At 38.4% G+C, this 144,179-nt stretch overlaps 8 protein-coding genes, 2 long non-coding RNA genes and 3 pseudogenes across 12 annotated transcripts; 8 read left to right on the forward strand and 5 right to left on the reverse strand.

Annotated features, from left to right (window-relative positions):
- Window positions 1–1,858: 1,858 nt before the first annotated feature.
- Window positions 1,859–5,918, reverse strand: LOC128093079 (poly(A) polymerase type 3-like; annotated as a pseudogene).
- Window positions 5,919–7,668: 1,750 nt separating this feature from the next.
- On the forward strand, window positions 7,669–10,878 carry LOC120415343 (poly(A) polymerase alpha-like; annotated as a pseudogene).
- A 2,533-nt stretch (window positions 10,879–13,411) lies between these two features.
- LOC120415279 (nuclear pore complex protein Nup50-like) lies at window positions 13,412–15,509 on the forward strand (annotated as a pseudogene).
- A 6,089-nt stretch (window positions 15,510–21,598) lies between these two features.
- Window positions 21,599–23,243, forward strand: LOC120415307 (uncharacterized). The gene is made up of 2 exons (XM_039576785.2): window positions 21,599–21,810; window positions 21,874–23,243. Exons 1-2 carry the CDS (start codon window positions 21,712–21,714, stop codon window positions 23,146–23,148), a joined length of 1,374 nt encoding a protein of 457 aa, XP_039432719.1. The 5' UTR covers window positions 21,599–21,711; the 3' UTR covers window positions 23,149–23,243.
- Window positions 23,236–25,354, reverse strand: LOC120415308 (superoxide dismutase [Cu-Zn]). Of its 2 annotated transcripts, none has more exons than XM_039576750.2 (3): window positions 25,256–25,354; window positions 25,090–25,172; window positions 23,236–23,702 (listed from the first exon to the last, which is right to left on the reverse strand). In XM_039576750.2, the coding sequence occupies exons 2-3, from the start codon at window positions 25,153–25,155 to the stop codon at window positions 23,271–23,273; spliced, it is 498 nt and encodes a 165-aa protein (XP_039432684.2). In that variant the 5' UTR covers window positions 25,156–25,172; window positions 25,256–25,354; the 3' UTR covers window positions 23,236–23,270. The 2 variants fall into 2 exon arrangements, with proteins under 2 accessions (XP_039432684.2, XP_039432720.1); XM_039576786.2 differs by lacking the exon at window positions 23,236–23,702 and adding an exon at window positions 23,766–24,384 and having other exon boundaries at window positions 25,256–25,327.
- Window positions 25,355–30,254: 4,900 nt separating this feature from the next.
- LOC120415324 (uncharacterized) lies at window positions 30,255–77,758 on the reverse strand. Its single transcript, XM_039576809.2, has 8 exons — window positions 77,572–77,758; window positions 73,152–73,574; window positions 60,033–60,698; window positions 35,711–35,995; window positions 35,383–35,582; window positions 35,124–35,279; window positions 31,025–31,328; window positions 30,255–30,962 (listed from the first exon to the last, which is right to left on the reverse strand). The coding sequence occupies exons 2-8, from the start codon at window positions 73,270–73,272 to the stop codon at window positions 30,796–30,798; spliced, it is 1,899 nt and encodes a 632-aa protein (XP_039432743.1). The 5' UTR covers window positions 73,273–73,574; window positions 77,572–77,758; the 3' UTR covers window positions 30,255–30,795.
- LOC128092946 (uncharacterized) lies at window positions 34,856–35,545 on the forward strand. The gene is made up of 3 exons (XR_008212111.1): window positions 34,856–35,040; window positions 35,112–35,306; window positions 35,408–35,545. It is a non-coding gene; the product is annotated as an uncharacterized LOC128092946 (long non-coding RNA).
- LOC120415331 (uncharacterized) lies at window positions 42,421–43,353 on the forward strand. Its single transcript, XR_005605191.2, has 2 exons — window positions 42,421–42,857; window positions 42,933–43,353. It is a non-coding gene; the product is annotated as an uncharacterized LOC120415331 (long non-coding RNA).
- A 36,840-nt stretch (window positions 77,759–114,598) lies between the features above and the next one.
- LOC120415328 (DNA/RNA-binding protein KIN17) lies at window positions 114,599–139,717 on the reverse strand. 2 transcript variants are annotated; one of them, XM_039576815.2, is made up of 2 exons: window positions 116,611–117,712; window positions 114,599–114,885 (listed from the first exon to the last, which is right to left on the reverse strand). In XM_039576815.2, exons 1-2 carry the CDS (start codon window positions 117,571–117,573, stop codon window positions 114,688–114,690), a joined length of 1,161 nt encoding a protein of 386 aa, XP_039432749.1. In that variant the 5' UTR covers window positions 117,574–117,712; the 3' UTR covers window positions 114,599–114,687. The 2 variants fall into 2 exon arrangements, with proteins under 2 accessions (XP_039432749.1, XP_039432750.1); XM_039576816.2 differs by lacking the exon at window positions 116,611–117,712 and adding an exon at window positions 138,591–139,717 and having other exon boundaries at window positions 114,749–114,885.
- Window positions 121,803–123,220, forward strand: LOC128092945 (zinc finger protein 771-like). The gene is made up of 2 exons (XM_052708154.1): window positions 121,803–122,062; window positions 122,117–123,220. The coding sequence occupies exons 1-2, from the start codon at window positions 121,871–121,873 to the stop codon at window positions 123,218–123,220; spliced, it is 1,296 nt and encodes a 431-aa protein (XP_052564114.1). The 5' UTR covers window positions 121,803–121,870.
- LOC128093030 (small integral membrane protein 8) lies at window positions 123,280–123,585 on the reverse strand (the record flags this gene model as incomplete). Its single annotated transcript, XM_052708433.1, is given in 3 exon segments — window positions 123,280–123,457; window positions 123,516–123,533; window positions 123,535–123,585. Coding segments are annotated over 3 exon segments (225 nt in total), but the record flags the coding sequence as incomplete, so codon positions are not given.
- LOC120415329 (7-methylguanosine phosphate-specific 5'-nucleotidase) lies at window positions 126,486–131,991 on the forward strand. The gene is made up of 3 exons (XM_039576817.2): window positions 126,486–127,519; window positions 131,023–131,449; window positions 131,508–131,991. The coding sequence occupies exons 1-3, from the start codon at window positions 127,155–127,157 to the stop codon at window positions 131,622–131,624; spliced, it is 909 nt and encodes a 302-aa protein (XP_039432751.1). The 5' UTR covers window positions 126,486–127,154; the 3' UTR covers window positions 131,625–131,991.
- A 44-nt stretch (window positions 139,718–139,761) lies between the features above and the next one.
- LOC120415327 (zinc finger protein 260-like) lies at window positions 139,762–142,488 on the forward strand. The gene is made up of 2 exons (XM_039576813.2): window positions 139,762–140,039; window positions 140,683–142,488. Exons 1-2 carry the CDS (start codon window positions 139,887–139,889, stop codon window positions 141,718–141,720), a joined length of 1,191 nt encoding a protein of 396 aa, XP_039432747.1. The 5' UTR covers window positions 139,762–139,886; the 3' UTR covers window positions 141,721–142,488.
- The last annotated feature ends 1,691 nt before the right edge of the window (window positions 142,489–144,179 follow it).

The raw sequence follows: 144,179 nt of genomic DNA on the forward strand, positions 1-144,179 counted from the left end.
GAATTAACATGCTTTTCCTTTGACTTAGACATGACTTTCATTATAAATGCACGTGAAAACCGCGTCAGCTACACCCATCTTGATCCATTCTTTTTTCATGGGATTTTCATCCCAGATTCACGTGAATTGCACTTCGATTCACCCCAATTGACTTTTCCTTTAGGTTTCAAGTGAATTTCACGTTACTATCGAATGTTTTGATATTGAAGTTCGAAAAGAAAAAAATTGTCTAAGTCAAGATGGCCACTCACATTAAATCTGAGTCAGAGCTCTCGCGTTTAAATTGGACTATTCGCCAGAAAAGAGGGTTTTTTTTCGCGAAATTGTGGCAGGATTATCTCTAAAACTATGGTAAGTATTTTCTAAATATTTCTTTGCACAAAAATTTATGCCTAACCATTTTTTTAATCATATTTCCAGGGAATTATCGTCTGCTTCTCGCCGCCGCTGCCTCAATTTTTTTAAGTATCTGCATAACTTTTTTTTTGATGATGACTGACCCCCATCGAGACATGTTTATGATTGTCAACGAGGATCCGGAAATGTCCAAGGAGACCCGCGAGAGTCCCTGTGTGTGGCGCAGGAGCACGGCTTGCTGCTTATACGGAGAGCATTTTTTGTGTGAAGTGTAAATGAAAAAGTGATGTGTATGTGTATTCTCGTAGAAGGCTTAAAGTGTAATATATTTTAAAAAATAAATGGAAAACTAATGAATGCACGAAATGCATTTTTATTTCAAAACATGAATATAAAAAAGAAAAAGAAAAGGATACCAAAAATCTTCACTTGAAAAGCAATTGAAAAACATTTGATTTTAAAGTGAAATCCATTTAATTTTCGTAAGCATTTCTTATGAAAGTCACGTGAAACGACACGTGAAGCTAACGTGATTTTCACTTGGTTTGCACATGCAGCGCGATGAAAATTTTCTATGTGATTTACACATGACTTTCACATGCAAAGTGGTATGGGGCAGATTCATGTGTAAAACATGTAATATTACTATGGGCCTTTCTTTCAGTGCTGCTGTCATTGAAGGGGATCCCGCCCCGCATAAACGAGAACCTTAAAAAAACTTTGTGTTAAATGGTTTTCTCACCATTTCAGAGATCGTAACCACTATTTGAAAAATGGTAGCAAAACCTTAAAAATACCATATCGGAAATGGTACCCTACCATTTATCATAAAGTTCGACCATCTGAATTGAGGGTGGTTAGCAACGGTAACCTTAAAAATCCTCGAACAACGTTTCGTCAAATTACCATTTGTGTAATGGTAAAAATAAAGTAAATTTTCGCGAAAAAGCGACCTTTTTCTCTCGGTTTTTACTGTTTAAGAAATGGTTTTTAAATAGTATTTTAAGGTTTTTCTTACAATTTTTAACCTTGCGTCTACTATTTCAGAAATGGTGTGTAAATGGTATTTTAGGGTTTTTCTTGCTATTTTTACCTAGCGCTACTATTTTGGAAATAGTTTTCATATGGTTATTTAAGGTTTATCCTACATTTTTTCCCAGTTTCACTATTTCAGAAATAGTTTTCAAATGGTAAATTAAAGTTTATCATACAAATTTACACTTTTTGAGAAATAGTTTTGAAATAGTTTTTAAAAGTTTTTCTTACATTTTCTACCTACCTATTTTTTACAGAATTGTTCACTTTTTGACGGATGGTTCACAGCAATAGTATTTGAACTTTAGCGGCTTAAATTCTAGTTGAATGTTGATTCTGTTTAGTTGATCATACTGCCAAAATCGTCCAAACCTGAAAAAGTAAGAAGAAAAAAATCACAAAGTATCAAGTTGAATATAATATTCAAATATCATATGTACTTATCTGATTATTCAGATTGATTGATGCCAATCGTTTGTTCGCTTCGTCGCATCCTCGGCGGAACAATATTGTCGGCCGGCTGCCGGCAAAATCTCTTTTGATCACCGATCGAGTTCTCCAGCACCAGCTGTTCCGTTTTTATCAAGTTCTCCACGGCGCTGAAATGATCATCAACAAAAATGTGAATTAAATATCTGGTAAATAAAATGATTTGTTTGAAAATTATACCTGCGCACAAAACGTAAACAACGACCAGCCGCACAAACGTTTCACTTCAGACTGTTTTTGCCTGCGCTAAGCGCTTGCCTGCGCGAGAGCAGGTAACGAAGCGTAGTGAGAGAAGAGAAAAGAGAGAACGCGCAAGGCAAATATTATTTTGCGTTGAATATAAATTATTGATAAATTGATTTAGAAATTAAATGCAAAAAGAGATTCTGCATTCAAAAGAAGGCAAGTCCTAACTTTTTTGATGACTGTGTTTCCTTTGATGGTTGGTGTAGATTATGCGAAACAAGGAATAACTTTCGCAGAGGATCTGAAACTTAATTTCGCCGGGACAAAACGCCCTATTTGTTTAAACTATCACACTACACCTCCACATCACCGATTCCGTTGATGCTAGAGAACGGAACCGTGATTCAGCTGGTCAATCTAACTGACCTGACACTGTGAAGATCGACGTGCGATGGTAGAGAGCGGTCCAAACGAATTAATAACTTCCGCTCGTCACACTCGAGACATTCGTCGCTGACCTAGCGGAGAGTCGAAATCGACATCGGCACAGGTGCCACGACACCAGTGATTTCGTCTAACCAGTCTAGAAACACTGTTTTGTTCTAGCCATAATGTATTAACATTGTGGAGCAAAACTGCTAGCTCCACGGCGGCCAAAAAACCTAACGCTGCCATAGTGATACGATCACTCACCGAAACACCGCGAATCAAAACCCGTCGAATTTCGCTCTAGTTTCTTCTGAGCAGGTCGTTTGCGCATTTGCGACGGCGGAGGAGTCGCTGGTTTTTGCGCTCCCGCTTGAGCAGGTTCGGGTCGAGGTACTGGTTGAGCTGCTTCCGCCGGACGTGCCGCGCCTCGGTCTTCATGCCGTCGCGTGTTGTCTCGAGGACCTTGATGTGCACCTGAAAGAAAACAACTCGGTTAGAGACGCGTTTTTTTGGCTGTAGAATCGCTCAACGCACCGCATGTTTATGCACGGCATCGGTAAAGTTCTGGATGCTTTCGGTCAGGTCCACGTTCAGGTTCTCTGACCGCTCTGACCCCAAGAACCAGAGCGAGCAGTGTTGTCTGCGCCCTCGCCGCCGTCGTCCTTTTGGTTTTAGTCCAGCTGCTCGAAGCACTTCGGGTTGACGTGGGCCAGGTTGATGTGCAGGATTCGCTCCAGGTTCTGGATTAGGTAGCGGATCTTGGACTCGACCAGTCCGTTCCACTCGAGGAGGTCGTCGGTGTTGTTCGAGGTCACCAGCAGTACGATAAAGTAGCGATACTTGAAGAAGAAGCTCGGCGCCTCAAACAGCTTGTCCCAGCCGGCCTTGCCGAGCATGATTTCGTCCGTGATCTGCATGCCGCGGTTAAACTCGTTCAGCATGATCTTCCGTGTCGAGCTAGACACGTGGAAGGTCGAGTTTTGCTGCGGATATGCCGGCGTGATGATCGGCATCAGGTGGAACCGGCCCTGCACATTCACCCGCGGATCCCACACTTGAAAGCCCAGATTCACGATGTCCGGCCGCTTCAAGAACACCGGCTGGGACCAATTCCAGCGCGAAAACACCAGAAAGAACTTGTGCACTTGCGTGGCCGCGACGACATTTGGGAGCTGACACGTCCTGGCCACCAGCATAGCCCAAGACACACCTCCAAAGTAACCCAAAGAATTGGAGTAGATTCCATGCTCTGAAAACAGAAAAAAACAGTGAATAGAAGAAAACCCCAATATTAACAAAAACCCTAAAAGATACCAACCAAAGCTCAACTTACTCTTCGCCCACAGCTTGGTCGAACGCAGCGCCAGCCGAAAGTTGTCAATGTTCTGCACCAGCCGCAGGATTTCGTCGGTGGCGCGGCATCCGTTCAGACTGCGCATCAACTTGGGGTCCAGATTCTTCAGCAGCATACCTTCGCGCAGGTCAAAGTTGTCCGGAATCTCCTTCAGCGCCAACCGCGCAAACAGCAAATCAATCTTGATGCCGTCAAAGTTCATCTTGACGTCCGGCACAAGCATCTCCTCGACGGCGCGGCACTCTGTCACCTCGGGCTGTTTCTCCAGCAGCTCGAGGAACGACCCAAAGTAGTCCTGCCGTTCGATGTTGCGCGGCGCCACGCACAGCGCGTCAATATTCGTCAATATTGTGGTTAACGGCCAGCCGGTACGACCCAAACGTGTAGATCTTTCCGCCGAGCTTCTCTGCCAGCACTTTCGGCATGTTCTTCGAGATGGACACATTGCGCACCCACTGCTTGACCAGCGTGTTCAGCTTGGACAGAATCTCCATCCGGAGGTTCAGCACGGACTCGTCCTCAAACACGTTGTACGGCTCAAAAAAACTTTGACGGCACAGGGAAAATAAAAAATCAAAACAAACATTCCTCCTCCACACGGTCAGGTGGATGTACTCAAAATCAAGTTCGATTCACTCATTTTGGACCATGCGTGGAGGAATTCATTTATGAGTTGCAACACCAAGTCAAGCAAAACATTGTAAAGCGGCCATTGTCATTTTTCAAAACATTGAGAAAAACAAGAATGAAATTTGCAATTAGTTTTTCAATTCCTATTTCATACCAATTAAGCAAACTGCGAAAATGATTTACACAACATGTGTAAAAATGGTATAGTGGTAGTTTTTTCACATAAAAATCATTCTTTTTATGGTTTTCTCGATATGTAGTGGTAGTTTAAGATTAAAGGCATTGTTTGAAGTAAAAATCCCGTCTGTTTACATTTTTGACTTCACCTTTTACAATGTTTTTCTTGAAATTGACAGTGTCATTTTAGATTTGAACTTGATTTTGTGTACCTCCAGCTGACCGTGATCAGTTCAACTGCGATTACATTATTGTGGTAAACGTAGTTGAACTGAAAAATTCGTATGAAAAAGTGCGAAACGCATTAGCAATGTGCGATTTTCAGTTACAGTGTACACCTACCAAAATAAAATGTGGTAATCTCCGGCAATTCCTCAAAATGATCAACTCACATTTTGCGTGTATCGCCCAGTTTTGACGTTTCTCTCCTTCTTCGCAAACGCCCTCCCAGTCACGGCGTTCTAGCAGGATTCTGGAAGAGTTCTCACAGAGGTGGATATTCTAACAGCATTCTACCAGAAATTTTCTACTATTTTTGCAGGATTCTGGCAACCAGCTGTGCTAGAATATTTCGTGACTGGGTTCAAGCTGATTCATCTGTGAGAAACCGGCGCAACCAGAACAAACAACAACAAGAAATCTGTCTTCGCAAGTTCTGTTTAAAAAAAAGTTATGTTAAACAAAAATTTTAGTGAATTTCTGCTCGGAAACTAGGCTTCGTATTGGGTTTGTATTTTGTATATGAAACAACAATTTAAAGGATTACGCTCCGAGGCACAATTTTTATTCAAAATAATAAGAAAACCTGGTTGAATTTGGTTAAACATATTAGAAAATCATTACAATATTTTGAACAGATATATAATATCGCGTATTGAAGTTAACCATTTGAACTTTAAAATAACCTTTTGATTTAGGATAACTATTTCAGTAAATATCCTCAAAAAGTTTTTCAAAGTCATTCAGAAAAAAATCACCATTACAAACTTTTTAAAAACCCTAATTATAACGGTAACTATTTGACAAATAATCATCCAAGTCCGCCAGTTGAACCATTTGAATTTTAAAATTACCTTATGATTTAGGGTAACCATTTGAGAAAACATCTGCAAATAGTTTTTTAAAGTTATCAAGAAAATTGTTTACCATTACAAACATTAAAATAACTCTATTACTTATGGTGATCATTTGTCAAATAGTCATCAAGGTCCACCAAATAACATTATTACAAATGGTGACCATATCTCATAAGGTTTTTTTAAGTTCCATAATCCAATCGATATAGTTTTCGTTTATCCGGGGCATAATCAAAAACCATCGGGGGAATAGTCCAAACTATATTACTACCCGGATAAACGAAAACTATATCGATTCTGGTGAGGAACTTAAAAAAACCTTATGAGATAAGGTCACCATTTGTAATAATGTTATTTGGCGGACCTTGATGACTATTTGTCAAATGGTCACCATATGTAATAAAGTTATTTTAATGTTTGTAATGGTCAACAATTTACTTGATAACTTTAAAAAACTTTTTGCAGATGTTTTCTCAAATAGTTACCCTAAATCATAAGGTAATTTTAAAATTCAAATGGTTCAACTGGCGGACTTGGATGATTATTTGTCAAATAGTTACCGTTATAATTAGGGTTTTTAAAAAGTTTGTAATGGTGATTTTTTTCTGAATGACTTTGAAAAACTTTTTGAGGATATTTACTGAAATAGTTATCCTAAATCAAAAGGTTATTTTAAAGTTCAAATGGTTAACTTCAATACGCGATATTATATATCTGTTCAAAATATTGTAATGATTTTCTAATATGTTTAACCAAATTCAACCAGGTTTTCTTATTATTTTGAATAAAAATTGTGCCTCGGAGCGTAATCCTTTAAATTGTTGTTTCATATACAAAATACAAACCCAATACGAAGCCTAGTTTCCGAGCAGAAATTCACTAAAATTTTTGTTTAACATAACTTTTTTTTAAACAGAACTTGCGAAGACAGATTTCTTGTTGTTGTTTGTTCTGGTTGCGCCGGTTTCTCACAGATGAATCAGCTTGAACCCAGTCACGAAATATTCTAGCACAGCTGGTTGCCAGAATCCTGCAAAAATAGTAGAAAATTTCTGGTAGAATGCTGTTAGAATATCCACCTCTGTGAGAACTCTTCCAGAATCCTGCTAGAACGCCGTGACTGGGAGGGCGTTTGCGAAGAAGGAGAGAAACGTCAAAACTGGGCGATACACGCAAAATGTGAGTTGATCATTTTGAGGAATTGCCGGAGATTACCACATTTTATTTTGGTAGGTGTACACTGTAACTGAAAATCGCACATTGCTAATGCGTTTCGCACTTTTTCATACGAATTTTTCAGTTCAACTACGTTTACCACAATAATGTAATCGCAGTTGAACTGATCACGGTCAGCTGGAGGTACACAAAATCAAGTTCAAATCTAAAATGACACTGTCAATTTCAAGAAAAACATTGTAAAAGGTGAAGTCAAAAATGTAAACAGACGGGATTTTTACTTCAAACAATGCCTTTAATCTTAAACTACCACTACATATCGAGAAAACCATAAAAAGAATGATTTTTATGTGAAAAAACTACCACTATACCATTTTTACACATGTTGTGTAAATCATTTTCGCAGTTTGCTTAATTGGTATGAAATAGGAATTGAAAAACTAATTGCAAATTTCATTCTTGTTTTTCTCAATGTTTTGAAAAATGACAATGGCCGTTTTACAATGTTTTGCTTGACTTGGTGTTGCAACTCATAAATGAATTCCTCCACGCATGGTCCAAAATGAGTGAATCGAACTTGATTTTGAGTACATCCAGCTGACCGTGTGGAGGAGGAATGTTTGTTTTGATTTTTTATTTTCCCTGTGCCGTCAAAGTTTTTTTTTGAGCCGTACGACGTGTTTGAGGACGAGTCCGTGTTGAACCACCGGATGGAGATTCTGTCCAAGCTGAACACGCTGGTCAAGCAGTGGGTGCGCAATGTGTCCATCTCGAAGAACATGCCGAAAGTGCTGGCAGAGAAGCTCGGCGGAAAGATCTACACTTTTGGGTCGTACCGGCTGGGCGTTAACCACAAGGGGGCGAATATTGACGCGCTGTGCGTGGCGCCGCACATCATCGAACGGCAGGACTACTTTGGGCCGAGGTGACAGAGTGCCGCGCCGTCGAGGAGGTGCTTGTGCCGGACGTCAAGATGAACTTTGACGGCATCAAGATTGATTTGCAGTTTGCGCGGTTGGCGCTGAAGGAGATTCCGGGCAACTTTGACCTGGGCGATGATATGCTGCTGAAGAATCTGGACCCCAAGTTGGTGCGCAGTCTGAACGGGTGCCGCGCCACCGACGAGATCCTGCGGCTGGTGCCCAACATTGACAACTTTCGGCTGGCGCTGCGTTCGATCAAGCTGTGGGCGAAGAGTAAGTTGAGCTTTGGTTGGTATCTTTTAGGGTTTTTGTTAATATTGGGGTTTTCTTCTATTCACTGTTTTTTTTCTGTTTTCAGAGCATGGAATCTACTCCAACTCTTTGGGTTACTTTGGAGGTGTGTCTTGGGCTATGCTGGTGGCCAGGACGTGTCAGCTCCCAAATGTCGTCGCGGCCACGCAAGTGCACAAGTTCTTTCTGGTGTTTTCGCGCTGGAATTGGCCCCAGCCGGTGTTCCTGAAGCGGCCGGACACCGTGAATCTGGGCTTTCAAGTGTGGGATCCGCGGGTGAACGTGCAGGGCCGGTTCCACCTGATGCCTATCATCACGCTGGCATATCCGCAGCAAAACTCGACCTTCCACGTGTCTAGCTCGACACGGAAGATCATGCTGAACGAGTTTAACCGCGGCATGCAGATCACGGACGAAATCATGCTCGGCAAGGCCGGCTGGGACAAGCTGTTTGAGGCGCCGAGCTTCTTCTTCAAGTATCGCTACTTTATCGTACTGCTGGTGACCTCGAACAACACCGACGACCTCCTCGAGTGGAACGGACTGGTCGAGTCCAAGATCCGCTACCTAATCCAGAACCTGGAGCGAATCCTGCACATCAACCTGGCCCACGTCAACCCGAAGTGCTTCGAGCAGCTGGACTAAAACCAAAAGGACGACGGCGGCGAGGGCGCAGACAACACTGCTCGCTCTGGTTCTTGGGGTCAGAGCGGTCAGAGAACCTGAACGTGGACCTGACCGAAAGCATCCAGAACTTTACCGATGCCGTGCATAAACATGCGGTGCGTTGAGCGATTCTACAGCCAAAAAAACGCGTCTCTAACCGAGTTGTTTTCTTTCAGGTGCACATCAAGGTCCTCGAGACAACACGCGACGGCATGAAGACCGAGGCGCGGCACGTCCGGCGGAAGCAGCTCAACCAGTACCTCGACCCGAACCTGCTCAAGCGGGAGCGCAAAAACCAGCGACTCCTCCGCCGTCGCAAATGCGCAAACGACCTGCTCAGAAGAAACTAGAGCGAAATTCGACGGGTTTTGATTCGCGGTGTTTCGGTGAGTGATCGTATCACTATGGCAGCGTTAGGTTTTTTGGCCGCCGTGGAGCTAGCAGTTTTGCTCCACAATGTTAACACATTATGGCCAGAACAAAACAGTGTTTCTAGACTGGTTGGACAAAATCACTGGTGTCGTGGCACCTGTGCCGATGTCGATTTCGACTCTCCGCTAGGTCAGCGACGAATGTCTCGAGTGTGACGAGCGGAAGTTATTAATTCGTTTGGACCGCTCTCTACCATCGCACGTCGATCTTCACAGTGTCAGGTCAGTTAGATTGACCAGCTGAATCACGGTTCCGTTCTCTAGCATCAACGGAATCGGTGATGTGGAGGTGTAGTGTGATATTTTAAACAAATAGGGCGTTTTGTCCCGGCGAAATTAAGTTTCAGATCCTCTGCGAAAGTTATTCCTTGTTTCGCATAATCTACACCATCCATCAAAGGAAACACAGTCTTCAAAAAAGTTAGGGCTTTCCTTTTTTTGAATGCAGAATCTCTTTTTGCATTAAATTTCTAAATCAATTTATCAATAATTTATATTCAACGCAAAATAATATTTGCCTTGCGCTTTCTCTCTTTTCTCTTCTCTCACTACGCTTCGTTACCTGCTCTCGCGCAGGCAAGCGCTTAGCGCAGGCAAAAACAGTCTGAAGTGAAACGTTTGTGCGGCTGGTCGTTGTTTACGTTTTGTGCGCAGGTATAATTTTCAAACAAATCATTTGATTTACCAGATATTTAATTTACATTTTTGTTGATGATCATTTCAGCGCCGTGGAGAACTTGATAAAAACGGAACAGCTGGTGCTGGAGAACTCGATCGGTGATCAAAAGAGATTTTGCCGGCAGCCGGCCGACAATATTGTTCCGCCGAGGATGCGACGAAGCGAACAAACGATTGGCATCAATCAATCTGAATAATCAGATAAGTACATATGATATTTGAATATTATATTCAACTTGATACTTTGTGATTTTTTTCTTCTTACTTTTTCAGATTTGGACGATTTTGGCAGTATGATCAACTAAACAGAATCAACATTCAACTAGAATTTAAGCCGCTAAAGTTCAAATACCATTGCTGTGAACCATCCGTCAAAAAGTGAACAATTCTGTAAAAAATAGGTAGGTAAAAAATGTAAGAAAAACTTTTAAAAACTATTTCAAAACTATTTCTCAAAAAGTGTAAATTTGTATGATTAACTTTAATTTATCGTTTGAAAACTATTTCTGAAATAGTGAAACTGGGAAAAAATGTAGGATAAACCTTAAATAACCATATGAAAACTATTTCCAAAATAGTAGCGCTAGGTAAAAATAGCAAGAAAAACCCTTAAAAACCATTTACGAACCATTTCTAAAATAGTAGCAGCAAGGTTAAAAATTGTGCGAACAACCTTAAAATACCATTTAAAAACCTTTTCTGAAATAGTAAAAACCGGAAGAAAAACGTCGCTTTTACGCGAAAATTAACTTTATTTTAACCATTACACAAATGGTAATTTGACGAAACGTTGTTCGGGGATTTTTAAGGTTACCGTTGCTAACCACCCTCAATTCAGATGGTCGAACTTTATGATAAATGGTAGGGTACCATTTCCGATATGGTATTTTTAAGGTTTTCCTATCATTTTTTAAATAGTGGTTACGATCTCTGAAATGGTGAGTAAACCATTTAACAAAAAGTTTTTTTAAGGTTCTCGTTTATGCGGGAGAGATGTAGTTACCACATACTTAACCATTATCATATAGTTACGGCACTATACAAAACCATAACGAAACTGATCGTCAAATGATGACGTTTTTATTGAAGTAAATCTAATGATTCTAACTATTTTTGAACTATTTGGGGTACAATAACCTTACACTAAACAGTTCGGATTGTTTAGACAACGTGACTCAACGAAAAAATGTACCGAGAAATTAAAAGTGAGAGTGTGTGCGTGCAACATGGAGTTAAACTTTTCGAAGTGCCATGGAAACCTTCACAGCAACTGCACAGAAAGTTTAACTCCATGTTGCACACACTCTCACTTTTAATTTCTCGACAAGTCCAAATAGTTCAAACAATTTATCAACTTTATTGAGAACAATATAGCAAAATTCCACAGATTTTAGATTTTTATAGTCAGAACCTGTAAGAACTAAAAACCTACTATAAATGCTATAGTAGAACACAATTGATGGCGGCCACATTTTTTTCGATAAGTTTGTATAATCCAAATAATTTGTCAACTTACATGAAGTAAAATTACTATACACCATACTATTTTGAATTAAAAATTTCTATAAGTCCAAATAGTTCAAACAATATTTCAACAGTATGGAGTACAATTACAGTTTGTTATATAATCCAACTATATGTTAAACAATTGGTACAAAAATTTCAACTTTTATCAAGTAAATTGATCACAGTCGATTCCTCTGGATGATAGAGAACCTTCAACACCCCCACTTCTCCTCAGATTATCAGAAAACTCCCCAAAAGAAGAAAAATGTTACGAGGGCTCATGAAATTGACTTTCACTATTCCAGAAAAAGTAGGCATGCTGTTCTTACCATGCACCAAAAATATGTGTACTACATGGTGGACTATTACTGTTCACTATAAAATGAGTCAATTGTTTGGACTACTTGGACTTATCGAAAAATACTTGCCCCCGAGCTTGCTCCCTTCTAACACAACATGTCACCAAAACCACTGAAAAACCACCAACAGATATAGATCAATCGGATAAGGCGGCAGCAGTTCGGCAGCAACGTAAATAACATCACATATAATGGCGGTAAACATTCACCAACTATCGATAGAACTTAAAAATCAAATTTGATTATATCCGAAGTAGTTATCACAACAATTGTAGGGTTCATTTTTGCGGTCTTTTTTAAAGTGTCGGCAAAGTAGTGTCGGTAAAGTAGTTTTTCAGAAACTATATAGGGAATAGTCAATTTTTTGGGCAATGACTATTTGACGTAAAATCCAAGTTTATAAAAATATTTACATATATGTATGAAAACCTCATATAGTTTTCTGCCTAACAACTAATTTCTCATATAGTAAAATCGACCAAAACTATTTTGGGAATGGAATTAATGGTTTGATATATCGTACATATATAGTTGGGTTACAATTTAATGAATAGTAGAGACCATTTGATAAATAGTTGAGTAACTATTTGTCATAAAGTAGTTATATAGTTCATGACAAAGCGTCGACGCTTTGATATGATTCGTTTTTCTTCGCCGAATGTACATGGCGCTTTGTTCATGTTCCTTTTTTTCGTCACGAGGTTCATGTACACTCAACCCCCGGTGGTTGGTCACTTTTTCGTTTGACACTTTTTTAGTTTGTACCCCGTTGGTTGGTCAAAGTCAAACTAAAAAGTGACGAACTGTCACTTTTTACACGGCGCTCACGCACACTATCAAAACAAACGTTTGGTAGTGTGTGTGAACTCCGTGTAAAAGGGGTGTCAAACTAAAACGTGACCCCGTTCGTTTGACAACAGTTGGTGTCAAACCATCGGGGTTTGAGTGTAATCTTTTGTTTGACAGGTTGACAGGGCTATATAAACAGGGACTGCTGATGGCAGAGATTTTGTTTATGTTACTTTATTTGAAATCATTATTAAACAGACTTTATTGAAGTAACTTTTGCTCATCTTTGGTGGAGAGGTAGCTTATTAGGAGTACTTTCAGAATATGCAATAACCCAGAAAGTGTCAAAATGTACATGATGCCTTTTGAAATGTTACCGTCGATTTGATTTAATTTAAATCAAATTTTGACAGGTTTGAAAAAGATACACGCACGTTCAAAATCACTCAGTTTTCGTCACACCCAAGCTTACTCATAAATGAGTAAATGGGGCATCGTTCTAAAAGGATTCTAGCAGAGTTCTCACAGAGCTGAATATTCTTACAGCATTCTAGAAGAAATGGTCCACCGTTCTAGCAGGATTCTGTTAGAATATTTCGTGACTGGGTTGGGGCCAATGTGCTGTACACTGAGATTCAGCATTACACCCCAGTCACGACGTTCTAGCAGGATTCTAGCAGGGTTCTTACAGAGCTGGATATTCTTACAGAATACTAGCAGAAATGTTCCACCGTTCTAGTAGGATTCTGACAGAACCGGCTCTGCTAGAATATTTCGTGACTGGGACATTGTTCAATTAACTTTTACACACTTGTATGGGATTTTTCAGTTTTGAGTTCAGATTCAATTGGGTACTAAAATGCCGCTCGCAGCTAGTCCGTCCCATATGTAATTTCGTCAATTTAGAGGTGAAGATGCAGTTTGGTTCAAAATCATGTAAACTATCAGAAAACCCAATAAAATTTAGTACTTTGTTCTAGTAAACTGGAGAAAATCTATTTTTTAGTTAAATTCTAATACGTGACAAATTTAACATGCGTTTTTCTCGGCTTGCTGTTTTTACATAAGGCTTTCTAGTCAGAAATTTACCAACACATTCAAAGTATGTTCACATAACAGCTGGAGGTTTGTTTGCATCAGGTTTCCTATCTCTTTCTAGGAAAAGTTTTTTGTCAGGCGACTTTTAGTTAGTTTTTTTGACTGACCGCCCGATATGTCAGCCAACATACTTCGCAGGGCTGTGACAGCTCGAGCTCGCTCATTGTTTGCATCAGCACACTATGACGAGAAGTTCGTCATTTTTGGGTTAAATTATATTGTTTCCACTGAGCCTAGAAAGCCTTATATGGGACGGACTCGATTAGAGCGGCAGTAAAGGGAGCGTTCTTTTATTACGTAACGCAGTAGGGGGGAGGGGGGGTCGGAGGCCGTGTAACGCTCCATACAAAATTTTTAAAATTTGTATGGAAATTTTGTTACGAGGGGGGGGGGGAGAGGGGGTCTAAAAGTCCGATTTTTCGCGTTACGTAATAAAAGAACGCTCCCAAAGCCCTATGTAAATTTTTATTTACAACGGTAAAAAACACGATTAAAACGAGGGGTGAGACACAAGCCATAATTGATTAAAAATAATTGTTTAGTTAATTAGAATTTACGATTAGTTGATTAAGATTATCGCCAATCAATTAGTGTATTCCTACCCTTAAAATTTTATCTTGGGCTGACGGACAAACGTCAAAACATCAAAACAAAACAAACGTAAAGTAAACGTTTGCAAATTTAAGTGGCCAACCTGATTCGAAACGAAGTCTACGTGTGGTCTTCTTCCGGCCGACCGCAGTCACGGCTTCGAGAAATCAGGGGATACTTGCCCCGTCAGGAACTAGAAGGAGGAGGAGGAGGAGGGCCCGAGCTGAAAAAAAGCATCATAAAAACGGAGTCGCCGTTACAGATTCCGCGAGCAGCGGTGTATCGTCGTCGGTGTTTGGTGCGTTCAAGGGATTTGCCGGAGTGACGTAGACACCGGCGTTGAAAGCGGCCGAGGAAGGAGCCAGTCCATTTTCGCTTTCGCGGTGGCCACGATGTCCGCGCTTGGAGCCAGCATCTTTGTCACGACCAACCCGAGCAAGCAGGTCTTTTTCGGGGTTGGAAGCCCTCCGGAGGAGGACACACAGGCTCCACCCGCAAGGGCACCGGGGATGAGGAGTATGCTGCCAACGTGAAGGCGTTCAACCTGGCCGTGGCCACTAGGATTTCGGAGAAGGTCAAGGAGAATCCGGTGTGCAAGTTGACGCCGATCTTCAAAATCACGAAAAGTATCTGGATGAGATCGAGGCCAAGGAGAGTAGCAGGAAGGTGGACACAAAGGAGTCAACGGCCACAAAGGCGACGCACCAGCGACGACGACAAACACGACCGTGACACCGACTCCCGTGGCAGTCAAACCATTCAGCTTCGGGATTGGATCGACAAGTTCCACGACCGGAACCGTCCTCAGCTTCCCCAACGTGGGCAAACCCACCGAAGACAGTAAGCCGGACGAAAAGGCCACCGCCAATGACGACGTGGACGAACCATCCAAGGTAGAGTTCACGCCAGTCATGGACAAGGACAGCATCTTCCCTAAGCCGTGCAAACTGTTCGTCAAAGCCGACGGCAACAACTCGGACCGTGGCATCGGAACGCTGCACATCCAAAAGGTGGACCCTGGTACGGGCTGACACCAGCATCGGCCAGATTTTGCTTATCATTCTTAACAAGGCGGTGCCGGTGCAGGGGATTGGCAAGAACAACGTCACGATGGTGTGCATTCCGGAGATGAAACCACCGCCGACGTCGGTGTTGCTGCGGGTCAAGACCAGCGAGGAGGCCGACGAGCTGTATGAAATGCTGATCAAGCAAAACCCCAACTAAGGGTTGGAAATTTGTTTAATGGTTTTACTAAATAGGAATTAATCTTAATTTGAAAAAAGCAAGAAAAATGTTCTCATGCAAAAGGCATTATTGGGACGTAGAGCCCGATGTCATGCTACTGTGTCATGTGATCCCACATTCACTTCAAGCAAAACAATGCCAAAGGGCCGTTGTGGGTTTGTAAACAAAGAGTGTGTCCTGCTCATGCTAGAGGATGTTTAAATCTGGCATGAAAGAGATGCACTCTTTGTTTACAAACCCACAACGGCCCTTTGGCATTGTTTTGCTAGACTTCTACGACAACCATCACAACCGCAGAATCTTCTCCACCAAACCTTCACAGAAAAGACCATCTTGTACCTCAGCTCGGCCGTAACCCATGATCTACGTGCAGATCCGCTTTCATCCGGCGCGTCAACGCTTGGACGATTTCTAGAAAAAAAAACCATCGAAACGCAAACGATGACCTTGCAGACGATGTCACCTCCACCACACCAGCACCACGCTGCGGTACATCCGCCGGCCTTTTGATCAAGGGCGAGGGCAAAAAGTATGTTGTCACCGGAACAAAATCGCAGCAGTAGAACTTGAAACTCGTCATTCAGGATGATGAGGACGATGAGACGCGAAAGACAAACCGACATCGGTGGCTGGGAGAATGCCAAACATGTCGGTATTCCGACGTCGAAAAAGGCGTCCATTTCGGCGCCGGAGTTCTCATTACTCCGTCAATCAAGCCCTTCTTGAACAAGGGATCGCTTGTGGAAGAGAGACAGGCGGGAGTTTGGCCGCGGTAGTAGATGTTGCACACTTGATCTGTTTGTCCTAGGTCAGCTTTGTTGGTCCCTACAACATCATGGGCGTGTTCTGCCTCCAGCTTCCGCATCTGGCAGGCCTGCTGCATCTATCCGCGCTCCTCCTGCTCTCGTTTGGTCAAAATCTTCCGATCTTTCGCCGACAGCTTCTTGTCATTGGTCTCCTTCTTCTGCAGCACCAAGTTGGCCGGATTCAGCAGGCCTCCAATGAGAGTTTGCTACTGGTTGAGGTCACGCCGAAATCCATGCTCCGGCTGTGCCTGGAACCTGCCTGCACCGAATAAAACCGCACAACAGATTAGTTTTAAAGTTTAGTGTTTTCCTGCAGTTCAGATCAAAGATAGAGACATTTTCAAGCTGTCAAAATGACTTTTCTCAACGCCAAGATAACTCAACATGAGATGGGAATGGAATGTCAAATCAGCGCTAATCAATTAGCTAGTTGACGAAAATCAGCGCTAATTAATTAGTGTAAACATGATTGATTAACTGTGTCCTGCCCCTCGGATTAAAAACTGACTGTCTGATCACTTTTTTTTATTTTAAAGCAAACAAACATATTGCAGATTACAACGATTTCTAGACGATCGAGCAAGTTGTGGAAAACTCTTCACAAATGTGCATACCTCAAACTACAGCAGGAAAAACTGTCTAAGACACACCCGAAAGTTTTGCTTCGAATCAATAATAGCATTTCTTTTAGACACTCACCACAGCAGGCAAGTGGGGTGAAGAGGGGGTGTGCATTCTGATATGTGCATATTTGAGGTGTGAATATTTTCTGGTTGTGCGTCGAATTAGGTGCAAAATTGAATGAGTGAAGTTTTCCCAGAGGAACATCACAGACAACATTCTGGGTATCTAAGTGGAAATCACCCAGCTCTCGTCAAAACCACTATAACCGAGACTTTAAAGGTAAGAACTAGATTGTCCGTCAGACCTGGACGCAAACGCAAAATTTGGCGCCTGTCATCATAGCCTGCCAGTCATCGACCATTGAACAAAGCAACCCCTGTAGATTGTTCGACTGACAGTTGTTGGAAAAATCGAACTGGCACAGCGTTCTGCGTTCACCACTGCGTCGAACGGACAATCTTGTTCTTAGCTTAACTCACAAATGAGTTTTGTGCATTTGCTACGGGGGGATGGCGTTTTGGACGCGTTGGAAAGCTCTTTTGAATACCTATTCAACGATAGGTTGCACGAGAGATCCGGACAACGTTTTCATCAATATATCTGAGATTCGGCCTCCAAAAAGCGTATAAATAACACTTAAGTGCTTATAACTTTTGATAGGGTTGTCAGATCTTCAATGTCTTGGACGCGTTGGAAAGGTCTTTTTAATACCTTTCTGAAAATGTATAGCATGACGGGTTTTTTTTTTTTACAAAAACCACCCTTTTTACAATCTTCCAGACTTTTGTTAAAATCGTTTTTTTAGAATAACTTTTGAAGTACTTAACTTAACTGCATAATTTTTAATAGCGACTTATGGGACCCCAAGACGGATCGAATGACGCCAAAACGGACAAAATCGGTTCAGCCAATGTCGAGATAATCGAGTGACAAGTTTTTGATCAACATCCCACCACACACACATACATTTGCTCAGAATTTGATTCTGAGTCGATTGGTATACATAAAGGTGGGTCTAGGAGGTCTAATTGAGAAGTTCATTTTTCGAGTGATTTTATAGCCTTTCCTCAGTGTTGTAATACAAACAAGTACGGGACACGACGTAATTATACATTTATTACAACAAACTACAAATAACAATTTAAAACGAAACTAAGACGACCCGAGCCGCAGACAGGCTGTGTCGCGGTGGACGGTCTACAATAGAATAAAGACAACACAAGTGACGACGACAATTTCTCCTCTTCCTTGCGCGCGGCTGGCATCGATCTTGTGTTGACGATCATCACAATGAGCCACCGCGCGTGATGATGTTGTGTCGTCAGGGTGGTCCTCCCAACACCTCCCCCCTTTAGTTTGAAGATGTTGTGGTGATCCTTCACGGGTGCTCTTCCAGAACGTGAAGAGTGGCGAAGAACTCCTGGCACTTGCTGAGGAGTAGCCTTGGATGGTGCGGATGTGGACTTCGAAGAACCACCCTAGTTGATCTTCAGCTGCTTCTTGCGATCACACACAAGAACGCCGTGTGGAGTTTGCGGGCTGCTGTTGTTGTTGAGCAGGATCATCGATTGCGAGTCCTGGCGATGCGATTAGCAGCCAAGAGATGCACACCAGTTGACCCGACCTTCCTTTGGGTTGACCGGGGTCCCAGGGCCAAACAGTGCATCGACGAACGGTGAGGAAACTGTCACCGGCGATGATACGTTGCCGTCCGATCAGCTGCAGTTCTGCTGGCGATGTCATAAACGCTGCGCGTCGACCCAAGGAGGTAAAGTTGAACAGCAGAAAAGCGTTGATTGATTGCCGGAGGGCCTCTCCCCCCGTTGATGATGAAGATGAGTGCTTGATGATGCTACACTCGGCAACCCCGTTGTTGTGTGGGTTGCGGTGGCCTGACCAGCTGGTTGGTCGGCCGGACTGCACGTCCTGTTTGATCTGGAGAACTGAGCCGGGTGGCGTTTCTCGCTTGGCGAGCGAAACGTACCGGAACGGGACGATGTCCGCAGTAGCGTGCTCTCCTGGACGCTGCAGTGCTTGACGTGGGTAGCTACCGTGCTGAACCTGTGCGTGTCCTCCAACCAAGCTGTCATCGATTTGACATGAACCGCAAAGTTTGCCTTCGTTGTTGTCCACCAGCTGAGTAGACGCCGGCGCGGATGTGATGCCCGGTGTGCTTGTGATGGTGGTGGACGACGGCTGAAGCGGATCGATGACTGTTAGGTTGGCGTGCTTGAGATCCGCCATCTTGTCGATGATGATCGGCGGAAGCACTGAGTGGTGCAGGTTCGTGGTGGATGTTTGGCCGGAATTACGGTGTGTGTGCTTCCGTTCCGGGCCAACTGGATGCACGGGTGCTTGAACTCGTGGTTGCTGGAACTCCGGCGCTTGATCCGACTCCACCGCTTCTTCGCCGGGTTGATCGCCAAACGGTGGGGCATCCTCGGAGAACGCACGATCATGAACGAGCTCGTGGTCGGCCAGCTGGGTAGCTGCCTGAACGAGCACCGTCAGAAGCTGTTGTTGCTGGGACAGGATCTGGAGCAACAGCGGAATGCTGTCCTCCGACAACAGATCTTCTTCCAGCAGCTCCCACATGGTCCACCTAACCTCACTCCGTTCGCGAACCGGAGGAAACTGCGGATTGCGGTCTTTCGCGCGGAACCAGCTAACCGACAATATTCGTCGCCACTTTGTTGTAATACGACGTAATTATACATTTATTACAACAAACTACAAATAACAATTTAAAACGAAACTAAGACGACCCGAGCCGCAGACAGGCTGTGTCGCGGTGGACGGTCTACAATAGAATAAAGACAACACAAGTGACGACGACAATTTCTCCTCTTCCTTGCGCGCGGCTGGCATCGATCTTGTGTTGACGATCATCACAATGAGCCACCGCGCGTGATGATGTTGTGTCGTCAGGGTGGTCCTCCCAACACTCAGTAACGTGAGGAAGGCAATAACTTTTTTTGCTTTTTTTCTTTGGGTCGATCAAACAGTGCACACTAAGAATCGGCATTACACATTTTTCAGTTTGGTTTTACACATTTGCATGATACTTTTGAGTTTAACCAGGATAACACACTTCGTGTTACCAAAGTAATATGTATAATACTGATTCTTAGTGTTTGTTATCTGAACTTCTAAGATGGCGACTTCTTCGCTACCCCCTGATTTACTCAGACCTGAGTAGTTTCCGAGACCGAAACAGAATGATTGTTACTCAGAAATGGATTATGCTAAATGTGCGTGCGTGTATATACACTCAAAATAGTATTCACCACAATGTTACATGAAAATACAGGTGATTTTTTTTTCCATATGGATGTTCATGCGTAATCTACGTGAATCTCAGGAGTCTTGGCGTTATCCATTTTCAAACGAACCAATACATTCATATGTAACATCACAAGAATTCACGTAAAAGTTGCAGCCATTTCACGCAGCACCTACCTTCTCAGAATGTGGCCATCACATGATTTTGGAGGTGATTATGGTTGTTTGGGGGTGGGGGATTTTTATTCATTTTTTTCAGTTTTTGGTGATTTCTGAACAAAGAAAACATGGAGTTGTGTTTTAACCGAGGTTTTAATTTTTTATTTTTTAAATATGACAATTTTCATGAACACACATCACAACAGAGAATCACTTCACATCACAACACAATCACTTTTCACAATATTTTTTTATATTAATTTCTCCGACATCAACCCGTTCTGAAGCACAGGCGAATAGTCCACGAATCCGGCACGCTTGCGGCCTGCAGAGAAGTCTAGTGAACAGTTTCATTCACTTCACCATTCGCGGCCAGCGCCTTCGTCACCATCTCCACGGCCTGCTTTGATTGCCTTGACTACCGTGCATTCCGGTCCCGCTGAAACATTCGCACATCCGGCCTCAAACTACAATTGGTCACGGAGGGACACCGACGATCGCGCTAAATTTTCTGGTTTCGATGCCTGGAAAATAACAACACAGAAAATTAATGCAAAAATTAGCAAAAATGGTGCAGAATATACTTACAAATGAATCTTGAATTGCTCCGGTTCTTGAATCAACCGAGACAGAAAAAAAACTAAAACCTTGATTTCGTGCCCGGCCGAAATCATGTTCAGCTGTTGAGAATCACCAGCAGACTGATTGCCTCAGACTTGCAGGCTGGCTCAAAATTTTCAGGCAGGAAAATCATGCAACCTTCCATCTCTGGTTATCGTCGTCACTTTTCACCACAATGTTGCATGAAATAGTAAGTGGATATTTTACATACCACTTTCCTTGCGAATGTGGCATGAATTTCATGCAAACCAAAATCAGCTGACATGCAAGCCACGCCTCAAATTTTTCAGGCAAGAATTTCACGTAAAATTTTGTTGTGTTAGTGTATGCTGCGTTGGAAGCAAGTAGGATTAACGTGAATGTATTGTGATAGTTGCATGACTCATGTGAAATGATGTTTGGGACCAAAAATTGGCTGCTACCGGAAATTTCATGCAACTATGTGGTGATAGTTTTTTTGAGTGTACACGTTACCCGATTTAGATTATTTTGTTTCAGCGTGCACAAATAATTTAATCATCCCAGTGGTAAATTTCCCAACCGTCATTTGACGATATCTCGACAGCCCGTTCTTGTCGTCGTTTCTCAAGGGGCGGCGCACGCAAACTTTTTGACAATTCGTTTTTGTTTTGATGTTCAAGTCGCGTTTTCAACACGATTTCCATCATGCTCTAATTCCGGTCTCGCAGGGGAAATCTTCCTCCTATGTTTCGCATAATTCCGAAATCGGTGAATGAAAATGGACGCGTTTGCCCAGCTAGTCCGGCACCGCGAACAGGCGGCGCGGAAAATCAAGGTCCACAAGACGTACATCAACGAGGATCCGAACGTGGTGAGTTTTTGGTGTGGGATTGGTTATCGATTTTGATTTGATTGGGGTCCGTTTGTTTTTTAGGAGGATGTCACGCACTGCCCTAAGTGCTGGTCGCGGAACCAGCAGAGTTCCGTCCGGTACATGTACATCAACTTGAACGAAGCGATCTACAAGTGCGAGTCGGCGAGCTGTATGTACCCGTTCCGGAATTTCAAGTTCAAAAATTACACCGACAAAACGGTTTATTATTACACGGCGTTGGACGCGGAGGAATCGGCGGTGGCAGCGCCGGTGTTGGACGACTTCTTGGAAATGAGTTCGCCGAGCAAGGGTCAGCCATCGCCGGTTAAAGGGCAGGTGGGTGCCAACAGTTCGTTGTTCGATTTCAATCTGGACTGTTTCTCGCCGGAGAAGGTCGCTTCGGGATCGTCGCCGTTGAGCAATATTAAAACGCCGGATCGGAACATTTTTGGGAGTCCGTCGTTGCTGAACTTGGTGAAGGACTTCGACACGGGATTTATTGACGATATTTTGTCGGAGCTGGGTGGCGGGGCGGGTTCACCGGAGAAGAAATCTAGTCCGGTCGTCCGGGTGACCCCGCCGAAGCCGGTTGCAACTAGCAAGCAGCTCAAGCGATGTCTGCAAATGTTCCAGCAGAAGACAGAGGTGGGGGAAGTTCAGGGCGTTTTCAAAGTACCTCCGGTTCCGGGCACGGAACCACCAGTTTCACCAAAGAGCAAGACTCGGAAGAGTCCCGGCGAGCATCGCCGGCGGCACAAGCACCCGCGACGGCCAAAGCACAGCTCGTCCAGCAGTGCCGTGTTGGACGGTCCGCTGTCGTCGGAGCAGATTCTTCAAAAGAGCCGCCTTTCGCCGCTGCAATTTATCGAATCGCTCAACAGTAGGAAACCGCCGGACGGCGGCACCAAGGAACCGACCCCGACTCCCGTGCCGGGCATCAAGCGGTTGGGCAACCAGAAGGTCGAACGCATGCTGAACTTTATCGAGCGCAGCATGAAGAAGCGCACGCCGGGGACGGAATCGCCGTCGACGTCCTCCGATGAACGGTCGCCGTTGAAGCGAGCGAACCAGTTTACCTCGGCGCGACGAAAGGACACGCGAAAGTTGTCCCTGTCGGCAGCGGTGCTGCAGGATTCGCAGTTTCGGTACGAGGGGGGTGCGGAAGAAGAGTGCCCGGAACCGGTCGTCGCTGCGAGTCCGGAGAAGGAGGTGCCACCGTCGCCGCCGAAACAACAAGCGGAGGCGCCGCCGCCCGTGCTGCCCTCGTTCGACGAGCTGATTGACTTTATTCACCCGCCCAATCCGAGTGACCCTCGGTGGAATCACGCGGCGTGATCGCCACACCAAATTGTGTTCAAATACCGTCAAGTATTGGGGCTAGCTTAATTTTTTCGCTTTAGATGAATTGAAATAAACTTGAACTGATAGAAGAATTTGCTTTATTTTTTCGGTCGCGTCTAGTCATGCGTGGTCAAGTGGCGCCGCTCCTGGAAGTACTCCTCCGGCGCCACCCCGATCATCGCACAGGCAATCTTGTTTCCAGAATTTCCCGTGGTTTTGCTGTAGTCGTGTCCCCCCTTTCCCAGATCGTCCTCAAACTCCGTAATCGAAAGTGTCCGCCCCAGAATGCTGTGCTCCCCGACCAGCGTAATCTGGTGGTCCACCATCTGGATCTTGGCCATTCCGCACGGCCGCACCACCAGGTTGCCCAGATCGCCCGCGTGCCGGTTCGTGTCCTCCGGTCCGCCGTGATCCCGCCCGTACGGGTTGTAGTGCGGTCCCGTCGAGTGCCAACCGCGGCTGAAATCGCCAAACTCGTGAATGTGCAATCCGTGCTTGCCCGGGGGCAGCCCCTCAACGCAGCCGGTCACGGTCACGGCGGTGCCACCCTGTGAAGGAGATATGGATGTTAAGGTGGCTTCTTCAGATGAAGTGATGGAACACGAGGTAGCTAGGTTTAGCTTACAAGAAATAACAAAAAATCAATTTTTATTTTGAAATGACCAAACAACGATGAGTTTTTTTTTTGTGTGTTTCACTTAGAATGGAATAGAAGAAGTCTCGTTAAGGACACAGGTTCCACTTTCCCGGGAGGGTGTTTTTTTTTGTTACGGACGCGTCTCGAATTTGATTCGTCGCGTCAACACTGCCTACAGCTTGCTACATCCGGCCGCCTTAAGCTTTGCAAATCCCAATCACGCCGCAGGCCAGCCGGGCGCCCGCATTTCCGGTGGTCTTGCTCAGCTCGTGTCCGCCCACGCCCAGATCGTCCGGATCGGCGTGCACGACCACGGTGCGGCCCAGGATGCTCAGCGGTCCGCTCAGCGAGATCTGCTTGTCGGTGATGTCGACCTTGGCCACGCCCCCCGCATCGGCCACCACATTGCCCAAATCTCCGGCGTGACGGACGGACGCGTCCGGGGCGCCGTGTTCCTTGCCGTGCGGGTTAAAGTGCGGCCCGGCCGAGGTGCACCCGTTGGTGTTGTCGCCAAACTCGTGGATGTGGAAGCCGTGGTTTCCGGCCTTCAGCCCGGTGACCTCGCCCGTTACCTTCACGGCGTCGGAATCGGCCTGCACAATGTGTGGTGCATGGAATGAGAGAAATGAGCATGATGAACATGCGTTAGTTGACTTGAAAATGAAAATTTAGTTGAACTTTCCCTACGCCTACAACCAACATCAACAAATACCAGAATCAGTCAAGTTCAACGATGCCAAATTACGCAAACGGCAAAACAAGTCTGATTCCGCTTAGCCACGAATGAAACGCAAAAATAAACGCTAAAGTTTATTTACTAGACACGATGACGAAATAGAGTTGCGATTGTGTGGGTGTGTGTCGGTGCGCAATTCATTGATAAAATCGATAGCTTGAAATTATGCAAAATGTTTGACCAAACTTTAAACAAATTCAATGATAAGCCTCATAACAATTGAAAGGTCAGACATGCAAATCCAAAATGGCAATCGAAGACACCTTTTAAAAAAGACTAATTAGTTAGCAAGTGCATTCATTATCGGAAAGTAAATAACTTCAAATAATTTAGCCAAATCATCGCCGACTGATACTAAAGATAGCCTAGAACTTTCTTAGCCTGCTTCGTCGAGTACACTCTTGAGTGTGTTTGTTATGTAAAGTACACAATCGGTACAATCGCAGCAAGCACTGATAAATACACATATTCATACGTACGAAATGTAATGGCGGAAGATAGCTAGCAAAAAAAAAAGATTGACCTCTAACCGGCGACACTAATCAAATTCTTCGAAACTCACATTCTGCTCAAAGTAAATCGTCCCCTTAACGTCTCCACTCAACACGCAGACGGCTTTGACGGGCATTCTGTGGGACGAATAGTCTGGAAAGTGTAAAAAATAAAATAAAAATTAAACGCGTTGAATAACATGGAGGAAGCGCGCTAGTTGAAGCTGCTAAACCTACCTCTTTCAAGCACGAGGAGCAAAAACTTTGCGAAATGCGACTTCACTTGCGAACGGCTGTGAGGCGAATGAAGAAGAGAAAAGGAGCCGGCGGCGACCGCTGCGATCGGGATTTCTGGCACACGTCAATTGACGGATACTAAGAATGTGTGCCATTCAGAAACGGCTTTTGCTTAACTTGCATGCAAGTTGACTTATTTTATTTTTTCCGGTTTACACGAAAAATCTAGATGTCACAGATTTGTGTAAAATTCTGCACAGATCGCCAAAACGTGGGAATACGCCGAATCGGTGTAAAAACCTTGAACCCAGAAATGCTTATTTTTTTTTTACCAGCAATTTATGTAAAATTCTACACAGATCTGGAAATCTGGGATCCTTGAAAGCGACAGTGTCTTTCTTAAAAAAATAATCAAATCGATGACGGGCGTGAATAAAATATTCTAGCAGAGCTGCTCTGCCAGAATCCTGCTAGAATGCTGTAAGAATATCTCTGTAAGAACTCTGTTAGAGTCCTGCTAGAACATCGTGATTGGGCAGTAGCGGCAACTCCCCAACAACCCAGTTACGACATTCTAGCAGGATTCTAGCAGAGTTCTTATAGAGCTGGATATTCTTACAGCAGAAATGTTCTACCGTTCTAGCAGGATTCTGGCAGAACCAGCTCTGCTAGAATATTTCGTGACCGGGAATCTGTAGTGTGACCAGGCTCTGACAGAAGGAGGGGGGGGGGGAGGGGGCACACACATAGGAAATATTTTGATTATGGTGTTTGTGAATGACGCCTCGGACAAATTTAAAACAAATTTCTGTCGAAAGGGGGGCACGGGCCCCCCCTGGTATCGCCAGTGCTGGGAATAGTTTGAACCACTGATCCCATAATTCAACATCGGGGCCCAGTGGGCCCACGGCCCTTCCACTAGTGGGGCCCAGTACCCACTTTGGGAAACACTGCAGTTTAAACTCACGCATGTACCATTAGGGTGTAATAACAATATCGATTTTCCAGCACAGCAATTTTTCAGTTTATTCTGGGATCCTGAAAAATTTCTTAAAGTTTGGAAACGATTGGTTCAGTCTCGTTCAGTCCCCACTTTGTGCAAAGCGATTTAATTTATCATTTAAGTTTGTATGGGAAATTTTTTTTTTAATTTTGAAATTTCAAAAAAAATCAAGCAACAAAAAAATAGTTTTAGACCAGTCTTGAAAACGCTGTATCTTATTTCAGGAGCAAGTTAGCATCATACCACTGACGAACTGACGTGCCACCCCGAATCCAAACATAACCGCACTTTCCTATCTTCCTTCTCACTCACCCTCAGCGATCAGCGATTGTCAAACAGACGATTTGACAGATGCGCAGCTGCACTTGCTGAGAAACTTTCAGGAACAACAAAAGAATATAAGGCTTTCTGGGCCCAGTGAAAAAAATATAATTTAACCCAAAAATGACGAACTTCTCGTCACAGTGTCCTGATGCAAACAATGATCGAGCTCGAGCTGTCACAGCCCTGTGAAGTATGTTGGCTGATATATCGGGCGGTCAGTCAAAAAAACCAGCTAGAAGTCGCCTGACAAGAAAGTTTTTCTAGAAAGAGATAGGAAACCTGATGCAAAAAATCGTCCAGCTGTAATGTAAACATACTTTGAACACAGACAAACAGACGGGACACTCGAGTGCCGAACCATCGTCCTTCAAAAACGGTTATTTCAAATTCAATTTAGTTTCGGCATCCACTCACCCGGCGCTGATGGCACTGCTGTCGTGACAGCTCGCCCGTCTTTTCTCAGTGTGTGTGATGCGTGTTTTTTTGTTATTAAGCTGAGCGTGAGCACGTGTGAGGCAGCAAATGAAAAAACAGCCTTCCACCTCGAGTGCCTCCAGTTCAACCCGCCGGAAGGTCGCTTCATCTGTGGAGAGTTCGAATCCGGCCGAATGCACCTGAACGACGAGAGCCAGCGGTCCCGGACGTAGTGTTCCGGCAGAAACACGAGCAAACGGACATTTACGGGCACTCCTTCGACACGCACGACTTTGGGTGTATCAATCGGAGGCGAATCTACCTCACGAGGGCGACTCGGACCGGATGCGGTCGGACATGATGGAGTAGTACAACGAGGCAGAACGAGTGCGAACCGTGCCGAAAACCTGAAGTAGCACACTCTTAGGCCTATTCCACTGCCTGCCGAAGTCGAGGCTGCTGCTGAGGCGCCCGCTACTGCGGAGAAAGCCGGATCCTGTGGTGGAGTCATCTCCTTCGGAGCAACCTGCTTATCCTTCGTGGACTGCTGCTCAGATTGCTGCTGCTGGTCGTCCTTTTGGCATTTTGACGATGTGTCGATCGTGAGCGCCACTCTTCGCGACTTTTTTCGTCTCATTCGGCCCTTTTGGTTCTGTTCGCTGGCAACTTAATTGTGCCGTGGACACGTTCCCCGCAAATGTTTCCAAACGCCCATCGTGGGGATCAATTCCGTTAGTTTTGAATTGGATTTTCCTATTCCGGCGGCCACTACTGGTGTTTTCGTGACCGGGATATCTGGTGTCAAGTGTAATGGTTCATGTTTTCGGTGGAGGAGGAATCTTAGACGGAACATGCAAGCAACGGGGAGGACCAGTGGCGTGGTCTCTGTCATTGTGTTTGTTTTGCATCGCTGCAGGTGCTGCCGCATGATTTGCCTCATGAGGTTCTGCCATTGGAAACGGAGCCGACCGTGGAACCGACCCACTGTCATTTTCGCCCGTCTGTCTTGATTTATTTATTTTGATTTTGTTACTGATGATCAGCAACAACAAAATTATTTCGAAACAGCTGTTAATGTTTACAATCGTTAAGGCTTGATTGTCTCACGCATACACTGACATGACACATGACAGTAATGTGTTTGTATTGGTGTGTTTGGGCTGCGCTTCGGCATAAGCTCACCAGGCAGCGCTGGCGTCGCCGTGATTTGGTGGTTTGATGAAGGACGATGGATTTCAAAAATAATTTGTATGGAGAGTCACGTCTGTTTGTCTGTGCTTTGAATGTATTGGTAAATTTCTGGCCAGAAAGCCTTATGGGGGAAAACATATTGAAGCCTGAAAACTTTTGCAAATTCTGAACTAAACGATGAATATTTTGCAAATCTTGCATTATTTAATGTGTAACGAGGCAAGAAATTTCGTTAAACTTAAAAATTAGGCTATCTTTTAGACTATTCGTAACATTTCCATTCCAACTCTTATCCGCCATTTACACATGTTGTTCCAGAATTCTTCAAAGCAAGGAATCAGCTGATGTGACAAAAACGTCAAACTCGAATCACAGACAAACAGACGTGACTCTCCATACAAATTATTATTGAAATTCATCGTCCTTCATCAAACCACCAAATCACGGCGACGCCAGCGCTGCCTAGTGAGCTGATGCCGAAGCGCAGCCCAAACATACCAATACAAACCCTTCACTGTCATGTGTCATGTCAATGTATGCGTGAGACAATCAAGCCATAACGATTGTAAACATAATCAGCTGATCGAAATAATTTTGTTGTTGCTGATCGTCCAGTCAGTACCCGATGAAAAACATAAAAATCAACACCGATGGCCGAAGATGACGGTGGGTCGGTTCCACGGTTGGTTCTGTTTCCAATGGCAGAACTTCATGTGCCAAATCATGCGGCAGCATCAGCAACGACGCACCACAACCGCAACGACAGAGACTAAAAAACTGGTCCTCCCGTTGCTTCCAAGTTCTGTCGAAGATTCCTCCTCCACCGAAATCTCGATACCCCTGGTCACGAAAACACCAGTAGTGGAAAAATCCAATTCAAATCTACCAGAATTGGTCCCCATGATGAGCGTTTGGAAACATCCGCGGGGAACGTGTCCACGGAGCAGTTAAGTTGCCCCAAACAACAAAAGCAAAAAGTCGCAAAGATTCCAAAAAACGCTACCACAAAATCATACATCGAAACAGAATCAAAGAAACTCAACTGTAGAAGAAGATTGAGTGGCGCCCACGATCGACGCAACATCGCCAAAAGGACGACCAGCAGCAGCAATCTGAGCAGCAGTCCACGAGGGATAAGCATCAGGTTGCTCCGAAGGAGATGACTCCACCATAGGATCCGGCTTCCTCCGCAGTATCGGGCGCCTCAGCAGCAGCCTCAACATCGGCGGGCTGTTGAGGAGGCCTCCCGGGTTAATAGTGGGGCAAAAGGTATGTCCTCGTTAGTCAGCCGCTCAAATGACCCTGACCAAGACTGCCCCAATCTTGTCCAGCAAAGCCTGGATTGTGGATCATCGTTAGAATTCCTGAATTCCATCATAATTGTTTTGTTTTCATTTGCTGCCTCACACGTGCTCACGCTAAATAAAAAAAAAACACATCACACACACTGAGAGAAGACGGGCGAGCTGTCACGACAGCAGCGCCATCAGCGCCGGGTGAGTGGATGCCGAAACAAAATTGCATTTGAAATAACCGTTTTAGAAGGACGATGGTTCGGCATTCGAGTGTCCCGTCTGTTTGTCTGTGACTCAAGTATCGGACTAACATTCCCATCCACTTCCCCGTAACCCTACCACTGACTCGTCTTAAACGTGTTTTTGCTCGAAAATTACGTTTTAGACCAGTTTTGAGGACGCCGTATCTGCTTTCAGGAGCAAGTTAGCACCATACTCTCTTCGGCAAAGTTGTAGAGCATTCGAATATGAGTCCGGTTTTGACATAGCGTGTAACGTGATTTTTTTTAAATATCAAAATTCAAAAAAATGATTTTCCCCATACATATTTATATGGAAAATTGAATCACTTTGCGCAAAGTGGGGACTAAAAAAATCTTTTCCAAACTTTAGGAAGTTGTTTAGGTTGGTGTGCTCACTAAATTTGGACAACTTTATTTTTTTCCATACAACTATGTTACACCCTAATGCCCCATAAAGTTTGAGCCAAAATAACTAAAAAAAAAAAAAAAGACACAAGAAAATTCTTTCTAGGGCAAACAAAACAAAATGCTTTAATTTTCCAACTATTTATTCCTCGCTTTTCAATAACAATAAAAATAACAATCCGTTTCACTTTTCGCTGTGTATTTACAACCATTACATTTGAATACTTAACGGGAACATACTTTTCTTCTTCGCTTATCAATCTCGAATCACATTTTAAAGTTTAGCGTTTTTTTTTGTTTAGTTGTGAGATAGTTCAACAACTTTTTTTTATTAAATTTTCAGCACGTGTGATGGATGGTTTTGAAGCGTCACGATCACGCTTCTGAGAGTCGTCACACGTGCGCGGTGTTTACAAAAGAGTTTGTGTGTGTGATGAGCTTTTAAAAAATAAATAAATAACTGATGCATATCGATAGCATGCTCACGTGGAGCACCACATGCGAGCTGATGGCGATTTGAAGTATAGGGGAAGAGGGTGAGGGAGGGGGAAAAGAGAGTTTTAAATAAATTATTAAAAATAACAAATAAATAGATTTGCCCTAGCATTCTAGAAAGTGTTTTGTGGGTGGAGAGTGTGCGATTTGTAGGATTTGTGGCGGGCGGTTTTATCGCTTTTTGCACTTGAAGTGGGGCTTCTTTCGCGGGATTCCCGTTGGGCCATCCGTCATTTCGCAGATGTGCAGACCGAATCGCTTCAGCGGATGGCACCGATTCTTGGGGTTGCCCCAGCGACCGTTGAACTTGAGCCACTTGGGGTTGAGGGAGGTTCGTCCTAAAATGTTAAACAAATGCAATTAATTTGAAATGAAATTACCAACATCTCTTCCAACTCACCCCTGGAGTCACCCTCGTGGATGACCTCGACGCTTCGCCACGTGGTCCACGGCGTTCCGAACCCGTTGACGTCGTACAGCCTTGGCACGCGGACATACTTGTGTTTGCCCGGAGCGGTCCACAGGCCGTGTGAACCCTCGGCCGCGAACAGCACCGGATGGTTGCCGGAGGTGATGACCGTTTTGGGAAACGTCGGTCGCTGCAGGATTCCTTTGCGCGTTTCCTGACTCCGGTACTCAAAAGTTCCCGTGAGACGTTCGTACGAGTAGAAGGCGCCGGCGTCGTGCGCGGACACGTACATTTCCTGTGGGAGTTGGATAAATTTAAATTAATTGGCTTGAAAAAGATTTTTTCAGCGCGAGGTGTACATTTATCCAAGAAGGATTTTCATCAAACGACGAGTGCTGAGAAAATCAAGTTTTGCAACGACTTCCATACAACATTTTTTGCAATTTCGAAAACACCCTTTGAATGGAATTTTAAGTCAATTGTCTATGTGTTTAGGTAATTCGCCGATAAAATCAAAACTATATTAAAAAGGCATAACTTCTCAGCACCTGCCGGGTTGTATAAACATCAAACTACAATTGGGTCCTAAAATGAAGCTTAGATTGCTGATATTATTGTTTACAGCGATAAAGCTTATTTTTCTGAGTACAATAACCCTTTGTACAACCACAAAGAGTTTAAAATGGATTTTTAAATCAATTTTGAAAAATTAACCTCTCGGTCCTTCTTGACAGAAAAGCTCCTACTTGACATCTCGTTCCAAGGGGACCATAGTTGATCCATCGAAAAAATGTTGTCTTGTCAATTTTTTTTTTGCGTTAATATGAAAAAAAGTGATCAGAAATGGTTTTTAATCGTGTTTTTTACCGTTGTACACACAAATTTACATAGGGCTTTAGTACCCAATTATCAATTGTAAATCCTGACTACTTATGCTTCAGATACAACTGATCTTCTTTCCGTATTGATACTCTCAGCCAAATGCTTGAAAAGGGATATATCACTGAATGGGATTGCTCGATATTTGATAGATCTTTCTGTCAGCGATCATTTCCCAAAACGAAATTTGATTGCTGACATCAGGTCAAAATTTGAAAAATCAAAGTATCTATTAAAAATCTGGCAGACGAAAATCTAACAATTTAGAATGGTGAAAGGGAGGGAGGATATAAATTAATTCAAAAGTTTGTAGAGTTCAGATGGTTTAACTAATTTTATGACCTCAAAAATGTTGAATTAGCATTTTATTTATGAAATACACATTTTATTTTCAATATATTCATCGCTAGGGCATCCAATTTTCCCGGGTTTTGAATTTCCCGGGTATCGGGAAATATATTTTTCGAATCCCGGGAAATCCCGGGATCCCGGAAAATTTTTGAAGCATTAATAAAATTTATGTTTTCATTTTATTTGTTATGTTTTTTAAGCTTAAAATCATAGAATTAGCACATGACATGACATGACCACGAAAGCTTGATTTTTTTTAAACTGTGTTTAAAAACAACACACGAAAAAAATAAAAAGATACCAGCCAGTGTATTTTTTTAATGTTTAGGATTTCATATTTTATATTAAACATATTTTACAAATTATCATTAAGTCGTTAATTCCCGCTAAGTCGTGAATTCCCGGGACAAAAAATAAAAAAAAAATCCCGGGATTCGGGAATTCCTGGTTTTGAAAATTTTTCAGTAATTTTGTCCCGGGAATTACTGGGATGGACGCACTAATTCGTCAATTTTTTTTTCAAAAAATTGTTCAAAATGAGAATAAACTGAAAAATCTGACAAAATCGGTGAATCTTTATTCTGGCAGACACTTGAAAAATCTGGCATTCCCAGATTTATCTGGCAACCTGGCAACCCTGGCTGACACACAGCGCCTATCACCAGGGATCTGACACGTATGCAGTTTCCTGAAGTCCCCGCCAGAGGCGCTGTCAATATTGTTTGCGTGTGGTTTTTGAAAAGGTCGTAGAAATAAATACATAAATTTGGTTCCCAAATTATTTTTTTGCCAGTTTTTTTTTTATCTTTTGCATATATTTGCGAGATAATTACAATTATTACGTAAATTATTCAACATTTTACATTTATTAGATCAATAAAACAAAGTTCTACTTGACGATACAATACAACCAAACTCACTAAACTAGGGGAAAGTGGGGCAAGTGTAACAAGCTAAGGAAATGCTCGTTATAACCCATTAAAAAGTTAAAAAATCTGTCTTATTCTAGGACTAAGACTTTGTTTAAACAAGTTTTTAAAAAATCCTGTTTTTTAATGTGAAAAATTGATTTTAAAATTTTTGATTTTCCGTACGTTCTACTCAACTATTGGGGCAAGACGAGCAACCCGTTGGGGCAAGAGGAACAATGCATGAAAAAATATGGTAATTTGCTAACAATTGAACTGTTATCACTTAGATACATCAGATTAGAATGTATTTGAATGGTTTCTTCCATTTTTAGATTAAATAATAATATTTTACTAAAAATTTTATCGTTTTTACGAAAAAAAAAACTACTTCGATGATAAATAGTAAATTTTCATAATATCACTATACTTTGTATGTACAATTTTTTTAACGATTGTTTATCAGTTTTTAAGTACTTTCATGTATTTATTTCCCAATAAAATATGTTGTTGCAGCAATTCGTAATTTTTTCCATACTAAAAATCCATATGGTACACTTGCCCCACCTGAACAAGATTTTTTAAAAACTCTCAACAAAAATAACCAAAAGTTAAACCATACTTTGTAATAGGTGCATGTCATTTGTAGGGACACTACTGATCTAGGAAAAATAGCATTTTGATAAAATGAGCCTTAAAACGAACCCTAAGCCTTATTTTGTACTTTCCAAATATTATAAGAAAACAAAGGTTTCGAAAAAAACTTCATTAAATCTTATGCCCCGTGGCGTTTACGTCATTTTGGCAATTATGTGGTAGTAGAATCAGCTAATTGCATTGCTAGCAACAATTCCTCATACTGGAAATAATCAAAATTGTACAAATTACGGCCGTAGGAGCGATTGTTCCTCTTGCCCCATATGGTCGTCTTGCCCCACCTTAACCTACACTAAAAATCTTAATAGCTTCAGTTACCTTGAAATAAAATTAAATTAGTATGATTCTTCCTGACCGTTGGTTTCATATGACGCGTACACAAAAACGTGGGTTTTATAGAAAACCTAGATGTATGGGTATCAAAAGATCGGAAATTTTATACCCTTTCCGATGCCACATAGGTTGACTTGTGAATCGTGAACCGGTTCGGATGCCGGCAGATTTTCCGACGACGTAATTCCGGATTGGTACGAAATTCCAACGAAAAATCTATTCTATCGATACAAAGACCCCCAAAACGGTGTTACACCCACTCCAGAATGTTTATTTAGCAATACTATGGTGATATAATGACGTTTAGTAAAATTAAAAGTTTGCAAAATTTAGTTTAGATAAGTTTTATACAGAATTTCCAGAGTTATATAGACTTTTATACTAAGTAGTTAGTAAACTTTATATTCAATCCAAATTATTTTTTTAATCAGTCAAGGATGCCTATTAGGAGTTGGGAGACTGGATTTATGGTGATTTGTCAACAAATAACATTATTTATGTTAATTTTTCGAAAGGTATACAAACTTTTTTTGCACCTTTTTTAATTTCTGTAATAGTATTTGTTATATAACTTTAAATGAAGTCATCTTTTCATGAGCTTTTTATAGCAAAATGTTTGGCATGAGTTTCTGAACAAAACGTAGTACTAGGTTTCTGTCAAACTGCAAATGGCACCCATTCCAGTGCTGAAAAGTAGAACTTTTCAGCATTTATTTTGAAAAGTGTTGCTATTCGAATCTGTTATTTTTGGTACAGAAAAGTAGGCTATTTCGTCGTTCAAGAATGACAGGAAAAGTAAGTTGTTTCACGACGGAAACGCAAAAAATAATTTTTCGCCATTTCAAATAAATATTTGAGATTATAAAACAAAATTCAAACGTAAATACATGATGACCCTAATGAGTTATTTAGTGGTTCTTTTAGCTCTTACAAGTAGCGCTCTCCTCTAGACATGTACTCACGTCCGGTTCCTTCCGTCCGCGGAAGAACAAACTCATGTGCTCCCAGTCGCCAATGTGGCTGCCAAACTCCTTCTTGGTCCCGAGGCACATCCCGAAGATGAGCGGAATCGGCCACGGTCCGAGCGGCCCCAGATTGACCGTGCAGATAACCTTACCCTGGAACGAGAAACGAAACCAACCGAGGTTTTCGGGGTTCAATAAAGGGGCACCTTACCTTAACTGATCCTTCTTCTTGATCTTCTTCATGTTTCTAATGTACCTGACTGTACGGATAAAACATCCAGTAAGTCACGTGAAAGTGCGGGTACTCGTTCGAATCGTCACCCTTCTGGATGATGATGTCGTCCCGCCGCTCGGTGATGGTCTCCCAGTCGTCGGAATCGTTGTCGATTCCGCTGGTGTTTTCGTCCTCGTCCTCGTCGTCATCGTCTTCGTCACGATGGTCGGCTATTATGGAGGCTGAAATTATCAAAATCATCAAATTATGAATCAATCAAAAATTGTCTGAAACAAGTTAGCTTAATTAGTATAAACAATTCAAGTATAAATATTAAATATAGCATATCTCAAATCCAATTGAATATTACATAAGTGCTGCTCCACGGTGGGTTCCTCAGTGCTGTCCTCCTGCAATTGTGGCTGTAGTTGTGGTCCCTGAGGCGGCTGAATCTGTCCACCGGGTGCCAAATCTGGCGCAACCTCGATGGAAATTCCCCGCCGGCGGCGCCGCTTTCTGATCAGCCGGATGCTCTTTTCGACCTTGGTGATGTCCTGTCTCAGCTCGGGCTGCAACTCGAACAGGTTCTTGTGGACGGGAACGTACGAGGGGCGCTTGTAGCCGCCCATCCGGTCGATGGTGTTGTACACGACCTCTGAAAATAAATGTTGAAAATGAAGGTTTTTATATGACTAGTTTTTTTTTTAAATTTGCAGTCTAGTCCAGTCTAGTCTGTATACTATTTTTAGTTTAAATGTGTACGATGTCAATCAAAAACACCAACCAACATCAATTTCCTCAAAAAATTCAAAATGGGTAAAATTCTCCGCCAACTCATATAGCAGTTGACCCGACGACCTCTCTTCGATTTGCGTGAGTCCTAAAGGGTATTTTTTTCCTGATCGCGAAATCGAGTTCCTTTTTAGATATCTCGTTACGGAGGGGCGGTACGACCCATTCCATTTTTGAACATTCGAAAAAAGGCGACTTTTATGTAAAATTGGACGCCCGATTTGATTACTCAGAATTCCGAATGTTTGGAATGTTCAAAAATGGAAGGACATTTTTCCGATTTCGTGTGAGTTGGTAGCAAAATTCCTCAAATATCAATGAATTTATGAAAAAAATCCTGAAGTTTTATGGCTTTTTTAGATCTGAGCTCCCATAATTCAAAATTGGCAAAAAGTCTATTTTTTTTTAATTAATATTTATTCAAATTTCTTTTCCATGTACATTCATTCAGTTAAAATATTATTGAGTGTCCAATCACAAACGATGACTTTTCACCTCAATTTTAAATACTAGCAACTTTCATTTATTCATGAAATATTGTAGCTTTCGCTATTCAGTGATTTCAAATGTAGGAGGTCCTACATGTACAAAAGGGAAAAGGGATACCTTAAAACTAACTTATAAACTATATAAAGAGCGGATCAATGTAGCTGAAGACTGCAATGATTGTTGTCGAAATGCATCAATTATCTTATTGGACATAACATCCAAAGTGTCAACTTCGGCTAATTGATGAAGTTCACTGGTGCTGAACCAGGGAGGAAGTTTCAGAATCATTTTCAGAATTTTGTTCTGAATCCTCTGAAGTTTTTTCTTCCTGGTTAAGCAACAGCTTGTCCAGATCGGCACAGCATAAAGCATGGCAGGTCTGAAAATTTGTTTATAAATTAACAGTTTATTCTTGAGACAAAGTCTAGAATTCCTGTTTATAAGTGGATACAAACATTTAATATATTTGTTACATTTAACCTGGATACTTTCAATGTGATCCTTGTAAGTAAGGTTTTTGTCAAAACCAAGTCCAAGATATTTCACTCGATCCTCCCACTTTAAATTTACCTCATTCATCTTTATAATGTGATGACTTTTTGGTTTAAGAAAATCAGCCCTTGGTTTGTGAGGGAAAATAATAAGTTGAGTTTTTGCAGCATTTGGAGTAATTTTCCATTCTTTCAAATAAGAATTGAAAATATCCAAGCTTTTTTGTAATCTTCTTGTGATGACACGAAGGCTTCTGCCTTTGGCGGAGATGCTTGTGTCATCAGCAAAAAGTGATTTCTGACATCCTGGGGGCAAATCAGGCAAGTCAGAAGTAAAAATATTGTATAAAATTGGACCCAAAATGCTTCCTTGAGGGACGCCAGCACGTACAGGTAGTTGATCAGATTTGCTATTCTGATAACATACCTGCAGAGTACGATCCGTCAAATAATTTTGAATAATTTTCACGATATAAATCGGAAAATTAAACCTTTTCAATTTCGCAATCAAACCTTTATGCCAAACACTGTCAAATGCTTTTTCTATGTCTAGAAGAGCAGCGCCAGTAGAATAGCCCTCAGATTTGTTGCTTCGAATTAAATTTGAAACTCTCAACAACTGATGAGTAGTTGAATGCCCAAGGCGAAATCCAAACTGCTCATCAGCGAAAATTGAATTTTCATTAATGTGCGTCATCATTCTATTAAGAATTATTCTTTCGAATAATTTACTAATAGATGAAAGCAAACTAATGGGCCGATAGCTTGAGGCTTCAGCAGGATTTTTATCCGGTTTCAAAATCGGAATTACTTTGGCATTTTTCCAACTACTGGGAAAATATGCCAAATCAAAACATTTGTGGAAAATTTTGACCAAGCAACTTAAAGTTGCTTCTGGTAATTTTTTAATTAAAATGTAAAAAATGCCATCCTCACCAGGGGCTTTCATATTTTTAAATTTTTTGATAATAGATTTTATTTCATTCAGATCCGTATTAAAAACTTCATCTGATGAAAATTCTTGTTCAACAATATTCTGAAATTCTATTGAAATTTGATTTTCAATAGGACTCAAAACATTCAAGTTGAAATTATGAGCACTCTCAAACTGCTGAGCAAGTTTTTGAGCTTTTTCCCCATTAGTTAATAGAATATTATCACCATCTTTTAAAGAAGGGATGGGTTTTTGAGGTTTCTTAAGAACCTTTGAAAGTTTCCAAAAAGGTTTGGAATAAGGTTTAATTTGTTCGACATCTCTTGCGAACTTTTCATTTCGCAGGAGAGTGAATCTGTGGTCAATAACCTTTTGCAAATCTTTTTGAATTCGCTTCAGTGCAGGATCACGAGAACGTTGATACTGTCTTCGGCGAACATTTTTCAGACGAATCAGAAGCTGAAGATCGTCATCAATAATGGGAGAATCAAATTTGACTTGGACTTTAGGAATAGCAATATTCCTAGCATCCAAAATTGCATTAGTTAAAGATTCCAAGGCTGAATCAATATCAGCTTTGGTTTCTAAAACAAAATCATGATTTAAATTATTCTCAATATGATGCTGATACCTGTCCCAATTAGCTTTGTGGTAATTAAACACAAAACTATTGGGTCTGGTAACTGCTTCATGAGAAAGTGAAAAAGTTACTGGAAGATGATCAGAATCAAAATCAGCATGAGTCACTAAAGGACCACAATACTGACTTTGATTTGTCAAAACCAAATCAATTGTTGATGGATTTCTAACAGAAGAAAAGCAAGTTGGTCCATTCGGGTATAAAACCGAATAAAGACCAGAAGTGCAATCTCTGAACAGAATTTTACCATTGGAATTTACTTTTGAATTATTCCAAGATTGGTGTTTGGCATTAAAATCACCGATGATCAAAAATCGAGATCTATGCCGAGTAAGTTTATTCAAATCCCCTTTGAAATAATTTTTATTTTCCCCAGTGCATTGGAAAGGCAAATATGCAGCTGCAATCATAATTTTCCCAAAAGAAGTTTCAAGTTCAATGCCCAAACTTTCAATAACTTTTAACTTAAAGTCACGTAAAGTGCTATAAGTCATACTACGGTGGATAACTATTGCAACTCCACCGCCATTTCGATTCATTCGGTTATTAGTTATAACTTTATAATCTGGATCACTTTTCAAATAAGTGCCAGTTTTTAAAAATGTTTCGGTTATAACAGCAACGTGCACGTTATGAACTCGTAAAAAGTTGAAAAATTCATTTTCTTTCGCTTTTAAAGAGCGAGCATTAAAATTCATAATATTGATGGAATTACTTAGATCCATGATTAAACTTCAGGGTAAGAACAACATCATTCGCAAATTTTAATCCAATCTGGATTGCTTCCATCATGGATGTAGCATTACTCATTGTTTGAATCAAACCAAACAGTGAGTTTTGCAAAAAAGTCATTTTTTCAAACGTAACATCGCCGAGATCAGAAGATCCCAAAGCGTTGCCAGCAGAAAAAATTTCAAATGAGATTTGAGGTACCTGCCCAATTTCAGAAAGATTGGTAGAGGATTTAAAATTCGTGGATGAACCCGAACCCGAAACGACGTTAGCATAAGAAATGCCATTGTTGTTACCTAACTTTTCCACGGTAGGGGTATTTCTAGAATTGTTCGAGTGAGACAGCACGAACGTTTGATTTAAAGTTTCAGGTACAACCTGACTTTGAGAAAATTTCAGTTTGGATTTCGGCTGATGCTTAGCACGAGAATCCAAAACCTTTTTTCTGATGGGGCAATCCCAGAAATTTGATTTGTGATTTCCACCACAATTTGCACATTTAAATTGGGTGACTTCTTTCACGGGACAATTGTCCTTGTCGTGAGAAGAATCCCCGCAAACCATGCATTTTGGAACCATGGCGCAATGATCAGTACCGTGACCGAATGCCTGGCAACGCCGGCACTGGGTCAGATTCTGGCCATTGCCGCCATGTTTCTTAAAATGCTCCCACTTTACCCGTGCATGGAACAAAAACTGAACTTTGTCCAAAAGTTTCAAATTGTTGATTTCATTTCTGTTGAAATGAATCAGATAAAATTGTGAAGTCAAACAAAAGCGAGAAATATTCCCGTTTGATTTTTTCTTCATTGGTATTACTTGGGATGGGGCAAAGCCAAGCAACACCTTAAGTTCGTTTTTGATCTCATCCACCGACAAGTCGTTGGAGAGACCTTTCAAGACCGCCTTGAATGGCCGAGCATTCTTGGTCTCATACGTGTAGAAATTGTGTTTGTGGTTTTTAAAATAACCAACAAAAGTTTGGTGATCTTGTAAAGATTCCGTCAACAAGCGACATTCTCCTCTTCGACCAAGCTGGAACGAAACCTTCAAATTGCAAGTTTCCTTGCAATTCTTCAGTTGCGTTCGAAAGCTGGCCAAATCGGAGACGGAAGTCACAACAATTGGCGGAGCCTTTACTCGTTTCTCGACGGCAGAAGGCTCAGTACGAGGAGAAGGTTCCTTGTCATCAGTTTCGGATAAAACACCGAAACTGTTTGTCAATGGAATTGGAGGATTGACCTCACATTCAGAATCAGAATCAGACCTCAGAAGAGGCTGTTTTCTTTTTCTGTTTCCGTTAGCCGGTTTAAGGTGTATGCACATTATACCGCATCGCGTGCGGACGCGATTTCTCCAATGCATTTCAAATGTTTCCATTCACACTGTTCCGCATCCGTATACGAATCCGTACTGCGGATACGGATGCGGAACAGTGTGAATGGCTGAATATGAAATGCATTGGAGAAATCGCGTCCGCACTGTGCGTCCGTACTGTCAAATTTTGTGCGGATGCGAATGCGGTATAATGTGAATACACCTTTAGCGTTCAAACGCTTCACCGACGTAACGACCAAATCTTCAGCAGATTTGCGTTTACCTTTGTTTTGACGCATTTTGCAAGCAAAGTTCTCTTAAAAAGATGGCTTCGTTTGTAAAATACAACAAAATTTCAGGCGGGGTTAGTCTTGAAAAGACTGTTTAGAATTTTGGAAAATAGGTAGTCTTTAAAAAGACTGTGAATTTTGTTTTGAAATAACTCTGAGCTTAGGTAGTAAAAAATACCGCAGCTCTAGTGTCCGTTCACCACGAAGGTTCGCAAGACACTGCAAAAAGTCTAAAAGTGTTATAGCGGTATACGCACTTCGGAAGGAACCGGTCAAGAAAAAAATCAAATGGGTAGCAGCGGCAGCGCAAGCAAGTCAGAGAGGGTGAAGAAAAGCCCCAAGAAATCGCTCCCTCTCCTTTGTTCTGCTGTTTGTAAAGCTGTTTCTTGACCCCTTTCCTTCCGATCTGCATACTAGCCTTATAGAGCAATTCCAGCTCAAAACAGGATTTTTAAGGTTCTTTTTTCTCGACCCTCTCTGATTTCAATGAAACTTTGTAGACACTCAAAGTCAGAAGTATCCCTCAAAAGGGTACTTTCAATCCTCAAAAAGGATACTTTCTATCCTTTTTTAAAGTTCACCCGGCGTCACCCTTTCAAAAGGGTATGTCAAATTCAGTACATTTTCGATACCCTTTTAAAGGGTGACGACGGGTGAACTTGAAAAAAGGATACTTTTTACTTTGAGTGTACGCTTATGTAAGCCATTTTTGTGTATCGAGGTTTTTAAGCGAAGATGGCGTTCGAATGGTGAACGCCCGAAATGTCAAAATCACTCAGTGGTACCAACATTACGGAACAAGTGTACCATGGCATGACAGCCACATTTTTTTTCTAATGTTGGTGCTACTGCGCGATTTTGACATTTCGGGCGTTCACCATTCGAACGCCATCTTCGCTTAAAAACCTGGATATGGAGCCAGTTTCACTCGATAATGACATTTGAGAAGGGCGTGTGAAGGAAGTGTTTTTTGTAATTTTCGGAAAAAAATACACTGAAAGAAAAAAACACGCCACTTTTATGAGAATTTTTGATTTTGAAGTTTAAAAGTCAATTTTGAAGATAAGCCCACGACTTTTTTTCGTTCAAAATTTTTGTGAAAATTGTCTAAGATGTTACAAAAAGACTCACAAAAAATGCAGGATGGAGCAAATCATCTAAAAAAAATACAAAAATCATTTACGGAAACGTCATAATTTTCAAAAACCGAAAACGGGAATTGATTCTCCAGACTATTATACATAAAAGTCTCCATATTGACCGCTGTCCTAAGTCCAATCCTTATGAAGTTATTGCGGTTTTATAAATAAAACGTTACTTAATCCACCGATGGTGGTTGGAGCCTTCCTCACAATTATGCACATATTTTATTCCTGTAGTAAGAATGTCCAACCTACTATTTATTTAAGTAAACTTCTTACAACATATCTACATGGAATATGGGGTCTAGAATCCCAAAAATCATTGGACGTAATATTTGAACAACACCTACGGGGCTATTTCATGAAAATTGTTCACTTTCAATAGTTGTATTACTTTAAAGTTATGTAAGCCTTAAGGCAGTTAAAAAATATATCTGTTCATTTTTCCCGGGAGTTTCAAATCAACAAAATCCCGGGAGCCACTCGCAAAACCCAAGGCACAAAAGAAAATGTCAAAAACCTTCTCAGCTCATCCACACAAACGTCAAACGGGTGTTTTCCTGCAACAGTTCTTATTGCGTCGCGTTTTTTGAAAAAAAAAAAAATGCATCCGTATCTCCGCGCCCTAAAACCTTCGCAATTTCGGTTCCCCGCAATGGCCACCCCGGAACGCCGGCACTGTATGTAACGGTAAGTTGGTGATATCCGTTCTTCAGGAAGCAATTGTTTCATAGAGATAATGTTTTTGTTTACGTTTTTGTTTAGCAGGATCTCAAGTTTAAGCTGAAAAACACGGTTCCGGAGTTTGCCGGCGATGGGACCGTCCGGTACGGGTGCTACTTGCTGGCGGCGGCCAGCGTGGTCGGATATGTGTTTATGGAGACGACCGCCGGGCAAGGTGATCGATGAGGTTGTTCCGCTGTGGATAGTTCCGGTGCCGAGGGAGCCGTTCAAGCTAGCGATGTACTGTGACCATGGGCTGCTAACGGTGGATGTTGATGTGGGTGTATCAATTTGTGATATTTACTCGGTCCTGTCGTTGATGACGCCGACGGCTGGGAAATTGTACGAGATTCGGACGTCACCGGAATGTGGCGTGAGGAGACGCAGATTTTGTGGAATCAACATGTTTTCGATGATATAATTATAGGCAGTGAAAATAATGTTTGAAAAATAAGATGTAGAATAGATGAGAAAAAAAAATTATTTATATACTTTATTATAATAAAAGAAACCATGGGTAAAATTGGGAAAATTGTTTTACTATATGACTTATCGGCTCATTACTTTTGATAGGGTTATAAGATTTTCAATCTTATTGTTGCCGCCGCAACTCGGTCGGCGGTGGAATTATGACGGCGGAATTTAGTGGACTGTAACACTGTTGGTTGGGACGGTTCCGGAGAAGAAAAACACGTTTAACCTTTACTAAAACTAAACTAAATCTATATTAAAGCAAAAGTAAACAAAGAGACGTCCGCACTGTACGCGGTCCGCGAGGCGAGTGTGAAAAGTTTTGACAGCGCGCGCTTTTCCTGCTTGCCGTTGCGCGCTTCTTCTCTTTCTCTCTCTTTCGGCGCTGTCAGGTTGGCAGCGATGCGTCGGCTACACGCTGCGCGTCGATTGCGCGAAGTCGGGTAGAAAATAATCACGTTCGGGACCGAACATCCTCCCCCGGCTGAAGGCTGAAGGGCTTCAGGAAACTCCGGAAGTGGTCGGATATCAGGAGGTTCTTTCGCTTGCTGGAGATGCCGAATGATGATTCTCGGAATGTTGGAGTCTGGAACTGGTGGTTGGTATCTGTTGGCAGCAGCTGATGTCGTCCTGGAGCCCGGGGCTCGAGGTGGTTGGTAACGCCACTTCCTATCTCGTGGGCGTTGCTGCTTCATGGAGCCGATGCAGCTTGGCTCTTTCGATGGCCCGCGATTGTAGAGTCGCAGATCATCTCGGTGAAGAGTCTCGTGAGATTCTTCTCTCGCTGGTTTCCGGAAATCTGCCATGGTTGACGCAACGGCACGCTGGACGGTGCTTGGATTTGTTGCGACCTTGGCCTGGTTCTTGTGTGCGGTGGATGCACGGGAGTTTCGTGACGAGCCTTTCTCGTCCGTCGGAGTAGCTTGAGCAGCAGTCGTGGCACTCGTCGCTACGGTCACTTGGCTGTCCAACATGGTCGGACTTGGCGCCGATTCAGCAGCCACGGCGGGTTCGCACGAGCTGGTAGCAGTTTTCGGCGGGTCTTCCTTCGGCGAATGTTTCTCCGAGACCGCCGGAGGATTCTCTTGATCGAGGACGTCATGCGCGGGGATGACGTCGAGCAGTTGTGGTATAGAAGGGGCACCTACCTTGCTGACCTTGGTTGGTTCGTTTACGGTCGACTCCACGACCTGGCTGCACGTGGCAACCGAACATTTGATCTGCCCGCCGCCTGGTGCTACGGCGGATTCGGTATGGATGCGGGTTTCCTGCGGTTGCAGAAACTGGACAGGCACGTAGAGCACGGGCTGGTACTGCACCGGTGGGTACAGCAGGGCGATTTCCATGGACTCGATCGCCAGGAAGGTTTCTCGGAAGAGTTTCAGGAAATCCTTTCGCTTCTTCTCGTACGCGGTAGTATCGGCAGGTTCACACACGTCGATCAGCTCCATGTACAGCTCCTCGTACTCATCGACGGTACCCTGAATCTTTTTCCTGAGGAGTCGAACCAGAGGCATGTTCGCCTCCTGAGGATTCTCTTCCGCATGTTTCGCCTGGGCTCGGATTCGCTCGACTCGCGCATGTACACGCTCGCACTTGTACACCAAGAACTCTTCTTCTGCCATTGTGTTAAGTACACTTTTCACTGGGTGGTTCTTCACGGCTTACAGTTTGCGCGACATCGCCCGACGATGTAGGGCACAGCGACGGGTACGCTGACCTGGAGTGGGTTGATCTGAAGGGCAGATTCAACCTGGCCACGATAGAATCGGTCGACTTCTACCGTGCCACTCCGGATACGGCGATGCGCACAACACTTTCTCACTTCTGGCTGATTCTGTTCAGCGGCACTGTTCTTGCTCACCACGAGAGCACACACACATACAACGTGAAACAGCAGCAGGGTTGCTGGTGTCACGGGTTACGGCCGGAGTCACTTCCGGAGGCCGCGTGTTCACTTCTTGCGGTAGATCCGGGGCCGGTTTGCTCCGGAATCTTTCGAATCGCCCGGATTAAGAGGCCGGTTTGCCTCTTCCTCCGGCGCGGTTGCGTCTGGCAGGGGTTTTTGGCCGGTTTGCCTCACCCTTTCACACGCGCCACGGTTCCGAAGCCGGTTTGCTTCGGAAGATCGAGTTCGCAGGCCGGTTTGCCTCGAACTTTGACACTCGCGGAACAGGTTCTGGAGCCGGTTTGCTTCGAACCTCACACGCGATCCGGAACGTTCCAGGTTCTGAGACCGGTTTGCCTCAGCGGAACTGTCCGGGTTCGCAGGCCGGTTTGCCTCGAACGATGTCACTCGCGGATCGGGAACGTTCCGTGGCAGAGGCCGGTTTGCCTTGCCAGTTCTTCTTCTTCTTCTTTTTCCTGGAACCGTCCAATCAGGTGGCCATCCGGTTCGATTGGACCAATGTTGCCGCCGCAACTCGGTCGGCGGTGGAATTATGACGGCGGAATTTAGTGGACTGTAACACTGTTGGTTGGGACGGTTCCGGAGAAGAAAAACACGTTTAACCTTTACTAAAACTAAACTAAATCTATATTAAAGCAAAAGTAAACAAAGAGACGTCCGCACTGTACGCGGTCCGCGAGGCGAGTGTGAAAAGTTTTGACAGCGCGCGCTTTTCCTGCTTGCCGTTGCGCGCTTCTTCTCTTTCTCTCTCTTTCGGCGCTGTCAGGTTGGCAGCGATGCGTCGGCTACACGCTGCGCGTCGATTGCGCGAAGTCGGGTAGAAAATAATCACGTTCGGGACCGAACACTTATAGTATCATTTTAAAGGGTTTTCAATTATCCAACAACTGTTTGATCGCACGATGGTTCTGGACATTATTTTCATCAAAATATCTCAAATACGGCCCCCAAAAGGCGACAACTAACACTTAAGTTCTCATAACATTTGATAGGGTTATCAGATATTCAATATTTTTCACTCATTAGAAAGATCTTTTAATTATCCAGCTAACGACGGGTCGCATTATGGACTCGGCCAACATTTTCATCGAAATATTTGAGATTCGGCCTCTAAAATGTGTACAAATGACACTTAAGTGCTCATAACTTTTGATAGGGTTATCAGATCTTCAATCTTTTGGGCTTGTTGGAAAGGTCTTTTGAATACCTATCAAACGATGGGTAGCATGATAGATCCGGACAACTTTTTCATCAAAATATTTGAGATCTCTGAAATGTGTACAAATGACACTTAAGTGCTCATAACTTTTGATAGGGTTATCAGATCTTCAATGTTTTGGGCTCATTAGAAAGGTCTTTCAAATACCTTTCTAAAAATGTATGATCAGACGGGTTTTCTTACAAAAACCACCCTTTTTACAATCTTTCAAACTTGAGCCAGAATCGTTTTTTTAGCATAACTTTTGAAATACTTAACAAAACTTCATAATAGTTAATATAGGTCTTGTGGGACCCTAAGATGGATCGAATAGACCAGAACGGCCCAAATCGGTTCAGCCAGTCCGGAGATATTCGAGTGCATTTTTTTCGGTGCACGGACTTACAGACATACACACGCACAGACATTTGCTCAGAATTTGATTCTGAGTCGATAGGTATACGTGAAGGTAGGTCTACGAGGTCGAATTAAGAAGTTCATTTTTCGAGTGATTTTATAGCCTTTCCTCAGTAAGGTGAGGAAGGCAAAAATTTTTTTTTTTTCAAACCGCTGTAACTTCACAAGGATTGGACTTAGGACAGTGGTCAATTGGAGAATTTTATGTAAAATAGTCTCGAGAATGAATTCCCGTATTCGGTTTTTGAAAATTTTGACTTTTAGAGAACTTTAAAAAAAACAGGTTCAGAAAATGTTTTTTGTATTTTTTTAGGTGAGTTGCTCCATCCTGAATTTTTCGTAAGTCTTTTTGTAACATCTTCGGCAATTTTCACAAAAATGTTAAATTTGACTTTTAAACTTTAAAATCAAAAAATCTCATAAAGGTGGCGTGTTTTTTTCATTCAGTGTATATTTTTCGGAAAGCCCGTCAAATTTCCTACAAGTTTGTTTTTGACCACTTTTTGATACGATGCAACGGCTTTAAGATACAGAAATATTTGAATTCCGAATTGCAAAAATTTTGAAAACATCTACGCCCTTCTCAAATGTCATTATCGAGTGAAACTGGCTCCATATACACAAAACTGGCTTACATAAGCGTAGGATAACGGAGAGGGTCCGGTACATCCGATTCCCTATTTGACATGGAATTGCTCTATATTAGTTTAAAAATACAAAAAACTAAAAGTTCAATGCACAGAGGCCCAGATCGCAGAATTAAGTATAAATTGGATTTTTCCAAAAATTTATAATTTTTTTTAGCTTTCGTGTCTTCCGAAGAGTTGTAGCAAATGGAAAGGGTCAACTTTTGGTTTAGTTGAAAATTAGGATGGTTCACGAATAATGTGGTTTTGAAAATCAAACTTTTCAGGAATTTTGTGTCTTCTAAAAAGTTGTGCCAATCCAAGCAACTTTGTCCAAGATACCAAAATGTTATCTCACAATCTACGCCTTCTACGACCAAATCAAGAGAAAGCATCTGAGTAAACCTTCAAAAATAAGTTTTTTGAAAGTAGCAATTCAGAGTTAAGTTTAAGAGAAAAGTGATGTTCGGGGCAGAGGATAATTTAGCATAGAAACCCAAAATATGACCAAAAATCGATATTTTGACACTTTGGTTCAATTCTGAGGGCAGATTCAGATTCGGGCAAAATTACAAGGGAAAACATATAGTTGGACAAACTTCGAATTTCATTAAGGTAATCCCATACACCTTTCCCTTGGAAAATTAGATAGTTTCAATTGAAGATATCTCGAGTTTAAAGAAAAATACCCCTGAAATTTTGTCTGGGTTTGTTGTGCTAGATCTCCCCAAGGGTCATTCCATCTCAACTGTGCACGAAAAAGTGCAAATTTGAAAATTACCCTCTCCGATCCTGCTCAAATTTGGCAGAGCTGTTGATACTATCAAAACATGCAAGAATCCCGAATTTCATCCAAATCGGACCACCCCCTCCATTTTTGTACCTCCCCAAAAAATTGACTTTTTGGCGATTTTTGACCAAACCTCCTAGTTTCAAACGGCGATAGCTCAGGAACCACAAATCTCAGAAGGTCGGTCTTAGACTCAATTTTGAAGGAAATTGGACGTAGAATCCATTTCCGTGATCAAAATTTTGATTAATTTATTTTTTCTACCTGTATTGCGCAATTGAAAACTTTAAACGGCCGTATCTCAAAACACCCCAACTTATTTTTTTGATTTGACCTCACCATCGTGTTCCCCGGCCAATTTTACATAAGAATCACTTATCGACAAAAATGAATATGTTTCGTTCCAGAGATATCGAATTTTAAAGTTTTGTGTTTTCTAGATTACCTACATCAGCTTCATTCGCCGCATCTGCTAGAAGCACACAGGCGAGCTGATTAATAACTGCTACCTGGTGTTCTGGGAGATGATTAATTTAATTTATATTTTTATAATTTTACGCAAATATTTATTCAAATGGCTAATAGGGGAAATTCTCGTATGTTTGCCAGGTTAAGTCTTCGCTCCTAGTTTCATCCAATTTGCTCATTTTCACTATTTGAACAACAAAATTTGCAAAACTTTTGATAGAAACTTGCTTGTTCACTTCTCATTGAGCTATTTATCACTCGATTTCAGTTGAAAACGCTTTTAATAAGCTATGGCAACATTAGAGGAACGCTGAAATTAGATGCTGTTCCCCTATCTTGATCAATCTATTTTTGTGAAAGGAATATTTATTGGGTTATTTTGAATGCACCGTTTTTTACGTGTTCCTAACCGTTTTAGAGTACCTTCGAGGCCATGACTAGGGCCTTTGTCATGGGCGGTAGCAAAATAGTGCCATTCAGCAAAACCCCAAAACCTGCTTTATTATTATTATTATTATTATTATTATTATTATTATTATTATTATAGTTTATTATTGACACTTTGCCATAATTTGGCAAATCTGATTTATGGTTTAAAAGATTGATCATATTAAATCAATTTTTATATTGTGAGCCAGCTCCATTTGATTAAATGATGATTTTGGTCAAGGTACATTTAATAAAAAAAAATCCTTATACGTGAGGACAGCAGCCGTATTGTGTTCCAAGAATCTAAGAATTAAAGAAGAAAAAAAAAACTGTAGTTCGGACGGTGTCAAAATCATCGCAACTAAATTTGGGGAATTAGCCACTTTGCAGCAGATCAAACTTTGTTATTTTCTTAAATTTTTGGTGGAGTATGAAAAGGATTTCTGGAAGGTATCCAGAAATCCTTTTCATACTCCACTAGAGTACAACGTATAAACAATTTTTTTCATATGTTTTACTCAATAATGTAGCGTGCACTTATTGTTCAGTGTTACTAACAAGATTTCATTTTCCTGCTCGCTTCGTCGGATTCCAATTCTGCCCTTAACTGTGTGTCGTTATTACTCTATCCTATGGGTTAGCACAGAAATTCACTTCATTATTTTTTTTTTGAGCAGATACACATTCGCGATTAAACTCCAGATTCCTACAGTGTTATACAGTTATTTTTTGCCCAATTTGATAAAGATTATTTATGATGAAATATTATTTCAATAAATGACCAGGTAGCAGTTATTGATCAGCTCGCCTGTGTGCTTCTAGCAGATGCGGCGAATGAAGCTGATGTAGGTAATCTCGAAAACACTAAACTTTAAAATTCGATATCTCTGGAATGAAACATATTCATTTCTGTCGATAAGTGATTCTTATGTAAAATTGGCCGGGGAACACGATGGTGAGGTCAAATCAAAAAAATAAGTTGGGGTGTTTTGAGATACGGCCGTTTAAAGTTTTCAATTGCGCAATACAGGTAGAAAAAATTAATTAATCAAAATTTTGATCACGGAAATGGATTCTACGTCCAATTTCCTTCAAAATTGAGTCTAAGACCGACCTTCTGAGATTTGTGGTTCCTGAGCTATCGCCGTTTGAAACTAGGAGGTTTGGTCAAAAATCGCCAAAAAGTCAATTTTTTGGGGAGGTACAAAAATGGAGGGGGTGGTCCGATTTGGATGAAATTCGGGATTCTTGCATGCTTTGATAGTATCAACAGCTCTGCCAAATTTGAGCAGGATCGGAGAGGGTAATTTTCAAATGCTGTTCCGCTTCAGATGGAATGACCCCCTTTCAAATGCAACCTGGCGCTTAAAATTTGGCCCGCGTTTTTTTCGAAATATTTAAGTTTTAAATTTGCCTACCTTAAAATGTCTGTAACTGTTTACCATTAAGTCCAGATTGGCTTTACTTGACTTTGTTTATTTTTTAGAGTTCTAAAAGTGCCCCAATAACACGTTTCTCTTAAATTAAAACCTTGAATTGAGTTAAGTGGTCCTTAAACGCAAATAAAGAAATAAAACCTTGAATTGCTACTTTCAAAAAAAAATAAAGGTTTACTCAGATGTTGTTGTTGTTGTTGATTTTATTGGGGGAACTTTAACCCTATGGGTCATTCTTACTCAGATGTTTTCTCTAAATTTAGTCGTAGAAGGTGTAGTTTGCGAGATAAAATTTTGGTGTCTTTAACAAAGTTGCCTGCCAGGCCTAACAACTTTCTAGAAGACAAAAAATCCTGAAAAGTTAAATTTTCAAAATCACCCTAATCGTGAACCACCCTAATTTTCAACTAAACCAAAAGTTGCCCCTTTTCATTTGCAATAACAATTCTTAAGACACCAAAGCTCCAAAATTGACCCATTTTTCGGAAAATCCATTTCCACTTAATTGTGCGATCTGGACCACTGTGCATGCAAATGTATTCAAAATAGTTGCCAATGGTACAAGTTGTTTCAATGATATATTTTTTAAATATTTGTGTTGCCCCCTTGAAATTGAATTAGCCTAATAAGAAATAACAATATGTTAAATTTGTATAATTTTCTGATCGTTTCAATCAATCTTTTAAAGCTTAAAAAGTATTCAAATCCGGGTTTTTGGTGTTGATTTTTGAATTAATACATTCATTTGAGCACAAAAAAAGTTTAGTCTAAAACTGGATGTATTACGTTTTAAAAAGTTTGTTTGAGTTGCTGATTCCAAAGGAATGTTAAAAAACGGTTAAAATTTATTAAATCGTGTGTGCAAGTTACTGCTATTTAGGTTTCCGAATAATTTTGTTCAAGTTTCACGCTTACTTACTTACACTTGCATTGAAGTCACTTGTTTCATATATCTCAAAACAACAACAACGTCGCAATTTATCATTATTTTGATTGACCCGAAAAGCCTGTGCCCTCGTTTATTTATCCGATTTTTTTTCATCTACACTTGTCTGCGCCGAAATGCGATCGAACCTCCTCGAACCTCGACTTTGGCGCCTTTTTTTCTCTTTTTGAACTTGTAGTCGGCGTTTGGTGGTTGACTCCTCCATCAAAAGCCGCAAGCAGACCGGGTGTCGACACTGCAGTAGCCTTGGCCACAGACACTACCACCGCCGACTGCCGGTTCGCCAGTCCAGTGCACCGACGGACATCATTCCAAACAAACAATTACATACTTTTTTTTTCTTCTTACGGTTAGTGCACCCTTGGATGATCATCGTACTATCACGTGATCCTCTGCTGAGCGAAACCGTTGAAAAACCTCGCAGTAAGTCAACGTGGCACACACACGCATGGCTTAAGTCTTTGGCTTGAACCAATTGTGTACTAACTTACAACGCGCCACCCAGATCGAACTGGGCTAGACCGCGCGTGTGCGTCAGCCTTTACAAGTTTACACACCACAAACGATCGTTAACCCACGCATCGTGTCGGTCGATGGTTTATCACGTGAAAAGTAAAAGTCACACCTGCTGCTGAACTGCACTAAACTGCTTGATTAGTTGTTTGGGAAATTTTGATGGAAACTGTTGAATTATTTAAAAAAAAATCGAACTCGAAGAGGATGTTTGTATTTTTAATAGCTACTAATTTTAGGATTTTTTTAAGTTCGTCAGAAGGTTTTTTCTTTATTTGGGAGTCCTTGGATGATCCAGGACATCCTAACACATTAACAAAGTAGTCTACCACACTCACTGAAGCTATGCGGGCATGTTCCGTTGTCAAAACCGGTTGACATTTTCCTTGTAGTAGTAGTCTACCATACTCACTGAAGCCATGCGGGTGTGATCAGTGGTCAAAACCGCCGACATCTTGCTTGTTACGGCGGTAGACTCACCGGTCTTAACTCCAAGGAGTTCTCGGATAACTCAGACCATCCCAATAAGTTGTTACAACATTGCACTGAAGCCTTCCATACTCACTGAAGCAGTCTGGGTCGGATCCGGTTTCAAAATCTTGAAGTTTCGACTTGTTTATATGGGATGCCTCTTGCACAAACGGTTCAAACGGATAAAAACAAGAGAAATCATGTTTCAATCATGCTAAGACAGTAAGACATATCAGAATTCATAGTTTTTGCTGATACGCGTCGAATGAAGTCCAGAAAATCGAAATCCATAATGAAAATGAGATTTTATAAATGATTTTAGAAATAGCAAAAATACGATTTTTGTATATTTTTACTCAAAATGCTCAAACTTCAACAGCATGGAACTTTTGAACCTCGGGGTTTAGAGAGTTGGTCCAGAAGACTTTTTTCATGTCTCGGCGAGATCTTTCGAAAAAAGTTGGTCCCGTTCGTGTACATCCTTGGACCAAATTCGCCCATTCTCCTTTACTCAATTCTAGAGAATTACTTAATTATTTCTGTAAAGCAATATCTGATTGCAAAAGTATTGTCTCATTTTAAAATGAAGCTAAAACACATGTTTTGAACAATGATGAAAACATTATTTCATATTGTACTATAACAAGGGACCAGCGATGGAATAATCATCATCAAAAGAAAATCATTGGACGTTCATCAAAAGAAAAAAATCCGAAAGGAGCATGACTCTCCTTTCATTATCATTATCTTGATTATTCGTTGGAACATCTTTTTCACTACAACACTTGCAAGTGTAACGTCACAAGTCGAAAAATCACCTGTCACTTTTTATAGATGGGCAATGTGTGTAAACAAAGCGAAATAATTAATTTTAAGTGGTGCTAACAAGGAAATCAACAAAAAATCATCAACAGATTGATTTTCTTGGAGAAGTTCGGGAGCGATTTTCTTTTGCGTGATTTGCCTCCTCTCTCTTTCGCGTGTGAAAAAAGTTCGCAAGCGAAAATGATTTTTTTGCGATTATTCCATCCCTGCAAGAAACAAACAAAATCTCTCATCTAATCACCTCTTGCTACTGCATCTTTATACAGATAATTAATAAAGCTCAAATTAAGGTCGAATTCCTTCCCATAGCCACCCCATATTTGCATTGATTTGATGTAACACCGGCTGAAAATGTACCTTATCGCGATTGCCTGCCGGTTCGGTAATTTTATTTATGCACCGCATATATTTGTTTTGTAATTTTTTACTTCTTTTTGTCTATATGCGATCGCCGCGTGTGGTTTCGTGTGACGTCGAGTCATCATCACCATGTGGTTTGATATATTTTGCAACATCAACACCAGAAATCGCATTTCCGTTGCGTCTCTTGCTTTTTTATTTAATTTGCTTTTGGTCATGTACAATCGCGATGCCATTCGATTGTTTTGTGTTTTGATATGCGACCATATGTGTGGTAGTATATGTTATTACATGTGATTTGCGTACATGGAAATCGTATCAAATTTCGAGGGTACCATGTAACACACATTGCTGTCTATTGAAACCTTGGAGTCGAGCGTGACTCAGCTACTACTGATCGTCAATTGCTGAAACTGGGACAGAGTAGCTCACTTCCCATTATTAATCGATTTCAGTTTAAAAAACTCAAAAAAGATGCTATTGAACGTCAAATTTAGAGGGAAAATACGGGTCTAATTATTTTGGCCAAGGAACCCCCAGAAAAATTTTGAGCCCGATCGGAGAACTTTTTTTTCGGTTTAGGCTCTTTTCAAATGGAAATGCTGTATGTATATATCTAAAACTTTTGTGAAATTTTTACTTAAAGATAATAACTTTTGAAAGGTAGCACTTCAATGTGTTTTATTTTATTTGTTTTGTATTTCTAATATCAATGCCATCATCTAGGGCGAATTGGGACTACAATCTGAAAAGGAACAGCAGTTTTTGGAGCACTTTAAATCTTGAAAGTTGGAAATTGAAGCATTATTTTTGTTAATCTGTTTCCGAAAGCAATGAAAAATATTCAAAAATGTGCAGTAACAAGGATAAACCAGCTATGAATGTTGGAGTCAAACTTTTTGAAGCAACCGGTTCGTATACTATCCAAGTTTCAACTAATTTGGTTACAACAGTTAAAAGATACAGTAATTACGTAAACAAAAATCTGAAAAGCACGTATCACAAGTGTGTTCTGAAGCCGAAGCACATTTTTCAGAAATTTTCAATATTTTAAGCCAGTCATGCTTTTGAACGGGTTCTCCGTTCGTTCAAGTTCACAAAGCAACACGAAAAATAACAGCTCTGAGAACGAACGCTCGTCTCTAAGAAACGTTCGTTCAGTAGGCTTTTTTGAAACGAACGGAGAACCCAGTTCAGAACTTCAACATTTTCCTTTGATAAGACCTCAGTAGACCAGCTAAACTTCATGGACTGTTAATCATCCGTTTACATATCAGTACTGCTAGCTTAGTGGTAACAATTCGGTTTAGAAATCATAAGTAGTGAGTTCGAATCTCTTTTTTCCTGAACTAGAATAGCAATGATTTTTTTTTTAAATCACGGTGGCAATAATTTTTCGTCTCCATTTTAGTTGGGGTGCTTTTTGCTTTTTAAGCGGTATATGCACTTCGGAAGGAACCGGTCAAGAAAAAAATAGTATTTTTTAATCCGACTGATTGCAAATTTGATTTTACATCGAAAAATGAATTTGAAAATTTTTTGAGACCAATATTTCGATTTTTTGAAAAAATCAGTATAAATTCAAAAATTCATAACTCGCTCAAAGATTTTTTGCACAACTTGGAAATTTCTGAAAAGTTGGCATTTTATGTCCTCTAAAACATATCAAAAAATTTTTTACCGTGTATCATTTTTTTCCAGTGTAGTCCGTATCCATACCTACAACTTTGCCGAAGACACCAAATCGATCAAAAAATTCCTTCAAAAGATACAGATTTTTGAATTTTCATACATCATTTTTGTATGGACAGCTGCCAAATTTGTATGGAAAATTATATGGACAAAGCAATAATGCAAAATGGCTTCTTTGGGCATACCGAAAGCAACAAAAAAGTTCCAGTCGGATTAAAAAATACAAAAAAAAACGAATTACCGAAATCCTAGAGAACTGCTCAGTTGGAAAATTATGCATTATTTTTGTCAATCTGTGTTTGTTCTATCCGAAACCAATGAAAAATATTCAAATATTGTGTAACAAGGCTAAAACAGCTGTCCTAATCTATATATAAAAGTTAGAAAGGTACCACGTACCGTAAACCGGGGTGACATTGATCGGATTTAAATTTTTATTTTTGGAATATTTTTCAACTGGTAAGGTCTGTCATGTACTGGGGTTGGCCACACAAGGTCTAGGCATTATTTTTGATAAAAATATTATTTTTAGTGTATAAAATGTAAAAATATTTTTTCGTTGAATTTTTTTAGTTTCAATTCCGGGGTGACTTTGATAGTCATAGTATTTCTTATTCGTTTTCGTTTTCGTTTTACGGAGCAAGGTGGGGGACGCGGCCTCAAGTCAGTCCAAGTCTTGTGGAAAAAAGGGTAGTGGCCGAACTAGTATTGCATACCAAATGAACACCACCGGAAGATATAGGGGATCGGGAGGGGGGAGGTGAAAGAAAATTAGTGTTGGTGTGAGTAGTAAGAACTTGGATGACTTGAGCAGTTACGGTAATCTAAGTTTAACACTGAATAAAGAAAATCTGAAATTGTGATTCAAAGTAAGAAGGCCCGGAATAAATTAAATTATTAGTTAATTAACTAAGAAAATGTAACTAATCGGAGATCTATACAAAAGAAACCTATGATGTATTCCACATTTAAAGGAAATAAAAAATACTAGAGAAAAAAAGATGAAAACTAACTGCCGACCTGTCACGTCCGTCAATAGTCTTGTCGTACATTATAACTAGAAACAGATCTGCCAATGAAATGTTACACTTCGTTCAAATCAACTAATCATTTCAGTCCAATTATTCATCGACGGAAAACTATCTAACTTTAATCAACAACCTAAACTAAACCGTCTGAAAGTAAATTTAATCTCAAATCCCCGAATGTTTTATTATAACGCCAAATAAGGTAAAGGATCTTGTTTTTAAACCAGTCTTGCCGCTTCCAAAAACCAATAAACATAAATGAATAGTTCATAAGTTGAACACTAGTAATTAAGACGACTATTTCATGCCTTTCATTTCATTAGGGCATAGAGCTTTGCAAACAAGAGTGCATCTCTATTATACCTTATGTAAACTGTCATTTGAGTGAAGGAGACACACTCCTGTTCACAAAATCCATGCGCCCTTTTGAAATGTTAGGCTCCATTTGATCGTCAAGGCTCCAGTAGACCCTCGATTCGCAACAATGGTCGATACAACCATAATCCGAAAACCGTTAGTTCAACAGATTAACGAATTTTGTCCGATATCATCGCACTATTGATTGACCGAGACTCTATGGAAATTTTGACATATCAAAATGCTACGTAATAATCATTTTTTTAAATAAATTTCAAAATCTATTCTATCCTACAATGCCTAGAAGAGGCCTTTGTTTCTGTTGTGAGTAAGCGCTGGTTTCAGAGTTCATTTTTCAATTCAAAAGGGGTGGGAGACGACTAATTTGCTTCATGAACTCCTACTCGGCCTTGGGACCACCTCTTAAGACACTGATGGCTCCTAGCTAGGAATTAAACCTAGACACAGCGTCGAGGCCCGCTTCGCATGGCAAAAATGTTGGCTGGGGGGAAGTGATATTATCACGAAATTTTATTTTAAAGCCAACATTGCTAACGGCGTCGAGGTCCTTACTCATGCCCAAGGTGATAGTCATAGTATTTCTTATTAAAACAAAATTTAAGGTGTTAAAAATCTATTTTTACAAATGCCACTTATTTATCATTATACACGCGCTGATCCCTGTTGTTCTATGTTTAGGCGGGTAAAATTGTAAAAAAGTCAAAATTTTGTCCGAAATTTGTAAAAACTAGTTTTGTTTATAAAATTATCGATTCATATAAATGAATTCGAAGAACCAATGAAAAGTTTTCACATTTTATATGAAATTTATTCTATTGAAAATGCCTTTAAATTTAGAGATTTTTTTCAAATTATGTTTCAAAACACATGATATTTATTATTAAAAAAACTTATTTTATCTACTTCTAGTGAAAAATTGTCCAAAGAATCCGAAAATGCATTCCGTTTTCCAATTCGACGTCATATTTATTGGGAAAATAATAACATTTTGAGAAGATTAAAATAATGCTATTCATCTAAATTTTCTTAATTATAGTTTAAAAATTTGCCAAAAGTTTATGAAAATTTCTTCTAGTAGTACTTTGAACACATCTGAGCAGTTCTCTTAGATTTCGGTCATTCCATTTTTTTTTGTATTTTTTAATCCGACTAAAACTTTTTTGGTGCCTTCGGTATGCCCAAAGAAGCCATTTTGCATCATTAAATTCTCCATATAATTTTCCATACAAATTTGGCAGCTGTCCATTCAAAAATGATGTATGAAAATTCAAAAATCTGTATCTTTTGAAGGAATTTTTTGATCGTTTTGGTGTCTTGGACAAAGTTGTAGGTATGGATATAGACTACACTGAAAAAAAAATGATACGCGGCAAAAAATTTTTAAATGATTTTTTATTTAACTTTTTGTCACATAAACTTGATTTGCAAAAAAAAAAACACTATTTTTATTTTTTGATATGTTTTAGAGGACATCAAATGCCAACTTTTCAGAAATTTCCAGGTTGTGCAAAAATCTTTGACCGAGTTATGAATTTTTTGAATCCATACAGATTTTTTCAAAAAATCGAAATATTGCTCGTAAAAATTTTTCAACTTCATTTTTCGATGTAAAATCAAATTTGCAATCAAAAAGTACTTTAGTGAAATTTTGATAAAGTGCACCGTTTTCAAGTTAAATCCATTTTTAGGTGACTTTTTTGAAAATAGTCGCAGTTTTTCATTTTCTAAAATTAGTGCACATGTTTGCCCACTTTTTAAAAAAATATTTTTGATAAGCTGAGAAAATTCTCTATATTTTGCTTTTTTGAACTTTGTTGATACGACACTTACCTAGTTGCTGAGATATTGCCATACAAGTGTTTAAAAACAGGAAAATTGATGTTTTCTAAGTCTCACCCTAAAAGTCCAATATTTTCTAATGTCGATATCTCAGCAACTAATGGTCCGATTTACAATGGTAAAATATGAAACATTCGTGAAATTTTCCGATTTCCTCGAAAAAAAAAATTTAAAAAAATTTTAAAACAAGACAAATATTTCAAAAGGGTGTAATATTGAATTTGATAAAAAAAAATCATAATTCGGTCAAAGATTTTTTGCACAACTTGGAAATTTCTGAAAAGTTGGCATTTGATGTCCTCTAAAACATATCAAAAAATAAAAATAGAGTTTTAGTGACAAAAAGTTAAATAAAAAATCACCAAAATTTTTTTTACCGTGTATCATTTTTTTTCAGTGTAGTCCATATCCATACCTACAACTTTGCTGAAGACCCAAAATCGATCAAAAAATTCCTCCAAAAGATACAGATTTTTGAATTTTCATAAATCATTTTTGTATGGACAGCTGCCAAATTTGTATGGAAAATTAAATGGAGAATCTAATGATGCAAAATGGCTTTTTTGGGCATACCGAAGGCACCAAAAAAGTTTCAGCCGGATTAAAAAATACAAAAATTAAAATTCCAAAAAAAGACCGATTTCGTGGAGAATTGCTCATCTACACCACGGTCAGTATCAAAGTTTTACGGTATTATTAGATTTAGTAAGGATTTATTACAAAGCTAATGTTTTGAATGTCAATATCAATAAGGGACCATCCATGAACCACGTGAACATTTTTTTTGGACATCTCAACAACTCCCCCTCCTCCCACCCTCGTTGACAATTGTCCATACAAAAAAAGAGGACACTTGCCAAACCCCCCCCTCCCCTTCTCCCTTCCTATAGTGCCCACGTGGTTTATGGATGGCACTCAACGACTGATTTTTCTTCATGTTAGAAATTGTGCTCCCTGAACAGTTCCAATCGATAGAAATCAATTTTGATCTCAAAATCGATGTATAAATTATATGGAATCATTATAAAACAAAAAAAAAACCAAACGCCTCTATTAAATCTCCTTTGCTCAGAATAAATCTATGGAGGCGCTTGGTATCATGCTACTCCATCGAAATTAGTTCCCCTTACATTTTGCTGGAGACACAAGCTTTATGTTAGATTTGTGTACAGAAATCCGATCATTTTTTTATATCTCGGAACCCTATATTTGGATATGTCACGTAAAGCTTCCCGAAAAATCATGAAAAGAAATGTTCAGCTTTGAGCTCTTTGGTCCCGAGACCTTCAAATCGCTATACTACGAAAATGCCCATTTTGACTACATAAAAAAACCATCAAACTCACCATTCTCCTGATGGCTACTAAAGTGGTGCATTCCGACCGACACCGGCGTTGGAAACGTGGTCGTCGACGGCTGCTGCAGTGGCACAGTGGACGAAAGTGGCACCGGTTGGACGGTTACCACCGGTGGGGCTACTCCAGCAGCCCCAATACCGGCTGCTGCCGCCGCCGCAGCAACGACGGCCATCGGCGGAGATCCCCCGGGCCGGACATCCACGCCAGCCCCGGTACGGCACATGCTGACGACGGCATAAATTGGCACATTTTCAGTTTGCGGATTCTGTCCGTGAATGAAGGAACTCTTGTCCGCTATCAGCTCGTCGATGTCGTTGTTCGTGACCAGGTACCAGTTCTTGGACTCGTTGCCAATCGGCAGGTCAAACAGCAGATCCAGCGACGTGGCCGGATCGCGGAAGTTGCGCTTGTTGCGGTTGCGCGCCTGACGCACCGTCGGATCATAGTAGGTCAGCTCGTTCTCGTTGTCATAGTAATAGGGCGAGTAGTGGTGCAGTTCGCTCACGTCCTGCAGCTCACTGCCCGGGTAGACCGTTACGATCTTGGCCTTCTCGGCGTGGACGTGCTCCAGGAAGGTCGTTACCGATCCTGGCAGGTATTTTTCGTTCGGCGCCAACCAAACCAGCGGGGCCCACTTTCTGACTAGTGCATCCACTGAAAAAAAAGAAAAAAAAATAGATTTATGTACTAAAAAATATAACAATCAAAATTAACAGACAACAAAAAACATTAAATGAAATAGAAAAAATGCTGTACACATGACCTACGACAAAACACCTCCAAAAGATGTGATTCACTCATTAAACGATTACGAATGTTTTGAACAAAACCATCAGACGATGCGAAGAAGATCATAATCAAGCTTGGGAGAAGTGAAAATCGACGGCTTTTGCCACCCAGCTGATCAGCTGCACTGCACTTCGTCACATTTCGGTGGCTTTTGGCGGAGACGTTTTCAAAGTCGGCGAATCATGACGCGATTTGAGAGTGAAACTATTCACTTTGAGATACTTGGGTAAATAATAGTTTTAATCACAATTTGTTTTACGAAAAAAACTGTTTAAAAATAAACAAAAAAATGAGAAGTTTTTAATAGGATAAAAAATACCAAACAAAAAATCAACTTAGAAATAATAAATTAGTGTATTAAATCGTAAACGAGCCGGAAAAATCGTTGATAGTCTTACGCTCTACATACGGTGCAGTGTTACACCATGTGCCTGCGTTTGAATTAATTAGTCCAAGCTAATGATACACATTTGATGTAACAACAGTGCCAGTGGGAAGTCATTCTGTGGATCAATGTTTGTAGGTGATAGAGTAATTAATTTCTAGGTAATAAAACACTAGTTGAACAGCGAAAGAGAAAGAGAGTCTTATCCAACCCTAGCCTTAGCTTTAAAATAAATATTCGAAAATTAATGTAATATTTGGGGTAATAGATTTGGGACCGTTCTTCTATTACGTAACGCAATTGTTAGACCCCCACTCTCGTAACAAAATTTCCATACAATTTAAAAAAAATGTGTGGAGCGTAACACGACCTCCAACCCCCGTCCCCCCAAATGCCTTACGTAATATAAGAACGCTCCCGTTGTTATCAAATTAAACCTAAAAGTTTAAGCGAGTTCTGGTTTACTGATTGTTTTCAAAATGGTATTTGAAACTTTTGGGGAGTTTTGGTTAGAATATATTAGTTATACAAGTTCCATGACCGAAGGGTGGATTTCTCTGAATGAATTACGCCGACGCGTTGAGTTTGACTGCCCAAAACCGTCATCTGGGGCGAATCGGGACAAATGGGAAAAAAACAAAGTTCGGAAAATTGTCAAATGGGTCACGGCGTGTTTTCTAGAACAACCTTAAGGAGAAAAAATAGTCATCGCTACTTTCAAATGTGTCTTATAGGAAATTTTCTCAGCTTTCCAATGCTTCAGAGAGCGAAATGTGGCATCGAGAAATTTCTGACCTATCTTTATTTTAAGTTTTTTGTTTTAAAATCATTCATCATTTATTGAAAACTTTTGAAAAACAGTTCAGGAAATTAGTCAAATAATGTGTCTTATGTGTCATTTACTCATCAAAATGTGCAAAATAAGCCAAGAAACAAATTTGTAGAAGGTTGCAAATCGCTAAACATTTTGAAAATTATATTTTAACTGAGTTTTAAATTTGTTGGATTAATTCAGTAATTAAAATCATAAAACCGTGTTTCAATGAAAATTTTACTGGAATTAATAGATTATTACATAATTTTTGTCGAAATATATCACGTGTCTGCTCTGATTTGGCTGATACAACCAAAATTTTTGCAGGTGTGAGATTGTTAAGGGTATTATTGCATTTGTATGAATAAATATGATATTTCCATAAACAAACATGAACCAGGAACAAAGAAAAAAACACTACAAATTACTGTTGCATGCTTTAAATGATATATTAATAAGTATAAAGTAATTTTATTTTAACTGTTGAAAATGCGTTTGAAAGTAGTAATAATATTCGTGTATTTCAACTGATAATGTTGAAAACACATTCACAAACATTTTTTTGGTTGAACAAAAATAAAATGTTAATTTCAACGAAAAATCAAACAGAAGCCATTACAATCTATTTCAACAAAACTCAAGATACTTGTAAAACGTTTTTAAAACAGATGATTACATTGCTAATTACTTGATCATTTCATACATAAAAAACTAAAAAATAAATTTTCCTACTCATGAAAAGTATTTTCCCTGAAACTCTACATAGTAATTTGTAGTTCAATTTCGAGTAATTATCATGTTTTGGTATCCATGCAACTGGTTAATGTTTGGTTAAGGAAATATGATGTTTATTCATAAAAATCTAATTACCCTTAACAATCTCAAACCTGCAAAAATTAGAGCAGACGGCTGATATTTTACACAAAAATTATGTAATAATGTATTGATTCTAGTAAATAATTTTTATTATGGTTTTCTGACTTAAATTTCTGAATTAATCCGGCATATTCAAAAACTCGGTTAAAACTTATTTTTTTTAATGTTTAGCGATTTGCAACCTTTTACAAATTTGTTTCTTGTCTTATTTTGCACATTTTGATGATCAAATGACACATAAAACACATCATTTGACATGTTTCCTGAACTGTTAATAAAAAGTTTCTTTTAAATGATGAAGGATTTAAAAACAAAAAACTGAAAATAAAGATATCTCAGAAATTTCTCGATGAAACATTTCGCTCTTAGAAGCATGGGAAAGCTGAGAAAATTTCCTATAAAACACATTTGAAAGTAGCGATGACTATTTTTTCTCCTTAAGGTTGCCCAGAAAACACGCCGTGGGGTTGTTTTGACAAGCCTGGATAGTAAACAAACTTACTTAAGTAATAAAACGAGTCAAATCAAAAAGGGGTCAAAGACATACTTATGGGAAATTGGACGAGTTTTTTGGTAAAAATATTTACGAGACTGAAAAATGAAGTCTGTCGTATAGAAATTGCCAAAACCCCTGTTTTATCAAACTTTTTTTTTTTAAACCACTGTATCATCACATGGATTCAACTTAGGACAATGGTCAATATGGAGACTTTTATGTAAAATTGTCTGGGGAATCGATTCACACTATCGATTTTTGAAAATTTCGATGTTCAGACCAGTTTTGAAGAAAAAAAAGTTTTAGTAAATGATTTTTGTTTTTTTTAAGAGAGACATATCATCCTGCATTTTTTGTGCCAATAGTTTCGTTTATATCATCCTGCATTTTTTGTGAGTTTTTTTGTAACATCTTTTTTTTTTTTTTTTTTTGTAACAGCTAATTTCGCAACAAAAATTCGAACCCATCACGGATTTCGCCTTGTAAGCGGCAGGTGATGGGTTCGATTCCTGTCTGGCTCGGCAAAGTCAGATCCCTTAAAAGAGTAAATTTGCTCACTGGGAATACTGACCGGTAGGGGATGGGTTTCGACTAGCGGCGTGCTGGGTTTCCAATCCAGAGGTCGTGAGTTCGATTCTCGTACCGGGATGATGAAGTTTTTAGAACAAACAAAATTAAAAAATCTCATAGAAATGGCGTGTATTTTTCTTTTAGTGTAGTTTTTATCGCTTTTTGATACGATGCAACGGCTTCGAGATACAGTAATTTTTGAATTACGAAATACAAAAATATTTAAATAACTTACACCCTTCTCAAATGTCATTTTCGAGTGCAACTGACCACATATACACAACATGTCTACAAAAATCATTGAAATCGTAGAGGGTCGGGTACAAAAGTACCTGAAAAATTAATGATTTGAGCTGGAATTGCTCTTAAAAAACATTTTTTCACGATTTTCATTTTATATAAGGCCAAATACCGGAAAGAGATAAATACCCATACCTTCTAATTTTAAATTGGAAAAAAGCTAATCATTAATTAACTAAAACTAGCAGCGGAGACTCATCACAATTTCTCAGAAGTACCTACTTTGGCAAATCTATTTTACATCTAAAAGAATATTTTTTGGTAATTTTGGGTGTTTTTTATATTTTTCAAAATCATGGTAATTTAAAAACTAACCAAAACTTGTCAATAATGCTCAAAAGGTGGCATTTTTCGAACATAAAAACAAATATAAAAAGGGCGTAAAGTTGATCAACATCGACATTTGGTGTCAAATAATTGATAAACATAAATGATATAAATGATCTTCCATCGGTTCTAACTTTTTGTTCGGTGCATTTATTTGCTGATGATGTCCAAATATACTTCAACGCTGATGTTAATTATAATATTGATGTTGTTGCACGAAAAATTAATTCCGATCTTCATAGTGTTTGGCTCTGGTCTCAACGTAACTTGTTGTTTATAAATTCGTCTAAAACGCAAGCAATTCTATTTAGTCATTCCAAGATTAAAATTAACCATCCCATGTTGTTTTTGAATGGTGACCTAATTGTTTTTGTTGATAAAGTTGTAAATCTTGGGATAACCTTTATGTGTAATTTATGTTGGGAGGCCCAAATAAACATTCAGTGTGGAAAAATTTATGGAACATTAAAAAAATTACATCTTGTAGCCAGACATCTAGACATAGCAACAAAAATTCGAATTTTTAAAACCCTGCTTTTTCCGCATTTTATTTATGGAGATTTCTTGTACACAAATGCATCTATGGCAGCCCTTGATCGACTTAGGGTGGCACTTAATTCATGTATAAGATTTGTTTATAACCTTCCAAGAATATCTAGAGTTACTCACTTGCAGAAAACACTTATTGGATGCAATTTCTCGCAATTCTATAAATTTCGTTCATGTGTTAACTTGTTCAGAATTATTCATACTAAAAAACCAGAATATCTATATACTAAGCTCAGACCGTTAAGATCTACAAGAACTAAAAGTTTTTTGATACCGCAACATTCGTCTTTTTACTATAGTCAATCTTTCTTTGCAAGAGGGGTTGTGAATTGGAATCAATTAAGCATTAGTATAAAAAATAGTCATTCTTATAAAAATTTCAAAGAAAACCTACTGTCAGAACTCGCCAGCGTAAATTAGAATTAGGATAAAGAGAAGCATAGCATTAAGGAATCGATTTATCGATATTGAATTAAATCCTGCATCTGCACACTTTGTAACAAATTAAAAGGCTAAGCCTTAAGTTACATTATTTTAATTAAATAAATAAATAAATAAATAAATAAATAAATAAATAAATAAATAAATAAATAAATAAATAAATAAACATTTGAATTTATCAGAATACATTTTTTAATGGTTCTGATCATAACTTACTGCATTACCAAATGGATAAAATACCTTCTCAAAATTCTGATATCACTCCAACTCCCAAACCTTCAAAAAAGTTGGAATGGGAAATTCAACTCGCATGTAATTTGCATGAACATATTTACACAAAAAATATGTAAATTACGATTTTGGGAATATTTGAATGGAATTTACACCACCATTTGACAAAATAGTTAAAAATGAGTTTTCCCATACATTTTCTTTTAGATTTTCCCATACAAACTCCAACCTTAAGTGTGGATTTATGTCAACCGATTTTGCTCATATTTGGCCCAGATGCCTTAAAGCAATGCTGAGCATGTGAAGTGAGTTTATGATACATTTTTCCATATTTGGGCACTCGAAACGGTCAAAATTTCCTTCAAAATAATAATAAAAAAAATTGTCTCAGAAGTACATTTTTGACCTTCTTACAAAAAAAAGGTTTATGGTTTGCATTTGGAAAAAAACGTTTTTCTCAGAAATCTTAAAAAAATCGTGCACGGCGAGGAATATTCCCAGAAAAAAAATCCTGTTACTAATTTGAAGGTTTTGATGCGCTTTTTCGAATGAAATTTGGCCCGAAACCCGGAACTCAGAGCCTGATTTTTGAGAGTTCTTTTTCTGAAACACTTGTGCGATGGCTGTATCTTAAAAGTTTGTGTCTTCTAAAAACCGCTCGTAAAACTCACAATTTTTATATTTCAGATTTGTAGCCGTGGGGTCGGAGACGAACATTCTATTTTTTGATCCACAATTTTCGACCAGAAAATGTGGTAATTTTTAGAGATATTTTTTGGACTATTTTACATATATTTTAATTTTATATATATATAACACTATCAAATTAAAAGATTCAGTTTCAAACAAAAAGCCATTCGAAAACATGCGCCATAAACTGCTTGTGCCCAAAATTTGAAGCTTTTCCAACATTTATTTTCAGAGATAAAGCCATATTAGTGTTTTACGTCTTATGTTAACCTTTTTTTCCTATTAAATTTTTGGTTTTATACAGAATTACGCTTGCGCGTGAAAGTGTTCTTTCTGGCTTTTCATAATAGATTGACAAAGTGCAATATCGATACATATTTTGCCTTCCTCACTAAGGTAAGGCTATAATCCTGCTCTAAAAATAAACTTTTTATTAAAAGCTGTTTGAAGTTTTGATAACTAGTTCAAAAGTTATGTATAAAAATGTGTATTCACATATATCCGGATCTCATTTATATGCATGTAAACGATGTCCGGATCCATCATCCGACCCATCGTTGGTTAGGTAATCGAGAGACCTTTTTATCGGGCTTACAACATTTAAGATCTGGCAACCCTGTCTCGAGTTATGACCACCTAAGTTATATCTGTGTACTTATTTTTCTAGATCTAAAAAAAATAGCTGAAATGTGTGTCCAAACCACTCATATTACCCATTGTTGGTAAAAAGTGAGGAAGGCATCAACCACATAGGTGGATTAAGTTAGTTTTTTTAGTTAATCATAGTCTAACATTAAATAATGAGTACCCTTTATTTTGACAAAGAACTTTTTTTCTAATAATATCAATACAATATGTTTTTTAATTGAATATTATTATCTTGCGACCCATAATGAAAATAAAAAAAATATGGTATTCCAGGTTTAGCCTAAAAAGATTCGAAGCTTTAGGTCAAATTCTCACTGGGTGATATCATCATGTTCCTGAAAAATTAATTGTACCAATATATTTGTCGGAGTTTCACCATTTTGTAAGAAAGGCTCTGTTTCACCTCTGGTGATATTAAATGGGTTTTTTTGTTTAAATCATTAAATGAGCTATGATCAGCTATGATTTAATTGTAAATTTGACAAAAACATTATTTTTTTCACATTTCATTTATTTTTTCACAATTTCTCAAGATAACAAAACTCTTTCTTACAAGTGGATAAATTAAATTGCCCCATTGCAAACAACTATCTCTTAACCAAGGGGTCTCACACAGAGTGCCAATCAACTATCCGATAATGGTAGCATTTATTCAATTCCCACACAACTTTTCCCATTATGTTGTGTTCAATCATTTCAAGCTGTTGGTACTTTTTTTGTTGCCTTATCAATAACATTGAATTGAAACCATGAGCTTAGTTTTACAGTGGTCAAGCTGTTTCGCATCAAATTGCATTCAAACGAGAGGGGAAAAAACTAAATAAAATGCTTTTCAAGTAATTTTTTTTCCGCACCGCAATCTGTTTCGGAGCGGCATTCATCTCTTGTTTATTGCCTTTTTAAGTTATACCGCGCGCGCGTCGGCTCACCTAAACATCATAATTGCACCCGATATTGATTTTGAAACATTTAATTCAAATTATCACCGCGGCAATGAAATTTTACGCACCGCCATGTGAAGGCGCGCAATTTTCGCGGTCAGCCACTCTTATTTGGGGGTGTGGTGTGCTGTTTGAAAATTGACTCCCCAAAATGTTTACCTTAAAATTAACGAATTTTTGGTTTGAAGCAGGTTTTAGTGCACAGTAACAATTTATTTAAAAAATTAAACTTTGAGAATTTATTTACATTTTGGTATTACATAAAATTGCTAAATAGCTTAAATTTAACTACATTTTTTACAACTGTGTAGTTTTTTTTACAATTTTGACCACGTGCTTCATAGGCCCTATAGAGACCCCGTCGTTGAAGACGAGGGGTGCGAAGATATTGCAATCCTCTGTAATAATGACGAAAAGGGGGCTCGAACCATAGACAAATTGAAGCAGTACGGTTTTTGTGCGATTTGCTCGTTGCTTGTTGCAGACATCAAGTACATTAACATTGATGACGGGAAGGCCCAGCAGAGGTGTTAAATCATCAGCTAGTTTGTGCGGGCAACGTTATTATGATTACATTACTTCAGTCAGGGGTAAGGGCATTTTTTAAATTAAAGCTCAAGGACGTTTTACGTAACGAAGTGGATGATAGAAATTGAAATTTAGTTTAATTTTTTTGCTTGGTACAGTAAAAGTTTAATCTCTTAAATTATACTTTTCATATAAAAAAGAAAAAAACCTGAAGAAATATTTAGAACGGCCTTATTGTTTCGTTACTTAAATCTCAATCCTGCAATCCTCCAAAATGAACTCTCCTGTTGAACAGGAAAACCTGATGCAGTCATAACTCCAAAACTAGCTGTCATTAGCTGCCAACCTCAAAACTAGCATTAAAAGCAACTTTGAACTTGACTTTGAACCAAACTAAGAGACTTCCACAAAACCTGTCGCGTATACACAGTTTGTTGTTGCTTGAGGTGATGATGACCGTCGGGTCTGGGTTCAACACCACTGCAAGAGAAAGTACCAAAATCAAGTTTTTTTCTTCTTCTATTTACTCACGTATGTGACAGGGACATGACACGATGGTCGAAGGTGAACTAGAAATATGCTTGTTTTAGGCGGTTTTTGCTGGTTTTTTTTTAAGCAAAAGCGAAATAAAATAATAAAAAAAGCTCTATTGTGCACTTTAAGCCACAAATTCAGTAATCATCATGCGACATAAAAAGTAAAATAAAAATCATGCCGGAAGGCGATTATGGTGTTTGTTGTGAATGACGTGACAAAATAAACCAAAGAAGGTGGTCATTCGGGTTTTGGGCGGATTTTGGTTAACAAAACCAACCGGATACAGGGTAGGTGATCCTATTTTTAGACTAGTTTATACGTAAGCAAAACAACCCATTCGGGAGGTGCCTGTAATTCGCGAAATAATAGTTTATGCAAATGATGTTTTTTTTCAGCATGAGCACGAGAAAAAAAATGAATTTTGCAGGAAGTTGCAATTCCCACATTTTGAATAGGAATTCCAGTAAAACGTTAGTTTTAACGATCGTGTGTTTGTTCAATTCAAAAACCAAGTTCGAAAGGTATTACTTTTCGATACAAGTGCTGAAAAGTTTTAGTTGATGATAAGCAGGCCATTTTATCACTTAAGAATTTTGAAAACGAAATTAGATTTATATATATTTTTTAAATTAGACCAAATTCATAAATCGATTGAAATTCTGCCCATAACATTTTTTAGCCTGCAACCAAATCGAATTTTTTTATAAAAGTTTATTTTAAGGCGAAAATGTCAACTACACAGGAAACGCAACATAAATTTACACATCTCGAAAGAGCAACGATCTAGAGAGTTTGCTCACGCTTTCGTTTTCCTAATAAGGAGTTGCACGATTATCCATGTCGTGACTGAAGATAAATGCCATCAAATTGTTTAAATTATTTACAATGTTAAAGTAAAAATTTAGTGAAACACTTTTTTTTAAACAAAATATGAACGTTTTTTCCTGCTGTTTGAGTTATTTTATTGTACTTTCATTTCATTTAACAATTTAACAATTTAACAATTTAACAATTTAACAATTTAACAATTTAACAATTTAACAATTTAACAATTTAACAATTTAACAATTTAACAATTTAACAATTTAACAATTTAACAATTTAACAATTTAACAATTTAACAATTTAACAATTTAACAATTTAACAATTTAACAATTTAACAATTTAACAATTTAACAATTTAACAATTTAACAATTTAACAATTTAACAATTTAACAATTTAACAATTTAACAATTTAACAATTTAACAATTTAACAATTTAACAATTTAACAATTTAACAATTTAACAATTTAACAATTTAACAATTTAACAATTTAACAATTTAACAATTTAACAATTTAACAATTTAACAATTTAACAATTTAACAATTTAACAATTTAACAATTTAACAATTTAACAATTTAACAATTTAACAATTTAACAATTTAACAATTTAACAATTTAACAATTTAACAATTTCACAATTTAACAATTTAACAATTTAACAATTTAACAATTTAACCCTCAAAAACCTTTTTTAAAAATTTGTGATCTTTAAAAAGCATTGGAACTCTTAACATTTAAGAAAATTAGAGGGGTGGAAGTATGACTTGTTTTTTATAACGTTGCCACTGCTTTTAAAGGTGACATTTTTTTCTGGGGTCAACTTTGGCTGTGTTTTTCGCTAACATTTTCTATATTATATGTAAAAATTAGTACCGTGAACGGGGTGACTTTGATAGGTTTTAGATTTTTCCGCACGTACGGAAATTGTTTAGAATCATACTGACCGTGGTAGAGAAGTGTTCAAAGTACCTCAAAAAGAACTTTTCATAATATTTTGAAAATTTTAAAAAGTTTGTTAACTATAGTTAAGAAAATGTTGATGAAAGTCATTATTTTAAACTTCTCAAAGTGTCATGATTTTATCAATGAACTCAATGTAATTTTGAATCGGAAAACGGAATGCATTTTCGGATTCCTAAGATAATTTTCCACTAGGAGAATGTTGAATAAGTTTGTTAATAATAAATAATATGTGTTTTTGAAACAAAACTAAAAAAACTCCATATTTATAGGCAATATCAGTGGTATGGCGATTGTCCACGATCCACACAAAAAAGATTTTTTTGTATGGACAATTGTCCACGAAGGGGGGGGGCAGATTCCCAAAAAAGTGTCCACGTGGTTTATGGGTGGTCCCTTAACATGTTTAACAAATCAATTTTATTACTGATTTCTTTTGATAGGGTTCGCAAACCTTCAATTTTTCTGGCTCATCGGCAAGGTCTGATAAAAAAAAACTATCCAACGAAAGTTTACATGGAAGATTCAGACAATATTTTTATCACAATATCTCAGATCCGGCCTCCAGAAAGTATACAGTTTTGATAGGGTTGTCAGATCTTCAATGTTTTGGGCTCATTGGAAAGGTCTTTTTAATACCTTTCTGAAAATGTATAACATGATAGGGTTTCTTGCAAAAATCACCCTTTTTACAATCTTCTGGACATACGCCAAATTCGTTTTTTTAGCAGAACTTTTGAAGTACTTAACTAAACTTGCTGATATCAAATAGAGACCTATGAGACCCCAAGACGGATCGAATGAGACTAATACGGTCAAAATTCGTTCATCCAGTCCGGAGATAATCGAGTGACAATTTTTTTGTCCACCCACCTACACACATCCACACAGACATTTGCTCAGAACATGATTCTGAGTCGATAGGTATACGTGAAGGTGGGTCTACGAGGTCGAATTAAGAAGTTCATTTTTCGAGTGATTTTATAGCCTTTCCTCAGTAAGGTGACAAAAGGCAAATCTTTTTTTCCAAAATAATGCATGGACTTTGTGTGGCCTACCCCAGTACATGTTTAAAAAAATATAATCTTGTAAAAAACCTCACCTTTTGGAAAATATTCTAGAAACAAATTAAAATCCTATCAAAGTCACCCCAGTTTACGGTAGGGTACGGTAGGGTGACAAGAAAAAATTTAAATTTTAGAAAATCTTAAGAGATACCCTCTTTCTTAATTCTTTTGGTAAAAATAATGTCTGTGCCAATTTTGAGCCAAATCGGTAAAGGTTTAAGGATCGCTATTGGTCGAATTTATGTAAAATTTAATGACAAACAACTTTGTCCAAGATTGCAAAATGATCCGGGTTAACCATGACAAGTTTTAGCGTTTTAAAGAAGACGTTTTTGATGAGCAGAGTGGCAGGTTGGTCGGATTTATTCCGGAGAAAAACGCGTAGTTTATCAAAATAAACTGGAGAACTTTATTGAACGCGTGCTTTTCAACGGATGACGCAACACACTTGTTGTTGTTGTTTTGCAGCTCTGACAGATGCGCGTGAGGTCGACAGGGGGTTCGGCCGCCTAGGTCGACTCGATGAGGACTACATGGTTGTCCATCTCAACAGTTTTTGTATGAAAAGATTTTTTTACCAACTTTACGATTTAAAGTGACCCTTAAACCTTAACCAATTTCTCACAAAATTTCACAGTTACTTATTTTCAAATACTATCAGTAACAAACATAAAACGGAATCGACGTAACACCTTATAATGTGGCCCTCTTAAACCTTGCGGTTTCGTCAACGGATCTACAGGCGTGTATCGTTCTTTTTGCGACAAGACTCCGCCTCCCGGATCTCCTAAGTGTGAAGGTATGGCACGGGGAGAGGGCACCGAATACCTATATTTACACTTAGAATTTTTTGCGTCCGCCTCGGGATTTGAGCAAACATAACATAAACTTTACACAATAAATGAAAAAAATAAAAATGAAGCAAAAAAAATGAACAAAAAAATAAAACCAGAAAAGTGAAGTTTTCTGTAGAGAAGGAGGAACTTTTTTAGTCATTGGAGAGTTAACAATATAAACATTGATTCATTGGGCTTTTTTTAAAAAAAAAGAACTCCAGATGTAAACCTGAGGTCCAGAAAAATGAATTTAATTTATTGTCACACAAACAATCTACTCTATGATACTCACCTACTTCTCTCTCCGACAGCCCTGCAAACTCATCCGTAGCTACAGACTGGCATTTTTCGACGGTAAACAGAGCTAGAACAATGACGACGATACTTGGCCAATTGGAGCACCAAAAGCTCATGTTCCTCGCGTGATTTGTTGTTTGGCGAACTTTTCTCTTCCCGGGCGTGTTCGACGCTTGGCCACGCGTTGATGTCTCCCGACCACAAGCTTAACTGACAGATGAACTTTTTCTTCTTCACTTTTTGCACCGCTTCACGATCTTCACATATTTACAGATTTTTTTCCTCCAAAGAATTCGCTCACATTCACTCACTACGAGCTAGTTGATGCCGATTTCACCGCGGCACCGGCAGCACAAACAGTGAAAGTACACTTTCCGAATGCACTTTTTCTTCTCTTTCTCAGCCTCATTGATTCAACCTGGACAAACGATTTAAAGAACAAAAAAAAAAACGTTTTTTTGAAACGGAAATGTGACCAAATGTGCTCGATTCAAGATAACCCTTTCCGGCTAAAGCTTAAATTGCAATAATAACAACATTCCAAAAAGAAAACAACAATATCCAAACAGCTCGAAAACGATCAATTTGATGCAAACCAATCGATCTCTCCTCGCGCCGTAATTCGTTTCGGATAAAAATCGATAAGATAAACCTCATCCTCCTACTGCTGCTGCTTAGTACGAAAATGTGAACGGTATTGAGGCTACCGAAACGAAACCAATCCGTGAAATTTAACAATCTACCCGGGCACGGACACACGTGGTAAATCCACGTGTGCCATTATCGGTGGGCAGAGCCAAGTAACGGGTTTCAAAGCAGGTGGTATACAAACAAACACGCTAGAGCAAATTGCCATCTTTTGTGGGTGGGTGGTGAATGTTTGGAAGAAAGCCACATTGATAACTGGTATTTTTCTTGCTTCTCTCTCTTCAGTGGAAATTATAGGCGGTTAATGCATGTTGCAAAGAGAGTTGATACAGTTAGTTAATTATCCTTGCAAACCGGCAAACAAGATGTTTATGCAAGATGCGAAGAATGATTTGAAAGCTAGTTGTTCAACGTTTAATTTTGTTTTTATGTTTTTAAACCAGCACTTATTAATTGATTGATTGATGTAAAAACAAACTCGAAACAACATGAGGTGTGAAGCATCCCAGTTGGTTAAATCTGAAGGAAGTTATTGGCATTTTAGTGAAAAAAAATATCCAAATACACAGAAAAAAAATCAATTCCCGTAATCGTGAATTAAGTTCACGAATGTGAGATCCACGAAGGAATTTATTCATGAGTATGGTGCATTTGCACCATAAACGTGAATATATTCCTTCGTGGTTCTCATAATCGTGAACTGACTTCACGGTTTCGAGAATTGATTTTTTCTGTGTATCAACTCGAATCGACCTGGAGCTTTTAGGGGACATCTGAAACAATTTAACAATTTAGACTACCTTCTGAGACTAAGAATGCTTGGGTTAAGGCAGTTGAACACAAAAATATATACTTTTTTAGTTCAATTTTTGGATGTGGAGTTTTGCTCGAGGGACCCCTTAGATCCCATTTTCTAGTGATTCAATTCAATTCAATTTATTTTATTAGTAAATAATCAATTTACAATTCCGTAATTCTTATAACCTAATAGAGTTTTGGAGTTCCTTTCAACAATGATTAGAACTATAATTCATTTTGATGTAATTGGATATTCTAACAATAGATTTGGCAAGAGAAGGTTTTCTAGTGTAATTTTATCAAACTCGTATATTTATTTTCATCGATTTACACCATTTAAAAAATTAAATTAAGTAAATCTTAAAATTAAATTAATTGAAAATCAGGTTCGTTTCTAAGAATACTAGATGTCACCCAGCTTCTTAATTTTTTCCACATTTTTTTTTATTTTTTTAGTCCTTTTTACAATTCCGTCGTGAAACTACTTACTTTTCCTGCCATTCTTGAACGACGAAATAGCCTACTTTTCTGTACCAAAAATAACAGAATCGAATAGCAACACTTTTCAAAATAAATGCTGAAAAGTTCTACTTTTCAGCACTGAAATGGGTGCTGAAAAGTTGAACTTTTTAGCACCTGTTTCGAAAAGTAACACTTTTCAACATTTTTTTGATTTAAACGATTTATTGACAAAATACATGAAAATTTAACTTAATATTTCACTCAATCGGTGTTTTTCGAAATTGCAAAAAATATTGTATGGAACTCGTTGCAAAACTTGATTTGTTTCAGCATTCTTCATATTTATCCACCTCGGTGAACCTCGTTGGATAAATATACGACTCGTGCTGAAAAAAACATCTTTTTGCAACTTGTTGCATAAACTACTATTTTTAAATCCTTTCAGATGCATTTTGAGTTTTAATTGAATTATGCCCAAGCCTTTTAAGGTTTTTGGCGATTTTGAACATTCTAAGTTAGAATTTATTTGAAAATCATTGTTTTAATAAATAAATATTTTTTTCAAATATTAAAGTTACATAACGATGAAAAAATACTAAACATGAAACAAAAAAAAAAAAATAAACCTAGAGAAGTCATGTTTTTTTGTAAAACAAAAGTTGCTTAGCATGACCCTCTGAATACAGGAAAAATTTGCAATGTTGCAATGCTTTAAATCGTATAACAAGATGTTTAGAACTGTGACTTTGTGAAACTATTGTTTACAATTATTCTAATTGTAAAAAGAGTTGTTTTGTTAGAAAATTTGTTTTTCGATCAAAAATAATCCAACCTCATACTTCCAAGGCCTTGTCGCTCGCTAGGAACCCTATTTTGACAGCTCGATTAGAACCAATTAACTTCCAATCTGTGATCCAAAATGGCCTTACTTGATAATTTTTTTTAAGAATTAATATTATATGTTGTACCCTTACTGCTTACATTTTATTGTACAGGGTGTTTTGCAAGTTTAATCATTTTGTTGTTGTAACTCATAAGAAATAAAATTGTTTTGTTAAAAAACGAAGTTGACTTTATAGCTGTCGGCCACTATTGCTAGTACCAACCGCTAGTGTCTTCCTTTTAACTACAAGGAATTTGCCGCCCTTGGCTCCTAAGTGTTTGAGTACGGCACGGAGCGACGGCGCCGGATACCCATATTTACACTTAGAATTTGTAAGAGTGCCCGCCGCGGGATTCGAACCAGCAACCTCTCGATTGTGAGTTTAGTGCGCGGTTCGATTGATCCACACGGGCGGGACGATAACATATAACAAGACCATTTTATTTTATTTTTTACATTTTGTTCTCATCAAAGTACATAAGTTTGATAAAAAAAAACGAGCAAATAAAAACAAATCAGCATATCTCGCGATCTTCATCTTTATTGCAAAATATCACTAATGTCCAGCACACGACAAAAAAAATCATCAATAAAAACCTCATTCAACATGCGGCTCCTCCTCACGCAAAAAACAACACTGCACCTCGGCATATCCATTACAATTTCAACACACCAGCTCAGGCAGACTCAATGCAATCAAACAATTAGCATAAACCATTGATACTCTTCTTGTGCGAGTGCCCCGCACGGGCCAAGTTGGCTAATTGTGTGGCCTAATTGTCCAAGCGTCGCTTCGGTTCGATTCCAACCAATGGCAAACAAACAAACAAAAAAATCGGAGAGATAAAACGGTGGAATACAAATGAAAACATAAAATTTAAGCACACTTTGGTCACATTTCACCTAGAAATCGTGAGTTTAGTTTGTTTTGCTTTCCATAGTTTGCACCTATTTTCAGCTTATTAGAACCTATTTTCGTCCCATTTCGAAAGCCTCATTAGCGACTGCACGATAACAAACGGTACATAATGCTGCATGTTGTTTGTTTCCTATTTTCACTGCGTGTGTGTGTGTGCACCAAATTCAAGCAAGTCATCTTGTAAACATATATTGTTGATATCGTGCGTTGCATATTACTTATTTACTCGAATTTGTACACCACGCGACGCTGAGTAGGCTATGTTTTCCGATTTTCAGCGCATTCCTCTTTCGACACGAAACCGACAATACTCTCTTTACATCACACCAACGCAGCATGCCAAACACACAATACTTTCGCCTCGGCCAACTTGATTCGGAGCGAATTCCTCGCCAATATTTCGCACGTATAGAACCGAATGTTGTCTCAGGCGTGCGAGTTTCTTCCTCCCACAAAAGGTATTGCACCTTATACTAAATCCGGTGGAATTTCACTTTCTCGCGCAAACCCAATTCGTCCAGACGCAAGTCACACTTGGCAAGCACTATAACATAACCTCGAAAAACTTTAGCCCACACCCGTAACGTAACGGAACAACCCGTTGGTCACTTTTGATAACACTTTGGCCGGACACACTTCGTTGGATTTGGCTGAATTTGTTAGAAATTTCTCGAAACAAAACATATATGTAACATAAAACTCTACCGCATCAAAAGATCACCCTGCACACTAGCGCCACTAGTGGAGAACCACCGAACTCGTCACCGGTTCTTCGTGCATCAAGCAAAATTCACGACGATTTCACGAAAAATTAAACTCGCAAACTCGGAGCAAATCGCAGAGAGAAAGAAACGCGCGCGTCCGTTTCGAAGCACGAATGTGCAGAAACTGAAATCACGCGATCCGCCAGCCAACGGCAGGTAAACTTTCGTTTGGAGCGTCAAGCTCGACCAGCTGGTTTGGGTTGAGGGAGAAGCCTCTGGGCTGCGAAAACCCGATGGGGAGTCGGCAGCGGGACCATGTGTGCGGTGTAGACAAACATACATGCGCCAATACGCGACGATAGGATAGGGTGGGGTGACAATTGTGGAGGAAGATTTTTGGAATCTTGAATTTTAAATTTTTAGAAACTTTCGAATGCAATGAATCTTCTGGAACCAATAAATCTCGAAGTCTTTCGATTCACGGAATCATTTCAATGTTTTAAATCTCATGAAATCAAGTAATGGCCTATTTACAATCACTTTACTTAGAAAATTGCACCTAGCTTGGAAATTTGAATCAATGGAAATGAATCTAATCTTCCTTTATTAGAGGAGAAAATCAACTCGCGACCAAAATTTTGAGGCTAGGAATTTTGACAGGTATGATTTTCATAAAGTATTCCCACCTTTTCTTTCCAATCCTAACATTTCATATGGCAAAAAAAATACATTTTGCCTCATTATATTTACAAGTCTCTGCGGGCTCGTGATAAAAAAAATATAAGTGAATCAGCTAAAAATTAATGACCTACTACGCGACATTTAGTAAACCAAATTTTCCCAATGTTTGAATTCTCAAAATGGAAAATTTATTGCAATTTCTACAAAATAAAATTTAATGTCACAAAGCAATAGAAAATGAAGTGATATTAATTTTTAACTTAACATTTCATAATATTTTTCATTAAATTATTTTTATTAGGTCCTTTTTAGTGCTGAGACCTGGTTAGGATCGAGTCGGCTTTTCTAATTACATTTTACTTAAAGCTAAGAGTAATTGCAGAGGATCTTGTGGTTTCATAATGAATTGAATTTTAAGATATTTAAGAATCATTTGAATATTATTTTTTGCAATTGAGCAATTCTCTCAGATTTCGGTCATTCGATTTTGTTTTGTATTTTTTAATCTTTCTGAAACTTTTTTGGTGCCTTTGGTATGCCCAAAGAAGCCATTTGGCATGATTAGTTTGTCCATATAATTGTCCATACGAATTTTGCAGCTGTCCATACAAAAACGATGAATGAAAATTCAAAAATCTGTATCTTTTGAAGGAATTTTTTGATCGATTTGGTGTCTTCGGCAAAGTTGTACATATGGATATGGACTACTAGGATGTAACAAAAATGACTTTTTGGCGGGCATTCAGGGGTTTGTTCCGGTGGGCATACTGAGCCTAAATCCCAAATATGAGCTTGATTGGACGTAACAGGAGCTGGCGCTCCGCCCTTCAATTTTAAATGGGATTTAACCCGTAAAAAAAGATTTTTTCAAAAATGTCACTTTTTGAGGCATTTTGGCCACCAATGCGTTTACCAAAAACATCACTGGCGTATAGGCCAGATCCTTGCGCATCTTTTGGTATATATAACATTGAAGTTTGGAGCATCCTGGTGCTCGGTACAGACCTTCAAAGTTTGGCATATTTTCGAAAAATCGGTCCCAGCAAAATCAAATGGCGTCTCGGGCGTCGCGAGGTGCGACGCATATCTTTTTAAAAAATTCTTTTTTCACGGGTTGAATCCCATTTAAAATTGAAGGGCGGAGCACCAGCTCCTGTTACGTCCAATCAAGCTCATATTTGGGATTTAGGCTCAGTATGCCCACCTGAACAAACCCCTGAATGCCCGCCAAAAAGTCATTTTTGTTACACTCTAATGGACTACACTGAAAAAAATGATATACGGTAATTTTTTTTAATGATTTTTTATTTAACTTTTTGTCACTAAAACTTGATTTGCAAAAAAAAACACTATTTTTATTTTTTTATATGTTTTAGGGGACATTAAATGCCAACTTTTCAGAAATTTCCAGGTTGTGCAAAAATCTTTGACCGAGTTATGATTTTTTGAATCAATACTGATTTTTTCAAAAAATCGAAATAATGGTTGCAAAAAAAATTTCACTTCATTCTTCGATGTAAAATCAAATTTGCAATCAAAAAGTACTTCAGTGAAATTTTCATAAAGTGCACCGTTTTCAAGTTATAGCCATTTTTAGGTAACTTTTTTTGAAAATATTAGCGGTTTTTAATTTTTTTAAACTGTTTTCAAAGTGCACATTTTTGCCAACCTTTGAAAAAAATATGTTTGAAAAGTTGAGAAAATTGTTGGTACGACCCTTAGTTGCTGAGATATTGCCATGCAAATGTTTAAAAACAGGAAAATTAATGTTTTCTTAGTCTCACCCAAACAACCCACCATTTTCTACCGTCGATATCTCAGCAACTAATGGTCCGATTTACAATGTCAAAATATGAAACATTCGTGAAATTTTCCAATCTTTTCGAAAACAATATTTTCAAAATTTTTAAATCAAGACTAACATTTCAAAAGAGCGTTATATTGAATGTTTGTCATGATGAATTCCGATTGGGACGAAATCAAGCGGCTCGCTTCAGACTTCCAGAATGCCCAGCTGACGACCAGCTTCCAAAGTAGGTTCTTGCGATTTTTGCAGGAAGATGTCACTTTCCATTTCTTCTCGGACAGGTTGTCGGAAATGCGTCGAAGTGGTCATTCTGCTGATTGAGATATCACCTTAAAAATATATTTCCAAGCAAGTCAAAAACATGAGGACAAACATTGTCAGATGAATGTAAATAAAAAAAATGGCAGCTGCTGTTGTTTTTTAGTTACTTTTGCGGGAACGACATGTATTTGCTACCATCAAATTTTTTTCGAAATATCAATGAATCAATGAATCAATGAAATAAAAAATATACATTTTGCAAAACTTCTACGTCTTTTATCGATTTGTGGTTCAAATACACAAAATTTGCTAAAATATTAAAAACTTTTTTTTGGGCAAGTTTTCAATCGATTTAACAAGTTGATCCATTGTTTAAATGGATAAGTCCATTGCATTTTTTTCATTTTTTTCCCCTTCCTTCAAATCTACCGTTAAAAAGAAGAGGCCAAAAACATGATTTAAACTGAAATTTTCGTAAAAAACTAACTTAATCCACCTATGTGGTTGGAGCCTTCCTCACTAATTACCAACAATGGCTGATATGATGGAATTGTACAAAAAATCATCTATTTTTTAGATCCGGAATAAAAAAGTATATAAATATCACTTAAGTGGCCATACCTCGAGACAGGGTTGCCAAATCATCAATATTTTGGACTCGTTGGAAAGGTCTTTTGATAACCTAACCAACGATGGGTTAGATGGTGGACCCGGACTTAGTTTACATACAATTAAGTGAGATCCGGCATCCAAAAAGTACATCAATATCACTTAAGTGGCCATACCTCGAGACAGGGTTGCCAAATCATCAATGCTTTGGACTCGTTGGAAAGGTCTTTTGATAATCTAACCAACGATGGGTCGGATGACGGACCTGGACATAGTTTAAATACATTTAAGTGAAATCCGGCTTCAAAAAAGTTCATAAATGTCACTTAAATGGCCATATCTCGAGACAGGGTTGCCAGATCTCTAATGTTTTAGACTCGTTGGAAAGTTCTTTTGATAACCTAACCAACAATGGGTTGGATGGTGGATCCGGACATAGTTTACATACATTTAAGTGAGATCCGGCATCCAAAAAGTACATCAATATCACTTAAGTGGGGATATCTCAAGACAGGGTTGCCAGATCTTCATGTTTTAGGCTCGTTGGAAAGGTCTTTTGATGACCTAACCAACGATGGGTTGGATGATGGACCCGAACATAGTTTACATACATTTAAGTGAGATCCGGACCCAAGCAACACACTTTGTCAGATAATCGTATTTCCTAACTGGTTGTATAACCAATCCGCCTCGTTACCACAACTTGTTCTACAACTCCTGTGAACTGGAAAAAGCGCACTTTTTTTTGTTGTATAACTTGCCAGAAAAAGATGCAAGTTATCAGAGTAAGTTGTACAAATGTATTCGACAACACTGTGCCATCTAACAAGAGATTCAGCGATAAAAGGGGGCGTGGTTAACGGCTGTGCTGTCAAATCAAAGCGCACACTGGAAAGGAAAGTTAGATAGAAAACAGCTATCTAACCGTCGACTAACTTACATGTAAAAAACGTTTCCTATTAGAATTTCAATCAAAGACGAAGCTAATAAAAAAAGTTCGCTTGTTTCTGCAAGATTTATTTAAAATCATTCGAAATTGAAAAAAAAAGAAAAACAATCATGGCGCGCATGTGATTAGTGTGAAATTCCCTGCATGGCGAACTTTTAGGTTTTTCTTTTTTTCATGAACTTCCTCTGTCCCAAGATTCGATCCGATGACTTCGACGATTTGTTGTTATCTCCACGGCAGGTCCCGGCGCGCTTCCACATCTCTCCACGAGGCTTCATAGTAAACAAGCTGGCCCAAGCGTCAATAAGAAGGCTGCTGTCTGTTTGGTTAGCTAAAGAACTTAACTCCAACGAAGACTGTCATTGGAATTGAAGTTATATAAGTTTGTTTCAAATCAGTTTTTATAACACCATTATATAACTTTGTTATAACAAACCGTTTCAACTGTCATTTCGATTACCGTACCACGGAGTAATATTGAAAATCGGTATGATTTTGATTTGTTGTTTTCTCTATCATAAACTCTATAAGCTGATAATTTTTGTAGCTTTTACCAGCGATATGTTCACAAATGAATCGGTCAACAATTAAAACTATTGCAATTTTCAATACATAAACATTTTTGAAACTCTAAATTCCTCATGTACAAATTCACACCACCTAACAACACGCAATGTCAAGTTGAATATGTATGTTGAGCATTAGTTATATAATCTATTCTCCGATAACATTTGTGTAACAAAGTGAGAAAACCTATGGTTATTTATAGAATGGTTGGCCACGCCCATTTTTTAGAAGATGCCGTCACATGGCAATGTTAGATAAGCAGTGAAGCAAACAGTGCAATATTGTTTTTATTCAACAAACTGTTTTCGAGTAAAATTTTGCAGATGAGGGAACAGCATCTTGGCATATCAGCACTTTGACGTTCAATTACAGCTCATAAAAAGTGTTTTCAAGTGAAATAAAGTGATAAATAGCCCAATAGGAAGTGAGCAAGCAAGTTTCTATCAAAATTGTTCCAAAATAAATTGTTTAAATAGTGAAAATTAGCAAATTGGATGGAGTTAGGAGCGAGTACATATTCCCTATGTTGTGTGTTAAAGTTGGAAAAGAGTGAAGTTGACTGTGTTTTAATACTTGTGTGGCACAAATCTCAAGAGTTACATAAGTCAGTTATACAAGTAGTGAAACAAACTGTTTTTTTAACCAACGTTGAAATTTTTTCTCGTATGTTGATCAAAAACAGCTGTCTAACTTTTATTCAACAGACGACAAGTTATGAGTGCTACTTGGGGATATATGTGAAAACACATTTTTATACATAACTTTTGAACTACTTATCGAAACTTCAATCTGTGTATCGAAACTTCAATCTGTGTGTAGTTCCGGTTCACAAATTAGGAAAATTTTAGCCAGGTTGGTGAGAAGAAGCTCAAAACATAAACTCTGGAAAGTTGTGAAAAGGGTGGTTTAAATTAAATAAAACCACCATTTTCTTTATTTTTATTAAGTATTTAAAAGACTTTTTTATAATTTACATAACTCAACAACTGTTTAAAGTTGATGTCAGTAAACGCTTCAGTTTGATCTTAGTATGTTAGATTTGGGTTTTCTAAACAAGATCCAATCAGACGTATTTGATTTGAAAAATGTAAATTTCGGGAATAAATGCTTCGAAATGATCTAAAGCAACCATGCGCACTCATTTTTTAATGTGGTGTAACGGAATCATGCAATGCTTTGAGTCTTTTAAAAAAACGAAGTTGTTATTTAATTTTAATTATTGGTTCACAATCGACACCGTACCCTAAAACATAACCGAACACACGATGTCTCGGCACCAGGTTGCTCGGCCACTACTCTCTTTTCTTCGGCCGGGGGTGCAAAACTCTCTTCCACCTGTTCCACCACCTCCTTTGATTGCATTGCATGATTCCGTTTTCGAACGGCAATGTTGGCCGGCTTGGAGCACGACTGTTGTTTGTTTGTTTTGGTGGGTGGGTGGATTGTGCTTGGAGGTATTTGGAGTTTCATCGGGTTCGGGTTGAGAACGGTTCACTTGTGTTGCGAGTCTCACTCTCTTATCGATCACCTCATTAATCGTTGCTTCTGATTGAAGTTTCCAGCTGAATGGCTCTAGAGTCTCTTGACCAATTTTACTGTTGGTTCAGGTGGGTTGGTTTGTTGAAGGGGTTTGTTTAGTGGTACTTTTGCTTGGTGATCGATTGATCTAGTTTTTATGTTCGATTTTGCAATTTTTTATGAGTTTTGAGGGTATTCGTTCTGAATCGTTTTGAAACGGAAAACGGAATCGACGTAACACCTTATAATGTGGCCCTCTTCAACCTTGCGGTTTCGTCAACGGATCCACAGGCGTGTATCGTTCTTTTTGCGACAAGACTCCGCCTCCCGGGTCTCCTAAGTGTGAAGGTATGGGCACGGGGAGAGGGCACCGAATACCTATATTTACACTTAGAATTTTTTGCGTCCGCCCCGGGATTCGAACCGGCGACCTCTGGATTGTGAGTCCAGTGCGCGGTCCGATTGATCCACACAGGCTGACAAAATCGAATCGTTTTACAAAATTTATTAAATTTATTTATAAGCTTTTACCAACTACTTCTACCACTTTCTAAATTGATTCAAACTTTGTCCATATTTTTTTTACAAAAACTCATATTTATTGGGTTTACGTACATCAATAAAAAAGCTAAATATATAACATAACTCAAAACTTTGTAAAATTAGAATTTATTATAAGAAACCTTAAAAACACTTTAAATTTTTCATTGTTGCCGTAATCAATTTTATTCACAGCTTGGCAAAAAAAAGCAAATTTATTAACTCTGTTTTTTAAGGAAATTGCATCAAATTAGTTTCTAACCACGAAAAAGTGCAAATTCCTATGCGTTAGGCTCGATCCCAAAACAGTCTCCATAATTTTCGACTTTCTCCGCGTCTTGGGCGCTAGCAATTCAAATTCTGTTCCCTCATTAATTTCGTCTGAAAAAAAAATCCCCTCAAAAATGACAGCCTTCTGCAGGTCCCTCATCATCAACTGCATAATCACCGTTTCAATTTTTCAATTTTGCTGGCCTCCGACCACCGGACATTGAGAGGCATTTGCAAACGAGACTTGGCGTCGTCGTCGTCACAGACAAAAACGAGCTGAATTTGGAGAATAACTTTTCATAATAGTCTAAAAATGCTAAACTAAATGTTATTGTTGAACAAACAACGATTGGGTATCATGTTTTAGTTGGATAAGGGGTTCAAAAATCAACTATGCAACTTGTTGCCCGTTTTGTGCCCCGATGAAAACACAAGCTCGTTTTTTGAAGGGAACAACCCGTCGACCACGACTTTGATGACCAGCTAAGTCAAGATCACACTCACCTCCACCACCGCGTCTAAGAGCTTCAATATGAATTCGCTGTCACGGCCACGGTGGCTCGGGGGTCCATTGTGTGTCCCCTCGCGCAAGGTGACCGAACTCGCGTGACCTCCGAGCGTGATCGAGGGGGAGGTGACCTCAAGCCCATGAAAGGGTTGTAGGAAAATGAACTTTTGCATGTGTGATCATCAGACGGATTTGGCTTCAAACACTGTTGTGGAGAGAAGTGAGCAGCAGCAGCTCGTGGATAGTTTCTAATTGATACCCGGATAAGTTGGGCACGAACCTTTCACCGGATTAGCTGCCTGGTTGATGCTGTTTTTGCTGCATTTCTGCTAAACTATGCGCTATTCACACGGAACATGCTAATTTGTTGCAAACTGCAATTGGAGGAAATTGATGATAGTCGGCTGTTAACTTTAATTAGGTGTTATTTTGTTTCTAAATCTGTGCTATTTGGAAGATCTGATAAGTTATGTTTGACAAATTAGATGAAAATTTATTACAATACTATCAACGTAATTGAATAGTAACTGGGACAAATCGGGTTTTTTATCCACACAAAATGTATTGTTGCTTTGTTCAACAAGATGGCTCGAAGTTTGTGAACATATATTTTTTTATGGCTAAATAGTATCAAGATTTTTTATTTTTCTTGTAATATTAACCCGTAAAATTTGGAGAATAAAACACCACGCAGTTTGCATGTATCTTTAATTATTTCTATCAATAGTCTTTTTAAAAAGTTGTTTTTTTTTTAATTGTTGTTCTCAAATCCAGTGTGACTTTGATGGCCACCGTGATTCCTACAAATTTGAGATGAAACGTGCACAAAGTCGAAAGATTATATCTTGGAAACCATTGATCAGATTTTCAATGTTAAAAAATGTGTGAAATTTTCTCAACTTTCAGAAAAAAATATTTTCAATAAGGTCAATAAGGTCAAATAATATGATTTAAGCCTTTTGCTGATATTTTTAATCTGAAACAAAATTCCATGGAGTTGAGAAGATTTTACACAATTTTCACATTTTAGCATAGCATAACGGGTCTGTACCACGCTGGTAGGGCGTCCAATTTTCCCGGGTCTTGAATTTCTCGGGAAACGGGAAAAAATATGTTTGAAATCCCGGGAATTCCCGGGATCCCGGGAAATTTTTGAAAAAGTAATAAAATCTATGTTTTCATTATATTTGCATGATTTTCAAGCTTAAAATCATAGAATTAGCTCAATACTATTCATTGGTGTTAATCTACACTTCAATCTAAACAAGGATAGCAGTTTTTAGATAGCTTGAAAGATTTTTTTTTGTTCTTTGTTGTGCTTTGGTTTCATATCTAATATCTAATCCAATGTGATTCAAATTAAATAAGTCTCTTATAAATACATTTTTTATATGTCATGACTAGAAAAGCATAAAAAATCTTTTTAAATGTCTAAAATAACAAATAAAATGACAGCATATAAAACCATACTAGTTAAATTTAAGATAAGTTCAGACATTCATGTATTGAATAAAAAAATTTAACAAATTATCTTAAATTCATTACCGTCAACTAGGGAAAATCAGGACTACAGTCTAAATAGGTACAGGAGATTTTAGAGCAATAAATGTGGAGATCGATGTACTAATTGTTTTGTTCTGTTCCTGTTTTAACCGAAATCAATAAAAAAAATAAAAAAAATATGCAAAAAAAATACTTAAACAGCTGTCTTAATTCGATACATTCGTCTTGATTTGCCGTATTTTGATTTTTGTCTGCCTTCACAATAACATATGAAAACACAAAAGCTTATAGAACATTTAAAAAAACCTATTGCCTAATATTTTATTTGTATTTTTTTTATCGTTGTTCGTCTATTTTTACAACAAAACCTGAATTTCCAGACAAAAATTTGATATTTTTTCCAATTTCGGGAATTCCTGGGACAAAATACAAAAAATCCGGGGATTCGGGAATTCCCGGTTTTGGAAAAATCCCGGGAATTTTGTCCCAGGAATTCCCGGGATGGACGCACTACACGCTGGTGGGGTGGGGGTGCCACGATGGTCAATTCAATATTCTTAGACAATTTGATTGTTGCCCGGTACAACCAAAAATATTTAAGAACGTAAATTTATTTTACACAATTTTCACTTTTTAACATTGAAAATATGTTTAATTATTTTTAATTTTTGCAAGTCAAATCTCAGCAACCAATGCACAGTGGTTCGAAACTGAAATCTAGCGTGTCTTCGGGACAAATAATCAGGGTCAATAGGAATGGTATGGTGGTCCAAATTTTAGGGTGGTTCAGAAATTCTGGCGGGATGACGAGATAGCGGTTCGGTGTTTTCAGAAAAGTTGTAGGGAACACCATTCTGAGCAACTTTGCTGAAGAGTACAAAGCTCTATCTTCAAACGGGATGTTTCTAGAGCCCTTTTTGTAATTTAGGTTGAGTTGTTTATGAAAAATTGAGTTTTTTGAATTTATCAACTCAGGCTTATGTCCTAACGAGTTGGTGTCTTCTAGACATTTGTAGAGCTTAGGGCGTCCAATTTTTCCGGGTTTTAAATTTCCCGGGAAACGGGAAAAATACTTTTAAAATCCCGGGAATTCCCGGGATCCCGGGAAATTTTTGAATCAGCAATAAAATCTATGTTTTCATTAAATTTGTTATATTTTCGAGCTTAAATCATAGAATTAGCTTAATGATATTAATTGGTGATAATCTACACTTCAATCTAAACAAGGACTACAGTTTTGAAATAGCCTAAAAAAAATAAAAATTGCATTTTTTGTTACTTGTGGTGATTTGGAATTTAAATCAACTATTTGCAAATCAAATTACATAAGTCTTTTAATTTTGTTTTCTGCTTAAAAAATATCTTTTATTTTTATAAAAAACAAAAAACGACAACAAATAAAATGATACCAGTCAATGTAAATCATTGTTTTATATAAAACATATTTTACAAATCTTCAAGTTACTTCCGCCAACCGAGGGAAAATCAAGACTACAGTCTGAATAGGTACAGGAGATTTTAGAGCAATACATTATGAAGTCGGTGTACTAAATGTTTTGTTCTGTTCCTGTTTCAACCGAAGTCATCCAAAACATTATACATTGTTTTGCTTAAATAGCTGTCTTTATTCGTTACATTTGCCTCAGCTGCCGGTGTTTGATTAAAAATAATTCAATATGAGATTGTTTTTTTTCAACTTAAGAATGGAATGTATAAGTAAATATTAGATATATCTTTAAAAAAAATCAGAAAAAAAACTCGAGCGCTAGGCATTTTGCGGACCTGTTGATTAAAATTATAATAATTTGTCCTAAAAAGCCAAATTAATGCTGATATTGGCCTAATACAATATTTAATTCATTTTTATCGATAACTAAGTATTCAACAGATCTACTATTTCCACAACCAAATCTGAGTTTCCAGTCCAAAATATGTTTTTTTTTTTTCAATTTCGGGAATTCCCGGGACAAATTATAGAAAAATCCCGGGATTCGGGAATTCCCGGTTTTGGAAAAATCCCGGGATTTTTGTCCCGGGAATTCCCGGGATGGACGCACTAGTAGAGCTTATCAACACACACATTTATCTTCCAAGAGAGCGAAAACTGGACCTTTAAACGGAAGTTATAGTTAAAATACGACGAAAAAGACGTCATTTTTAAATGTGAATAACTCAAAAGGTGGTGGAGTTTGACCTCGCTCTTCGAAGCATCTCAAAGTACACACTCTAGAGTACATTTGCTGAAAATATCTCGGAGGTCTATTTTGTTTTACTCATTCAATCTCAATTTGAAAATGAGCATTTCTGAATCGTTTTTTGCCCAAAACTATTGGTAGAATTGACCAAAATTTGTTTTCAAGAATAAAAATGTTCATTTTGACAAGCTCTACAGTTGTCTAGAAGGAAACAAAAATGTACAAAATGATCTAGTGGTTGTGAAAGAAGAATCAAGTTTTTACTGAAATATTTTAGGAATAAAATTTAATTATTATGTTGAATCCTGAAATAATTCAGCATAAACCTTTAGGAATACCAATATTTTCATAAAATCATTGATATTTTGCAAATTTTCTATAGTAAATAAATAAAATTTGAATAGTGTTAATATCTTCCAATAAAATCAATATAGAATTGAGTGTTGGTGAAACAAAGAAAAATTATAACTGTCATTAAAACCAACTTTAAAGATGCCCAGGCTCCTCGTGATTTGGGCTACAGTCAAGAGACATTAACTTTGAAAAATAATTGCATTGGCCTAACTTGTATTTATCAACAAATTTTTTCCTCGCAAGATTGTTCAAAGAACCCGAAAATATGGTTCGTTTTCCGATTTGAACTTATTTTGAGAAAGTCAAATGAAAAGTCCACGTGGTTTATGCACGAGCCCTAGGGAAATTTTACAGTTTCTTTAAAATAAAACAATGTTTAGTCTTCTGTAGTATTGTACTTCACTCTTGAGGGATGGTAACATTAAAAAATATATGCGACGGCTTAACTAGTGAACATTTTTGCGAAATTTTGTAAAGCTAAACATTAAAATTAATCAACTCCTTTACCAACCATACCATAAACCAGTTGTCAGAACTGATCATGGTCAACATAAACAGCCGCAATTTTCCCAACATGTCCACCATAAATCCGGCGAGGGAAAAGCAACCGCCAAAACAAAACCAGACCCTGCGCAATTCAGGCAATGCAACTCCCCAACAGTTGAAGTCACGCCAAAGGACGACAGGTTTTGCCGTTGAACTTCCACACCATGCATTCATACTACAGGTACAGTTATAGCTCATGTGAGGTTTAAAAAATGTCTTTTATTGAAGGTACAAGTCGTCCACTTTAATGCAACATCTGCATAAAAAAATGCTCTGTCAGTTACACGAAACGAGAAGGGAAAGTGGTCGCGGTCGGAACGATGCGATTAAAAAATAAAAATAAAAATAAGGGTGTTGGGGCTGGTTTTGAACTGAAATTTAGAAAAATAAAACGTAATAGGCTAAAATAGAATTTTAAAATTTTCTGATGGATTTGCCAAGCTAGAAAAGATGTTTTGCTGAGTTAGCCAAATATTTAGCATTCTCAGCAAAAGTAAACATGGTACAAAAATGGTCCAACCCTAGGACCCCTTACCCTAGAATACCCCTAATAATACCGGCGCATGATGACGAAAAGAAAAACACACCGTTGAACTTTGGCTGCGACTGGTGGCAAAACTGCAAAACCGGATTGCTTTTTTTTAGATAATATCATCTCCCCATCTTTCTTTTTGGTCTCCGACCGGCGAGGTAAACTTGAAAGTTTCCCAATTTCTTCGGTGGCCGCGGCGGCGTCAACCTGTGCCGCCTCCGGGGTGTCTTGGCCGTGCGGTTCCAACCTTCAAATTGGACTCTACGATATCGATCGCAAAATTCAGCCTTCACCGCCGGGCAGCCACAGTTTAACCTTGGCATTTACACCCGGTGCTGATCTTCAACACGACGGAGTTGCATTTTTGATTGCGCTCTCTCTCTCGCTTCCCTTTCGATCGGATCATTTATGATCATCACCGGCGATGACAACGGGGCGTGTCATTGGTTATGGATGAGCTGCTCCGGCCTCCGGGTCGCTACCGAACAACGGAATATCGGGTATGCTAATTCTGGGCTGGTTCTGGGGCCAGCTTTTTCGGCAACAATTTGGAACTGTTTGTTTCTGGTTGATTTGCATCAAGAATCGACGTCGAGTTTCACTTAACAAGGTCACAACAAAAGTGGAGAAGTATGAGATTAGTTTCACTTGTGTTAATATGTAAATGGGCATGATTAGCAATTCTTATTGGTCAATTTTGTCTCTCGAAGTTTTAGAAAGTAAAGAATATTTTTTAACTCAACTGTTTGATAGTTGGACCTCGAGTTGGACACTCCAAATCCAGGCTTTCTCGGGGCTACCCTCTGAAATCAATGATTGACCCATCACTACACTGAAATAAAAAAAAAAGTACCAAATTCCTAAATTCTAAAAATTTTGGCTCTTTTCCTTATTTAGTAATCGAGTTTTTTGGATTACTTAAGAGCGAGTTTTTCACCTATGTGAAACAGGTCGTATCGAGGTGCTCCGATTTGGATGAAACTTTCAGGGTTTGTTTGTCTATACATGAGATGAACTCATGCCAAATATGAGCCCTCTACGACAAAGGGAAGTGGGGTAAAACGGGCATTGAAGTTTGAGGTCCAAAACACATGAAAAATCTTAAAATTGCTCGCATTTCTGTAAAACTTCATCAATTCCAACTCTCTTAGATGCATTCGAATGGTATTTTGAAGCCCTTCAAAATGTGCTATAGACAACCAGGATTGGTTTGACTTTTTCTCATAGCTTTTGCCAATTACTGTTAAAAATTGATTTTTTTAAAACCTTAATAACTTTTTGCAACAGCCTCCAACACCCATACTCCCATAGGTCAAAAGTTAGGGAATTACATGGACTATAAGCCTACGGTATTAACTTTTTGGCCAATCGCAATTTTTCTCACAGTTTTACGATTTTTCTATAACAAACATTTTACAACGTTGGTTTTTGCCCTGTAGGCTTCCATAGCGGCACTTTTTGGTCTCAATTTTGACATATTCGGAATCCTCAGGAAATTTTACATTAGATTGAAGTGTTGGAATTTTGAATTTGATTAAGAAAATAATTAAATAAAACATTTCTGAAAAAAAAGTTAGATTTTTCATACCCTGTGTTCAATACGTCAAATGCTGTATCAAGTAGGCGAATACCTGTTTTACCCATAATCCGACAAAATGCTAAATAATATTTTAATTAATTCTAAATGGCACTTTTCCAATCAAATTCGAAATTTCAACACCTCAATCTAATGTAAAATTTTCTGAGGATTCCGAATATGTCAAAATTGAGACCAAAAAATGCCGCTATGGAAGCCTACAGGGCAAAAACCAACGTTGTAAAATGTTTGTTATAGAAAAATCGTAAAACTATGAGAAAAACTGCGATTGGCCAAAAAGTTAATACCGTAGGCTTATAGTCCATGAAATTCCCTAACTTTTGACCTATGGGAGTATGGGTGTTGGAGGCTGTTGCAAAAATTTATTAAGGTTTTAAAAAAATCAATTTTTAACAGTAATTTGCAAAAGCTATGAGAAAAAGTCAAACCAATCATGGATGTCTATAGCACAATTTGAAGGGCTTCAAAAGACCATTCGAATGCATCTAAGAGAGTTGGAATTGATGAAGTTTTACAGAAATGCGAGCAATTTTAAGATTTTTCATGTTTTTTGGACCTCAAACTTCAATGTCCGTTTTACCCCACTTCCCTTTGTCGTAGAGGGCTCATATTTGGCATGAGTCCATCTCATGTATAGACAAACAAACCCTGAAAGTTTCATCCAAATCGGAGCACCTCGATACGACCTCTAGAACAAACCGAGCAGAATCTACAAATACTGCCTCTTAATAGAAAAAGGAGGCAAAATTCCTAGAATTTAGGAATTTGGTACTTTTTTTTATTTCAGTGTAGGCTAAATTCAAAATTTGAGCTCATTCTGACCACGGGAATCCCTCTCTCTAATCGCTTGAAGTTTGTATGGGAAAAATCGCCAAAATGTATGGAGAAAAGCAACTGTTTCAGCTTTTCACCTGTTGAGGGCGCAATAGTCGTCCATTCTTTATCAATTCTCATATGTAGAACATACATTAAATTTAGAACAAGTTTCCCGAAGACATCATATTCTTAGTTTTTTTTTCTAAAAAGAACCCTTTTTGCGCAGGCTCTATCTCACCCCGGGTGGAATTAAATCGGGGTTTTCAGTGATTTGTAGCTCGAAGATAGAAATTTGGTTCAAGGAGACTTTGATGGCGTACTCGAAAAAATTAAAAAAAAGACTGTCTTTCATATTTTTTTAAAAGAAAAAACCTTTAAAGATCACTGCCATTTCCCGTTACTTAACTATCAAGAATCGAGATAAATGTTATTTTATGGAAAATTTTATGTACTTTAAGAATCCGTTTTTTTAAATAAGAACATATTTTTTCATTTTAAAATTTTATGTGTTTTTGTAAATTTTCAGGTTTATATTTTAGAGCAAAACAATGTTCAGGGAGCGTTCTTTAATTACCTAACGCAGTTGGGGGAGAAGGTTAAAATCTGAGTGATGAATAGAGAGAATGCGTAACGTGATTTTCGAATGATCCCACTCTGTTTACATCTACAAAGTAGGATGCTTTTTTCTTACTTGTAAATGAGCTGTTTTAAAATCAGTAACGAGTGTTTTATTTTGTCTAGTTTTAGTTATATTTTGCTGGAAAATTGTCCCGTTTTGATCGTTTAGCAGAGACTTTTCTTTTTTGTGGGTATGGCGATTGTCCACGATCCATACAAAAAAGTTTTTTTTGTATGGACAATTGTCCACGAGGGGGGGAGGGGGGGGGGGGGTAACACCTTCCCAAAAAAGTGTCCACGTGGTTTATGGATGGTCCCTTATCAACCTTCCAAAATTCAACTTTTTTTTCTGCGTAATATTACACCCTGAAATATGTCATATATGGCAACTTTTTTTTGTGCTTACAAAAATTGTACATGCAGCGTGTCTATTTTGACGAAGGTGATGTGCATGCTTATGCTTGCGATTTTACGATCGGATTTTTTTGCTGTGCACGTTATATAAAAAATACCCAGTTTTATTCTAATACCATTTATTTTGAAGATGATTTGCCAAGAAAGGACTTGAACAAGACTTGAATTAAAACCAACTTTTTATATGCTAGCAATCTTTACTTGGATTTGCTTTGATTTTATTTTAATGTTTATTTAATGTTTTTTACATTCTTTTATTGGGCAACTAGCGTACATTTTGGTCGCTACAATTTGCTCAAGTAGTATCAATATTTGTCATTAAATCATTTTAAACCAAAATAGCACATTGCTCTATCTGAACAACTTTCCCTGATTTGCTTCGAATGAAACAGTTATTCAATAACTTTTCCACCAAACAATCCCTCATAGCATAACATTTCCACCACGTGATTGAGCCTTTGCGGGATCACACAAACCAGTCGAGTTTTCCCAGCACACAATCGCACAGGTACCTCCAGTCTGCCCACTATGCACCAGCGTTAAGTATACATACATTTAAGTGCATAATAACACACGACATTACGCTGACTTTTAACGATGCTTCAACAAGTCAACACAGCGCCTGGTTAGGCTGAAGGTCTCACGCGCCGATGATCCGGTCATTTTCAGCATTAGCTTGGGAGTTGGGATTTCCGAGGAAAGTAATTTAAATTATGAGCGCATGAAGGTCGTTAGTGGTTCGTACGTGCATTTTAATTTAATTGCTGTGAATTATTTACAAAACGTTGCATTTTTTATGCTGGGCAATTTAGACTTATTACAAAGGTTACAAAAGATCCGGTTGTTAGACAATTTTCCAAAAAGGGTAAAAAACGCAAAATAATTTTTCATTTCAAGCAAGCTTCGATTTTTGAAATAAAATTAACTCTATGTAATACTAGACTCCCTCTGAGGTGTAGAATATCGGAAGCGTCAGATGATACACCTTGATTACCCATCATCAATCCACGCTATTGAGACAAGCTGGTCGACGTTTCTCAAGGAAGAAAATAAAGCTCTTCTCGCAAACAATTTCCCGTAATGTTAGCCGAGCAAAGAAAACAACAAAAAAACAACATCAGAAACCTTCAAACAGTAGTTCCTCTAACCACATTAGTGAGAAGTAGCGATAGGTTCAAGTTCCATTCAGGTCTTCGGCGACTCGACGACTCAGACGTAATACCTACTACCTTACAGGCAATTATGTAACAAAGGTAACGCTTTATCGTTTTAATTACAACCGTGGTACGAATTGCGCCTTAATTTGCGTATACGAACGCACTCACGCTAGGCAGACCCAATTAGTCCCAGGTTTAGAGCGATTTTTTTCGTTGGTTTTAAGTACCGGCTTTCTTTTCGACTCCGACAGTGTACAAAAGTTGACTTAGTTTTTGCTTCCGTTTTTCCTCCCTTAAAGTTCACGCAAAAGTGACCGGTTTGCGCCTAAAAAGCCTCCCATTAGCTAACTCTGTTACTAAGTTGGGGCTAATTCGACTAGCCATGGGTTTAGCGAGCGAATTGTATTTACAAATAATTTGCCTTTATAAAACGAGGGTGGGCCAAGCTGTAACAATGTTTGCCGGAAAGAAAAAAGAGCCGCCACCTGATAGGCTAAATTGAAAAACAAAATCGAAAGTAAATTCGTGTATCGACGCGGTTAAAAGCTATCGATTGGGGTTTCGAGCTGGGTGGTGCTAATCCGAGCTTCCTGATTGTTTTTGTACCTTTTAAATCAAGCTTAACAACAAATTGAACACGACAGTTAACTAATTTGACTAATAAATACCTCAAATCATTCCTTCCTTATTTATTAAAAAAAATCGAAATAATTAAATATCTTAAAAATATTTCTAAAATAGCACAGCACATTTCAAAAATATGACATTTGAGAATATTTCATAGTGGTAAATTTTACCTAAATTTATAATTTGAATTCATAACTTTTTCTTTGTGGCTTAATTATTTACCTCATTATTTATCAAAATAGAAATATAAGGCAATTAGCGTAATCATATCAATAACTTGGTATACTTTATTAGTTGAATTTGCTTTAAAAAAAACATAAATACACTCCAACAAATCCGAATATTCAATACTCTGTGAGAATTGGATCACTGGCACAGCTAAAAGCCACAACTAAAATCGTTATAACCATACTTTCTTTCGCCTCATTAACGGCTGAGTCATAAGTTGGTGGCTAGCGTTACTAGGTGAACCATATTTCTTTTCTTTAGTATCTAATATTTCTTGCTTTTGCCCGCAAAGGAGCTCCACGCTGTAAGCGTCTTGGGCTAACATTGCAACTAGCTTTGATTAAATAAAATAATTCACTCAAATAATAAATCATATCGCTGCCCGCGAGTGCGATCTAAGGCTGAAAGGCTCTCTATACTTTAGGTGAAGTGGGGTAAAGTGGGTAGAGGTGCAGAGGCTAAACTTTTTATAATATATTACTCACTTTTGTCCACTTTTGTCGGAGAGGGCAATCACAGTTATTGATAAGATTCATGAGATTGAGTAAATCTAATATTATATTTGATTTTATGTAATAAGGTACAGTCGACTCCCTGGCTGTCGATCTTCTCGAAATCAATATTGCTCCAGAAGTCAACAAAATTTTCGAAGTATGTTTCTTCGATTTTCGATCTTTAATTTGATACCTCCCGCTCTCGACGGTCCCTTCAATATTGACAACGAGAGAGTCCACTGTAGTTTGAAAAACACAAATAACCAAAAAAATCAAATTTTTCTTCATTTTCTCAATAAAAAGAAGGCTTTCTGTATTTGTTATTCGCAATTCGCAATTCGCAATTTTCAGTGTAAGAATCTTATGCACCAGGTTCCCGACGAACACGCACTGCCCTTACACCTACATCTCACCCTTGCTCTGAGTCAGTACGAGCAGCACGCTAGAACACGCTTTGAGTGTTCGTGCCAGGCATGCACACCTTCTTTTCCGGTTACGCATTTTAACTCGGCCGGGGGTGGTACATTACGTAGGGTTTGATGTAAGTATAAGCGCCTAACCATTTATAGTGTGCCTATGAACTTTCATTAAAGCAAAAACTGTTTTATTTTTAGTTTGAATTCAAAAACTAGTAGTTATTTTACTGTGTATTGTTTTCTCCTGAAATCTTTCCTAGTGTTGAGTCGTGTTTATATGTTGCTATTTCTTTTGTCGCGGTGTTTTGTTACAATTTTTGGTCCTAAGCATGTTATTCAAAAGTTTACCAAAAGTACAATAGTGATTCCATAAATTAAGCAAGGGCTCAAACCTCACTTGTTTGAAAAAAAATTGGTGAAGACTGAAAACAGTAAAAGAGAATATATTTTATAAAAATCGAGAATCAATAGTAAAAGAATGATGAGCGTATTTTAAAGAATAAAAACGAGAAGCTGGATGTATTAGATGTAAAATAAGACAATAGTTAATAAATTGAGATACAAAGCAAGCTTATATTATAGTAATGATAATTTATAGGACAGATAAAGAATTATTCAAATAAATAAATTCGCAATAAAATCAAAAAAGATTAGGGAAATGATAGTATATTTTTAAGGAAAAAAAAAACAAAGTTTGTTACAGCAGTATCAATTGGTAAAAAAGAGTGGAAAAGCTTTGAGAGTTAAGAGAATCAAAAGTTAGTAAAATCAAAATCAAATGATTGATATTAAATCAGTGAAGAAGTGAGAATCAATAGAGCAAAATAAAAATAGGAGATAGGTGGTAGCTGAGAATGAAGAGAAGAGAAATCCCGTTGTGCGATGTTTCAGGTACATCCACAGCAGTTGACTCAACATACTGCGAATCAAAACAATACCGTCTACAATCACAAATTACTTCCCTTTCCCACATTGTCGCGCCCCTTTCTTTTAGCCGTCTCGACTCTGACCCGCGGTGGTCAAAGGTTTACGAGTCGTTTCCACAGGCCACCAGCTAGGTCATCATAAAAACCAAGCCAAGGTGGAGGTAAGAAAATAGGACACTTGCAAGGAACCAGAGCTATACTGTTCTGATCAAGATAATTCGGATGATCTAACAGATCTACGGATGTAGTTAGTTGCGCTCCTTCCAGGATGTTCCTTACCTGGACGTCAACCGAAGAGCACGCAACAAGATCAGTGCCATTGCATGCTCTTAGGTATCAATCCTTGGCCTGCAAGGCTTTCTGTATTTGTTATTGAAAAAATAATATTTTTAAACAAAACCCTTTCACATTTTTTTTCTGAAGAGCAAAACTCGTTGTCTTCTGCTTCTGCTGTCTTCTGTTATTAATTATGATCATGACTCAGGCCTATCAAAATTAGCAGGACAAATTCAACCCTCTTACAAAGGTTCAAAGGAAATCCCATAGAGCAAGAATAAGCAAATATTTTCAAATTTAAATGTTTGTATTTTTTATCTTGACGAAACATTGCGTGTACTTTTTATGATCAAAGATGACATTTTGCATCATTAGTTCGTATATACAAGTCTCCAAACAATTTTGTATGCTGTTCATAAAAAAGACAATTGAAAAATTCAAAAATCTGTATCTTGAGAACGGATTTTCTGGTCTTTTTGGCAAAATTGTAGATAGGACTATAAAAAATAGCTACAATCAAAAAAAATATTTTTTTTTGTGTGATTAGACCTTTTGGTAAAAATATTGAAAAACGCAAAATAATGCTTTTTAAACTCATTTTTGGATATGCTTTGGATGACAAAACTTACGTCTTTTGAACTAGGACAAGTTAGTCAAAATTCAAGCAGTGTTGCAGTTTTTCGAAAAAATATAATTAAAAAACGTGGAAAAAGTCAAACAACTTTTTTGCATTTTAAAGATGTAAAATCAAATTTGCAACCAAAAAGTTATTAACATAAAATCTAAAGTAATTTAACAACACGTAACGGAGCAATTCTCTACCAAAACCGGAAATGGATTTTATTTGTATTTTTTGATTTGGCTCAAACTTTGTGGGGGCCTTCCCTGTGACCAAATAAGCTATTTTGTGTCATTGGTTCACCCATACAAGTCTCCATACAATTTTGGCTGCTGTCCATACAAAAATGGTATGTAAATATTCAAACAGCTGTAACTTTTGAGTGAATTTTCTGATCAATTTGGTGTCTTCGGCAAAGTTGTAGGTATTGTTGAGGACAATTGAGAAAAAAATAGGTACACGGAAAAAAAATTTGCAGATTTTTTTATCAACTTTTTTTTCACTAAAACTCAATTTCCCAAAATAGGTATTTTTTGATTTTCGAGATTTTTAGATATGTTTTAGGGGACTAAAATCCGCAACTTTTGAGCTATAGAGAAACATGGTCAAAAAATCTGCCGCCAAGTTATGATTTTTTGAAAAAATAGTGATTTTTGGAAAAAATCCAAAATTTCATGCAAAAACAAATTTGAAATCAATTTTTAATGCAAAATTGAATTTGCAATCGAAAACTACTTTACAATTTTTTTTGATAAAGGGCTTCGTTTTCAAGATATAGGCACCGAAAGTTTGATTTTAGCAAAATATTTGCAGTTTTTCGATTTTTAAAAATAGTGACCATGAGCGACCATTTCTAAAAATATTTTTTTTGAAAAGTTCAGAAAATTTGCTATAAAATTGTCCAAGAGACATTGAAGATTGGACCTCGGGTTGCTGAGATACAGCCGCTTTAAGAAAAAGAAACACGAAAATTGAAGTTTTCTAAGTCTCACCAAAACAACCCACCATTTTCTAATGTCGATATCTCAGCAACTAATGGTCCGATTTTCAATGTTAATGCATGAAACATTCGTGAAATTTTCCGATCTTTTCGAAAAAAATATTTTGAGTTTTCTAAGTCTCACCAAAACAACCCACCATTTTCTAATGTCGATATCTCAGCAAACTAATGGTCCGATTTTCAATGTTAAAATATGAAACATTCGTGAAATTTTTCGATCTTTTCGAAAAAAATATTTTGAAAAAAATTAAATCAAGACTAACATTTTAAAAGGGCCAAACATTGAATATTACGCCCATTTAAAATGTTAGTCTTGATTTAATTTTTTTCAAAATATTTTTTTCGAAAAGATCGAAAAATTTCACGAATGTTTCATATTTTAACATTGAAAATCGGACCATTAGTTTGCTGAGATATCGACATTAGAAAATGGTGGGTTGTTTTGGTGAGACTTAGAAAACTTCAATTTTCGTGTTTCTTTTTCTTAAAGCGGCTGTATCTCAGCAACCCGAGGTCCAATCTTCAATGTCTCTTGGACAATTTTATAGCAAATTTTCTGAACTTTTCAAAAAAAATATTTTTAGAAATGGTCGCTCATGGTCACTATTTTTAAAAATCGAAAAACTGCAAATATTTTGCTAAAATCAAACTTTCGGTGGCTATATCTTGAAAACGAAGCCCTTTATCAAAAAAATTGTAAAGTACTTTTCGATTGCAAATTCAATTTTGCATTAAAAAATAACTTCAAATTTGTTTTTGCATGAAATTTGGATTTTTTTCCAAAAATCACTATTTTTCAAAAATTCATAACTTGGCGGCAGATTTTTTGACCATGTTTCTCTATGGCTCAAAAGTTGCGGATTTTAAACATATCAAAAAATCTCGAAAATCAAAAAATACGTATTTTGGGAAATTGAGTTTTAGTGAAAAAAAAGTTGATAAAAAAATCTGCAAATTTTTTTTTCCGTGTACCTATTTTTTTCTCAATTGTCCTCAACAATACCTACAACTTTGCCGAAGACACCAAATTGATCAGAAAATTCACTCAAAAGTTACAGCTGTTTGAATATTTACATACCATTTTTGTATGGACAGCAGCCAAAATTGTATGGAGACTTGTATGGGTGAACCAATGACACAAAATAGCTTATTTGGTCATAGGGAAGGCCCCCACAAAGTTTGAGTCAAATCAAAAAATACAAAAAATAAAAATGGTCGAAATCGGCCGATTTCGTAGAGAGTTGCTCAACGTGACCTTGTGCATTTTCAAGATGAATACGTCCTTTTGAAAAGTTACTTAGAAATTGCACGGTACTGTTTTAACCTGGGTGCTGAATAGTGGTTCGCAAAACGGCCTCAATTTTGAACTGTCAGAGTGGAACCAATTTACTGTTCGCTTAAAATAGAGAGTATTGTTATCGATCATTAATTTTTTTTTAGCAAGAAAGTTGAAGTTTTATAATTATGAATGGATGTTGTTTATGAAGTCGTTGCGGTTGCATCCATCCAGAAGTTTTTTCGCTGGACCAGGAAAAGCTGCAGGATTCCAAAATCAGCCAGGAAGTTTATCTGCGACATCGCAGAATGACACTCTCGCCGCAGTTCTTCGTCACCCGTAAAAAAGAAAAACCTATTTTAACCGATCGAAACTTTAAAACACACACAATTTTTCAGCCAAAAAAAGTTATAAACTAGACAAAATAAAACACATACCACTAATTATAAAACAGCTCATTTACCATTAAGAAAAAAAGTCATGCTTGTGCTTGAACAGCCTCCTACTTTGTACATGTAAACAATGTGGGATCATTCGAAAATAACGTTACGCATTATCTCTATTCATCACCCAGGTTTTAACTTATAGCCACTTGAAATTATTTTTGTTGACCAAACTTTGCTTTTAAAAAAACGCTAAAGATTGGGCCAAAGATTACTGATTGCGAATTGGGACACATGGGGCGAATTGGGACAGCAGTTTTGACCATGTTAGAGCACAATATTTTTATTTTTCTGGTTGGTTTCGGATAGAACAGACTCCATCGAGGTTTATCCATCGAGGTTTACTGAATTGAATAAATACGGCGAGTGCTAAATAAATTCTGCTTTGCAACGATTAGTATTATGAATTATTGTAAATAATTACAAATGGAATAGTCGTGGATTTTGTCGTTATTGTCCTAGTTAACCCAATATCTCCTATAACTGCAGTCCAGAAGCAGCCCAATTGAATTAAAATTTCGAAATGTGCTACCCATCGCTTGGAGCATTAAGTGGTTAGGGTGGCCCACAATAGAAGGAAGCTTATGAGCTGCAAAAATGGCCAGCATTAATTCCCAACGATGACCAAACCACCCCCTGGCGAAAGCAGACAGAGAGGGATCGACCACAAGTTTTGAACATTTTTCACTCCAGTGCTTCTGCAAGGTAGATTCAAGCTACCAACTATTATATATAGGTTAGAGATGCAATGAAGATTGAGTGCAGCCCGGCCGAAGTGGAATTGTGCCAAGTCGAATTGAAATGGAAATCGTACTATTTTGCTTCTCTTTCTATTACGTCATCGTGGTTTAGAGTTTAGCCTTAGTTCATTTATTTTCTCATTGAAAAGGAGGTAAAAGTGTCTCCAAACGGTGCTGTTAACCGTAAGACCCCTTGCTAATGCACGTGTGGACATTGCACACTGAGTGCGGTGTTCTTGGAATTGGATCGCATTACAGTAAATTACACGTGCGCGCACTTCGTTTCAGGCTAAGTGACTTCACTGGCTCGCCTTTTACGTAACAAAGACAGACTAATATACAAGAGGGCTTTTGTGGTGGAAATGTGCATGGGAAAAGCCCAATGGAAGTGCTGTCTTGAGGGCAGTTGAAAGCCAGATCATACTTGACCAAGAGCAAGTGGCGCCAAAAATCGATCTGCTGCTAAATGCTTCTTTATAAACCTGCAATTTAGATGGAACCGTGGTTTGGGGAGAAAATTTAGTTGTTGATTTTTATGTATTGAATGTTTCAATTTTTTTTCTGATTTTTCAATATAAAAGCCTTATTTTTTGTTAAAGTAGAAAAACGAGCAATAGAATCAAAAGAGATAGTTAAAAATCGCAATTTTTGAGCCACAGAGAAGTATGGTCGACAAACTTTGTACTGAGTTATGATTTTTCGAACAAAAACATGTATTTGTAAAAAAAGAAATCTTACCAAAAAAAAAACATTGACTATAGTTTCGATGTAAAATCGAATTTGCATTCAAAAGAGTAATTCACAGAAATATTTAATTCGGCGAAATGTCTATTCGGCGAAACGTACCAGATCCTTCTATGTATATTAAAAAAGTACATTAAATTTCCCATAAAATTACATGTTCCAAGAAAATTTACAGTTGAGTAACGGAAAATGGCAGAGTTTTTAAAACTTTTTTAGTGGTTTTCGATGAAAAATACGTTTTTTTCGGAATTCTGAGTACGCCATCAAATCGGGCGTCTAATTTTACATAAAAATCCCTTTGACACCAAATTTCTATCTCATCACCGTTTTAGGCTGCAAATTATTGAAAAAACACCTCTTTTTTCGCATGTTCGAAAATTGAAGGGGTCGTACCGCCCCTCCGTCACGAGTTATAAAAAACTGACCTAGGATTCGTGATCAGGGACACAAGTTACCCATTAGGACAAAGTTTCACGCAAATCGAAGAGGGATCGGGGCAACTTTTCCCAATTTCGTGTGAGTTGGTAGAGAATTACCCAAATATTTGAAAATCGTTATCGGGCCACGTGGACACTTTTTGGAAATCTTAACACCTAAACTCCCAAGCTCGAGAAAAAGGGGGAATTTCCATAGAAATTTCCACTTTTTCTCGAGCTTGGAGGTTTAGGTGTTAATAATCTTTATCAAAATTTCTGAGCAGTACTTTTCGATTGCAAATGCGATTTTGCAATCGACACAACTTTTGTCAAAAAATTATAACTCGGCGACAACATGTTTGGCCCCTATGGCTGAAAAATATCCGGATTTGGACCACCTTAGTGACATTTCGTCTAAGATTCATTCAACCCCTCTGGATGCTGAGATACAGCGGTAAATGAAAAACAAACAGAAAACTTGAACATTTCAAAGTCTCACAAAAAAAAGCCCTAATTCCAATATCTCAGCAACTAAGCAAAAAGTTTCATTGTTAAATTATGAAATATTTGTGAAATTTTCTGATCACTTCGAAAAAAAAATATTTTGAAAATATTGGTATCAAGACCAACATTTTAAATCATTTTAAAAGAATATTTCTAGAGTTTTTTTTTTTTAAAGGTCCTATAAACTATTGTGTTTATATGTTTATAGGACTTAAACAAAACTCTAGATTTGATTTTAAATTAAAAAGTGATGCCAAACAAAATTTTGACGCCAGATAAATCATAACCCGGCGGCATTTTTTTTTTGTCCGAACTATGGCTCAAAAGTAGCGGGTTTTGATCATTGAAACGTTATAATAATAACAAAAATAAGGATTTTGGTAAATTGATTTTTTGCAACAAAAAAATGTTTATTAAAATATCGGCATTTTTCGTGTGCCTATTTTTTCTCAATAACATTGCCATTTTTGGTCATAGCCTTCCCTCAAAGTTTTTGCCAAATCTAGAGTTTTTTTAAAGGTTCTCTATGCTATTATGTTTCATATCTTGACTTTTTTTTGATAAGGTCCTATAAACAAATGTAAACATTGAGTGTATCCCTTTCACACCTTATGTCAAAGTCCATCGGAGTAAGCGGGATACACTCAATGTTTACATTTGTTTATAGGACCTTATCAAAAAAAAGTCAAGATATGTTTATAGGTCCTTAAAAAACTCTTGAAATCGAAAATACAAATAAAATCAATTTATCTGGGTCGTTTGACATTTTACCGAGATTTCGATCATTCAAATGACTTCTGTCACCACACAGCAAACACATGAAAGAGAGCGACGAAAAACGAGTGAAAGAGAAAGAGCACACTGTCTCGTTCGGACCTGGGTTCGGACGGCTGCTAGAGTGGTGCTCATTTTTCGTACGTTTCGTCTTTGTGTTTACGTTTACCGACCGTCGCCAAGCAATGACGATCATGATAGGCGCTGTGTGTGAGCGATCAAATTTCGTTTTCGGAAATGATCGCTGACAGAAAGTTCTTTCAAATATCGAGCAGTCCCATTCAGTTCCCTTTTCAAGCCTAGCTAGAGACCAAAAATTGACCATCTAATGTCATGATTTTTCGGTTTATTTTATTTTATTTTTTTAAGGGATGAATTGACAGCTTTTAGTTCTCAGAAAACCATTTTCTTTGTTTTATTTTTTTCTTAACTTTTTAAGGTTAAATTCAAACCTTTCCATTCCACGGTAAACAAATTTTCTGCAAGCCAACCAAAGTCAAACCTTTAAACCGCTTTTGATCTCTGAGCTCTGCACGTGTTTGTTTGAAACGGTTTTGAAACCATTCAGTGGTTGTTAATGATCCCTCTCGTCCAAACCAAACTCAACTCCATCACTGCACCGCAAGAGTGTAATAGAAGTGTAAGTAAAGTAATACTTGTAACAATTCGTTCGCCCCTCGTCGCCTTCGTTGTGTCTCAATCGTTTTCGACTTGTGAAGCAATTGATGGAGCACTGAGAAACGGGGCTTTGAGCTTTTTTTCGGGGTGGAGTAAACGCTGTTGATGATGAATATTGACTATTTTGCAAGCCCAATATTGATGGGTCGCGTGCAGTGCTGGTTGGCTTGCAAATGGACTCGAAAATAGATATGTTTATGAATGGCTATGCTATGATCCAGATGGTATGAAACGTGTTTTGAAGTGATTTCAACATGGTGTCAATACCACTTACCTGTATTTTTCACAAACCTGCTTTTTATTTATTAGCCCTTTAGAACCAGCTCGATTGTTTGGTGGATAATTTTAAGAAGATTTAAATTCAAAACCAATTTTAAACTTGTTGCTTCAATTTCACACTATGCTCACATTTGAGAACATTTTGGATAGGTTTTCTAATTTTGGAAAATGTTTTCCTGTTAGCTTTTGAGTTACTGAATTTTGAAGGTTAGGTTAGGTAAATTACAAAGCCTTTTTAAAAGGTTTTTTTTTTAATTCCTTTGGTCACAAAGGATAAACGACGCCAATTAAGTCCAGTGTCACGACAATATTTCTTGGTAAAATTATTTTTGTTCAGTATCACCGACCTGTACGCAATTGCCTTGACCTGATAAAAGTCTTCGTGATTGTACCCAACGAAAACCGCAAGGAATTTGCAACCCAAGAACATGGCAACAGCCATTAAGAAATTCGCATTTTGGCGGTCACTTTCCAGAGCCATGTTGCCTCGTCGAGAGCGGATGGAAGCTCAAATGCAGAGAGAAGATTGCTGCTGGGACAATGTCGGAAAGTTGATTTAGCGAGGAGAGTCCGTCGAAGTTACAACGCAGTTTTACAACTTGCTTTTTTGACATAGATTTTTTTAACTCGTTTAAAAAAATTAAAAAGTTAGAAAAAAAACCAAACTCGAAGAAGATTTTTAAAAAATATGAGTTGCGTCTTATTTTTTTTGTTCTTCATAAATATTATATTTTTTGTGGTTTAGTCTTCATCACTACTCTATGGCCCAATGGTCCATCTTTCGCATTCATCGACCACAAAAGTTCGTTAACGCGCCCGTTGTCGATTTCAAGTTCAACGGTTTATATTGGGCAATGAATTTGTTCGATTTCTTTCCATGTTGATACATTTTTCTCTCTTTTTTCGAACTCCCAAGGGTGTAACCTTGAATGGGGTTTGCCGGCTCCGAATTCGACCATTTTATTAACATAAGCCAATTTGATCGTGCCGGGTGTGATGTTGCTGTAACGTTGCATCGATCTCTAGACAAACAAATCCACGAAAGATGAAAGATTTCAACTGCGCAGAAGGCGACGAACCCAGCCCACGGTGAATTAGATTAGCATCGTCAGCTGTTGCTGCCGGTTGGAGAGCAACATATGTTGTTGAATTGAATAGCGGCTGTTGATTAAATCGTATTCATATAATGGACCTGTGCTACACATCCGACGTTGCTTGAGTTAGAATTACGAAGATCGTTATAGCGGGGGAAGTTTTGCATAATCAAATCTGCAAGATCGGTTGAGGGCGAATGATTTCAATAAATAATTAGAAACCGTTTACTTTTGAAGGATTTTCAAAGTAGATTGAAGAAGAAATCTTTAAATTTTTATCGGAAAAAAGAAAGCGTTGTAAAAAAAGTAATTTCTTTTCCCTTCCGAAAAAAGCATCCTAGAAAGAACTTGTGGTTCATTTACGCCGCAACTTTCTTGTCAATATGTTACTGCATAAAATTTAAGAAGCCATGCCTACTGCGTTGCGTTAACCGCAGAGACAAATTCTGTGAACGGACCACATTTTACAGAATCAACAGGAGAAGAACGATACGTGGACATACCGTACGAAACGCTCCAAACCAGTGCAAGTGTTTGTACACGCAGCCCAAATCCGTTGAACATCGAAGTCTCACTCGCCTCTGACCATCCGATGCTCACATTTATGAACATCGGATGTTCACATCGCCGTAAACATTACACACACCAATGCATCGCTTGATGATGTTCGTGTATTTTATGTGTCGAGCGCTATGACTTCCTCTTCTTTTTTTAAATAGCGAAAGATTCTTCCCGATCTTCTTAGAAAATTTGCAGGAAACGTCAAACTGAAAAAAACGATCCAAGCAAGCCGAGTGTGGTTTGGCGCCGCGTCGCGTTGTTTATTTATTTTAAAGTGTCTAAACAGATGCGTTCGCCGAAAAAAGTGTAAGTGCAACAAGTCCGAGCTGGACTTTGTCAAAGCCGTCCTCCAGTTCTGGCCCCACCTGTATGGGAATCTGTCCACCGACGTGGAACAGGCGGCGGTCGTCACGAAGGCAGGTAAGAATGTTGCTGTAGCAGCTAGTGCCGGTCTGCATTTAGGCCCAATACGACACTCACGCTCAGGCGGCCAGATTGTCGAGCTAAGGTCAATCCAAACTGTTTCGATCCGGCGTCGTCAAATTCGGTCCGTCATTTTTTGCCTGATGGATGTGGACGGGATTCCGGCGCTTCCGTTTCATTGAAGCAACAAATGTCAAAAGAAATTTTATTTTGCCGGATCATTGTGCCGGACGGCAAAACATGACAGATTGGAACGGAACCGAACAAGTCTGCGCCGGATCGGAACAGTTTGGATTGACCTCTAGTGGTTCGGCAGTACGTTCCTGCCATCAAGTTAAAAGAAGTGTTTGTGTTTTGCGAGGCGGAAACACGCTGAGCAATCCGAAGCATGTTAGGAGTGAAGCTAGAGAAGGACAAAAATTAAAATAAAATTATAACTTTCTCAATCTCTTCCCCCGTTAAGATCTAACGCCCCAACAAGTACCAGTGCATGCTGATCGCCCTTTCCCTGAGCAAGGTCCCCGAGGAGCAGCTGCACAAATCGGTCGACAAACACGGGGTCCTGCTTTACAAAATCCCGCCATTCTGTCGGCGTGGTTCGAGATCATGTCGGCGTCCCTCCAGCACGCGCCGTTTTGCGGCGAAGCGCCGGCCGCAGATCGTATGCAGTGCGTTCAAGTTTATGAACGAGACAAATCCGACGGTGGAGACGCACGTTTGGAATTCGATCGTGCTGGTGCAGAAGCAGATTACGGACTGGAGTGGGCACCTGAACTTTGACAAGATTGTCTTTCCGATGTTGCGGAAGGTGCTAAAGAGCGGAGCGAGTGGGAGTTCTGCGTGCGATTTTCCGCACATGTTGCCACTGGTTCGAAGTTTGCGCGGGAAGTGCTCAAAGATCGGACGGACAAGTTCCACACGCTGTTCTTTGAGAAGCGGAAATTGTAATTGCAAAGCATCGCCGTTGCCTCAGAAGTCCAACAAATCACGGCTTCCCATGTGAAGCTGAACCAGTACCTTAAACGCTCCTCGCACGAACGCGTCAAGTTAAACAGCGGCTCGACCGAGCGACACAACGAACCCAACGCCAACTTGCACGGCGCGCTCCGCTTCGAAGATGAACTCCACACGCTGGTCTACAAAATCTGCCGTCTATACTTCGATCGCATCACCCTTACCCGTGACCAGGCGTACGTGCTCAACCTGGAGAACCTCATCCGACAGTTCCAGTGCGTCGAAAAGTTCCAATTCCTGGCCGGACCAGGCCAACCCATCGGCGCTCTCTTCGACAGCTTTTCCGGCACATAGCTTGGTGACTCACGCCTCCAATCGGAGTACATTCTCGAGGCCCTCTGCGACAACATCAACTCTCGAATCGTGCTGGAATCGATCCAATTTTGCAGCGGCTTATCTTCAGAGTGATTTGAGGACCACGTGGAGGAATTGGGTTTCCCGTTGGAGCTGAAACGGAGGTATATGTCTATATTTTAGTCTTACTCGACCCATGTCCAACAGTCTGTTTAATTTTTCAGCTCGAAGAAGCATTCTTCCCCAAAACTTCGGCCCTAAAACTCGCAGAACGCAGAAAAAGAACGGACCGAAACGGTACGAAAAACTAAAACAAACCTGAGAATATAAATCTCATTCACAACTTTCACTCTTTCCACAGCGCGCATTTTTCGTTAGTAAATCCCGCCCCGACAAAAACCAAACTGCAGAACCTGCTGAAGACGTTCTTTGACCAGATCTCAGAGAAGCATCGACCTCGTCGACTCCGCCATCAGCAAGAGCATTCTCGCTCTCGCGTGGGTCTATGTGACAACCACTTCCGGCGTGGTAGCAGATATTTCATTCTGGCGTCGAAAAAACGAGAATGTTTTTTGGTTGCGCGGTTCTTCCGACTGATCGAGGTCGATCTAGTGCTGGTCGAGCATCACCAAGCGGAAGCCCGGATGGAAACCGCCGGTACCGCACGGTCGACTGTTCCTTCAGGAAATTTTTGATGCGCTGGAATCGAATGACCGACGAGCACAAGCCAGACGAAAGAGACTGAGCATTTTTGTCCAGATTTATTAATTTCAACTCTGCTGCTAGAAAAAAAGGTTAACGGATGACTGTAGTAACGAAGATTTATTGTAAAACGTTCGTTGTTAAAACTGAATTAAAGATAATTTAACGCTTTACCGATTATTTCCTTTTGTAGGGAAATTTAATCAAAACAGATGTTTTTATTGCTTTAACTTGAAAATTAAATTAAATGAATCTAATGTTTTCACTGTAAACAGTTCGATTTAGTTTAATTTTTAAGGAAAAGCAATAAAAACAACCCAAAATAATAACTGACAGAGCCATCTAGTGACAAAAACATTGAACAGAGCCATCTAGTGGCGAAAAGCGGTACTGCTCAGCAGCAGCAATGTACGGTGGCGCCGCCAGTGTTGAATAGAGGAAACAGCAAAAAAGCTGCGCGAGGCGACACGCACACAATCAAACGAACTGTCAAACCCCATTCGAAGCAAGATGAACATCGGATGGTCAAAGCGCTTTGAGCATCGAATGTGCATGATCGTTTATGACCATTCGATGCTCATAATTTCGATACCAATGTTCAAAGAATTCGCATTGGTTGTTTTGCGTGTAGGGATTATGGGTTGCAGGATTGAATATGTAATAAATTATTAAATGAGTATTTATTATTAGATTGATATAATTCATAAATAAGAGTTAAGAGCGCAACAAAAAGTGCGCACCTTCATGAATATTGCCTTGTTAGCTGATTGTGGATTGAGTGTGAGAGCGCGCTAGCGAGCTGCGAGAGAGAACAACGAGCGAGAAAACAACGAGATGCGCGCGGCCGGCGAAAGAGAGAATGAAGATTGTCAAATCAGTTTTGTGGTTAATTTGTGTGGAATAAGACGTGTTGTTTGTTAATTGCAAAATATCTGTGTTTTTATTATAAAAGAAAGTCCCCGATCACGACAGTGTTGTTAAAAAAAGTGAAGCAGGTGCTACTTTTTGAAATTATTTTAAAACCGCTGGACATACGAAAACAACTGATTTTGTGAAATTGATTTTTTGTGAATTAATTTAAAAATCGAGAAAAATATTTATATTTTACAGCATTTATGATTTATTTTCTGTCTGTGTTTGCAACATTAAAAAAACTTGAGGATTCTAGAATTTAAACTTATTTTCAAATCAATCATTTCTAGTTCATCAACTAACGATTGTTCTTAAAAAAAAAAGAGTTCAGGAGGATTCTTTAAGCGAATACATCCAAACTAAATCTATTTGGATTATTTTAAAGCTGAAAGTATTTTTTATTTAATAAGATCCTAAAAAAGACTTATACAGTTTATTGCAAACTGCATTCAAAACATTGTACAACGGTTTATTTAAGATTTTTTTTATTCAATTGGGTCACTTTGAAGCTAACAAATGTTTTTGTTTGTTTTTGAGGATCTAAAAATTAATATATTCTCAAATTCAATGATTTTTTCTGAAATTTTTGACGGTAACATAACTGTAATAATTATAAAAAGTATTTTGTGATACTTTTTATTATGAAAGCGAAGTCCAGAATGTTATTCAAAGTTTTTTTTAGAAGAGCATTTATAGTTGCAATTTGTCTTAAAATTTTATAAATAACAAGCCTTACCCGACAAACTTCGTTCTGCCTTTTTTTCGTTTGCTGACGTTTTTAACTTTTTTGCTTCTTCAGCCTCCTGTGATCAAAATTTGATTTACGTAACTTTTTCCATACAATCTGCAGATTTTCCGGAATCGGTTCCAGAGTGGCCAAAGTTGTTACTTTTTGGCGTAAGAACCTTCCTTGGACTTATACGAACCCAACGCAATGAAGAGCACCTCGATCCGACATTCCATGTTGAATTGATTCGCGTTCGAACAAAACCATCGAAATTTTTTATATATATAGATTTGATAAGGCCCCCTATTAAGTCGGTCTGAAGAATAAGGCGGCTTTTTTTTTTTTTTTTCAAAAAACTTCATAATGTCAATGAAAATTTAAGTGCAGTTTGCTGAAATCAATTGATGATGCGTTCCCCTACAGTTAGAATCATTTTTAGCATGTTTGGGCTTATTCAAAAATGTTTAAAATTTTCGAAAATTTTCGATTTACAAGTACCGCAAAAAGTTTTTTTTTCGCTATTTTTTTTTTGTTTTCGTCAAATCTGATATTTTTTAAAAACTAATGATTGCAAAACAACTGAACTAGCGTAAAATGCATTTTAAAACACTTTTTTCATTCAAATATTGAGACCATGTTGAAACACGATGTTTTTGCCGTTGACACAAAGAAGCGAAAAATTGACTACAAAAAAGGAAAAACTTGTAGAAACTTGTGAAGTTTAAAAAAAACAAAGCAGAAAAAACATAAACAAAAATCTAATGTTTAAAGCCAAGAAGCTTGAGTCTTGCTTGAGTCCAGGTATACTTTATTGGATTTCTGTTAGAAGAAGTTTCTTGAATTATTTATCAACTTATAAAATTTTTCCGGTTCGTCAGTCGAGTTTCCGAGTATTCCCGATTCGATCAGAAAATTCCTCCAAAAGATAAATACAGATTTTCGTATATTTACGTACCATTTTTGTACGGACAGCTGCCAAAGTTTTTTGGATATTTGTATGGGTGAACCAATGACACACAATGGCTTCTTTGATTATAGGGAAGTTACCCTACAAAGATTAAGCCAAATAAAAAAAGAATACAAATAAAATCCCTTTCCGGTATTGGTGGATAATTGTTCTTTTCCCTATTTGTGATTTAGGGACCATCCTTAAACCACGTGGACACTTTAGTGTGTGTGTGTGTGGGGGGGGGGGGTATGGCGATTGTCCACGATCCATACAAAAATGTTTTTTTTGTATGGACAATTGTCCACGAGGGGGGGGGGGGGGTTCGAGATTCCCAAAAAAGTGTCCACGTGGTTTATGGATGGTCCCTTATACTTCAAAAATCAAAGGCCAAAAAACAGTTAAATTTTCCTGAAAATCAAATAATCAATTGAATATCAAATTAACGAATGGTGTAAGAAATAAATTACCACGTATTTTTATCAAACGGCAAAATTGCATAGAAATAAAAACAAACACAAAACATTGATAATAAAGTCACTCGGCTGTCCCTCTCGCTGAATGCCTCACAGGAATGATCTTCGACAACTTAAATCATGATTTTTATAATGAGAATAATGAGACCACTCATTGCATTACGTTTGTTTTTAAGAGGCAGTATTTGTAAATATTGCTCGGTTAGTTCTAGAGGTCGTATCGAGGTGCTCCGATTTGGATGAAACTTTCAGGGTTTGTTTGTCTATACATGAGATGAACTCATGCCAAATATGAGCCCTCTACGACAAAGGGGAGTGGGGTAAAACGGCCATTGAAGTTTGAGGTCCAAAACACATGAAAAATCTTAAAATTGCTCGCATTTCCGTAAAACTTCATCAATTCCAACTCTCTTAGATGCATTCGAATGGACTTTTGAAGCCCTTCAAAATGTGCTATAGACATCCAGGATTGGTTTGACTTTTTCTCATAGCTTTTGCAAATTACTGTTAAAAATGGATTTTTTTAAAACCTTAATATCTTTTTGCAACAGCCTCCAACACCCATACTCCCACAGGTCAAAAGTTAGGGAATTACATGGACTATAAGCCTACGGTATTAACTTTTTGGCCAATCGCAGTTTTTCTCATAGATTTACGATTTTTCTAGAACAAACATTTTACAACGTTAGTTTTTGCCCTGTAGGCCGCCATATCGGGACTTTTTGGTCTCAATTTTGTCATATTCGGAATCCTCGGACAATTTCACGTAAGTTAGAAGTATTGGAGTTGTAAATTTGATTGGAAAAATTGCCATTTAGAATGAATTAAAATATTTTTTAGCAATTTGTTGGATTAGGGGTAAAACAGGATTTCGCCTACTTGATGCAGCATTTGACGTATTGATCACAAGGTAAATAAGATCTATTTCTTTTTTCAAAAATGTTTTATTTAATTATTTTTAAAATCAAAATTACAACTCCAATACTTCTAACTTACGTGAAATTGTCCGAGGATTCCGAATATGACAAAATTGAGACCAAAAAGTGCCGTCTTCTTGGCCTACGAGGCAAAAACTAACGTTGTAAAATGTTTGTTCTAGAAAAATCGTAAATCTATGAGAAAAACTGCGATTGGCCAAAAAGTTAATACCGTAGGCTTATAGTCCATGAAATTCCCTAACTTTTGACCTGTGGGAGTATGGGTGTTGGAGGCTGTTGCAAAAAGATATTAAGGTTTTAAAAAAATCCATTTTTAACAGTAATTTGCAAAAGCTATGAGAAAAAGTCAAACCAATCCTGGATGTCTATAGCACATTTTGAAGGGCTTCAAAAGTCCATTCGAATGCATCTAAGAGAGTTGGAATTGATGAAGTTTTACGGAAATGCGAGCAATTTTAAGATTTTTCATGTGTTTTGGACCTCAAACTTCAATGGCCGTTTTACCCCACTTCCCTTTGTCGTAGAGGGCTCATATTTGGCATGAGTTCATCTCATGTATAGACAAACAAACCCTGAAAGTTTCATCCAAATCGGAGCACCTCGATACGACCTGTTTCACATCGGTGAAAAACTCGCTCTTAAGCGGATTTATTTTCATTTCTTTCTTTCTTCTTCAAAACTTTTAAAACCAGTTCAAACTGGACACACGCACCGAACAAAAGACATCTCAGTTCAATTCAACCAAATAATGCCGGATAATGCAAGCAAAAGGGGCTTTCGGCGTTCGTTTCCGATCAAAAACATCGCAAAGTAAAGTGCTGCTGCCGCGGTGTCCAAGTGTAGGCGATCGATTCACATTGCGCATAAACGCACAAAAGAGAATGCGGCACCGAGTGCAATTTGAGTCAAAGTAAAGTCGGAAGCGCAATTGAAACATTTTAACGCATGCGTCGTCGCCGGTCGTCGCGTAACAGTAACTGAAATCCACAAAGCAACTAAACCATAACCAAATTGTCCGGCATTCGGAGACTAATAACTGAAGCAAAAGAGTGGCGCTGTTTTTTTGTTTGAAATTGGTTTATTTTTTCTTTCGTTTCAACTAACCTAGTTCCTTCCTTACGCACTTCTGTTTGCTTAAGCTCGTAGACTTAGCCGAATAGCTTACTTATGTCCTCGTACTGAACGTTGTTGACGATGCGCCCCTTCAGTGGGCCGGACGCGATTTCGATCGTCGTGCAGTAGTTGTCGGTGTCGATTTCCTTGAGGGTGGCCGTGTTTCCGCGATAGCCGCCGTTTAGCACGAGCACCTGCTTCCCGATTGACGGAATGACAGTTTCCAGGTGGGCCTGTGTACGGAAGGGTGAAATGAAGGAAGAAAAGAGACCTTTTTAACTGTTTTATTCGGTTGTTGCAACTTTTGTTCAACGAAAAACTTATGTTGTTTAAAATTTTATTCTTTCATTTTTAATGTTTTATGTTCACTTGTTTTGTGTGGTTTTGCCTTCCTCACTAAAATAAAACTATAAGGCTGGTAAAAATATTTAAAAAGGTTTATGTCATTTTTGAAAATTTTCGATGTACAGTACCGCAAAAAGTTTTTTTTTCTAGAACGTTTGTTTTCGTCAAGTCTTAATTTTTTTGAAAACTATTGATTGCAAAACAACCGAACTAGTGTAAAATGAATTTTAAAACACCTTTTTTTAGTCAAATATTGAAAATATGGCTTGTTATTCAACGAATCATCTCTGCGATAAGATTTACGCAGTATGTCTGACCGCTTTGGCGTTTGTTTGAATGCTTATGCATTGGCTCATTTTCGAAAACTAAACTCTCTATTAGACTATGGCAAATAACCTCGCCAACAAACAAACTTTTTGACAGTTTGACAGTTTGTTTGCGGAACGTCACCCTGAATAGAGCTTTATGACGTTTCGCGTACGCACACTAGCGCAACACTTGATTTTGTTGGCCGGACAAAATTTAACCTCACTTTTTTTCGTGTACGTACACGCAATACATGCGCACGTAAATAACTCTATACATTTCGAGCAAAACAATGTAAATCGGCCAATGTCGAAGTGTAAACAAAGAGTCTATCCTGCTCGTTCCTAATGTATTGTGAAAGCAGACAAAAATCAAAATACGAGCGCATCCTGTCAAAGCCTGTTGCGCCACAGGCTGATGTACACACTAACGACAAACCACTACATTTTAGTTCGGCGCAACAGATTTTTTCGCGCAACAGAAGTGATGCGCACTTCGGTTTGGTGGTCGCATAATAAACATCAACTGATGTGAGCAGGATAGACTCTTTGTTTACACTTCGACATTGGCCCATTTACATTGTTTTGCTTGATTTGGCTTTGTTTGCGAGTTTGGCAAACTGTCTAACACAAAAAAAAACTGCGAGTTTGCTTGTTTGCCATAGTCTAATAGCTCCTTAAGGAAAACGTGATTGAAATTTTCGACCGATTTTTGTGTTCTTACACACTTAGATTTTTTTAACGAATTCGGTAGTTGAACAATAGGTAAACCATCTGTCAAAATGAACAAATTTTACCGAATTTCGGTTGTACGATGAGCAACAATAAACTGAATTACCGGTGATTTTTACCGAATTCGGTAATTTTCAGTTTACCAAACTGTTCAGCAGTTGAAAATTCGGTAAAATTTGCCGAATTCGGTAGAAAAATCTAAGTATGACATTTTTTTGTCTGACATGGGACAATTATGCGTAGAATAACAGTTTATCTCAGAAACAAGAAAATAAAATCTTCTATGTTTCTTAGGTGAGTTGATAGGAAATTTTCAAAAATGGTTAAAATTGTTAATTTTTTCTCAAATCAAACTAAAAGTGTAGCAGCCGTTGAGAATTATACATCAAATTAAAAGTTTGCTTGGCTTAGTAGGCCCAAAATAGGGACAAATACCGTATCTAGAAAAAAGAGCTCTCTTAAAAAAATATTTTTGTAATTAAATTCGATTTAACTTTAGAAAAATTTCTTAAAACCAATATTTAAAAAATATCATAAAATGCGAATACAACTTAAAACCACAATTTCCCCACTTACCTGATCCACCTTCAGCTTATCCCCGGTCTCCAACAGCCGAATCTTGGCCCGATACTTGTCAATCACTTCCGTCACGACACCCTTCTCCTTGTAGTACTTCTCGCCGAGTGATTTCGCCACCAACTTGACCACGATTCCCTCCGCCAGCCAGTAATCCTTCCGGTTGTTCTTCTCTTTCTTCCTTTCCTCCTCTTTGATGAGTTCATCCAGCGCGGACGGCTTTTTAAACTCTCCCGGTTTGTGCTTCTTTTCCTTCTTGAACTCATCGGCCACTTCCAGCGGTCGCTTCTCCAGCTTGATTGGCTTGATGTCCATTTTTGAGCTGGACCCCAGAGACAGCGCTATCTTGATGGGTTCCTCCTCGTTTTCGCGCTTCAACTCCGAGTACGCGGAAGTGCTCGGTTCTTCCTCCTTGTGTCCGCGCTTGACCTGCTCCTCGATAAATTCCGCCAGCCGTTCCGCGTCATCCTTGTCCATCTTCTGCTTCTTGGCCATCTTTTCCTGCTGGGCCAGCGTTTCCGGGTCGCGGTCGATGTAACTGATGTACCATCCCTTCTCGGTTTCGTCCGCCACGCAGTGTCCGTTCCGGCCAAGGAACTTGACAAAATCCGACAGCGAGTGCCACTTGGTCGCGTTCATGTGCAGATGGTGCCGGTCGGAGATGTACTCCTGGTAAACCTTGTTCGCCGCAACTCGTTTCGTACCGAACTGGCGCCGTAGAATCTGCAGATATCCGGTCATAAATTCCGACGAGAAGCTGTCGATGAAGCGGCCCGCATTCCCCGCAAACAGCATAATCTGCCGCTGGTGGGACTCGCTCATCGTGTGGCACTTGAAGCCGTTCTCGTCTCGACATTGCTTTTCGCACATCTGGCAGTACCATCGCAGCTTCTGCAGTCCCTTGGCCTTCATCTTGTTGGCCAGGTACTTGGGCGTACCGACCTCGGCCTTTCCTTTACCCATGGCGGTGGCCGGGAGGGAACTCGGACGCAGTCACGAACTTTAAAACACTACGATCAGGAATTTCACAATTTTAAGAGATTTTATCTGCGATTTCGCGAAATTACACCAACTTTCACAAAAACGATTTGTAAACATTGGCTTCCGAAATATGACGTTCGTTGTTGCTTAATTCAAAACAAATTTACACGCTGAAGTGACATGATGAGGTTTGCGAAAAAGGTTTAGTTTCCCGGGATTATAATTTATTTAATACAAAAAAGTAAGTTTTTTTTAAAGAGGTCCTAGAATCATAAAAAAACCTCATAGCTTGTAAAAACTTAAAAAAAAACTTTTGAATTCACTCTTAAGAATTCCTATTTTTGGACAGGCCATGGCAGTTTAGTTAGCCGGGGCCAGGGACCGTTGGTGTAATGGAAAGCGTGGTTGCCTCTCACCTCAGTTGGACTAGGTTCGATCCCGGTGGCATTTTTCAAGACAAGATTTGTCTGGTCACGCCTTCCGTCGGGCGGGGAAGTACCTATTGGCCCCGGTCTAACCTACAGATTGTCAAGGGCAACAGATTGGTCGATGCAAAATAAAAAGGCACTGGCAACGTATGTTTTACCCTTGCAACACTGCCAGTTTTGCTGGGCGTAAAGGGCGTTTGGTGTCCAGCGCATTTGGATCTGTCAAACATTGGCCAATCTGTTTCCCTTGACAATCTGAAGTTTTGCTGGGCGTAAAGGCAAATGCTCGTTTGGATACGTCAAACTCGGGTCTGTTTGGGTACGTCAAATTCACTTCGACCCAGCCATGCCAGATATACAGATAAATCTGTATTATAAAGATTTTTTGATCCCAAAAATCACAAAAATCTGTATATACAGATTTTTTAAAAATGATTTAATTTGAAAATGTCAATAATTTAGTAATTGAATTATGCTTTAATATGATTAAAAAGCTTAAATCTGTTGTGAAAAGTCTAAAAAAATCTTCTATGGCTTCGAATTTGACATGATACAGATAAAATACAGATTTATTTCTAAGAAAATACAGATTTCCCATAAAATAATCTGGCAACGTTGCTTCGACCAGTCTCCCTATTAAGGATCTCTAAGGTCGTTAGCTCCAGTCGTCTCACTGCATATCTCAGGGTGGCCACCAGTTTTGGATTTTCAATTTCCTGGTTTTTTCCCGGTTTTCTCCCGAGGCCTGAAGATTTTTTTCCAAATAGTTTTAAATCAAATTTCAATGTTTTTTTTATAGACTCACGTTAGTATCATAATACTTTTTGAACGCATACACAACGTATACATTTGGTTCAATATTTTTATTTCTCAAGAAAGCTTCCAAATCGAGTACAAAAAGTAAGAAGCCGTTTTTAACAGATTTTAGTCAAAATCCTTAATTTCCATAATGCTTGTGATTTTTCCTCTCCATGCTCCACAATTTTTCTAAACATAAAATCAATAAAAAATCGTTTTGTATTAAATTTAAGAATTACATAAATTATTACTGGAAAGCAGGTAAAAGCATTTACAATGTTGGGTATGAGTATGGGTAGAAAATATTTGCAAAAAAAAACAACATTTATGCAAATACTCTTCAGTTTTCTTTGAAAAATCTTTTGTAAATTCAAGAAGAACGATTCTTTCAGAGAAAAAGTGCCATATATTTAAACAATCGTTAATTTAAAACATTTTTTGCTGATCTATTAAGTATCTTTGGCAAGGATTTAGGTATTGATGAGATGATTTCTAGAAAAAATGTAACTGTCCAAAAAAAACCCCTCATCGCGACTCCCAGATCGCGCAAACATAAACATAATTCTCGATACATTCTTTGTATGAGCCGTGCCAAATTTATTGAAAAAAAAGAAAAAATAAACATGTTTGGATGTTTTTAAATTTTTGAGTAACACAGAATGGTAAAAAATCAATTGACCGTGCTGCGATTTTCTGAACAACACAACCGAAACAGTCAAAATTCAGTTTATCTTTTTTTACGGAATTTTCAGATGAGAATTATATAAAACACAACAAAAAATCATTTGTTGTGTTTGAATCAAAATAAAAAGTGACTGTTTGTATTGAAATGACTATTATGAAGTTGAACTCTGAAAATATTGTAATTTTAAAATATCTGAAAATTTTATTTAAAATTTAAATTTAAAACATTTTTCTAATGTTCTGAATTTGAACACAATTTGATAGGCATTTAAATGTTGAAAGATTCCCAAATAACTATATAAAAATATCTTAAATACCAAATATTTCCGACATTTTAAAATTATACAAAAGTACTCAAATCTGATTTAAAAACACAAGCACAAAGTTTCATAGCAATTTGTCCTTAATAATTTGTTTGACTGAGAAAGCCAAAAATCATCTTATAAAATACTACTGAAAACAGATTTTTGAAATTCCACCAAATGTTTTACAGTAAAAATTGTAAACAGTCCGTCTCGATTATCCGAAGGTTTGAACAATAAAAAACAATTCGTATTTTTTTATTTTCTTACTTTTAACATCAAATTCGAGTTCAGCGACTTAATTTTAGTCACTGTTGAGTGGTTGATTGCCTATTAAATTTAAAAATGCATTTTTTCAATATTTCATTTCAGCCATTTTGGCCGCCATCTTGGATTTCATAATTCTAAATCATTTTAAAATAGTTTAGGCTGGTACAAATTTTATTTAAAGTTTTTGTCTCCCCCCTTCAAAATTGGCCCGAAAAATCAGGGGGCAAATTTTATTTTTTAAAAAACTTCAAAATTATAATGAAAATTTAAGTGGAATCAACTGAAATCAATTTTAGATCCATTCACCTGCGTTCAGAATCATTTTTAGCATGTTTGGGTTGATTTAAAAATCATTTAAATTTTTGAAAATTTTCGATGTTTATTATTTTTTTTTCGCTAAAATGTATGTTTTCGTCAAATTTTACATTATTTGAAAACTTATGATTGCAAAACAACTGAACTAGTGTAAAATGCATTTTAAAACACTTTTTCCATGGATTGTTGAAACTGTGGCTTTTTATTTCAATATTTATATTTTTTATTTTTTAAACGCGGCCTTCGGATAATTCAGTCTGAACTGTATTCTTATTTTTAACCGCGCACATCAAGCTAAGCTTTTTGCACCACGATTTTCGGTATCTGTGAAATTATGGGAACTATCGGTAATTTATTCCCTAAAGTTACTGTCTACAAAAAAAATAAAGCAGATTTTGACTCTTTTTACAATGAAGGGTTAAATCCGTAAGTTTGACAATTTTGGAATAGAAAGACAACAACTTCCTTGGCTGCTGTGCACCCTCAAGTTGATATTGAAATACATAATAAAACAAAAATAAATTGTTTATTGTGCTTATGAAATTCAATACTTATTGAAATAAGACTTCAAAAATCATCATGGAATACTCATCAGAAGTAAAAAAAAAAAACAACCAAAGCCTAGTAGCTTGAGTCTATTACACAAATTCAAACATTATTTTCCCGAATTCTTCATTTAGAATAACTAGAATAATATTCTATTAGAGAAAAGTATACGTTGAAGTAATTTAAGAGGAATTTGTCGAATTTTAACTAAACTTAAAATATTTTCCCGGTTTGTCAGTCGAATTCCCGAGTTTTTCCCGGTTTTCTCCCGGTGGAATAAATTCCCGGGTTTTTCTCGGTTTTCCCGGTTTTTTCCCGAGGTGGCCACCCTGATATCTGGAGCAACATTTGAAAGGGGCGGTACGACATTGCTCTTACGGCCTTTCATCCCATTTAAACGCGTGTAATGAAAGACCGTAAGAGCAATGTCGTACCGCTCCTTCCAAATGTTTCTCTGGATATGGGATCTATCTCGGTAGGCAGTTGGACTCACAATCCAAAGGTCGGCAGTTCGATTCCGGGGTTGAATTAGAACTTAGGTTTAAAAACAGGTTTGGATTGCCTCATCGTTTCAACTTGCTACAAATCTTAGTTTTCCTGAACGAGAGTGTACGTGTACAAAATGTTTGACACAAAACGTGCAAAAGAGATTTAACGTGTAACACTCTTTTTATTTGTTTACAAACAGTTTCGAAACACCCTTAGCAAAAATCATGATTTTTTGAGTTCCAAATCCCACTTTTCATACGATTTTTCGAGTTCAGGTACTACAACCATAAAAATGGTTATATGGGTTGAACTGAAAAATTCGTATGAAAAGTGGGATTTGGAACTCAAAAAATCATGATTTTTGGTAAGGGTGAAGATTCCCGAATTTTTAAGGTTTTTCCGGGAATTTTGTTAGCAAGTTCATTTAAGTTATTTTTCCCACAAACCATGAGCCACCCGCCAGAAAGCTTCGACGCGATGCAGAAGCGCATCGCGTTCGTGCAGCAACACTTTGGCCTGCAGCTGTGCCGATTTTGCGGCACCGAAACCCGCGGGCTGTTGCGGATCTTCACCGAGGATCGCCAGACATTCAACGCCGAACGCAACATTGACCAGCTGCTGGAGAAGCAGTTTGTGGAGGTTTGCTTGTTTGAATTCTGACTTAAATTAGGTTTAATTTAAATTTTGACTTAGTTTGTTCCAGAGAATGAGGCCGGTTTGCCAAATTGTATCTGTGAAAAGTGCGTGGACAGTTTGGTTCGGTGGAACCGGTTCCAAGAGACGTTTAGCGCGACGACCAAGCTGCTGTTCAAGGTGCGGGATCAGCTGGTCGTCGATGTTGGAGCGATCAAGGTCGATCCGGCGCTCGCCAGCGAGGAAGATGAGGACGACGTAAGTTATGAGGGATTTGAGGAGGAATCGCAGGAGAAGGTGTATCCTGAAGACCATGATGTTTACGAGATTGAGTACGTGCACAATTTGCCGGACAACGTGACGGTTGAGGACGTGACGATCATTGAGACGATCGACGAGGAGTTTGAACTGCCGTTGAGGGAGGAGATCTTGATCGAGACTAAAGAAGAGTCGAATGAATCGGAACAGTTTATCGGATTTGACGAAAAGGAGGAAGTGAAGCATGTTGTCGAGCCGCAGACGATAAGTCGAAAGAGGAAGAGACCTGAAGAACCTGCCCCAAAGTCAGCAACTCCTCAACAATGTCCAATTTGTGGCGTTCTGGTCAAAGTCAAGATGAAGCATCACCTGCTGCGCCACTCGGACCCCGAGGGACGTCCCTTCAAGTGCACCCAGTGTGACAAATCGTACTCGATCAAGAAGACACTCGCCGATCACATCCGACAGGTCCACCAGAACATCCGCTACGCTTGCGAGGTGTGCCAAAAGCAGTTCGTCAGCCGGGACGTGCTGCGCGTCCATAAGAAGCTACACTCCAACGAGCAGCACCGCTGCCAGCACTGCGGTCAGACGTTCCTGCAGCGAGTCTACTTGCTCAAACATATGGCCGTGCATGAACAGAAGCGGTTCACCTGCGAAGACTGCGGCAAGACGTTCCGCTTTAAGGAACTCATGAAACAGCACGCCCGAATTCACACCGGAGAAAAGCCTTTCCCCTGCGGATCGTGTGATAAAAGCTTCCGAACGTCGACCCACCTGAAGCAACACATGCGATCCCACACGCAAGCCAAAGTATTCAAGTGCAAGCTCTGTCCAGTGGCGTACGCCAACAAAAAGTCGCTGGATCGGCACGTGGCTCGCGGGCAGCATCAGGCTGAAGGTTAATTAAACTGTTATCACAAGGTAAATCATCTTCTGATCCATCAATTCTTCGAAACAGTCCCTTCTCTACCTTAAAAAATTACTTTATTCCCACTTTGACTTTCTTTTTACAAACACCTCCTTTCCGTCCTCCTGAATTGCGGTGTAATAGCCCAGACCCTCGTACTTGGACCGCATGTACGCGATGTAGCCGAAGGTGACTCCGATGGCCACCAGGCCGATTCCCATTATAATTGCGTTCTAAAAAATAGTCAGAAAATTACTTTGTAAACTACCAAACTATAAAGTAATGTCTCACCGGTTTCGCGTACAGCTCAAAGTTGATCGCACGGAACACGTTCGTCGAGCGCATCGACCGGATGCCGTCGCCAGGGGCGGATGTTTTTGAGTTATTTTTTAGAGGGAGACACCGTGTTGAATAATCACCCTGGGAGATTGTTTTGGAATCGCAAAAAATATCAAAACAAACTGATTGAATGAATGACAGAAGTAAACAAAAAAAATCCCTTGAGAAACGTTCTCTCTAGTAGGGCAAAATGGTTATCTATCGTACAGTTTGAAACTTTTGTTACGATACATTCGGATTGATTGGGCTAAATAAACCCACTTTATGTCAATGATCGTGACGCTTGCTTAGGGCGTATCCTAGAACTTTTACCTTAAGCTTAATTTAGGACCCAATCTCTATAGTCTATAATAAAGATTTTTTTTAAAAAAAAAAGGTAATTTGCCCATCATTTTACACCTTTTATACAGAATGTGAATGCCATCATTGTGATGCTTTTTTTTTTGTTATTAGAAGATATAAATTTTGCATAGATTTGCAAAAGATTTAAAAACAGGAAAATTGATGTTTTCTAAGTCTCACCCAAACAACCCATCATTTTCTAATGTCGATATCTCAGCAACTAATGGTTCGATTTTCAATGTTAAAATATAAAACATTTGTTAATTTTTCCGATCTTTTCGAAAAAAATATTTCTAGAGTTTTTTTTTTTTTTTTTGCTGGGTCTCATAAACATATCTTGACTTTTTTTTGATAAGGTCCTATAAACAAATGTAAACATTGAGTGTATCCCTTTCACACCTTATGTCAAAGTCCATCGGAGTAAGCGGGATACACTCAATGTTTACGTTTGTTTATAGGACCTTATCAAAAAAAAGTCAAGATATGAAAGACAATAGTTTATTGGTCCTTTAAAAAAAAAACACTGAATTTTCTTTTTTTTATCAAGACTACCATTTCAATATTAAATGTTTTTAAATCTTTGCATGGCAATATCTCAGCAACTAAGGGTCGTATCACCAAAGTTAAAAAAAAGCAAAATATAGAGAATTTTCTCAGCTTTTCAAAAATATTTTTGGGGCAAACATGAGCACTAATTAAAAAAATCAATAACTGCAAATATTTAAAAAAAATACCTAAAAATGGCTATTCACTCAAACCCCGATGGTTTGACACCAACTGTTGTCAAACGAACGTGGCCACTTTTTAGTTTGACACCCTGTTTACACGGAGTTCACACACACTACCAAACGTTTGTTTTGATAGTGTAAAAAGTGACAGTTCGCAAATTCCCAAAAAAGTGTCCACGTGGTTTATGGATGATCCCCAAAGAAGTTTTGCACATTCGTAAAATTTCTGAAAGGTTGGCATTTGATGTGATGATATATATATATTTTTTTTTTGCAAATCAATTGAGTTTCATTTGACTCGAGATCGAAGTAAGCCGTGCGCGAGATCGGATGCGTTTTTTCCGATGACGTTTTTTTGTCATAGATTTTTTTTGGCAAAAGTGAATTCGTCGGGAAGTTTAGCTCGTTCCGGAATTTCTGTATTAAAAGTTTGTCCGAGCTTCGCGTGCTCTTCCGATTGGTGTCAACAGTGGCCAGGTTTTTAAAACTCGATCGTCAGCGGTGCCAACCAGCAGCAAAATCAGATCGAAGATGAAGGCTCAATGGTCCAGGATTCTACGGTCGATGAGCAAGTTGAATGCAAGTTGAAATTATTACTATATACGTTGTAGGGTGTTCCCTTAGTCGTTCGCTGTGAGTTGTGGATTGCCTGCTTCTCTAATGAAGGTTCGACTGGGGAGGCATGCTTATTAATTTCTCGTCGCTCCATACCCTCAGTGACGTGATGGGAGCAAGGGCGTCTATGCAAAGTGTCCCTACACCCGCTTCAAATTTCCGGCGGTTGGGGAGGGAAGCGGGAAACCATTTTGATCTATGCGCCGGTATTTGTAGCATTAAAATTCGTGCAAAAAAAACTAATGCACGCGGGTGTACAGATTACGGAGTAAAAGATGATCGAATTGTTCACCTAGCGCTCACATGTGTTTCGGGACCAAGTTGCCTGCGGGTATGCGGATCATACATACATACATACATGATAATTTTTTTGCAAATCAAGTTTTAGTGACAAAAAGTGAAATTAAAAATCATTAAAATTTATCATTTTTTTTAGCGTAGTCCTTATCCATACCTATAACTTTTCCGAAGACACCAAATCGATCAAAAAAATTCCTTCAAAAGATACAGATTTTTGAATTTTCATATACCATTTTTGTATGGACAGCTGCCAAATTTGTATGGAAAATTATATGGACAAACTAATGATGCAAAATGGATTCTTTGGGCATAACGAAGGCATCAAAATAGTTTCAGCCGGATTAAAAAATACAAAAATTAAAATTAAAAAAAAAAATACCGGTTTTGTAGAGAATTGTTCAAGCAGTAACGTAGATAAATTTATTCGAAGTTCGCTTATCCGATGGTTTGTATGGGACTTCGGATAATCGAACTTTTTATTTGAATTTGATACTTTTTCTGTGGAAAACTGTTGCTTCCGATGACCCAGGATGCATTGCCGTTTAGCCCGACCAGGGTTGAACGAATCGACCTGGTATCTTCGGAAAACTTGTTCTCCAGACGAATCCGCTCATTCCTGGTCATCCTAAAAGACGTAGTTGTTGTTTATTTTCCACAGACCTATCGGAGCGATTGATCAAAAAACCAGACTTGCAAATAGTAATTCCCATCGAAACTTGAATGAAATTGTTTAGATTTGTTTTAAATAGTAAAAATAACGAATAAATCCTCTCTTTTAATAAATATTAATTCAATTCTTTTACTTTCCAGCTCGACGCCTTGCATATTCCACTTGTCTATGAATCCTCTCTGCTGAACTTTTACGCGCGGTGAGAATAATCTTTCTCCCTTCAAGTTTTACATCTGCAGCCCACCTCCATTCAGAGGCGGACTTGGTCAGTTCGCGACGGAGAGAGAACCATCCAGCTCTCGTGTATTTATTTACATTTTTGAAAGGACGGGAGAGTTCATTCTGCTTTGTGTTTCCGCTGTGGAACGACTGCCACCCACCTTGCTGAGTTTTGCGAAGTTTTAGTTTCGTTTTTTTTCCATCGCAAATTGGACTGAAAAATTGTTGTAAAGGTGCTATTTAGTGCAGCGCTCAAGACTTCATTGTAATCTGTAACAACTCATCAAAGTAAGCCCTGTGCCGAGCGCCCTTATCAGTGTTCCGACCAAAGCCAACTGCGACCGCTGATAAGTGTCCATTGTGTTAGAGAAGTAAGGTGCCACCCGACTCTTCCAAAACAAAACAAAGTTCATCGTCATCGCGCTTGGTGACAGACAGACCAGTCAAATCAAGGCGAAAACATCTGCTCGAAGTAAACAACCTGGATCCAAGCCTACTACTGTCTGCAAAGTCGGATTCAGCTGTGAGTGCATCGTCGTCGAGGTTAACGAAGAACATCCCCCGCGCATACATAAACAACGCTAGAAACTTAAAAATAAACCCTCAAACCTGTGGCCACTCTCGCTCTCGACCGTGGTGCTGCAGCTGAGTTTGTCATCGAAACAGAGCAAAATTCGCCTCTGGCAGCGTCTGGTCGTGGAGGTGCGTCGTGGCATAATGGTTGGCCAGCAGCGATTCCGACTCAGTGAGGTCCCTCTGCTGAACCGGGACCACGTCAAGATTCGTGACCCGGACAAGGTCGAGCACATGCTGAACGAGCTGGTCGCGGGCGGCACCGAAAAGCTCCAGGTCGTGACGGACTTTGATTATACAATCACCAAGCAGCGGCTGACGAACGGCGAGAAGATTCTGACCAGCTTCGGGATGTTCAACGAGTGCAGGTCGCTGCCGGCGAGTGTGCTGGAGGAGTCGAAGAAGCTGTTCCACAAGTATAGGCCCATTGAGATCGATCCGCACATGCCGATGGAGGACAAGGTGCGGTACATGATCGAGTGGTGGACCAAGACGGGAGATTTGCTCAAGTGAGTAGTGCAAACATAAGGGTTGGGAGGGTAGAACCAGTGTTGGACAAGAATAAACTCGGAACGTTTTAAGCGCAACAATTTTAATATAGGGGCTAGCGGAACTGGAAATACCACGCATTATTTATTTGTGGCAATGATTTCTCAGACTTGCTGTTCGGAGAAAGCTGGGGTAAATCAGATATGAATTGTCACACACGTTATGTGAAGCCGTCCACCATCAATCTCATTAAAAATTATTGACAGTATCAAATGCCCTGTAATTCAACTCATTTTTTGCCTTCCTCACCTTACTGAGGAAAAGCTATAAAATCACTCGAAAAACAAAATTCTTAATTTGACTTCCTAGACCCACCTTCATGTATATATATCGACTCAGAATCAAATTCTGAGCAAATGTCTGTGTGTGTGGTGGGATGTTGATAAAAAAAAATTTGTAGTGGATTATCTCGGCACTGGCTCAACCGATTTGGACCGTTTTGGTCTCATTCGATCCGTCTTGGAGTCCCATATGTCGCTATTGAAAATTATAAAGTTTAGTTAAGTACTTCAAAAGTTACGCTAAAAAAACGATTTTAGCAAAAGTCCGGAAGATTGTAAAAAGGGTGGTTTTTGTAAGAAACCCCGTCATGTTATACATTTTTAGAAAGGTATTCGAAAGACCTTTCCAACGACCTCAAAATATTGAGGATCTGAAAACCCTATCAAAAGTTATAGGCACTTAAGTGTTATTTATGTAATTTTTAGAGGCCGGATCTCAGATATTTTGATGAAAACGTTGTCCGGATCTATCATGCGACCTGTCGTTGAATAGGTAATTAAAAGACCTTTTCAATGAGTTCAAAAGATTGAAGATCTGACAACCCTATCAAAAGTTATAAGCACATAAGTGCCCTGAATTATGACTGACTACTCAATCTGATGGTATGAATAATGAATCAAGTTGATAGAACACTGAAAGGTCCGCCCTTTTGTATCTATTTTGGATAGTATTACCACTGACGAACTGACGTGCCACCCCGAATTCAAACTTTCCTATCTTCCTTCTCACTCACTCTCAGCGATCAGCGATTGTCTAACAGACGATTTGACAGATCCGCATCTGTCCACGGTCCATACAAAAAAGATTTTTTTTGTATGGAAATTGTCCACGTTGGGGGGAGGGGGTGGGGGGTGGGTTCAAAAAAGGGTCCACGTGGTTTATGGATGGTTCCAATGTCCCATAGGTACCGTCGTTTTTGGAAATAATCCTTTGAAAAAAATACATTGTTAAAAAAATATACTTATTTTTTTTAACTCAAAACTCTAATCCTGTGGGCAAATTGTAAATAAAAATTGGGTAGGGAGGGACCATCCACGCTCCATACAAAAAAGATTTCTAGAGTTTTTTTTGATTAGGTCCTATAAACATATGAAAGACAATAGTTTATTGGTCCTTTTCAAAAAAAAAACTCTGGATTTAATTTGTATGGAAATTGTCCACGATGGGGGGGGGGGGGGGGGAGATTTCCAAAAAAGTGTCCACGTGGTTTATGGATGGTCCCGTATGTGATTCGGGTAATCGAAACAAGAAAAAAAAAGTTTTTTTTAATTCTTTTAACATCAAAATCGAGTTTTGCGACCCCACTTTGGGGAGCGTTTTTTATTACGTAACGCTTAAAATCGGATTTTACACCCGGGGGGGAGGGGCTAACTGTGTTACGTAATAAAAGAACGCTCCCTTAGTCAGCTATTCAGACTGCCTATTAAATTAGAAATTCAACATAAAACAAGTCACACTGCCAACAATAAAACTGTCTTAAATTTTAAGAGTTTTTCTTTTCAATGCTTTTTTAAAATCAAAAATTGGTAGAAAATGGATTCTTGGCAAATTTTTAGATCGAAGCCCGCCTAGAACCGGGGTTGGGTTGTAGAGTGTTATGGATCCATTCCACTCTTTCAACCACTTAATTTGCTAAACTTTCGATAGAAACTTTTTCGCAAAATTAATTATTACTTGATTTAAGTTGGACACGGTTTTTAGAAGCTGTCAAAGTGCTGATATGCCAACATAATGTGCCCGATGGAATCACATGCGGTTTCCTTATATTATTAAGCTTGAGTTCAGTGAAGTTACGTAACATAAGTTTTCGTCGGTTATCGCCGATAAAATTATCGACAAATTCTCCGGCAATGTACACCAGAGGCTGGAATTTTAAAAGCAAATTAAGTTATTTGGATGTTTTTCCTCGATTCCATACTACTTGAAGCTTAATAATCATGGTATTTATTGTTAGGTCATTTGATACAATTTTATAAAAGTTGGTTAGGTTACTTTCATAATAGCTTTTCTAAATTCGTGAAATAAAAACGATATTTTAAAACATTTTTCTTAAAGCGCCGAGTTTTCCAAGAAATAAAATCGAATAATTATTCTTTTATTTCCATATTGTAGGTATTTAGATGTACTAAATGGTAATGTCAAGGTTTTTAAGTTTATCTCAAGCCAAGCATTTTTTCGAACTTGTGTAAGTTTTCCCGTCCATACGTCGAATACCATAAACCTTTGAATCCTTCCTTTGCTTTTACATCGTTACCTTTGGGTCATTCATAAATCACGTGGACACTTTAAGGTTGTGGGGTCAAGGGGGTTTTTGATGGTTGGCGGTTGTCTTCGTTCGTAAAAAAAATCCTTTTTGTATTGACAGATGTCCACAAGATGGGAAAAGAAAGTCTGAAACTTCAAAAAAAGTAATCACATGATTAATGGATGGCCCCTATTCAATAACATAATTTCCGGGAGGGTTAATTCAAGTATAACGCAACGAATTTTATTAAATTTTGTAACCGCACCCTTTTGTAACCAAATTTCATAGTAAATTCACTAAACATTAAAAATCACGTAATTCGATTGATTTTTACAAACTGTTGTCACTTTGTTGTTGGGCGAACCCTTACCTTATTAGGTTGTGTGCAACGATTAGTTGTTTTTATGTACAAATTTAATGTTTATGTTTTAGCATTCCCTAAAGTTTTATTAAAACAAAACGAGTATACCAATCGCGAGGAAGACAGTGCACTCCCGACTGCCTAAAATAGGGTTTGGAAATATTTTTCTAATTTGTTTGAAAAAGTAATAGGAATAACTTTTGGTAAAAATCTAAATAAACAGAAATGTTCACAAAAAACTGCTCTACTGGTTGGTTTACTTGGTTTCAGTAGATTTTAAGGTAAACTCCGTATTATCGAGCATCATTCAGACAAGACCGCTAAGACTGCTGGGAATAGGCATGTTTCCTCTGCGAAAGTGCGGTGCATTGATCGGGGCAACTGAACACGCTGAACGTTTTTATTCGTTCCCTGATGTAATCTAATCAGTATAGTTATGACAGCAATCAGAATGCAGGCACATTCTAGCGATAGTTTGTTTATGTTTTAATTTCACGCAAACTTGTTGTTACACTCCACGCGCACATGACTGCGAGAACGTTACCATCGTAATTAATTTTTCTTTCAATTTTCAGAGGCTTCCCGCTTCCTCAAGAGGAAATCGCCGAGGTGGCCAAACGTTTCAAGGACGGTCTCCGGGACGGAACTCCGCAAATGTTCTACGATCTGGACCAGCTCGGTGTCCCTTGTCTGGTGTTCTCCGCCGGCCTGGGCGATTCCGTGATATCCGTCCTCCGTCAGGCCAACGTCATGTACCCGAACGTGAAGGTCATCTCGAACTTCCTGCAGTACAACCCGGACGGAACGCTCAACGGCCTCCAGGACAAAATGATTCACACGTTCAACAAGAACGAGACGGCGCTGAAGGGGACGGACTATTACGACCTGGTGCACGACCGGGACCACGTGATCGTGATGGGTGACTCGCTGGGTGATGCCGGAATGGCCGACGGAATTCCGTCCTCGTCGCACGTGCTCAAAATTGGGTTCCTCTTTGATCATGTGAGTTTAAGCTTTATTTTCATTTTAAATAACGATAACTCAAAGCTTCTTCCCGCAGCCGGAACAGAACCTGCCCCGGTACATGGACACCTTCGACATCGTGCTGATCGATGATCAGACCATGGACGTGCCCCGAACGATCGTCGAGATGGTGAAGAATAAATCTCACAAGTAAAAAGCCAGCAACACAAAACAAGATTCATCAATTCATAATCGTAAATTCCTGGAAGGCTGTTTATGTTCGTGTGAAGTTGTGTTTTTATTCCGCCATTGTCGTTGTTTTTTTGTTTACGTATAGCTTGGTTTGAAATAGTCTAGGTCGACACAATAATATTGAGAGTAAATGACACTGAGATTTAAACAAAAACATATTGAATTAATACTGCAGACACTAAACATACAAATACACAATTAACACTGACTGGTTGATACTTAAGCAGAAGCATTATCTATAGTAAATTATGTATTTTACATATATTTATCTGTTGAAGATCCACTCTGTGAATGAAGCACAAATAAAAGTCTTTGTGTGATGAACGTCATCAATTGTTTTTTTTTTGTTCTTTACATACTACTTTTGGAAGAATTGATCAAATTAGATGCTTCTGGTTACAAAAGATCCAGATTTGGCTAATCTAACACAAACGCAGCCAGTCCGATGAAAGCATGCTGGAAAGTCTTACTGGTTATATTGCGCCCCGATCACTCTTTTTGTCAATATTAATAATAGCAGAACATTCGAGAACATCCGTAACCGGCCGGCCCTACGGCGTTGTGTTTACCGCAGAGAGGATTCTGCGAACGGACCACATTTCACAGAACCAACAGGGGAAGAAGGATGCGTGGACATACCGTAACAAACGCTTCTGTTTACAGTTTTTTATGTGTTATGTAGGTTGTGTTGGGGTTGCCAAGAAGGTTAAAGCTGCCAGAATTCGCAATTCGCAATTCGCAATTTTCAGTGTAAGAACGGGCCTTGACCGATCTTATGCACCAGGTTCCCGACGAACACGCACTGCCCTTACACCTACATCTCACCCTTGCTCTGAGTCAGTACGAGCAGCACGCTAGAACACGCTTTGAGTGTTCGTGCCAGGCATGCACACCTTCTTTTCCGGTTACGCATTTTAACTCGGCCGGGGGTGGTACATTACGTAGGGTTTGATGTAAGTATAAGCGCCTAACCATTTATAGTGTGCCTATGAACTTTCATTAAAGCAAAAACTGTTTTAATTGGGTCCTAAAGCCCTATGTAAATTTTTATGTACAACGGTAAAAAACACCCTTTAAAACCATTTCTAATCACTTTTTGTTATTTTAAAGCAAAAAAAAAAAAGTTGACAAGACAACCTTTTTTCGATGGATCAACTATGGTCCCCTTGGAAAGAGCTGTCAAGTAGGAACTTTTCTGTCAAGAAGGACCGCGAGGTTAATTTTTCAAAATTGATTTAAAAATCCATTTTAAACTCTTTGTGGCCGTACAAAAGGTCGTTTTACTCAGAAAAATGAGCTTTATCGTTGTGAACAATAATATCAGCAATCTAAGCTTAATTTTAGGACCCAATTTTAGTTTGAATTCAAAAACAAATTGTTATTTACTGTGTATTGTTTTCTCCTGAAATCTTTCCTAGTGTTGAGTCGTGTTTATATGTTGCTATTTCTTTTGTCGCGGTGTTTTGTTACAATTTTTGGTCCTAAGCATGTTATAAAAGTTTACCAAAAGTACAATAGTAATATTTGTGTTAATCCTTTAACCATTCCATAAATTGAGTAAGGGCTCAACCTCACTTGTTTGAAAAAAAAGGGTGAAGATTGAAAACAATAGACAGTAACAGAGAATTTATTTTATAAAAATCAAGAATTAATAGTAAGAGAATGATGAGCGTATTTTAAAGAATAAAAATGAGAAGCTAGATGTATTAGATGTAAAATTAGACAATAGTTAATAAATAGAGATACAAAACAAGCTTAGATTATAGTAATGGTAATTTATAGGAAAGATAAAGAATTATTTAAATAAATAAATTCGCAATAAAATCAAAAAAGATTAGGCAAATGATAAATAGACTTGATATTACTAGTACATTAAGGAAAAGTATATTTTTAAGGAAAAAAAAAACAAAGTTTGTTACAGCAGTATCAATTGGTAAAAAAGAGTGGAAAAGCTTTGAGAGATAAGAGAATCAAAAGTTAGTAAAATCAAAATCAAATGATGGATATTAAATAGAAGAATCAGTTAAGAGAAGTGAGAATCAGTAGAGCAAAATAAAAATAGGAGATAGGTGGTAGCTGAGAATGAAGAAAAGAGAAACCCCGTTGTGCGATGTTTCAGGTACATCCACAGCAGTTGACTCAACATACTGCGAATCAAAACAATACCGTCTACAATCACAAATTACTTCCCATTCCCACATTGTCGCGCCCCTTTCTTTTAGCCGTCTCGACTCTGACCCGCGGTGGTCAAAGGTTTACGATCCGTTTCCACAGGCCACCAGCTAGGTCATCATGAAAACCAAGCCAACGTGGAGGTAAGAAAATAGGACACTCGCAAGGAACCAGAGCTATACTGTTCTGATCAAGATAATTCGGATGATCTAACAGAACTACGGATGTAGTTAGTTGCGCTCCTTCCAGGATGTTCCTTACGTGGACGTCAACCGAAGAGCACGCAACAAGGTCAGTGCCATTGCATGCTCTTAGGCAGAGCTGAAAATGTCAGGGGTCATGACGCGAAAATCGGCGACTCTGACACGAATTTTTGAGATCCATTCACTGAACCGCAAAACCGTGACATAAACAAACCCGGCGCAGTCGTGAGTGCCCTAGCTCATTGAGCAGCTGCAATAGAGCTATCTAAGCCCGATCTCACACACACTAGCACACCATTTGTTTTGCTGCCTGGTACAAAATTTAACCTCACTTTTTTCGTGTACGTACACGCAATACATGCGCACGTAGATAACTCTATGCGAGGCAGTAGTCGACCAACGCTCATTCGACGTTGCACGCACACACATAAAGAAACAAGTTTTTACACAAAAAGTTCGTATTTATGCGTGGAAATGTTATTTTGAATATAAGTTATGGTTGTTTTAAGTGTTTTGCACAGTCTACCATCATTCAATTGTTTGAAAATAGTCAAAATAGTGTTTAAAGAGGATTTTACGAGTCAGTCATATGACACGAATTGAGTGAGTGTAGCTAATTTTTTCACGTCTCTCATTCTCCAGCAGCCGACCGGCACGAGTCAGGCGGCAGTGGTTGAATAGACACAGTAGGCTTGCAGTCACATGCTAGCAGTGAACTGACATTTTGGTTTGCTTCATGTGTACGCTGGGTTGAAAACTTTTTGCAGGCCTGCTCTTAGGTATCAATCCTTGGCCTGCAAGAAGGTTAAAGCTGCCAGAAATAGATTAATTCATAACAACAACATTTAGGTTGTGTTTAGTGTAAAATATAGTGTTGTTATATTTTCAAACAAAAATAATAATTCAATCATTATGATCATTTCATAAATTTCCTCAGCCTATTTATAAATTTCAACCAAGAATTTAAATGTCTAGTGGTCCATTGACCAAATTGGAGTAAAATATTTCTCTAATCTTTGTCAAGATGAGTTAAAATGTCAGAAGATCGAGATATGTCTTCATTTTTAACGACTGCCAGAACAAGGAAAAATATGTTCATATTTTACTGGAGATATTTCCGATTCCTTACGGGAACCTCGCCCTATTATGAGTGAGCCTGAGCAGGATACACTCTTTGTTTGCAAACTCACATTGGCTTTTTTTTTGCTTGAATTAATCTGTCTGAATAAAAATCAAACATTAGGTGCTTGATTTAACCATGCATTTTTTAAATTTCAGCTTGAAATTTCAAATTTGTTTTTTTGCTTTAAATGTTTTTTTTAAACTTTTGAGGTTATCGAAGTGTTTCTAATGTATTTTGTAATACAATTTTTGCGTTTATTTATATTAAGCGGTAAAAGTACAAAAAAAAACCAAAAATTAAAAAATTCTAAAACTTAAAATATAAGAAAATTAGGAAATAAAAAACTCGAAAATTAAAGATTTAATAAAATTTTAAGGAATCAAGCATTTGAAAATTTTAAAATTATATATGTTTTGTAATTCTTAAATTTATTCAAATGTCAAAATCGGACCGAAAAATCAGGGGGCAAATTTTTTTTCCAAAAAACTTCCAAAATTTCAAGAAAATCAAATCTTCTGAAAACAATTTAATATGAGTTTTCCTGCGTTGACAAAAATAAATAAAATTATTATTAGAAAATCAAAATGATCAAAAAACAAAAATTTAAGAATTCAAAAATTTAATAGTCCAAAAATGTAGGAATTGACAAAAACCTACAAAAAAGCTAAGAGATCGATTTTTTTTTTATTTAAAAAAATAAAGCTCTAAGATTCTATAGTTTAAAATCCTGGAATAAAATTTTACAATTTAAAAAATCCAAAATTCTAAATTCTAAAATTCTAAAATCCTAAAATTCAAAAATCCTAAAATTTCTAAAATTCTAAAATTCTAAAATTCTAAAATTCTAAAATTCTAAAATCGTACGCTAGAGTAGCCGCTTCTGGCGTCGGTACTCCCCCGGGACAAGCTGATGTTACTGGTGATGATCTCTTCACGCTTCCTGAGTTTTTCGCCCTTGCTGGAGAGATGCTCACGCGCTTTCGTGCCTGCCGAAACAAGGCAGAACAATTCCAAGCTCTCAGTGAGCTGATGATGAAGTACATCTACAACGGATAAGCTGCCTTGTGCAGCGAAGTTTTTCGACGTCAACAGACAATACAAACTGTGATTTAGTTTTAAGCTTTTCCTATTTCTATCCTTTTCCTTAGCAAATCTCGAAGGTTTTTTTTTTTATTTTTCCTTCTCTTGCCAAATCCATTGTTAGAATATCCAATTACATCTAAATGAATTATAGTGTAAACCATAGTTGAAAGGAACTCCAAAACTCTATTAGGTTATAAGAAACACTAAATTGTAATTTTTTTTTTTTTTTTTTTTTTTTTTTTTTTTTTTTTTTTTTTTTTTTTTTTTTTTTTTTTTTTTTTTTTGGGAGGGTGATTCAGCCGCACATCGTTGATGTCGAAACCTCTAAACTGGGCCCTCGTCCTGTCACGTCCGTCAGTAGTCTTGTCGTACATTACAACTAGAATCAGATCTGCCAATGAATTAGTACACTTCGACCAAATAAACACTGACGCTGTATGGATCTGACTCTAGAATAAATGCACAGTTGTGTGTTATTAATAAGTCCAACTTATTCAATTATTCATTTAAGTCCAAATATTCATTTGCTAACTACTTTGGATTGAAAATCTAAATTTTAATCTAAAATCCTCTAAACTTGATGTTCAAAACTAAACATTCCTTTACCTGTTATAGCACTACTTCTATCAAAAAAATAAAAATTTATGAACTGATATACAAATAGGATAGAAACTTCGATTTGAAAAAGAAATGACCATTTACGTCAAAAAATCCGTAGTTCCTCGATTCGCAACAATGGTCGATACAATCATAATCCGAAAACCGTTAGTTCAACAGATCAACGAATTTTGTCCGATATCATTACATTGATGATTGATCGAGACTCTATGGACAATTTGACATAAAAGAATGCCTAGTATTCTACATCAATCAAAGTTTATTGACAGCATTACTTTAACTTAACTAACTAACTTTAACATCAAATAGATTTGTAAAGGATACAGATTTATTTTAAATGCTAATGCTAAGCAACAACTCAATTGTACTATCCTGAAGTCCCAACCTAAATCCCACATTGTGATAGTGAAAAAGTCACAGAAGCAGCGGTGTCTTGTGCAATTGTGATATTTTCACTATCGGAGAACTACCTAGTTCACGAAGACAGCTTATCGGTCAACGCTTAAGCCCTGGGGCTGCGGCAAAGCGAGTTCTCGTAGCATGAAGTGGTGTCCATAGTGCTTATAAAAAAGAATGTATACCCAAATTTTAACTAATGCACTAGGATCAAATCATGCCCCTTGACTTTACAAGGCCCAGGGAAGAAACACTAAATTGTAAATTGATTATTTACTAATAAACACTAATTGAATTGAAAAAATTCTAAAATTCTAAAATCCTAAAATTCTAAAATTCTAAAATTCTAAAATTCTAAAATTCTAAAATTCTAAAATTCTAAAATTCTAAAAGTCTAAAATTCTAAAATATAAAAAGTTTAAATTTCTAAAATTTTAAAAGCCTAAAATTCTAAAAAAAATAATTCTTAAATTGTGAAGTTCTCAATTTAAATTTTTATTCTATTTTGAAATTTTCAATTGTTGATGAACATTTTTGAATTTTTAAGCTTTGGAATTTTCAGTTTTTTTTTTGTTATTTGTATTTTTTTGTTATTTTTGATATATTTGTTAGTATTTTAAATCTATGAATTTCTGATTTCTCTTTATTTTTTAAATTTTTAATTAAAATTTAAAAAAATAATAAAAATTTAAAAATGTCTAAATTTCTGTTTTTTTAAATTTTTGTTTAACTTGTCAAAGTTTTGATTATTTATTTTTTCTACCAGATTTTCCGTATCTGTTTCTTTTCAGCTGCGTACCGCTTAAGAAGAATCTTTTCGTGAACCTTTCCTTGACCGTTTCTTGGCCGTTTTTAATATGGAGTTTTGCGTTCCATTCGATCTCCGTATCAGCCTTTCGCATATAAGAGCTCGTTTGAAAATATTTTAAATTTTGTATATTTTTTATTAATTTAAAATATTCTCGGCTAAAAAATTGGATTGGTGTAAAGTACACCATGGCTTGTTACAAGTTGTAATTTCAATTTCTTCAATTTCACAGCTGGATTAAATAATTTTGTTTAAAATTTCCACACATTTTTTAAAAGCTCAATAATTTGATGAATAATGTATAAGTTTGACTTTCGAATCGAGGCATCAAAAGTGATATACGAGACATGATACATGGAGTTAAACTTTTGCAGCTACCTAGCTAGCAAAACTTAACAGAAACTGAACAAAAAGTTCAACGGGAATGTTCTTTTCGTTCCGTTCAAATGATTAGACAGCAATTTTAATGATGGTGTACAATTTTTTAAGCATTCAAAAAAAAAAACAAAAGTGATAAAAACTCACCAACGCTCCTCTACAGCTCATCATCGTCAACTTCCTGCTTCGAATCGTCCACGCTCCGCTCCTTCCCGAACGCAACACGTTCCCCCTTGGGCAAATGCGTTCGCATGTGCTGCCTCAGCTGGTTCGAAATGCGAAACGATTTGCCACACTGCTTGCAAGGATACGGTTTCTCTCCGGTGTGAATCCGCAGGTGATTCTTGAGGTATTCCCCAACCATAAACGCCTTGCCGCAGTACGAACAGACAAACTTCCGCTCTCCGCGATGCTTCTGCTGGTGTTTGTACAAGTACTTGTTCGAGTTGAACGTTTGGCCGCACTGCTCGCACCGGTACTGGCGGTTCGAATCGTGCAGCTTCTGGTGCACGGCCAGAATGTCCTTGGTGGTGAAGACCTTCCCGCAGACCGGGCAGGGGTACCGGATTTGGAGATGTTCCTTCTCGCGGTGGAGTCGCAGGTTTGCGCTCCGGCAGTAGCTTTTATCACACTGGTCGCACCGGAATGGGCGCCCCGTCGGATCTTCGTGGGTTAGGAGGTGCTCCTTTAGGCCGCGAGGGACTGGGATGTTGCAAATTGGACACTTCCGGGAGGTGGAGTTTGTTTTGGAGGGCTCATCGTCTTGATCTTCATCGGGCGAGTCAGGCGGAATGCTGTCCAGCTCCTCTTCAAGAAATATTTCCTCAATTTTAACATCTTTTGGTTCGATTTCTTCTGCAACCGAATCCGGATCTTCGAGAATCTCAAGTTGGCATTCGTTCAACAACCCTTCCAAGATCCGACTAGATTCTTCACATTTACTACGGAACCGATGCCACTGCCGGAGGCAGTCTAGACAGTTTGTGCACAAATAGTTCGGGAATAAATCGTCCACTTTCACGGAAATGTAGCTTGGCAAAATCACTTCTTCTAGAACCGGGTTTAAATCGGTGCCATCGCGATAAATTTCAACTAATTCTTCGGATTTTAAGCAACATCGACAAACGGAGTCAAAATCTGGCGATATCTCTATAATATTACTCATTTTAAGTTAATTTTAATTTAAAATCTTTGAAAAATCGCGAAGAAACTTCCGAAAAACGCGATTCCAAACACAATCAGCTGATTTTGTTTTGATGTCCGCACCTTGTTTGTTTTGAATTTGAATGTGATCTAATTTTTTTCTCCCCGCCAGAATGACAGTTCTCCCAGTCAACTGTGACCACTGTCAGTCATTTTCGTTCCGTCGCTCGGCCGCGAAAGTCGCGCAAAATTTTGCTCTCTGGTGAAAAAGTTTTCAAACAAATTTTCAGTGCCGAAAAAATGGAGCGTCCGAAGCGCGAGGATTTCGACAAGATTTGCCGGCTCTGCCTGAAGAGTGCCAGCCTGGTGAACATCTTCGACCGGAACCCGAAAACGCAGCAGGAATCGCTCAGCACGCTGGTCCGGGAAACGGTCGAAATGCTCGGGCTGACGGTGAGTGGTGTACACGGTTAAGTGGAAAGGGGAGAGACTCTTGATTTGGGGGAGGTTGGGAATGAGTACTTTTTTGGGGGCATCAATTTAGGGATGATTTTTCCAAAACTTCAATCTCAGCAGCTAAAGGTCTCATATTTTTTTGGAGGGTGGCCAGATATTCTATTTTAATGATTGTTAAAAAATATGTCAATGAAAACGATTTTGTCTTGCTTTTTGAGGGCTGGGGAGAAAATTTCATTCCGTTCTGATTTCTGGAAGCATGCAAGATCTTGAATAGCAATGAGGTGCCGTTTCTCGATCTAAGTTCGGAAAGGACTTCGATTGGAAGTTCGAATCTTGGAATTGTAGATCGCTTTAGTGGACGAGCCAAAACCCCGCATCTTCGATGTTGTAGCACTGCAGGAGTTGAACTGGATGGTAATGAAAGATTTAGAGATGTTTTGGGGTTCACCATGTATCAGAGCAGCGGTCTTTATTTTGGCTGACACTTCTAACATCTAGTAATCCCACTTCCCAGATTTATCTGGCAACCCTGGTTCAAATTTGCATGGCTTGTATAGCGTAGTAAATAGAGTAGAATTATAATTTGCAAGCTCAAACGAGACCCAAAGCCATACAACGCGTGCAATTTACATTCCAGATCGACCCGGACGATAACTTCCCGCGTAAAATGTGCCTACCGTGCAAAGATTCGTTGCGCTCGCTTTACAAATTCAGAAACCAATGCCAAGAGGCGAACGATCTGATACTGGAAGTTCTCTCTAGCTTTGAACTAACTGTAGCAAAGGAAGCCCCTAGCATATTGACAGTTTCAGTTCCAGAGGTTCAACCTAAACTATCCGAAGAATTTATCTCCGTCAAAGCGACAAGCACTCTGATAAATGAAGACATTCCCGCTATCGATGATCACGATGAACCGTTTGAACTCACGGAGCAAATGGTTCTGGAAGCCGACTCGAGCAGCGCGCTCAACGTGTCGATTGCGAAGAGCGAAGTGTCGAGTACGGTGACGGTGAGCCTAGAGTACGAATACCTGGAGCAGGAAAGCGAACCAGACGACGGGGAGCGCGATGGTAAGGTGGAAGAGATGGAAGCGAACGCTGGGCAGGATGTGTACACGATCGAAATGCAAGCCGACGAGGCGGAGGAAGTGCGGGAAGACGGTGGCGGGGATGTTCAGAATTCTGAGGTCTATCCGGAAGAGCCACCGGCTCAAGCAAAAACTCCAGTTGTGCTCATTTGGGACTGCATGGTCAACAGGAAACCCGCGAAGAAGATAGCGGTCTGTGATAAATGCGGAAAGTATTTTAAAGGCAGAACTTTACTTGCAAACCACAAATCGGTAGTCCATGCAGATCGGGAAAGAAAGACCTTTAATTGTCCATATTGCTCCATGCAGTTTGCGACTTGGCACAACAGACACCGACACATCAGCACGCACACCGGAAAAAGATATAAGTGCAGCAGGTGTAGCAAAACCTTCACTGATCGCAAGTCTAAATACCGACATGAGAATGAGCACGACGGGCCACAGTTTGCTTGCTCAAAATGTGGTAAGAAATTTATGCAAAAATGTTACCAGCAGCGCCACACCAAGAAGTGCACCGGGAGGAAAAATTTGGACAAGAAAAGGTCGACGAGTGGGAGCAGGAAGAGGAAGAGGCCAGTTGACGTGTAGAGGTCGAAGCTGGAAGGTAACGAAGAGACGCCGGGCGACCTTGTGGTCGAGCTGCGTCTAGTTGATTCGTCGGGCGGATTGGCATAGAAGAAGAGGAAGAGTCCGTTGACAAGGGCTGTGGAGTCGGGTCTTTTTTGGGACCTGGAGTCGGAGTCGGAGCCGTCATTGTCGTGATCGGGGACTTTCTTTTATAATAAAAACACAGATATTTTGCAATTAACAAACAGCACGCCTTTTTCCACACAAATCAACCACAAAACTGATTTAACAATCTTCATTCTCTCTTTCGCCGGCCGCGCGCATCTCGCTGTTTTCTCGCTCGTTGTTCTCTCTCGCAGCTCGCTAGCGCGCTCCCGCACTCTAAAAGTGAAAAAACAGAATATTTTTCAAATAAACGCAGGTTTAACAATTTTTAATTTAATACGGGATAAGTAATTGTTTACCTGATTTTCATTTAATTTTAAGTAATTTAGAATTAAAAGGCAAATTTTACTAACATTACTGAAACAACAAAACACGATGTATAAAAATAATTCAAATTCAAAAGCTATTTTTTAACATTTTAAATTATAAGGAATCAAATTATTATTTTTGATTCTCATTTTGTGAATATGAAATAATAAACAATGTGGACAAAATCAAAAATCTAACATGTTGCTGACTGAAATAAAAAATAAAGCATAATCCTGGCGATTTTTTGAATTTGAAATTTATATGTACCATAAAAACAAAGAATAATCATTTCAGCAATTTATAAACAATGTGGTAATTTATAAACAATGTGGTAATTTATAAACAATGTGGTAATTTATTGCAGGCCAAGGATTGATACCTAAGAGCATGCAATGGCACTGACCTTGTTGCGTGCTCTTCGGTTGACGTCCACGTAAGGAACATCCTGGAAGGAGCGCAACTAACTACATCCGTAGTTCTGTTAGATCATCCGAATTATCTTGATCAGAACAGTATAGCTCTGGTTCCTTGCGAGTGTCCTATTTTCTTACCTCCACGTTGGCTTGGTTTTCATGATGACCTAGCTGGTGGCCTGTGGAAACGACTCGTAAACCTTTGACCAGCGAGGGTCAGAGTAGAGACGGCTAAAAGAAAGGGGCGCAACAATGTGGGAAAGGGAAGTAATTTGTGATTGTAGACGGTATTGTTTCGATTCGCAGTATGTTGAGTCAACTGCTGTGGATGTACCTGAAGCATCGCACAACGGGGTTCTCTTCTTTTCGTTCTCAGCTACCACCTATTTCCTATTTTTATTTTGCTCTACTGATTCTCACTTCTTCATTCATTCTTCTATATTAATCATTTGATTTTGATTTTACTAACTTTTGATTCTCTTATCTCTCAAAGCTTTTCCACTCTTTTTTTACCAATTGATACTGCTGTAACAAACTTTGTTTTTTTCCTTAAAAATCTACTTTTCCTTAATGTACTAGTAATATCAAGTCTATTTATCATTCGCCTAATCTTTTTTGATTTTATTGCGAATTTATTTATTTGAATAATTCTTTATCTGTCCTTTAAATTATCATTACTATAATCTTAGCTTGTTTTGTATCTCTTTTTATTAACTATTGTCTAATTTTACATCTAATACATCTAGCTTCTAATTTTTATTCATTAAAATACGATCATCATTCTCTTACAATTGATTCTTGATTTTTATAAAATAAATTCTATTTTACTGTTCATTGTTTTGAAACTTCACCCTTTTGTTCAAACAAGTAAGGTTTGAGTCCTTACTCAATTTATGGAATGGTTAAAGGATTAACACAAATATTACTATTGTATTTTTGGTAAACTTTTATAACATGCTTAGGACCAAAAATTGTAACAAAACACCGCGACAAAAGAAATAGCAACATATAAACACGACTCAACACTAGGAAAGATTTCAGGAGAAAGCAATACACAGTAAAATAACAAATAGTTTTTGAATTCAAACTAAAAATAAAACAGTTTTGCTTTAATGAAAGTTGATAGGCACACTATAAATGGTTAGGCGCTTAAACTTACATCAAACCCTACGTAATGTACCACCCCCGGCCGAGTTAAAATGCGTAACCGGAAAAGAAGGTGTGCATGCCTGGCACGAACACTCAAAGCGTGTTCTAGCGTGCTGCTCGTACTGACTCAGAGCAAGGGTGAGATGTAGGTGTAAGGGCAGTGCGTGTTCGTCGGGAACCTGGTGCATAAGATCGGTCAAGGCCCGTTCTTACACTGAAAAATGCGAATTGCGAATTGCGAATGTGGTAATTTATTCAGCTTTATTTAAAAAAAAAAATCTGAAAGGAAAACTATGACAGGCGTTGGATACCCATATGTACACTCTGAATTTATGTGCGCCCGCCATCCCACATTGACTGGGCAGCCTGCCGGCGGTTCGCTGGCGGGCCGCCAAACCACTCTGGCGATCCGCCAGCGTTTGATTTGGCGGACCACGGGCGACC

Source organism: Culex pipiens, chromosome 2, assembly GCF_016801865.2.
Source record: "Culex pipiens pallens isolate TS chromosome 2, TS_CPP_V2, whole genome shotgun sequence".
Classification (NCBI taxonomy): Eukaryota; Metazoa; Arthropoda; class Insecta; order Diptera; family Culicidae; genus Culex; species Culex pipiens.

Coding starts and splice junctions, on each gene's coding strand:
- LOC120415307 (XM_039576785.2), top strand. CDS start 21,712: ATGAAAATGGACGCGTTTGCCCAGCTAGTCCGGCACCGCGAACAGGCG. Junction 21,811..21,873: donor TCAACGAGGATCCGAACGTG/GTGAGTTTTTGG, acceptor TTTGTTTTTTAG/GAGGATGTCACGCACTGCCC.
- LOC120415308 (XM_039576750.2), bottom strand. CDS start 25,155: ATGCCCGTCAAAGCCGTCTGCGTGTTGAGTGGAGACGTTAAGGGGACG. Junction 23,703..25,089: donor CGATTTACTTTGAGCAGAAT/GTGAGTTTCGAA, acceptor TCTCCTTCACAG/GGTGGCACCGCCGTGACCGT.
- LOC120415324 (XM_039576809.2), bottom strand. CDS start 73,272: ATGAGCTTTTGGTGCTCCAATTGGCCAAGTATCGTCGTCATTGTTCTA. Junction 35,583..35,710: donor CACCGTGGAGCAGCACTTAT/GTAATATTCAAT, acceptor TGATAATTTCAG/CCTCCATAATAGCCGACCAT. Junction 35,280..35,382: donor TGTTTTATCCGTACAGTCAG/GTACATTAGAAA, acceptor TTCTCGTTCCAG/GGTAAGGTTATCTGCACGGT.
- LOC120415328 (XM_039576815.2), bottom strand. CDS start 117,573: ATGGGTAAAGGAAAGGCCGAGGTCGGTACGCCCAAGTACCTGGCCAAC. Junction 114,886..116,610: donor ATAAGCTGAAGGTGGATCAG/GTAAGTGGGGAA, acceptor TTCCGTACACAG/GCCCACCTGGAAACTGTCAT.
- LOC128092945 (XM_052708154.1), top strand. CDS start 121,871: ATGAGCCACCCGCCAGAAAGCTTCGACGCGATGCAGAAGCGCATCGCG. Junction 122,063..122,116: donor TGGAGAAGCAGTTTGTGGAG/GTTTGCTTGTTT, acceptor ATTTTGACTTAG/TTTGTTCCAGAGAATGAGGC.
- LOC120415329 (XM_039576817.2), top strand. CDS start 127,155: ATGGTTGGCCAGCAGCGATTCCGACTCAGTGAGGTCCCTCTGCTGAAC. Junction 127,520..131,022: donor AAGACGGGAGATTTGCTCAA/GTGAGTAGTGCA, acceptor TTCAATTTTCAG/AGGCTTCCCGCTTCCTCAAG. Junction 131,450..131,507: donor TTGGGTTCCTCTTTGATCAT/GTGAGTTTAAGC, acceptor TTCTTCCCGCAG/CCGGAACAGAACCTGCCCCG.
- LOC120415327 (XM_039576813.2), top strand. CDS start 139,887: ATGGAGCGTCCGAAGCGCGAGGATTTCGACAAGATTTGCCGGCTCTGC. Junction 140,040..140,682: donor TCGAAATGCTCGGGCTGACG/GTGAGTGGTGTA, acceptor TTTACATTCCAG/ATCGACCCGGACGATAACTT.